This window comes from Pinus tabuliformis, chromosome 4_2 (genome assembly GCF_031772625.1).
Source record: "Pinus tabuliformis cultivar Carrire ecotype Pingquan chromosome 4_2, CPIR1, whole genome shotgun sequence".
NCBI lineage: Eukaryota > Viridiplantae > Streptophyta > Pinopsida > Pinales > Pinaceae > Pinus > Pinus tabuliformis.
Window position 1 is genome coordinate 532963087 of NC_142304.1, and position 144179 is coordinate 533107265.

Sequence of the window (144179 nt, forward strand, 5' to 3'; positions counted from 1 at the left end):
TTCAGTTATTTGGTTATTTAGTTAATAATTAGTCATTAGTCATTCACTTAATTAGAATCATTATTTTATATTGTGAAGACAAATTTTTCTTATCAATATCAATTTAAAATGTTAGATAAAATTGTTTTATATTACAAAATATTTTTTTCATAATAAATATATTTATCTTATTTAATAAGTATATAGATAAATTTATGAGATAAGTATTATAAAGTTTTACAAGAATACTATAAAGCAATGTTAGGTATTCTAGAAAATTTCAATTTTTTTATGTTCACTTAGGCTCTTTTTCTTGAAGGATGATCTTATACATGGAGACAAGTATCTTTTCGATATCATGTACGTAAATAGATCTAACACCAAATTGTTATGTTCTCCTAATTGAATACTTGACTTTATTTATTTATTATTATTGTTTTTTAATTCGAGAATAATTTTATAAAGACATTTAGTAAGGTTTGTCTCAACATAAACACTAGCTTTATGTGCACAATCTAACCACTGCTCTCTCAATCTCACCATAGCTCTCTCAAGACGTGATTTTATGTAGGTATCCAAAGTATTCCCACTGATAAATATAAAATTGATAAATACTAGAAATGTAATGGCCAAATGGGGAGGAAAAATCAAATTGACATTCTAATAATTGACATAGAGTTAGAATTAAATTATGTAAACCAAGGGTTTATTAAAAGTTTTACTCCTACCAAAAAACATGGACCCTCCTCAAACACTTTCTCATGATTATCATGATTATAGAACTAACCAATACAAAAACCTTTGGAATAATGGAGGACCTCCCAATTGTTTGTCCAAGTTGAGTGGGTCCATTGGTACAAAGCCAATAAAGTAGGTGAATACCCATTAAATATGCAAAAACCACATCGACTTTAAACATTGAATGTATATGGGGGGATATTTCATGCTCAGATCTCCACTTTTCTCCTCTTCATCTTTGTCCACTATATGTGCACCAACAAAAGAGGGGATTAATGAGTTAAAGTGGACTATTTTTTTCCTAACCACATCTTTAGAAGACATAGGTTTGGAGGTTGGAGGACCCCTAAAAATAGGCATTCCTCCACACAACCATAGCACCAAAAAGAGAGTTGAATATTTACCATGTAATAGATATAGAATGGATTTTGATCCTCAAGTTGTTTTCCTTCATAGAGAAAACATTGAGCCACATGAATTCCTTGTGGTAGCTCCAATTTGGGCTTGATATCCACCACAAAATCAACCCATAGATAAATGATTTTCCTAGAAAGTTTTTATCATTGGCTAAAATATTATTGTGGCATTAGAAACTAGTGCCTTGTTAGTATCCTTGAGAGCAAGCTAAATTGGCATATATTTTTCATATAGGCATTGCATCAAACACTTTGAATATAAATGTTTCATGAATCCCTTTGCATGGATCTTGAATACCAAATTGTATTACCACCACCAACACCAAAAAAGTGTTGAGAAACCATGGCCTCCTTCTATCCATGAGCACCTTCACAAACCTTGGTAGAAGAAACCCTCCACTGAACAAGAAGAGTACCTAGTACCAACCTCCTTGCAACTAAAAATTCATAAATGGTAACAACCTATGGAAAATAGATTATGTCTCAACCTTTGACAAGACTTGTCCCGCTGTCACCTTTATGAGATAAATAATGATTGATACTATCCCCTTTTGTTGGAAAAACTTGACCCTGTGCAAACCAATATGTAAGATCTCATTCATTTTAAAAACATTAGACACAACCTTAATTCATCGTAATAACCACCCCGCTATCACCACTAAGGCTCTCATCCTTTGAAAAAAGAATGGACTCATTATCAATCAATGGAAATACTCATCCTAGTATCACAAACCCTCCAACAAGTTCCTTTTAATGGTTTTGTTTACCTATTTTAAACAGTTCTCATTCTAAAATGGTTATATGAGGCAATAAAATTTGCATCTAGTGGAATACATCCAAGGTATTAATTTTGAAAGGCTATTCCCCCACAATGGGTGCCCATTGTTGACAGATGTCAGCATGCATTCATGGCTGGAAGTGATCAGCATCCATATGGACACAATGATATCCCTCTAACATGCTTGGAAGAACGTTGAAATGACACCCACAATGTTGAAATCTCGGCCATCGTACATTATCGTTCATTCGCCATGTGGGATCATAATGGTTGTTCATGATAGTTAGCAGTGGTTTCGTGTGATGGAGGATGAGGGTGGTGTCATGGCATGCTGACGCCCTCCCTCAAGTTTATTTCTATCCAACTCCACCTCAATTGGAAGAAAGTGATATGAGCAAATGTTGGGTGTAAGTTTAATGTAGAAAAAATATTCCTTTGATGTTGCTCCTTTCATCACACTCGATCATTGGCCTGTTCCTGAGTATTTTATGGTTGTCTTGGAGGTGGAACTTTGGTATTGAAATTGGGTGGACTCTCATCCCTCCCAAACCTCCAGTATTTGCAGGATGATTTTTGCACCTGCAATGGCCTCCTAGGCTCACAATATTTTTCCGACCCTCCAAAAACCTTATATGTTTCCTTATCCTACGTGAGATGTAGTTCCAGAGAGCCATGGCTCGATTTGGTTCATCAATTTCCCTACTTTTAAGTCTATGGAGAAATTTGATAAGAGACGGTGAAATGGGAGCAGAGTGATAGAGCACCATGGGAGAAATTGGGATGAGCTCAATAACTCGGAAATATCATGTAAATTCGTGGCTTTTGAATTCCACTCTCGGGCTCATAAACACACATGGTATGCACCACGACACGATCGATTTCAATTTACCATGTCTAGTTTTCTCATGGTACCATGATGGTGTTGGTTGGAACCACACAAAACACCCTCTCTGCACATAATTTGGAAAAACTACTTGTTGAACATTGGAAAGGGTGTGTAATTACCACTTATTTCTTTATCTTTTCCTTTAATTCATAACTTCTTTACATTCTAAAGATGGTCATATGTTAAAGGATTATGATAAAATTAAGGGGATTTGTGATTGATGTAAAATGATTAATTAGTGTCTGTTTCTATGCAGAAAGTGAAGAAAATGGAAAATCACTATGCCGGAGGAAAAGACAAAGCAAAACCAACTGTCGTCCCTTTGATAGGAAACCACATCCAGATGAGGAAATCAAGATCAGAGCACATGGACCAGGAAAAGGAGGAAGAAACGCGGTATCAGCACAACAGGACGAAATAATAACTGAAGATTAAAGATATGGAGAATCCCTTAGGATCCTTTGATCTTGAGGGATCGCTACCTGAAGACTTATCTGTATTTCTGATATTTCCACCTGGCCACTATAAAAAGGGACAGCGCTGCTAGCCTAAGGAGCGAATATATGGGTGTTGATTTGCAGAAATTACTGTTGTAATCTAAACATTGATCATTGACTCTCTTTAAAGAGCGATAGATGTAACTTTTCCTTTACGATTAGTATATAACTTCGTTGCTGTTTCATCATCTGATCTTGGAGTAACCGTAGCAGTGCGTCCCTGGTGGCCAAGGGCCCGGTCCTAGTGGATCACTTGCTTTCTGTATCATTATTTTCTGATTACAGTTGTGTGTGGTTTGGTTTCCTTTGCATTCCACGCATAACTAATGCAATTTTACAAATTAAATGAAATGATAGTTTGACATAAAATGGTTACAAAGGGATAAAAAATGATCCAAGTATGCCCCAAAGTCTGCAAACCCACGTCAATTCATGCCAAAGGATCCATGCATGTTGTTGAAATCTCCAAGTTTTGGTTAAAAGCCTTCCACCGATCAAAACCATTGCAAGAGGAAAGCCCTTGGAGGGGCGGAAATACACTATCGGGAGGCAAAAACACTCCAAAGCCATGAAAAAACCAAAATTGCAAGCTTAACAGTCCAAATGCACGACAACCGTTCGATCTGTCCGATCAACAGTCCAGATCGCATCGGCGGGTCGCAATCGGCGCAGGCAGGCAGTGGCAGCGACGCAAGACACCACCGATCAGTGATCGACGATGATCGAATCGGCGGGTCGCAGAGGAGGACTTACGAATAACCATAAGACCCCGCCCATCAGCGATCTTCGACGATCGGATCGGCGGGTCGCAATCGGCGGATATCGCAATTCGGCGTATCGCAATCGGCGCTGTCAAAGGGGTGATGGCAATGGCGATCAGCGATTAAGCGAGGATCGTCAATTGCGCTGGCAGATCAACGGCTCACGTCGCATCGGCATATCGCTATCGGCAAAACCAAAGGGGCAGGGCCTTCACTTAAGGTATCATCATACAACATCCATTCAAAATATAATGAATTAGTTCAATCATATGCATTCCTTCTCTGGTATATCGAATGCATAATGACAACTTGAGAATTATTTTTGAGCTGATGCTGATGTTATATATTTACAAGATCTAATATCTTGATTGGAAAAGTTAACCCTGGAAAGTTTCTATTGTGTTTAGTACTCTACAAGTGTCAAAAAATAAATAGATTGTGATAGTTTTTATTTTTTATTTTTTGGTTAAATAATACGTTTTAAAGATTCTTTCCTTCCACATTAGGGACTCTTATCTTATATTAAGTTCAAAATAGACATGTTAGACTTGAGGTGGTTCATTACGGTCGGTATCAAAAGAAGTTCATCAAAGCTTCAGACCAACCATTCAGCATGTTTAGAATTCATGAGATTATGACAAACTGACATTTCTCAGGCAGGCTTCAAATTCCTTTCGACACCACTGTTGGAGAGGTAAATCCCCTCTTCGGATAGAGGCGATCCCACTAGCCCAAAATGGGTCTAGCAACAATCAAATCACGCTACTATGCAAGTTCCTAGTTGCATACTGAAAGTGGATTACGAGAACCAACCTGGAGTCCAACGCTAATGTCGAAGAAGAGTTGATACTCCCGTTCCCTTGCTCCGGCAGGTCACAATCCTTGCGATCCCCGCGTATGGACACCTGCACATGCAAAGAACGAAGCGAATACAAGCATAAAATCCACTAAAATACAACTATATTTCAGTCAGAAAGGAAATAAATCAAACATTATCATGATGAACAATGAGATTGGAACCATAATAGTAGTCGTTTACTAACGAATAATCAACAGAGAAAGATACAACCAAGGTTCTGACGTTGAACCTCTCCTCTGGCTGGGCGAGCAACTATGTATGTCTTGCAATAGACCTTCTCTCTCTCAGACTTCCGGCAGCATAACCTCCCTATGCTTCAAGACTCTTACTATCACTCAAGACAAGCATAATCACAACTAGCATTACTCAAAAACTAGCTTGTCTAATGCATGAGGACAGACTTTTATAGATGGAGAAGGGAGGAAGATACAATGCATCAGGACACCCATTGTGGATTGGCATTATCTCCGAAAAGCCGCTGTGGATAGATGTCAAGGATAGATGATGACTCTCGACCTCTATCATATAAACTTTATCCTCAAAAGAATTCGTGATCTGAAGGGAAAAAACATCTGGGCGCGCGTTTGTCAAAAATCATTACCAAACTTGGTTGGCGCGGGTGTTGTTCTGAGACAGAGCGCCAATGGTCGCACCCTCTTAATCGAAAGGCATGCACATATCTTCCGTATATGCCCAATTTCCGTATATGCGCACATCTTCCGTATATGCCCAGTTTCCGTATATGCACACATCTTCCGTATATGCCCAGTTTCCGTATATGCACACATCTTCCGTATATGCCCAGTTTCCGTATATGCGCACATCTTCCGTATATGCACACATCTTCCGTATATGCCCAGTTTCCGTATATGCGCACATCTTCCGTATATGCCCAGTTTCCGTATATGCGCACATCTTCCGTATATGCCCAGTTTCTGTATATGCGTACATCTTCCGTATATGCCCAGTTTCCGTATATGCGCACATCTTCCGTATATGCCCAGTTTCCGTATATGCGCACATCTTCTGTATATGCCCAGTTTCCGTATATGCGCACATCTTCTGTATATGCCCAGTTTCCGTATATGCGCACATCTTTCGTATATGCCCAGTTTCCGTATATGCGCACATCTTCCGTATATGCCCAGTTTCCGTATATGCACACATCTTCCGTATATGCGCACATCTTCCGTATATGCCCACATCTTCCGTATATGCGCACATCTTCCGTATATGCCCAGTTTCCGTATATGCGCACATCTTCCGTATATGCGCACATCTTCCGTATATGCACACATCTTCCGTATATGCGCACATCTTCCGTATATGCCCAGTTTCCGTATATGCGCACATCTTCCGTATATGCCCAGTTTCCGTATATGCGCACATCTTCCGTATATGCGCACATCTTCCGTATATGCCCAGTTTCCGTATATGCGCACATCTTCCGTATATGCCCAGTTTCCGTATATGCGCACATCTTCCGTATATGCCCAGTTTCCGTATATGCGCACATCTTCCGTATATGCACACATCTTCCGTATATGCCCAGTTTCCGTATATGCGCACATCTTCCGTATATGCCCAGTTTCCATATATGCGCACATCTTCCGTATATGCCCAGTTTCCGTATATGCCCAGTTTCCGTATATGTGCACATCTTCCGTATATGCCTAGTTTCCGTATATGCGCACATCTTCCGTATATGCGCACATCTTCCGTATATGCCCAGTTTCCGTATATGCGCACATCTTCCGTATATGCCCTAACTATCCCTGTTTTTAAAAGCGGGGATACAAATAACCACTCTAATTATCGTAAAATTATGATCAGCCCCCTCTTAGCCAAGTTATATGGAATTATTTTGGAAAAGAAGTTGAGCATATGGCTTGAAAGTGAAGGTAAGCGAGCTAAAGGCCAAGCAGGTTTTATAAGGCATCACTCAACAACAGACCACCCCTTTACGCTTAGGATCACTGTGGAGGAATGTTGTAATGATAAATCCAATCTCTTTTGTTTCTTTGTGGACTTTAGAAAGGCTTTCGATATGGTTCCTAGAAACAACCTTTGGAATAGATTAGAAGAACTAAAGGTTCCTTTCAAATTGATAGCTGAAGCTATGAGGTTATACGAGAATGTAATTGCCAAGCTAAAAAGCAATGAGGGGTGGTCAAAAGATATAAAATGTAATATCAAATTTAAACAAGTTTGCCCCCTCTCCCTTACCCTATTTAGAGGAAGCAGGATGTGCTGGCACGATCTTAGCTGGGATAGTCATCATCCTTCTTCTCTATGCTGACGATATTGTTCTTCTCGCAAGGTGCCCATCTGATCTTGATAAGCAACTTAGGGTTCTTAAGGATTTCTGCTCTACTAGGGGTATGACTGTTAACACTGACAAAACAAAAGTTATGATTATCAAATCCAGGAAGTACACTTACGCTAATTTTATGTATGACAATAATAACTTGGAGGAAGTGTATTCTTACAAGTACCTAGGAATTGATATTCATCACAAGCTCAACTGGAACTACAGTATTGAGAAAAATATCAATGGGGGGCGGAAAGCTTATTTTGGTCTTGAAAATAATTGTAAAAATGCAAACCTCGTAATGTGGGATAAAAAGAAGTTCCTCTTTGAAACTTTAGTCACTCCTGTTATCTTATATGGATGTGAGGTCTGGGGTTGCAGCATCTCTAGAGAATCCACGAGAAAGATTGAGCAAATCCAGAAGTGTTTTATAACGTATAACCTAAAAATTAAAAGCAATACACCCTATCCTATTCTCCTTATAGAAGTAGGTCTTTCCCTTATCAAGAGCCTAGCTATGACTAGGCTTCTATTGTACAAGCACAAACTCAATAACATAGGAGATCATAGACTTCCTAAGCTAGCTTTAAATTCTAGCCAAAACCACCTAAGGCTCAAGCGGGGGTGGTATAAAGACACGAGGGCCTGGCTAAACCATTGGGAGATCAACGAGAATGATGCATTGCAAAACATTTTTTTTTTTCTCAGTAAAATTAAACTATTTCTATTGAGTAAAATATAGTACAATCCAGAGTGACAAGAAACCGGATGACCGGAAATGATGAAACTATCAACCTCGGTCCCGGAGAAGGGGTGAACCATTCACGGAGCTACAACAATTAACTTGAGAGAAAAAACTAACAATTACCCCACAGGGGCAGAATTCTCAACACGATGTTTTTTCCCTTTCTTTTTATTGACTTTTATCCAACCATCTTGGGGAGTATGAGCTAAAACAACTTGAAGACTAGAGTTCTCCAACAGGGGGATCTCCTTATCTGATTCAGAAGAGGAGGTCTCATGGACGCATTTCTGGGCAGCTGCTGTGACAGTGTTGTGCGCAGGAGTATCAGTGAACGGATCCATCATTTGAGGCACCTGGTCTGGTTATGCATCGCTCTCCTCATCTTCCGAGCTTGAGGAATCAGAACTCACTGCTGGCGGCGGAGGACAAGGGGTCCAACGTTTGGGTTTGGTCTTTGCAAAGTTGCCCTTTTTCGATTTTGCAGGCAGCGATGGGCAAGAATTCTGCAGGTGCCCTGTTAGGTGACAGTGGCGGCAGCGGAAGGCAGTGTTTTCGTAATCCAGATTCTGGGTCCAAACAAAGTCATTGATATTGAGAATGATTTGGTCTGGAAGTCCTTTGCTTAAATCCAGCTCCACACATATTCTGGCATATGTGTGGAGACCTTTGGTTTCCCGCCAGAAATCTCCACTGATGAAACTGCCCAAGGTGTTGCCTATGGCTCTATATACAATAGTATGCCATAAGTGGGCAGGTAAATTTGGGAGCCTGATCCATACAGGTGTCCTGGTAATGACGGCAGTTGCTGGATCAAAATCTGGGAACCAAGGGGTCAAGAAGAGCCCTACATTTCCCATGAACCAAGGGCCTTCTTCTAAAGCCTTTTTATAATGCTTACTGTTATCAAATAGAACAATGAAGTAACCTTTTGAACAGAAACTGATCTTACAATGATGAGTCCAGTTTGCATGGATCCATGCATAGAGATCCTGAGATCGTGGCCATAGTCCGTTAAATCTGCAAATGATGGCTCTTTCTGCAAATTCTTGAAGTTGGGTTGCAAGATCATCATGGGTGATTTCAACAGAGGGGACTTCGTCTATCTTATCAACCAAAAAGGGCTTAGATTTATGGACCTCCGGGGGTTTGGGGTTCTCAGAGTGTACTGCATCTTTGTATGAGAAAGGAGGAGCAGAGGATGATTGTCCCGCTGCACCTCCTCTCAGACGAAGGGTTACCACCAAAGAGCTGTTCTTGGAAATGCTGTAAGAAGAGAGGGGAAGAAGGTCTTCAAGTTGCTTGCCTTGAAAGAGGAGTCTCTGAAGGCCTGAAGGGATCCCAATCTACCGTTCTAGCTCTAGCTTGAGATCCAGCACCAGATCTGAAGAACTAACACAATGCAGGATGGTTCTGCCTGAAGGCTGAGAAATTTGGATCTGAAAGGAGTCTAAGAAGAGCCTAGACCCAGTGTCAGGGCTTCTTGTGCTTCCGAGAGCAGATCTGCCATGGCAATTTTCCATCTGGGGTGTCTGATCTGCAGGAACTTGGCCAATCTGTCTAATGTGAGCCCGATCTGAAGGAGACTTTTTGTTATCTGTCATCCAGAGTAGGGTTTGGTGCGGACTGTTCTGCTTATTGAGCATCATGGCGAATCTGAGTGTCTGACCACCTTCCATGGTCCAGATACCCGCTCCAGCTCTATAAATCGGCCCTGCAGATGCCTCTTGTACTAGATCTGGTATAAAGGGAGAATAAGTAAAGAATGGAGTTACCCTTACCGCAGATATGTTGCCTTGAGGTCTACTTGCTTCGGCTTCGTCCTTGATCAGTGTTTCCTCCCGCCTCACATCTGCCCCAGGGGTCTGGAAACTCCGATCTGGGCTATGCTTCTGGCCGATCTCCTTAACGTCTGTAGTCCTGTGCATGTAGGAAACTGGGCATATACGGAAACTGGGCATATACGGAAGATGTGCGCATATACGGAAACTGGGCATATACGGAAGATGTGCGCATATACAGAAACTGGGCATATACGGAAGATGTGTGCATATACAGAAGATGTGTGCATATACGGAAACTGGGCATATACGGAAGATGTGCGCATATACGGAAACTGGGCATATACGGAAACTGGGCATATACGGAAGATGTGCGCATATACAGAAACTGGGCATATACGAAAGATGTGCGCATATACGGAAACTGGACATATACGGAAGATGTGTGCATATACGGAAACTGGGCATATACGGAAGATGTGCGCATATACGGAAACTGGGCATATACGGAAGATGTGTGCATATATGGAAGATGTGTGCATATACGGAAACTGGGCATATACGGAAGATGTGCGCATATACGGAAACTGGGCATATACGGAAGATGTGCGCATATACGGAAACTGGGCATATACGGAAGATGTGCACATATATGGAAACTGGGCATATACGGAAACTGGGCATATACGGAAGATGTGCGCATATACGAAAACTGGGCATATATGGAAGATGTGCGCATATACAGAAACTGGGCATATACGGAAGATGTGCGCATATACGGAAACTGGGCATATACGGAAGATGTGTGCATATACGGAAGATGTGCGCATATACGGAAACTGGGCATATACGGAAGATGTGCGCATATACGAAAACTGGGCATATACGGAAGATGTGTGCATATACGGAAACTAGGCATATACGGAAGATGTGCGCATATACGGAAACTGGGCATATACGGAAGATGTGCGCATATACGGAAACTGGGCATATACGGAAGATGTGTGCATATACGGAAGATGTGTGCATATACGGAAACTGGGCATATATGGAAGATGTGCGCATATACGGAAACTGGGCATATATGGAAGATGTGCGCATATATGGAAACTGGGCATATACGGAAGATGTGCGAATATACGGAAACTGGGCATATACGGAAGATGTGCGCATATACGGAAACTGGGCATATACGGAAGATGTGCGCATATACGGAAACTGGGCATATACGGAAGATGTGTCCATATACGGAAACTGGGCATATACGGAAGATGTGGGCATATACAGAAACTGGGCATATACAGAAACTGGGCATATACGGAAGATGTGCGCATATACGGAAACTGGGCATATACGGAAGATGTGTGCATATACGGAAACTGGGCATATACGGAAGATGTGCGCATATACGGACACTGGGCATATACGGAAGATGTGCGCATATACGGAAACTGGGCATATACGGAAGATGTGCGCATATACGGAAACTGGGCATATACGGAAGATGTGTGCATATACGGAATATGTGTGCATATACGGAAACTGGGCATATACGGAAGATGTACGCATATACGGAAACTGGGCATATACGGAAGATGTGCGCATATACGGAAACTGGGCATATACGGAAGATGTGCGCATATACGGAAACTGGGCATATACGGAAGATGGGCGCATATACGGAAACTGGGCATATACGGAAGATGTGTGCATATACGGAAGATGTGCGCATATACGGAAACTGGGCATATACGGAAGATGTGCGCATATACGGAAACTGGGCATATACGGAAGATGTGCGCATATACGGAAACTGGGCATATACGGAAGATATGTGCATGCCTTTCGATTAAGAGGGTGCGACCATTGGCGCTCTGTCTCAGAACAACACCCGCACCAACCAAGTTTGGTAATGATTTTTGACAAACGCGCGCCCAGATGTTTTTTCCCTTCAGATCACGAATTCTTTTGAGGATAAAGTTTATATGATAGAGGTCGAGAGTCATCATCTATCCTTGACATCTATCCACAGCGGCTTTTCGGAGATAATGCCAATCCACAATGGGTGTCCTGATGCATTGTATCTTCCTCCCTTCTCCATCTATAAAAGTCTGTCCTCATGCATTAGACAAGCTAGTTTTTGAGTAATGCTAGTTGTGATTATGCTTGTCTTGAGTGATAGTAAGAGTCTTGAAGCATAGGGAGGTTATGCTGTCGGAAGTCTGAGAGAGAGAAGGTCTATTGCAAGACATACATAGTTGCTCGCCCAGCCAGAGGAGAGGTTCAACGTCAGAACCTTGGTTGTATCTTTCTCTGTTGATTATTCATTAGTAAACGACTACTGTTATGGTTCCAATCTCATTGTTCATCATGATAATGTTTGATTTATTTCCTTTCTGACTGAAATATAGTTGTATTTTAGTGGATTTTATGCTTGTATTCGCTTCGTTCTTTGCATGTGCAGGTGTCCATACGCGGGGATCGCAAGGATTGTGACCTGCCGGAGCAAGGGAACGGGAGTATCAACTCTTCTTCGACATTAGCGTTGGACTCCAGGTTGGTTCTCGTAATCCACTTTCAGTATGCAACTAGGAACTTGCATAGTAGCGTGATTTGATTGTTGCTAGACCCATTTTGGGCTAGTGGGATCGCCTCTATCCGAAGAGGGGATTTACCTCTCCAACAGTGGTGTCGAAAGGAATTTGAAGCCTGCCTGAGAAATGTCATTTTGTCATAATCTCATGAATTCTAAACATGTTGAATGGTTGGTCTGAAGCTTTGATGAACTTCTTTTGATATCGACCGTAATGAACCACCTCAAGTCTAACATGTCTATTTTGAACTTAATATAAGATAAGAGTCCCTAATGTGGAAGGAAAGAATCTTTAAAACGTATTATTTAACCAAAAAATAAAAAATAAAAACTATCACAATCTATTTATTTTCTGACACTTGTAGAGTACTAAACACAATAGAAACTTTCCAAGGTTAACTTTTCCAATCAAGAAATTAGATCTTGTAAATATATAACATCAGCATCAGCTCAAAAATAATTCTCAAGTTGCCATTATGCATTCGATATACCAGAGAAGGAATGCATATGATTGAACTAATTCATTATATTTTGAATGGATGTTGTATGATGATACCTTAAGTGAAGGCCCTGCATGCATATCTTAAGTGAAGGCCCTGCCCCTTTGGTTTTGTCGATAGCGATATGCCGATGCGACATGAGCCGTTGATCTGCCAGCGCAATTGACGATCCTCGCTTAATCGATGATCGCCATTGCCATCGCCCCTTTGACAGCGCCGATTGCGATACGCCGAATTGCGATATCCGCCGATCCGATCGTCGAAGATCGCTGATCGACGGGGTCTTATGGTTATTCGTAAGTCCTCCTATGCGACCCGCCGATTCGATAATCGTCGATCACTGATCGGCGGTGTCTTGCGTCGCTGCCACTGCCTGCCTGCGCCGATTGCGACCCGCCGATGCGATCTGGACTGTTGATCGGCCAGATCGAACGGTTGTCGTGCATTTGGACTGTTAAGCTTGCAATTTTGGTTTTTTCATGGTTTTGGAGTGTTTTTTGCCTCCCGATAGTGTATTTCCGCCCCTCCAAGGGCTTTCCTCTTGCAATGGTTTTGATCGGTGGAAGGCTTTTAACCAAAACTTGGAGATTTCAACAGCATGCATGGATCCTTTGGCATGAATTTACGTGGGTTTGCAGACTTTGGGGCATACTTGGATCATTTTTTATCCCTTTGTAACCATTTTATGTCAAACTATCATTTCATTTAATTTGTAAAATTGCATTAGTTATGCGTGGAATGCAAAGGAAACCAAACCACACACAACTGTAATCAGAAAATAATGATACAGAAAGCAAGTGATCCACTAGGACCGGGCCCTTAGCCACCAGGGACGCACTGCTACGGTTACTCCAAGATCAGATGACGAAACAGCAACGAAGTTATATACTAATCGTAAAGGAAAAGTTACATCTATCGCTCTTTAAAGAGAGTCGATGATCAATGTTTAGATTACAACAGTAATTTCTGCAAATCAACACCCATATATTCGCTCCTTAGGCTAGCAGCGCTGTCCCTTTTTATAGTGGCCAGGTGGAAACATCAGAAATACAGATAAGTCTTCAGGTAGCGATCCCTCAAGATCAAAGGATCCTAAGGGATTCGCCATATCTTTAATCTTCAGTTATTATTTCGTCCTGTTGTGCTGATACCGCGTTTCTTCCTCCTTTTCCTGGTCCATGCGCTCTGATCTTGATTTCCTCATCTGGATGTGGTTTCTTATCAAAGGGACGACAGTTGGTTTTGCTTTGTCTTTTCCTCCAGAATAGTGATTTTCCATTTCTTCACTTTCTGCATAGAAAAAGACACTAATTAATCATTTTACATCAATCACAAATCCCCTTAATTTTATCATAATCCTTTAACATATGACCATCTTTAGAATGTAAAGAAGTTATGAATTAAAGGAAAAGATAAAGAAATAAGTGGTAATTACACACCCTTTCCAATGTTCAACAAGTAGTTTTTCCAAATTATGTGCAGAGAGGGTGTTTTGTGTGGTTCCAACCAACACCATCATGGTACCATGAGAAAACTAGACATGGTAAATTGAAATCGATCGTGTCGTGGTGCATACCATGTGTGTTTATGAGCCCGAGAGTGGAATTCAAAAGCCACAAATTTACATGATATTTCCGAGTTATTGAGCTCATCCCAATTTCTCCCATGGAGCTCTATCACTCTGCTCCCATTTCACCGTCTCTTATCAAATTTCTCCATAGACTTAAAAGTAGGGAAATTGATGAACCAAATCGATCCATGGCTCTCTGGAACTACATGTCACGTAGGATAAGGAAACATATAAGGTTTTTGGAGGGCCTTATAAAACCTGCTTGGCCTTTAGCTCGCTTACCTTCACTTTCAAGCCATATGCTCAACTTCTTTTCCAAAATAATTCCATATAACTTGGCTAAGAGGGGGCTGATCATAATTTTACGATAATTAGAGTGGTTATTTGTATCCCCGCTTTTAAAAACAGGGATAGTTAGGGCATATACGGAAGATGTGCGCATATACGGAAACTGGGCATATACGGAAGATGTGCGCATATACGGAAACTAGGCATATACAGAAGATGTGCACATATACAGAAACTGGGCATATACGGAAACTGGGCATATACGGAAGATGTGCGCATATACGGAAACTGGGCATATACGGAAGATGTGCGCATATACGGAAACTGGGCATATACGGAAGATGTGTGCATATACGGAAGATGTGCGCATATACGGAAACTGGGCATATACGGAAGATGTGCGCATATACGGAAACTGGGCATATACGGAAGATGTGCGCATATACGGAAACTGGGCATATACGGAAGATGTGCGCATATACGGAAGATGTGTGCATATACGGAAACTGGGCATATACGGAAGATGTGCGCATATACGGAAACTGGGCATATACGGAAGATGTGCGCATATACGGAAACTGGGCATATACGGAAGATGTGCGCATATACGGAAGATGTGTGCATATACGGAAGATGTGCGCATATACGGAAGATGTGCGCATATACGGAAACTGGGCATATACGGAAGATGTGCGCATATACGGAAGATGTGGGCATATACGGAAGATGTGCGCATATACGGAAGATGTGTGCATATACGGAAACTGGGCATATACGGAAGATGTGTGCATATACGGAAACTGGGCATATACGAAAGATGTGCGCATATACGGAAACTGGGCATATACGGAAGATGTGCGCATATACGGAAACTGGGCATATACAGAAGATGTGCGCATATACGGAAACTGGGCATATACGGAAGATGTGCGCATATACGGAAACTGGGCATATACGGAAGATGTACGCATATACAGAAACTGGGCATATACGGAAGATGTGCGCATATACGGAAACTGGGCATATACGGAAGATGTGCGCATATACGGAAACTGGGCATATATGGAAGATGTGTGCATATACGGAAGATGTGCGCATATACGGAAACTGGGCATATACGGAAGATGTGTGCATATACGGAAACTGGGCATATACGGAAGATGTGTGCATATACGGAAACTGGGCATATACGGAAGATGTGCGCATATACGGAAACTGGGCATATACGGAAGATATGTGCATGCCTTTCGATTAAGAGGGTGCGACCATTGGCGCTCTGTCTCAGAACAACACCCGCGCCAACCAAGTTTGGTAATGATTTTTGACAAACGCGCGCCCAGATGTTTTTTCCCTTCAGATCACGAATTCTTTTGAGGATAAAGTTTATATGATAGAGGTCGAGAGTCATCATCTATCCTTGACATCTATCCACAGCGGCTTTTCGGAGATAATGCCAATCCACAATGGGTGTCCTGATGCATTGTATCTTCCTCCCTTCTCCATCTATAAAAGTCTGTCCTCATGCATTAGACAAGCTAGTTTTTGAGTAATGCTAGTTGTGATTATGCTTGTCTTGAGTGATAGTAAGAGTCTTGAAGCATAGGGAGGTTATGCTGCCGGAAGTCTGAGAGAGAGAAGGTCTATTGCAAGACATACATAGTTGCTCGCCCAGCCAGAGGAGAGGTTCAACGTCAGAACCTTGGTTGTATCTTTCTCTGTTGATTATTCGTTAGTAAACGACTACTATTATGGTTCCAATCTCATTGTTCATCATGATAATGTTTGATTTATTTCCTTTCTGACTGAAATATAGTTGTATTTTAGTGGATTTTATGCTTGTATTCGCTTCGTTCTTTGCATGTGCAGGTGTCCATACGCGGGGATCGCAAGGATTGTGACCTGCCGGAGCAAGGGAACGGGAGTATCAACTCTTCTTCGACATTAGCGTTGGACTCCAGGTTGGTTCTCGTAATCCACTTTCAGTATGCAACTAGGAACTTGCATAGTAGCGTGATTTGATTGTTGCTAGACCCATTTTGGGCTAGTGGGATCGCCTCTATCCGAAGAGGGGATTTACCTCTCCAACAGTGGTGTCGAAAGGAATTTGAAGCCTGCCTGAGAAATGTCAGTTTGTCATAATCTCATGAATTCTAAACATGCTGAATGGTTGGTCTGAAGCTTTGATGAACTTCTTTTGATACCGACCGTAATGAACCACCTCAAGTCTAACATGTCTATTTTGAACTTAATATAAGATAAGAGTCCCTAATGTGGAAGGAAAGAATCTTTAAAACGTATTATTTAACCAAAAAATAAAAAATAAAAACTATCACAATCTATTTATTTTCTGACACTTGTAGAGTACTAAACACAATAGAAACTTTCCAGGGTTAACTTTTCCAATCAAGATATTAGATCTTGTAAATATATAACATCAGCATCAGCTCAAAAATAATTCTCAAGTTGTCATTATGCATTCGATATACCAGAGAAGGAATGCATATGATTGAACTAATTCATTATATTTTGAATGGATGTTGTATGATGATACCTTAAGTGAAGGCCCTGCCCCTTTGGTTTTGCCGATAGCGATATGCCGATGCGACGTGAGCCGTTGATTTGCCAGCGCAATTGACGATCCTCGCTTAATCGCTGATCGCCATTGCCATCACCCCTTTGACAGCGCCGATTGCGATACGCCGAATTGCGATATCCGCCGATTGCGACCCGCCGATCCGATCGTCGAAGATCGCTGATCGGCGGGGTCTTATGGTTATTCGTAAGTCCTCCTCTGCGACCCGCCGATTCGATCATCGTCGATCACTGATCGGCGGTGTCTTGCGTCGCTGCCACTGCCTGCCTGCGCCGATTGCGACCCGCCGATGCGATCTGGACTGTTGATCGGCCAGATCGAACGGTTGTCGTGCATTTGGACTGTTAAGCTTGCAATTTTGGTTTTTTCATGGTTTTGGAGTGTTTTTGCCTCCCGATAGTGTATTTCCGCCCCTCCAAGGGCTTTCCTCTTGCAATGGTTTTGATCGGTGGAAGGCTTTTAACCAAAACTTGGAGATTTCAACAGCATGCATGGATCCTTTGGCATGAATTGACGTGGGTTTGCAGACTTTGGGGCATACTTGGATCATTTTTTATCCCTTTGTAACCATTTTATGTCAAACTATCATTTCATTTAATTTGTAAAATTGCATTAGTTATGCGTGGAATGCAAAGGAAACCAAACCACACACAACTGTAATCAGAAAATAATGATACAGAAAGCAAGTGATCCACTAGGACCGGGCCCTTGGCCACCAGGGACGCACTGCTACGGTTACTCCAAGATCAGATGACGAAACAGCAACGAAGTTATATATTAATCGTAAAGGAAAAGTTACATCTATCGCTCTTTAAAGAGAGTCAATGATCAATGTTTAGATTACAACAGTAATTTCTGCAAATCAACACCCATATATTCGCTCCTTAGGCTAGCAGCGCTGTCCCTTTTTATAGTGGCCAGGTGGAAATATCAGAAATACAGATAAGTCTTCAGGTAGCGATCCCTCAAGATCAAAGGATCCTAAGGGATTCGCCATATCTTTAATCTTCAGTTATTATTTCGTCCTGTTGTGCTGATACCGCGTTTCTTCCTCCTTTTCCTGGTCCATGCGCTCTGATCTTGATTTCCTCATCTGGATGTGGTTTCCTATCAAAGGGACGACAGTTGGTTTTGCTTTGTCTTTTCCTCCGGAATAGTGATTTTCCATTTTCTTCACTTTCTGCATAGAAAAAGACACTAATTAATCATTTTACATCAATCACAAATCCCCTTAATTTTATCATAATCCTTTAACATATGACCATCTTTAGAATGTAAAGAAGTTATGAATTAAAGGAAAAGATAAAGAAATAAGTGGTAATTACACACCCTTTCCAATGTTCAACAAGTAGTTTTTCCAAATTATGTGCAGAGAGGGTGTTTTGTGTGGTTCCAACCAACACCATCATGGTACCATGAGAAAACTAGACATGGTAAATTGAAATCGATCGTGTCGTGGTGCATACCATGTGTGTTTATGAGCCCGAGAGTGGAATTCAAAAGCCACGAATTTACATGATATTTCCGAGTTATTGAGCTCATCCCAATTTCTCCCATGGAGCTCTATCACTCTGCTCCCATTTCACCGTCTCTTATCAAATTTCTCCATAGACTTAAAAGTAGGGAAATTGATGAACCAAATCGAGCCATGGCTCTCTGGAACTACATCTCACGTAGGATAAGGAAACATATAAGGTTTTTGGAGGGTCGGAAAAATATTGTGAGCCTAGGAGGCCATTGCAGGTGCAAAAATCATCCTGCAAAAACTGGAGGTTTGGGAGGGATGAGAGTCCACCCAATTTCAATACCAAAGTTCCACCTCCAAGACAACCATAAAATACTCAGGAACAGGCCAATGATCGAGTGTGATGAAAGGAGCAACATCAAAGGAATATTTTTTCTACATTAAACTTACACCCAACATTTGCTCATATCACTTGCTTCCAATTGAGGTGGAGTTGGATAGAAATAAACTTGAGGGAGGGCGTCAGCATGCCATGACACCACCCTCATCCTCCATCACACGAAACCACTGCTAACTATCATGAACAACCATTATGATCCCACATGGCGAATGAACGATAATGTACGATGGCCGAGATTTCAACATTGTGGGTGTCATTTCAACGTTCTTCCAAGCATGTTAGAGGGATATCATTGTGTCCATATGGATGCTGATCACTTCCAGCCATGAATGCATGCTGACATCTGTCAACAATGGGCACCCATTGTGGGGGAATAGCCTTTCAAAATTAATACCTTGGATGTATTCCACTAGATGCAAATTTTATTGCCTCATATAACCATTTTAGAATGAGAACTGTTTAAAATAGGTAAACAAAACCATTAAAAGGAACTTGTTGGAGGGTTTGTGATACTAGGATGAGTATTTCCATTGATTGATAATGAGTCCATTCTTTTTTCAAAGGATGAGAGCCTTAGTGGTGATAGCGGGGTGGTTATTACGATGAATTAAGGTTGTGTCTAATGTTTTTAAAATGAATGAGATCTTACATATTGGTTTGCACAGGGTCAAGTTTTTCCAACAAAAGGGGATAGTATCAATCATTATTTATCTCATAAAGGTGACAGCGGGACAAGTCTTGTCAAAGGTTGAGACATAATCTATTTTCCATAGGTTGTTACCATTTATGAATTTTTAGTTGCAAGGAGGTTGGTACTAGGTACTCTTCTTGTTCAGTGGAGGGTTTCTTCTACCAAGGTTTGTGAAGGTGCTCATGGATAGAAGGAGGCCATGGTTTCTCAACACTTTTTTGGTGTTGGTGGTGGTAATACAATTTGGTATTCAAGATCCATGCAAAGGGATTCATGAAACATTTATATTCAAAGTGTTTGATGCAATGCCTATATGAAAAATATATGCCAATTTAGCTTGCTCTCAAGGATACTAACAAGGCACTAGTTTCTAATGCCACAATAATATTTTAGCCAATGATAAAAACTTTCTAGGAAAATCATTTATCTATGGGTTGATTTTGTGGTGGATATCAAGCCCAAATTGGAGCTACCACAAGGAATTCATGTGGCTCAATGTTTTCTCTATGAAGGAAAACAACTTGAGGATCAAAATCCATTCTATATCTATTACATGGTAAATATTCAACTCTCTTTTTGGTGCTATGGTTGTGTGGAGGAATGCCTATTTTTAGGGGTCCTCCAACCTCCAAACCTATGTCTTCTAAAGATGTGGTTAGGAAAAAAATAGTCCACTTTAACTCATTAATCCCCTCTTTGGTTGGTGCACATATAGTGGACAAAGATGAAGAGGAGAAAAGTGGAGATCTGAGCATGAAATATCCCCCCATATACATTTAATGTTTAAAGTCGATGTGGTTTTTGCATATTTAATGGGTATTCACCTACTTTATTGGCTTTGTACCAATGGACCCACTCAACTTGGACAAACAATTGGGAGGTCCTCCATTATTCCAAAGGTTTTTGTATTGGTTAGTTCTATAATCATGATAATCATGAGAAAGTGTTTGAGGAGGGTCCATGTTTTTTGGTAGGAGTAAAACTTTTAATAAACCCTTGGTTTACATAATTTAATTCTAACTCTATGTCAATTATTAGAATGTCAATTTGATTTTTCCTCCCCATTTGGCCATTACATTTCTAGTATTTATCAATTTTATATTTATCAGTGGGAATACTTTGGATACCTACATAAAATCACGTCTTGAGAGAGCTATGGTGAGATTGAGAGAGCGGTGGTTAGATTGTGCACATAAAGCTAGTGTTTATGTTGAGACAAACCTTACTAAATGTCTTTATAAAATTATTCTCGAATTAAAAAACAATAATAATAAATAAATAAAGTCAAGTATTCAATTAGGAGAACATAACAATTTGGTGTTAGATCTATTTACGTACATGATATCGAAAAGATACTTGTCTCCATGTATAAGATCATCCTTCAAGAAAAAGAGCCTAAGTGAACATAAAAAATTTGAAATTTTCTAGAATACCTAACATTGCTTTATAGTATTCTTGTAAAACTTTATAATACTTATCTCATAAATTTATCTATATACTTATTAAATAAGATAAATATATTTATTATGAAAAAAATATTTTGTAATATAAAACAATTTTATCTAACATTTTAAATTGATATTGATAAGAAAAATTTGTCTTCACAATATAAAATAATGATTCTAATTAAGTGAATGACTAATGACTAATTATTAACTAAATAACCAAATAACTGAAAAAGACAACACTCTCTGAACCGACAACAATTTGTTGTAATTATTTCATATCTTGTTTTAATAATATAAATATTAAAATAAGTTTTATAACATTTTTATCTAAACATCTAAAGAAAATAATTTTTCATTTTAATATACAATGATATATGAATACATATTGATATTTCATAGTAACAAAATAAATCAATAATAAAAAAATAATTTTTTTAATTAACATTTTCTTACTCTTCCTTAAGTAATTATATTAGAATAATTTTTAAAATATCAAAATTTCCATATGAAACCGTAATAACACTTTCAAGTGAGTACCTTTTTAATAATTAAAACCTGCCATCAGAGATTATCTTGATTTATTTTTACTTGTTTTTCAATAATTATAAATATTAAAATAAATTTTCCTCGTATCAAAACTTTATTTCTAACGTAACACCTTATGTCGATTGAAAATCAGATGTTATAGAATTATGAAAATCGGATGTTATAGAATTATGTCTCCGAAAATCAGATGTTATAGAATTATGAAAATCGGATGTTATAGAATTATGTCTCCGCTTGACAGTTCTAGTTCTAGCAAACATCCGATCCGATATATATATACATATATTCACCACAACATTCAATCTAAATGAAAGAAATAAATATTAAAAAAATAACATAAATCCAGGTTAACGTGACCACCAAAATGAAGATGTACATCAAAGTTTTTCTGCTTGTTTATGATTTTTCTTCAAATAAGTGTTTTTATAAGAGAGATATTTATACTGGTTGAAGTTATAGCGGCGTTCCCTACAGATACAAATACATGATACACCTCCGCAATAGAAATTTAAAATTCGTATAGTTTTCATTGGGGAGAAATAAAAAATACCCAAAAACCAGCCATCAAGCTTTTGTGAAGCTTGACTGTAAATATCATCCCATATTGATCACTACTTGTCTGCATCGATGACAGGCTACAGGTCTTCAAGTCACTCCTCCAGTACATTACTACAACGGAGGAGGAGCAGCGACTTACCTCTGAAATGCTTACATTCTTGTAAATATTTTCTAAACATAGAAAAATCACAAATCCCATAAAAATAATTCGTCCAGTTAAGGAAAAACTAGCAGTTGGTTGTTTGATGAGTCTCGGTGATGGCTTGCTCAGTGCGCACTCTATTCTTGCGCTTCTCGACCTCGAGGCTGACGGACGTGGGACATCCGCGGATGCTGTTAACCCAAGGCATGATCAGAATCTGTTCTTTGGCATACATCTTTTGCTGCGATACTGGATCCTTGAAGGAGCATTTTTGCTCAACGATATTTGATGGGTGAGATTTTAAAATCTCAATGATGATGTCTTTGTCTTCTTAGGCGTAAAGATCCCCCAATTTGGCGGTGCAGAATTCATCCAAAACCTTGGTTTGGCAGCTTCCAACGTGTATATTTTGCAGTACCATGCCGAGAGCCGAGGAGCAAGAAAGCTCCAACTACACGTCCTGCAGGACAACGCTCAGCAGGCCCCTGATGTGTTCGACGAAGGTGTCTTTGGACTGAAGCTTCAACTTTCTTGAATGAAAATGTACCGCCGAATTCTTGAGATGGCGCGGTTTCAATTTCAAATTTCAACCCAATTTAGAATAATGAATGGCTGGGTTCAAGTTCTTGTTTCGGCGGGTTTTCAAATTCAAATGAGTGTACGTTCTGGTGGTGGCGGTCAAGGCGGACGCAACCTGACGGGAAATCCCACGAGAGAAGCTGCCGGAAACAGTGTAACCTCTGATCGCCGGAGAGGGATGCATGCCATGATGCATGGTCGAGGATGAAAGGCGCCATGACGTCAACCACGCTGTCTGCTGCTGTCAGAGGGGTACCTCCATAGCATTAACTTTGCTATGGAGGTGGAAATAGGAACTGCCTTCTCCTAGTGGGAGAAATAGATGGCGGGGAAAACGCTTTACTTTGGGTTGTAAGCATTATTTTAAATTACATTTAAAATCAACCGGATAATCACCCATGTCGGCTCATGAATGGTTTTTGGTATCTGCGCCAAGTTACATGAGTATAAATATCAGTTAGGAGACACAGTTTCTTGACAACATTGCGGGTTAACTTTAACCTGCTTGAACACGGTCAGAGAGTTTTGTTTCTGTGGATTCCGCTAGGCCCGGAAAAAAGTCTCAGACTCTGATCTACTAGAGCTCGACCAATATGGGTTTATACGATGAAATGTCCGATAATGAGATATATGACAGCGAAAGCGATGAAAGGGAAAGCAACGAAAGCGAAAACGAAGATGAAGAATTGAGATATCATGATGACAATAAAGGACGTATGAAATATACGGTTTTAAGTCTGAACGACATTGGTGAGCGTCTGCACAATGCTACCAAAAGCGTTTCCACTGTGCTGGCTGTCTCGGAAGCCGAGGCCGCTATTCTCTTGCGTCACTTCGGTTGGAATTCTGTTAATGCCAACGATCAATGGTTTGCAGATGAGGGGAAAGTGAGAAATGCTGTGGGCCTATTGTTGTAGTCGGACGATAAACATGAGACCAAAGAAGAAAAAATGGAGGAGTTAACTACCTGTCCGATATGTTTCTATGATTTCAAGATCAGAGACATGAACTGCGACCATTTATTTTGCCAAGATTGTTGGCGAACTTTTATTCACATATCAATAAATCATGATGGTGCAGGATGCCTCAACCTACGATGTCCACATCAAGGTCCACGATGCCGTGCCATTGTCAGTGAAGACATGGTTTTTTCTCTGGGGTTATCTGAGGAAGATACGAACAAATATAGAACCTATCTTGTGAGGTCATATGTTGAACAAAACAGTATGGTTAAATGGTGTCCAGCGCCAGACTGTGGGTACTGTGTGGAGATTTACTCTGCTAATTCTAATGTAACTCATGAGGAGGTTGTCTGCAATTGTTCACATAAATTTTGCTGGAATTGTTTAGAGGAGTCTCATCGTCCAATAGGCTGCGACACAGTCAAAAAATGGATTGATCAAATTAATAATGGTGATTCACTCAATGCTTACTGGATATTTTGTAATTCCAAGCCGTGTCCAAAGTGTGATCGACCAATAGAGAAAAATCAAGGGTGTATGCACATGACATGTACGTCCCCGTGTGAATTTCAATTTTGTTGGTTATGCATTGGTGATTGGTTTAAACATAATTCTTGCAATCAATATAGTCCTGATCAGGTTGCAACAACATCAGGAAGAATTGATGCAGGAAATCAATCCAGGAATTCGGCATCCGTGGACTTGGATGAATTTTTCTCACATTTTGTCGTATCTTTATTGGTTCCAGCCTATTAACGATCTTGGACGTTCGTGGCAACCCAATCCTTTTGATTGATTATCCAGTCAATATTATTGTCTGTTATTAATATTTCATGATTATTTATTGTAATAAAATGTCATCTTTGTTTTTAGTGGAATCTCATAACGGGAAGCAAAGATTTACTTGTGATGTATCTATTCTTTATATGTGCACTTGTTTGATTAAGTGTAACTTGTGTATAGATAAGTGGATTAAAGTATATCTCCATGTTTAAGCAATTTTTTAAGTTACAAGTAACCTCAAAGATTAATTTTTATTTTTTCTATTATATTACTCATGTATATCTTTGTTTGGACATAATAAGGATCTTGGTTTATGGCACCCAAATCCTTGTGATTAGTTCAATATTATTATATGTTTGTAATATTTATTTTAATAAGAAGTGGTGATTTATATTTATATTTTATGTGTGATTTCATTTATGGAGGTTATATTAAATGGTCTTAGGACATGCATGTATAAGTTTAATAAATTACATTATATCTTTTTCAATTTAATGTTTAAAGGGGTTGTATTCTATAGTGGGAAGCAACAAGTTCTTCATAGTCGGGCAAGGTTCAATTCTGGCTTAGTTTTGATGTAGTTATTCAACATGTTTTAGCACCTAGAGAGACCACATAAAAATTGGTTTGTGACGCTTGCATAGATAATTGGATTAAATCTCATTCTAGTGTCTTGTATTTCAATAGAACTTTTCTTGACACATATAGCAACTTATAGCAACTTAGTGTTGTCAGCTCTGTTTTTGTTCCTGGGGGAGACTCTGCTGTTATTTCTTGTTGATGTGCTTGTTCTTCTTCTTTCGGTGCTGCTGATTATGCCTCTGGTTGTGTTGGTCTTGAGTCATGCGGGACAACTTTTGCTACACTTTTGCCTTCTTTTCCAAATGAAGGCGCCAACTCAGGTACTGCAACAATCGCTTCCTCGCGGAAGCGGTTATAATCTTCCAATGTCATCTCCCACATGCGTGTGAGGGTTTCTGCCTTTTTGAGAAATTCAGGCGTTCATATGCAGTTCAGTTGATCAGGGTGGGGGTGCTCCACTATTCTTCTACCTCGTCACATACCTCCCGTAGAGTAATCAAATGCTTATCGACTGGTGGCGTAAAATCAAGAATTTTCTTTTTTGTCTTGTTTGATTCCTCCTCAATTTGTTGTACCCTAGCCTTGAGGGAGTTGATCTCGTCATCGATTTTCTTTACCTGGCCTTTGTCCCTACAGGTCTTGATGTCAGTGATGCATTGGTGGAGTTGTTGGCGGAGTGGATACAGTTGTTAGTTTTCCATGGCCAAGCTACCTGACCAATCGTTGACTTGCTCCCTTAGCACATAACCATCCGCCAGGGCAACAGTTAGCGAAGCTTTTAGCGCAGCGGCTATGTGGAGTTTCTGCTCGATCTCTGCGATGTAGCTTGTGGCTGGATTGGGCAACGCTAGTCTTACTGTATGTAAACTCTTCTTCAGCTCCTTGTTGGTGACCACAAGTTCCATTTATGTTGTCTAAATATGATCGCATCAGCGGGCCAATGTGCAAGCCGAAAATTCCTCAGGTGCTTCAATAACTAAATAAGCCACATTTGGCTATAGTGCTTATAGCTTTCATGTCACATGCTCGACCTGTGATTACAGTTTTTGATTGGTATGTCAGAGTTGATCTCGCTCTGTCGTGATAGTCACAAGCTAGTGCTTCTAGTGCTCGTGCTCGGTGACCAAGTCATTATGGATCTGTTCAGCCCTATGAGTTGCATGTTGGATAAATTCGAACAACTCTGAAAATGACCAGTGCTAAAGGTTCTCGGGTTGCATTGTTGATGTGTCTGAGATGTTGCTTTGCAAGGGTTGGTCCCTCGCAATAGATTTTTCTGAGTGGCCTTGGGGGGAAGTTGCAGGCTGCGCGGTTTCAAGAAACCAAGGAGCGGGAGGCATAATGATTAGCTCTGGAACAACGACCAAATTTATTGGAAATGAGGCTTCAAACATTTCAATCGGGGACACCTTTTCTTGTTGAGGGGTTTTCTTCTCGTGCATGTGGTAGACCCTATTCAGTAGGAGATCCGCATGGTCAATTCTTATGGTGAAAGAAGATGGTGAGCAATGTAAAGATAGAGATCGAGAAATTTAATGTTTAAAGTTTTGAGTTGTGGAAACTCAAGATGGAGGATCTACTAGTGAATAAAGATGAGTGATCATGGTACATCCGGGTACTAAACCAACAACAATGTCAGTTGAAGACTTGGCGAAGTTGGATCGAAAATCAAAGAGCACAATACAATTGTGTGTCTTAGATTCAGTATTGTTGAATTTATCAGGGGAAGCTTCAGCAAAGGCTTTGTGGGACAAGTTAGGGACATTGTACCAATCTAAGTCTCTAGTGAATAAACTATTCCTACAAAATATGTTGTATAACCTGAGGATGAAAGATGGAGACTCGTTGACAAAGCATATGAATGCCTTTAATATTGTGGTAGGCCAGTTACTATCTGTTCATATTAAAATTTCAGATGAAGATAGGTGCATCCATTTGTTGTGTTCTCTACCAGATTCGTGGGCAGTTTGGTTGTCGCAATATGTATCAATGCAACTGCGTTGCGATTTGATGAAATAGTCTCATCCTTGTTGTCAGAGGAGATGAGATGGAAAAATATGGAGGGCCAGAATGGTGATGCCTTGTATGTACGAGGACGGTCACAAAACATAAAAAAAAATAAGCCGTCGAGTTATCATAACAAAACTCCCTTTCGCTCCGATGCGATGCGATATCGCTATCGGCGATTAGAGATGTACCATGCATGCTTTTCAAAGTTCTCAGTTAATACTCCCGGTGCGATGCGATATCACTATCGGCAATCGAGGATTCCAAAAGGAACCAATATAACGATTTAAGTTTTCCCCGATGGCCGATTGCGATAAAGCTAAAAGCGCGAATTTCAAAAAATTGATAAAGCAGGGATATTACGATTAATTCGTATTAAAGGCCTTATCTTCCCAATAGCGATTCACTTGCGCTTAACTGCCAAAACATCCAAGGCACGCTTAAACGAATCATTCGGCCAATAAACGATATGATGGGCATTTAAAGGTTTGACAGGTTTTTACAGCCATTTAATGAAATAGTAAGTCTAAAAAATCTTTTCACAGATTGTATCCGCGGCCACTTTAAGTTAATCCTTCATCATACAATGATTAATATATCTCGCTCATATTTGGTTTGCGCTACCAATTCTCTGTATTACGTTCATTCTCACTCCTGTGCAGAGCTCTTCCGAAGCAGTAGATTCAAGCAGAATGGGGAAGAAGTCTAAGAAAACTACAATAGCCTCTACTTCGCCAGCCACAGGACAACTCATCGCTGATCCAGCAACTAAAAGAAAAGGATTGATATCCGACACTACATGTCTAGGACTCGGAAAAACTACTTGGCAAAGTACCTATAATTTGATTGAAGCCGAAGAACCCGAGGTGACAGCAGTACAAGCCATAGTAGATACAACTCGAAAATCTGATGCTACTCTAAAGGATTTAGCCGACTCTTTCCTTACACGATTTTGCAAATTTCACTATAGAAATGGTTCCTTTGATGGAGGCGGCATGTAATAGTGAAATAATGGATTGGGCAACTGTACCGTCAGACAAGCTAGCAACCGTAGTTCTTGATTTTAGAAGCAAAACCCGCATCACTGAAAGGTTTATTCCCCCATTCTACTATAGTGCTTATATCTTGGACACCCTGTGTTTTAATTCTGAATTTCCTGTGCTTGGATGGAGGTGGACTCCACAAGACCCCATGCCCATTCATATATACCATCAGAAGTTGTGGAAAACTTACTATAAGCACCATTTATATCAAGTCTGCAATGGCTTTTTGTTACCCATTCATTACTCTATTTTTGATAAACCTGCTCCTAAGATTTCCTACCAAGCAGGGGTTGATTTGACATCCATAGGAAGATGGTTCAGAGAGGAAAAATTTACTTATATAAGAATTTTCGGCAGCCAAGTCAAACCTCATGTCCTCCCTTTGTACATACCTGATAAACTGTTGGCTAGGGAGATAGCCTATCAGATTATGTGCGAAGGAGTTACACAAACTCTAAAGAAAAATAAGAAGCAGGTTTGGCCCTCTTTTCCTCTAAGATGCGGTGTCTACGCTCTGCATGACTTTAAACATGCAGAGAAAGAAGCTGAAAAAATGAAGGCATTAAGTCTAACAACTCTTCCTAATAGTCGATTTGATCCAAACAAAGTCGCCTATAATGCACTTGAACAGGCAAAATTGACAAAGTTTGATCATAAAGAAGATAAGTTCGATGACCTGTTCTCCTCAGCCGAGTCAATGTCCCAAGTTAAATCGCCAGCCGGAATGGAATATAAAGATGACGGGTTAGTTGAATTCAACAGACTTAGAGAACAGAGGTTGCAAACTCTGTCTCTAGATCTGTTAGCAACAACCCCAACGACAGAATCAAGCGAGCCTGAGCAGCGACTCACTAAGGAACCTCCTGTTACATCAAAAGAATAGGAGGAAGTGCATATGAAAAAACAAGAGGAAACCCAGACAAAAGAGCAGGAACAGAGCAACATAGAGGTGAATGTAGATGCCCAGATTGACTTGAAATTGCTCCAGGAATGGCAGCAATTCGACTCAATCATCAGCAATCTTGAGTGCTCGAAGGAAGCTGAAACATCAAAAGCGGCTGACACACAGGAGACAACTTCAAAACAGGTTCCAAGTGGAACCAGCGGCCTACCCAGTTCTAAAGAAGTAGAGATAATCCCTAAAGACCCCTCCAATCAGATTATTTTGCAAGTAGAAGAAATTCCTCCCTTAGATGTCTTTTACAGCCCAAGACACAAGGCTGTGGTAAAACGACAGTGGAAAAGGAGAAGGATTGATCAACTTTCCCTATTCCCTGAACAAACAGTGACGGGCAATGTGGTTTGGAAAGAGGAATTTGATCCCTCTGATGACCTAACAAAACTATCCCAATATGCTGGAGGCTATTCAACAGCTACAATAGACAAGGCATCAGAGGTGAGTAATTTATTAAAAGGAAAAGACCAGGAGATATTTTCACTACAAGCACAACTATCAGAGGCACAGCAGAAGGCGGAGCAAGAAGAATGGCAATGGTTTACACAACAACAAATAAATAATCAATTGACTAAACAATTACAGGAAGAGAAATAGAGGATTGATTACAGTGCAGTTCAAAAGCAGAAAGAGCTGTCTGAGGCATTATCACAACTAAAAGCAGCAAACGAACAAATGCTGAAGTCGAAAGATGAGAAAATTGCTCAACTATCAGCCCAGCTAGAGAAAACAAAGAATCTTCCATAGCTAGCTGAATTCAGAGCAGAGGCATTACAGATAAACAAGGCATTGATAACACAGATAAAGCTTTTATGTCAACAAATCGCCCAGGCGGAACCTTTATGCGATTTGACGACATCAATAAGTGAAAAATCGGAAAAAGCTAGAACAGACTTGGATCAAGCCTATGAAACACTAACTAATTTTCTTGAGTGGCAAGACACCAATCAGGGACAGGTGGCTAATTTACCAAAAATTCTAGAATTACATAAGGAGATATTATTTACGGAATGGCAGTCCCAGTTAATGAAAGCAGAGAGAGAAATTTCAAGATGCAAATTAACCACAAGTAATATGGTTGAATTGGTTAATAATACCGTCTACTTGTCTAACATGATTTCTCAATGTACTCCAGGTAAATTGACAGCGGCTAAAACATTGGAGCAGTCATGTTATCCGGAACTAGAGAAAAATGGGAGATTAATCGCAGGAATTAACAGTTTGACATGGGACACCTATTGGTTCTTCTTAGTCAAACCATACAACCATAGAGCCACCCTCAAATGCCTCATAGATGCAATCGGGTATATCATTCCCGATATACAGGATGCCACCTATGCTGCCCAACTCAATTCTCGTCTCAACAGACCACCAGAAGTGGAGCCAATGCTTGCGATATGCCAGCTCAGGTTTAAAGGCAAACAGCCTAAGTGATGATTCATGTCGCCGACTGCCAGATTGCCGTGAAGGAGATATTCAGAATCAAATGATACCAATTAAGTAGGATTTTAGTTTCATAGGTAGTTAGCTTAATTAAGTATTTATAGACCCTTTCATGTATTTAGAAAGGGTCGTAAGTTTTGTATATGACTTAAAACCTGAAGTTGCACTACTGTACTTCAGGCATATTCTTTTATAAAACTGGGCCAATCATTCTGATTTTGACAAAGAAGCTTTTATGCGAATGTGCACTACTGTCTTTGTTTGAAAGTATTTCTGAGTCGGAAGGAGAATTTCAAATAGCGATTGATATTGGGAGCGATTAGCAACTCATATGGTACTATTATCTGTGTCTGAGTTCATTCTTTTTATATGAATTGTCATTTGATCGCTTTTGCTATTATCGGATATATGCATGTGTTTTAAACATCATTCTTTATTCCTTCCACTATTGGATGTTTACAGTATGCTTTTCTTTTGATCATATATGTATCGATAATATAAATGATAAGTGTAGCAATATTGTGTTAATCACTTTGTTTAACTATTTAAACAAAGTAATCATTGAATGAATAAATGTCTATGTTTATTAGATAGAGTCATCTATATGCCTGTCAATAGACAAAGATCATCAAGCGCTACATTTCAAAGAATAATAGTTCCCGAGATTAGTAGTAGTTCTTTTATTTTTGCTGATAGATTAAGTTATTCACCTATCATTAGATTAGATAATCAATCGTTCATCCACCCCTTTTATTCATTATTGGGAAACTGGTCCCATTATACCCAATCGGAGCCACCATTCCAAACGGAGAAGGAGCTATATTAAGGTCCGAACTAGGTGGTTATTCCCAATGTTGATACAACGATTTTCGGGGCATCAACATTTTTGGCACTAGAAGGAGGGCCTCAACTGTGAATGGCAAGCAAACCCAAATCTACAGACCATTCTAAGAGTAATTCTCCCTCCACATCACCTCGTACTTCCCAATTGCATGCTGGTTCTCCAGTATCCAAACAAGAAGAAGAGGAATCAACTACCACTGCTCAAACTCATAATACTCCAGAACAATTAAGTCTTAAATCTCCTAAAGTTCAGTCTCTCATCCATAAACTTCAGAGCTTCTCGATATCACCACAGAAATCTGAGGTATCTCAAAGCAGTGCGACTTCGCAATTCAATTTACCTCACCCTCTCACCAGACTTTAGAGTGGAAAGCTCGGTATTGAACCTACTGAGTTCCCTTTACCCAAAAGGAAAAAGGCGAAGAAAAACACTGAAGGATCTGACAGTGAAGAACTTTCATCCACATCCTCCATCTCATCTTCCCCAGTGCGAATTCAACCATCCACTCCCTCATCACACATTGTTGTTCATCAGGGATTAGCAACTTCAACATCCCAACCTGTGCAGTCCTCAATATCAACTCCTTCCCAGACATCTGGAATTTCAACAGTAGTATCATCCACTACTGCGGTTACAATGGCAGATCCATGGACCAGGCCTGGTGCAGTCAATATGCCTGCACCATTGCATGCATTACCTGATGCTCCTGAGAAATGGTTACCCAAGTTTAATCCAGATGATGGAACACAAGCTGAGGAACATATTAATAACTTCATGTTAGCGGTTAATTTGAAGGGAGTAACAGAGCAAGATGTTGTTGTTAGGCTTTTCCCTTATACTTTGCAAGGATCAGCAGGATCCTGGTATTTTTCCTTGCCTTTTGGTTCCATTACCAGTTGGACGACTTGACAAGAACAGTTTCTTACTAAGTATGCTGATGATAGGTCTTTAGCTACATTAATAAATGATCTCTCCAATCTTAGGATAGAGCCTAGGGAACCGATTAAAGAATTTAATGCGTGATTCAATAAACTCTTGAATAAAATCCCAACGGCCTCCAAACCAAGTGAGCAAATCAGAAGTGAGTGGTATATAACTACCCTACCTGCCAATATAGCTATTTTTGTAGACAGGGCTGGAAAACCAACTTTAGTTGAAAACATGAAAGAAGCACTTGCTGTGGAGAAACGTATTAATGCTCTAGAGAAGAAAGCTGCTCTTGAAGATAGAAAAACCAAAAAAGTTTCTTTTAAAGATGATTCAAAGAAGAAAACCCCTAAAGATCCATATGACATGGAGGGTCTACAAAAGGTCCTCAAGACTATGTCAAATGAAATGGTTGAAATCAAAAAAACAAGTAGCTGAAACCTCAACCAAAAGGCCCTTTAAGAATTACAAGAAAACTAAGTCAAAACCACCAAATGTTATATCTAATGCAGATTCAGATCTTGAAGAAGGAGAAGAAGAAACAATCTCAGCAACTGATGAAGAAGAGGAAGTTGTTGAATGTCATGGAATGTGGGATTTTATATTGCCTAACTCCGATACATAAAATGAAGAAGAAGCGTTTCCTGCCACTACTAGGAGTAAAAGTACCTCCGAACTTGTTCAGACAACTTCAAAGATAAGGAGTGCAGGTGCTACTACAACAAAGGAAAAGGTGCCCCCAAAGAAGCCACCTGCAACAGTTCCGCAAAACCAACCTTCAACCTCAAATATACCGTCAACATCTAAGACATTGGTAGTATCCGATTCAATGGATTACAATATTATTGATGACATGAAAAAGACTAAGGCAAACATTACCATGTTTGAACTTAGTAAATTGAAACATCAGCAAAAATTGCTTCTTAAAGAATTGAATGATGTTCCTACTTCACCCCTTCCCAGTGCTAAAGTAGCAAATGATGCAGGTCAACCACCTTCTGGTATGGTCGAAGCTACTGATGCAGTTCTGATTGGAGATAGATTAAATTCTCATACTCCACCTTTCCTTCTAACCTATGAGATCTACAATAGAAACCTGCACAACTATTTGATTGACTCAGTGGCATCCTCTAATATAATGTCAGCTTCAGTTTGTTCCAAACTGAACATTGAACCCCAAAAGTCCGTTATTCATATTGTGCAATTAGACAGGACTAAAGTCTAGGTTTTAGGAGAAATCAACTCACTAACTATCAGGCTATCAGCTGATCCTAGAGTAGTTCAAAGAATTGATATCTCAATCGCCTATATACCTGAATTCTATGGTTTGATCTTGAGTAGGGATTGGTCTGAAAAACTCCATGGGTATATTTCTACCGATTGGTCCCATAAGTGGCTTCCCTACAAGGGAAAGCCAAATCAAATAAAAATCGATCGGGAGAAACACATGACCCATACAGTTACAGAATTTGAACAAGAAAACCAACCAATAGAATTTAATAACAACATTTTCGGGAATTATTCATCTGAGTCATTCTTTGGCAACTTCACTGCCCAACCATCTCCTTTCTCAGTAAACAATTCTACATCTCAGATCGAAAATTATTCACAAACAGATAGGTCAAGATGTTTTAATGATACTGAGAAAACTGTAAATAAAATTGTTAATACTTCTTTATTTTGGTCACTATATTTCTACGGGTCTAAGTCTAGTGAAGGCTCAGGAGCAGGATGTATTTTGGTTAGCCCTCAGGGAGAAAAAACAATGTTGTCCTGTAGGCTGGAGTTTGAATGCACGAATAATACAGCTGAGTATGAAGCCTTAGTCCAAGGACTATATAAAGCGATTGACCTCAAGGTTCAATATTTGAAAGTGTTTGGAGATTCCGAAATTATTATTAAACAGGTAAGGAATACAATTCATTGTCTTTCTAGCCATCTCAAACATTATCAGTCGCTGGTACAGGAACTCACCTCCCACTTTTCGGCATTCAATATTTCTTCCATCCCCAGGTCTCAAAATTCAGCAGCCGACTTGCTAGCCAATGTTGCTTCCAAGCTATTACCTTCCGAAGATTATATCCCAGATAGATTTTCAGTAGAATTACTTTTTAGGCCATCGATTCCTGACAATGTCACTATTTGGAAAGTATTCAATCACGATGAAGACATTTTACAATTTTTAACTTCCGAAAAGTCCTATGATGATCAAATCATTGAGGAAAACGAGCATGACCTTCAAATGAGATGAAAACAAGAGGAAAATTCAATCCCAAAGCCTGTGGTGAAGCTTGAGGATCTTTATGATATTAAAGACAGGTTTAAACCTGTGACCAATACAAAGCTCCAAAGTTCCACCTTAAGGTTTGAATTGATAAACCTTGGCACTGAGCAAAATCCTCAAAAACATTAATTTAGGTTTAGGACTTTCCGTGGAAGAAAAGGAAGCATGCATTAGATTGTTACGGAAAAATAAACATGTTTTTGCTTGGAAATATGACGATTTAAAGACATACGATACATCCATCATCTAGCATACCATTCCAATGCTTCCCGAACAGAAACCAATTCAACAGAAGTTGAGAAAAATACATCTGAACTTAGAGAGTCAAATAAAATCGAAACTCAATAAACTTTTGAAAGCTAAGATTATTTTTCCCGTTCGGCACTCAAATTGGGTCTCCAATATGGTGCCTGTCAGAAAGAAAAATGGCGACATCAGGATTTGTATAGATTTCAGAAATCTGAATAAGGAAATCCTAAAAGATAATTTCCCATTACCTACTATGTAGCAGATACTCCAATCAGTGGCAGGCTCTGAGTTGATGTCCTTTTTAGACGGTTTTTCAGGATATAACCAAGTTTTGGTCCATCCTGATGACCGACTCAAAACCACATTCAGAACAAAATGGGGAACTTATGCTTATCAGAAAATGCCTTTCGGACTTATTAATGCAAGAGCCACGTTCCAAAGAGCGATGGATATAGCTTTCAAAGGATTGATTAGCAAAACAGTAGTTGTCTACTTAGACGATATTACTGTATTTTCTAAAAAGAAATCAAATCATTTGCATGATTTAAATCAAATCTTTCAATGCTGCAAAAGGTACGGTATTTCAGTTAATCCTAAAAAATCCTTCTTCGCTCTTGACCAAGGAAAGCTCTTAGGCTTTATTGTTTCTAAAGATGGCATTTATATTGATCTGGATAGGACTAAAGAAATCTCTGAAATCCCTTTCCCTCATAATAAAAAATCCATGCAGTCATTTCTAGGCCAAATCAATTTTGTCAAAAGATTCGTTCCAGACTTTTCTCAAATCATTTTGCCACTTCAAACTATGATTAAGAAAAATTCAGTCTTTAGATGGGGATCAGCAGAAAAGGAAGCATTTGATTTAATCAAACAATCAATAATCAATGCCCCCGCTTTAAATACTCCTAATTTTTCTAAACATTTCACATTGTATACTATCGCATCCGATTTGTCTTACGCTACAGTACTCACACAGATTAACAATCACAACTTAGAAGCACCCATTTCATTCTATAGTTCAAATCTTCAGGGTACTGAATTGAATTACTCCAAAGTAGAGAAACAAGTCTTTGCTGTATATAAAGCCGTCAAACATTACAGACCCTTCCTTTTAAAAGCCCATACAAAAGTTATAGTTCCTTTCCCTGCGGTAAGGCAACTATTAATCCAAAGGGAATTAGGTGAAAAAAGGGCAATTTGGATTACAACACTTCAAGAATATGACTTGGAAATTAAACCAGCAAAGATTGTTAGAGGCCAAGGTTTTTGCAGGTTATTGGCAGGAGCATCCAACATTCAAGAATCAGGTGATACAGATCAAACCGAAGCGATCAACCAGATAAGTATTACTGATTCTGAATCACAATATGCTGACTTAATCTTTTATTTGAAAAATGGATATGCACCTCCTAACCCGTCTTACAAAAACAAAAGGCCATTAGATTAAAATCAAAAAATTTCACAATTATTGATAATGTGCTTTTTAGGCAAAATTATGATTCAATCTTATTAAGATGCCTAGAAAATCCTGAAGCACAAAAGGTTTTGCAAGAATTACATGATGGACCAGCAGGAGGACATTTTGGAGCTAACACAACAGCCCACAAAATCATTCATGCTGGATATTATTGGCCCACTCTGTTTAGAGATGCTCATGAATATGTAAGGAAATGCCAAAATTGTCAAACTTCTAGTGGAAGACAAAGAAAGCCAGCTTTCCCTTTGCAACCAGTCAACATTGAACAACCATTTGAGCAATGGGGATTGGACATCATTGGAGAAATTACTCCACATTCTTCCAAATAACATAAGTATATCCTTACCGCCACTGATTATTTTACTAAGTGGGTTGAAGCAATTCCTTTAAAGACAACAAATTCTGAGGTAATTATAGAATTCATAGATCAATTCCTCATTACCAGGTTTGGTGTCCCAAATGCTCTTGTTTTTTATAATGCATCTTACTTCTCAGGCAATGTTATGTTTGATTTCGCTATTAAAAGAGGATTTAAATTGAAATATTCTGCTAATTACTATCCCCAGGGTAATGGTTTAGCAGAATCCACAAATAAAAATCTGATTAAAATTATTAAGTAGACTATCGAACAGAATCATAAAAAATGGCACAAATCCTTAATATTTGCACTATGGGCTGATAGGATAACGCAGAAGGCTTCCATAGGTTCTTCTCCGTTCAATCTCGTGTATGGAAAAGAAGCAGTGCTACCAACAAATCTTGTCCTTCCTTCTCTAGCCCTAGTTCAGTTTATTGAGGAAAGCCCTTCTTCTTCTATTCAACTTAGACATGACCAAATTCTAAAATTAGAAGAGGAAAGAGAAAAAGCCAAGGTTATTCATGCAAAACATCAGCAAATTATCAAGTCATCCTTTGATTCAGCCTCATCCGATTCAAAACAATTTCAAGTCGGTGATTTAGTTCTGAAATTGGACAAAGCCCATGAAGATAAGGGAAAACACACCAAGTTCCAGAAAATGTGGCTTGGGCCATTTCAGATCTGTGAGAAGATAGGCCATTTGACCTTCATATTACAAGATTTAATAGGTTTGAGAGATTCTCTCCCTGTTAATGGCCTTATCTTAAAAAAATTCTTCAATTGAGGAGGTAACCCCTTCTCCTTTTTCTAGTTTAGTGGAATTTTGTAGTTTGTAGGACCATTAGAAAATAAAGTTGTAAGGTATCTTCCATTGACCTTTGCTGTATTTAAAAGTTGTTCAAAAGAAGTAGTGTTGATATTTGCTTTTAAAATAATAGAAGTCTTAAACAAAAGAGATAATTTCTAGGAAACTAGGTATAATTGCATTCTGAAACCACACTTCAATTTTTGTGAACGCTTCTCAAATTTTAAAAGTATTGTAAATCATTTTTTTGTTTTCAAATTGGTCACAAAAAGGTTATCAATATCAAAACAGGAACTAATCCAACTTCAGCATCTTTAACTCTTACCCTGTCATCCATTTACTCTTAAGGAGAAAATTGTCCATCCCACTCACCAAAGCTTATGATTACTCAGAGTGTAATTCTAAAAAATTTGATATAAAAGATAATAGGTCTTATTACAAGCTTGCTTACCATGATCATAGGGAAATAGTTTAACTGACATTACCAATACTGCATACCAAAACAGGGTAATGGCTTAGGATTATAAGACAAGGGGTCTCATCACGAGCCAACTTGTTCAGTTAAATTACTACCAGTGAATGGCATTGTCACTCAGCTGGTCACCAAACTAGGACAATGGCTTTTTATCTTACAAAATAACAGAAAAGTTAAAAGAAATGCAAAATATGAAAGCATGTTTTGAATTCATTCTGTTAATCATACTCTGAAATGGATGGGACAATGGACAATAACATGGTTAAAAGCTATCCCTGTCGAAACTATGAACGTTTGTTGGCAGCAGAGGCTCTACCTATGACAAAGGAGTCAATTCTAAAAGCTGATTTGGAAAGGTTTTCTGTTCTATCATTATCAACCAATAGAGACCAATTTAAAACTTAGAATGTATTTAATTTTAAACAAGAGAGGAAATTAGCAAAGATAGTTTCATTTTATTTGGAATGCATATATACCTAGTTATATTAGAATTTTCCCCTTTGATGAGATTCCTATTTTGAAAAAGTTTAAGTATTTCCGTACTTTTCAGAGATAACTGTTTCTTCCAGCGAATTGCCAATTGTTGTGCTCTACAACAACCCCCCATTTCATATCAAATTTATTCTCAAAACTAAAATATGAAATGGGCCCCTTTTTATTTTAATTGGTATCAACTTAGTATTATTAAAAAAGATCCGAAAACAAAATGAAAACATTACAAAACCTTTTTGATAAACCAATTAATTGGTCTTATAATATATAAATAAGTAATCTTTTATCATTATGATAAAGCGATCGCAAGATCGCATGTCGCAATGACAAAGGAGGCATAACTTAAAGACCCATTGGTTTTCTCCGATGCGACAACACGCAAAAAGCTATCGGATATCGGCAATAACGAGTTATCATAACAAAACTCCCTTTTGCTCCCGATAGGAGATGTACCATGCATGCTTTTCAAAGTTCTCAGTTAATACTTCCAATGCGATGCGATATCGCTATAGGCAATCGGGGATTCCAAAAGGAACCAATATAACGATTTAAGTTTTCCCCGACGGCCGATTGCGATAAAGCTAAAAGCGCGAATTTCAAAAAATTGATAAAGCAGGGATATTATGATTAATTCGTATTAAAGGCCTTATCTTCCCAATAGCGATTCACTTGCGCTTAACCGCCAAAACATCCAAGGCACACTTAAACGAATCATTCGGCCAATAAATGATATGATGGGCATTTAAAGGATTGACTGGTTTTAACGGCCATTTAATGAAATAGTAAGTCTAAAAAATCTTTTCACAGATTGTATCCACGGCCACATTAAGTTAATCCTTCATCATACATTGATTAATATATCTCGCTCATATTTGGTTTGCGCTACCAATTCTTTGTATTACGTTCATTTTCACTCCTGTGCAGAGCTCTTCCAAAGCAGTAGATTCAAGCAAAATGGGGAAGAAGTCTAAGAAAACTACAATAGCCTCCGCTTCGCCAGCCACAGGACAACTCATCGTTGATCCAGGAACTAAAGGAAAAGGATTGATATCCGACACTACATGTCTAGGACTCGGTAAAACTACTTGGCAAAGTACATATAATTTGATTGAAGCCGAAGAACCCGAGGTGACAGCAGTACAAGCCATAGAAGATATGACTCGAAAATCTGATGCTACTCTAAAGGAATTAGCCGACAATTGCAGGAAGAGAAATAGAGGATTGATTACAGTGCAGTTCAAAAGCAGAAAGAGCTGTCTGAGGCATTATCACAACTAAAAGCAGCGAATGAACAAATGCTGAAGTCGAAAGATGAGCAAATTGCTCAACTATCAGCCCAACTAGAGAAAACAAAGAATCTTCCATAGCTAGCTGAATTCAGAGCAGAGGCATTACAGATAAACAAGGCATTGATAACACAGATAAAGATTTTATGTCAACAAATCGCCCAGGCGGAACCTTTATGCGATTTGACGACATCAATAAGTGAAAAATCGGAAAAAGCTAGAACAGACTTGGATCAAGCCGATGAAACACTAACTAATTTTCTTGAGTGGCAAGACACCGATCAGGGATAGGCGGCTAATTTACCAAAAATTCTAGAATCACATAAGGAGATATTATTTACAGAATGGCAGTCCCAGTTAATGAAAGCAGAGAGAGCAATTTCAAGATGCAAATTAACCACAAGTAATTTGGTTGAATTGATTAATAATACTCTCTACTTGTCTAACATGATTTCTCAATGTACTCCAGGTAAATTGACAGCGGCTAAAACATTGGAGCAGTCATGTTATCCGGAACTAGAGAAAAATGGGAGATTAATCGCAGGAATTAACAGTTTGACATGGGACACCTATTGGTTCTTCTTAGTCAAACCATACAGCCAGAGAGCCGCCCTCAAATGCCTCACAAATACAATCGGGTATATCATTCCCGATATACAGGATGCCACCTATGCTGCCCAACTCAATTCTCGTCTCAACAAACCACCAGAAGTGGAGCCAATGCTTGCGATATGCTAGCTCAGTTTTAAAAGCAAACAGCCTAAGTGATGATTCATACCGCCGACTGCCAGATTGCCGTGAAGGAGATATTTAGAATCAAATGATACCAATTAAGTAGGATTTTAGTTTCATAGGTAGTTAGCTTAATTAAGTATTTATAGACCCTTTCATGTATTTAGAAAGGGTCGTAAGTTTTGTATATGACTTAAAACCTGAAGTTGCACTATTGTACTTTAGGCATATTCTTTTATAAAATTGGGCCAATCATTCTGATTTTGACAAAGAAGCTTTTATGCGAATGTGCACTACTGTCTTTGTTTGAAAGTATTTCTGAGTCAGAAGAAGAATTTCAAATAGCGATTGATATTGGGAGTGATTAGCAGCTCATATGGTACTATTATCTGTGTCTGAGTTCATTCTTTTTATATGAATTGTCATTTGATCGCTTTTGCTATTATTGGATATATGCATGTGTTTTAAACATCATTCTTTATTCCTTCCACTATTGGATGTTTACAGTATGCTTTTCTTTTGATCATATATGTATCGATAATATAAATGATAAGTGTAGCAATATTGTGTTAATCACTTTGTTTAACTATTTAAACAAAGTAATCATTGAATGAATAAATGTCTATGTTTATTAGATAGAGTCATCTATATGCCTGTCAATAGACAAAGATCATGAAGCGCTACATTTCAAAGAATAATAGTTCCCGGGATTAGTAGTAGTTCTTTTATTTTTGCTTATAGATTAAGTTATTCACTTATCGTTAGATTAGATAATCAATCATTCATCCACCCCTTTTATTCATTATTGGGAAACTGGTCCCATTATACCTAGTCGGAGCCACCATTCCAAACGGAGGAGTTGTATTAAGGTCCAGACCGAGTGGTTATCCCCAATGTTGATACAACGATTTTCGAGGCATCAACAGGTTGTTGTACTATACACAGACCCTTATTTCCATAGCGGCCTTTTTGTTCTGGATGAATATTGCCCTGATCCATTCTGCTTTGTCTGCTGGAAAGATGATTCCTGCATTCACCATTTCATCTATCTCCTTCTTGAATTTTTTTTACTCTTGGGTTTAGCCTATACAGTCTATGGTTCAGCCTATATAGTTGTAAGGGTACTATAATTCAAGCTCATTCATAGTTCAATAAATATATCACCATCTTCTATAGGGTAGTCATTCATGGTTACAGTGTAATGAACAATCTTAACTGGTATTATTTGTCCCTTCTATAAGGTAGTAGGACCTATAGTAATCAATATAATTCGTAGTATTAATCGCGACACGGGAATTAAAAATCAAACTTAAAATACAAGTATTTATGTACAAATATAATACAACTGCATTGTGTTTAACAACAGGGATCATAATAATGCTTTAGAATTTGGCCATTGATAGGACCTTCTTCAGTTATGCCACCCTCTACAGATTTGAGGAAATATGTGTTATTGCCCTGCACAGTGCTGATAACAAATGGACCTTTCCATAAAAAATCAAATTTTGCATGTTTGCCCTTGTCTTCTCTTCATGAGTCCCACCTTAGAACTTTGTTGCCAACACAGAAATCCTCAGCCTTAGCTCTCTTATCAAACATCCTTTTGAGCTTCTCTTGCAAAATTTGAGCTCTGTCATAGACCTGCTCTCTTGTTTGCTGAAGATGAATGGTCTGGTTGATTCTTCGTTGAACATCATTTGGTTCAGCTTGGATCTCTTGTAACAACTTGATGATAGGAATGCCCAAGGAAGATGGAAATCTGGCCTCCATGCCATACACCAGCTCATAAGGGCTCATCCCAATGGATTTCTTTGTTGAAAGTCTGTCTACCCATAGGGCATTTGTGAGCTTTCTATGCCAGTTCTTCTTGTTTTCTTCTAGCACTTTCTTTATGATGTTGATGAGGCTTTTGTTGGATGATTCGGCCAAGCCATTACCTTGAGGGTAATAGGCTATGGAGTGGCCCAAGGTAATGTGAAATTTATGGCAAAAATTGATCATCTTTTTGGATTTGAAGGCAGCGGCGTTGTCAGTAATGATCTTCTCAGGGCAGCCAAATCTAGAAAGGATGTTGGTCTCAAGGAATTGGATAATGATGGAGTCATTGGCCTGTCTACATGGGATGGCTTCAATCCATTTAGTGAAATAATCGGTGGCTGTTAGAATCCACTTATGCTGGCCTGAGGAAGAGGGGTGGATTTCTCCAATGAAGTCAAGACCCCATTGTTGAAAAGGCTTCTCGGTTGAGATGGGCTTAAGAGGCAAAGGTAACAGCTTTCTTTTGCCTTCAAAGATTTGGCATTTATGACATGAGATAGCAAACTTCTTTACATCTGCAAACAAAGAGGGCCAATAGAAACCAACCCTTAAAATTTTATCAGCAGTGGACTTCCAATATAGATGTCCTCCACAGTCCCCTGCATGGAATTCTTTCATGACATTTTTAGTTTCATTCATGGTTAGACAATTGAGCAATATGCCTTCATGATTTTTCCAAAATAATGCACCATCTAAGATACAAAACTTGGAAGCTTTCATCTTTAAAAATCTTTTCTTGGTTCTGGACAATCCTAGGGGAGCAAACAGGTTTAACAAAACAAAGCAGATATCATCATACCATGGGGATTGCAAAAAGGTTTCACTGATCTGTGGAGTCGCCAGCTCCTGTTCATTGTCTAGTTGGTTAATGTCTAAGGCTTGAAAGTTTGTTTCGGACATCAGTTTGGCTAAACCTTGTCCCTTTATGAGCTTGGTTGGTTTTATTTCTATGTCATACTCAAGGATGTTAGCAATCCACTTGCCTCTTTTACCTTCTAACCCCTCTTGGGTTAATATGTCTTTTACGATAGCATTTGGGACATAGGCAATCACATGTGAATATAAAATGTAAACTCAGAAATCTTTGATTGCTTTAACAAAGGCATAGGCCCGCTTCTCCATGATTTGGTATTTCAAAGGGGCATCTCTTAAGGCTCAGCTGAAAAATGCAATTGGTTTTTCGGCTCCTTGATTATCCTTTTGCAAAAGGACAGTAGCTATGGTGTGTTCAGATGCAAATGAAAAAATGATGAAATCCTTATCAAATTGAGGACTTGTGAGGACTAGGGCTTGGGTTAAGGCAGTTTTGATACTCTCAAAGGCTTGCTTGGTTTCAAGATACCATTTTACCTTGGAATCCTTTTTTAACATGTTGCTTAATAGTCTTATCAGCTCGGCTAGATTTGGGATAAATCTCCTTAGGAAATTGATCTTTCCAAGGAATGCTTGCAACTCTTTTATGTTTCTTGGAAATGGGATTTGAAGGATGGCTTGAATTCTTTCAGGATCAATTCTAATCCCATCTTTTGAGATGATATGGCCTAGTAATTTACCTTCTTCAAGGCCAAAGAGAGACTTCTTGGGGTTCAAGGAAATGTTGTATTTCCTACATGTCATGAATATTTGCGTTAGGTGTTTGAGGTGCTCTTGATTAGATTTGGAGAAAGGGGTAAGGTCATCAAGATAGACAACCAAGAAATCATGGATTTCCTTCACAAATGCAATGTCCATGGCCCTTTGAAAGGTAGCACCAGCGTTTTTAAGTCCGAAAGGCATCTTCACATATTTAAATGTTCCCCACTGTGTGGTAAAGGCTATCTTCTCTTGGTCATCCAGGTGAACCAGTATTTGATTAAAACCTGAAAAGCCATCTAGCAAAGAGATTCTAGATGACCCCACTACTCTTTGTAGGATGTGGTCCATTTTTGGCAATGGGTAGTGGTCTTTTAGGGAGACTTGGTTTAAATTTCTTAGATCTACACATAGCCTAATCTCACCTGTCTTCTTTCTTGTGGGAACAAGATTGGATACCCATTCAGAAAATCTGATGGGTGCTATGATACCTACTTCAAACATTCTTTTCACTTCCTTTTCAATAAAAGGGAGAAGCACAGGATTGATTCTCCTTAGTTTCTGTTTGAAGGGCTTTTGATTTGGTTTTAAGGGAATGGTGTGTTGGATCACTGAGGTGTCATAGGACTTCAAGTCCTCATAACTCCAAGCAAATACATCTTGGAATTCTTTAAACAAATCAACATATTTGGGCTTTTGATCGGGTGGCAAAGATTGAGATAGTTTGATCATTTTGGGCTTCTCTGTTGTCCCAATGTTGTGTTCTTCTATAGCAGCGTTTAAGGGTTGCATTTTTGGCTTTTTGGGAACATCATTTGCATCAAACATATCTTCTAATGGAGTGAGGCCAGCAGGGAGAAAGTTATCTTTTAGATCAATGATCTCGACCTCTGTTTTGGCTATTTCCTCCAGATACATCTGTTTTAGCTCTTCTATGTTTGCATTGTCAAAAACAGTTGGGTTTAGCATTTGTTTGGCTATTACAGCTGTTACAGCCTGCTGATTTTCATTTGTTTGTTGTTGTTCATCCGTCATAGCATCCATGTCAATGTTAATATTTGAAAACTCATGCTCAAGAGTGAGGAAATTGTTAATCTGGGCATCATTTTCGAACACTTGCCAATCTTTAACATTATTTGGGACAACAGGCCTATGTTTTATCTCAGTAGTGAAATGGTGATTTTTCTCAAAGCGAAGCTTGCATGTACTAGCAAAAGTGGCTAGGCTGTGTGCATGAATGTTATGATTTCTTGAAATCTTGGCAAGCTTGGATTCAGTGAATGCATTGAGTATATTAGTGGCAGCAGTCCTATAGGCCCTCATCCTATTGTCATTAGTAACAAAGTTGCCTTTCATTTGCTGTATGACTAAATCAGAGTCACCTAGGATGGATACTTTTGCAGCTCCTAGAGCTTTGAGCAGTCTAAGGCCTAAAAGGAGAGCCTCATACTCTGCCATGTTGTTGGTACATTTGAAGTTTAGTCTGTAGGCATGGCCTTCTGCATGATTGTTGTGTGTATTGTGAATCCATACACCTACCCCCGCTCCTAACTTGTTAACAGAGCCATCAAACTCTAAATACCATGTGATTTCTTGCTTGTGGTTAGTATTAAGAGTTTCAGTCATTCTTGCAGTGGGCAGATTTGAATTTTCTATTTGGGGAGGTTCTTCTTGTATGCTGGTTTCCTTGATTGTTTTGACAGTTTCATCAGTATGGGCAACCGATTCTTTATTGATGTGTGTATCCAGTTCTAAAGCTGATGGCTTGTCACCAGTGGGATGACTTGTTTCATCATTAAATAAAATAAAAGAATCCATATCAGAATGGATTGAATAGATAGGGAAGTTTTGGGGCTTCTCCTCACTACTTACCACATACTTCATCAATGTTTCTCTATATAGTCTCTTTGGTTGCCCAAAGATAGATATAGTGGCATACGAGAGGTCTAGTTGGAGAGATCCTTGGAGTTTTGCTCCCCAAGATCTTGACAATAGCATGCCATACTTTGGTGGAATGTCAGCAACCACCACATCCATGAGGATTGTCTTGTTTGGGTATTGGACTAAGGAGACACATAAGTCATTGATTAAGCCTAAACACTTGACCTGACTTGAGTCAAAGGAAAATAAGTCTTTGTAGGGTCTTGTAACATCAAGGTTTAGCTTCTCCATTACAGCTTTGGGCATAAGGTTGTGTGAGGCACCTGAATCAAACATAGCATTATGCAATACTTTATCATGAATGTGAAAACTGACATAGAATGGTAACACAACTCCATGTCCTGATTTACCATTGACTTCTGGACCGAAAAGGAGCTCAGGTTGATCATCTAATACATTCACATCATCCCTATTTTCTGGCATTTGCAGCCATCTTTTGGTTTGCTGCCTATAGATATCATGTTTGGCAAGTTCAGATAAAGGGATGGATATCTTCAGTTTACCTATTTCTGCCTCTAAATCAAAAGGTTTTTCTGACTGTGATTTAGTATTGTGACTGGCAGATTTTCCCTTTTCAATTGCACTTTCAGCGGTTTTCTCTTGTTCTTCATTGATTTATTGAACTATTTCTGATTTGGAAAGGTTTTTAGGAGAGCTGTTCAAATCTTCTTTTGAGGAAGAAGGTGGCAGAGGGTGATCATTAGAGGGCTGCATGTCTGTGACATCCTCTATGGTGACATCCTTTGGATTTGGGACTGTTTTATCAGCAGTTTCTATGAGGGCAGCCTTTTCTTTGATCTTCTTAGGCTATTTGATATCACTTGGTTTAACCTTTTCAGGAACATCTATGGTTCTTGTCCTCAGCTTATACTGTTTGTGGACCTCATAAACAGCTAAATCATAACCTTGCTTAAAATCAAAAGACTCGCCTGACTTAGTCCGAATTTGATTTATCTCATGGTCATCTTGGTCTTCTTGGGTTAGGAAAATTTGTTGCTCACCCTTTAGATCCATCAAATTCATGTGAGTGTCTTCTGTCTACTCACTAGATGTGGATGCTTCTGTGTAGTTCTCTTGGAAAGGAGGCCGTATATCCCGGTCTGGGCTAGACCTACCAGCATTTGTGTTCTGAGTTTTCCTGAAATTTGGGTTCCTTATGGTATTAGGCTGTTGTCCTTCCCATGTAGATTTCCTTTCAATGCTTTCCACTCTATCTCCCAGCCTGTGCATGCCACTGATAATAGCATCCAGCTTTTGGTCTAAGGCTGAGGGTTCTTCCTTAAAGGTGGTTCTTCTCTCATTTCTAGCTCTGTTTCTTTTGGCAATCAGATTTGCCTCTACGCTGACAGCAACATCTTTCATGTCTGCTAGGCTTTGAGGGGCTCTTTCCCTTAACTGATAAGCCATGTCAGTATCAAAACCATCAGGGAATTTATACAAAGCAAGATCAGGTGGAGGTCTTAAGTTCTGTGGTATTGCATTATAAACATTATTAAATCTCACACAATAGTCTAAGACAGACTCTTGAGGGCCTCTTTTGATGGTGTCATATTCAGATAATATGTGCAAGGGATCTTTCTTTTTCTCCTATTTGTTAAGAAATGTTTGGTAAAGGGCCTCTGGGTTAGCTATGGAATTTGCAGCAAGGCTTCTAAACCAAGGCCTTACATCTCCTGTTAAGCTTTGGACAAAAATCTTCATTCTCATGCTATCATCATCTATCTCGTAGTTCTCAAAATAGTCTTGCATTTTCTTGGTATGTTGAAGGGCTGTGCAAGAACCAGTACCATCAAAGTATGTGATTTTAGTTTGGCAATCCTGAGGCATAGCTCCTGGATTAGCAGGCAATTGTAACGGAGCATTCTATTCGCCATATTCACAGGGATAAGTGGAACAGCAGGGATAAATGGAACGACTGGAACAACGGTAGTAATAGTGGCAATGGGAGTATGTGCAGTGAATGGAGGTGTGGAAGGAGTGCTTTGAGAGGTGGATGATGAACTAGGGGAAGTAGGGGTTGAACGAAATAAAACTTTGACAGGGGTTTGGACACAACTTGGCTGGGCTGTTTCACGACTAGAATTGGCAAAATCTTCTCTTCGCTCTAGCTTCCTGAGGTTCCTTGGGATTAAATTGGGATTTTCAAAAGTAGCTGGGGGATTTGGGTCTGGATTTGACCTTATATAATGTGAGTTCCTTTTGGGAGCCAGATTCTGAACCTGTTTTGGTATTTTCTGTGAATGCTTTTAGAATTAACAAGGAACTGATCAAATTTTGGAATAGCTATCTACAGCTTAAAACTAGCATGAAGATTGACTGAAGCGGCTTTTATTTACTCCTGTAAATACAAAGCAAGAAAAGTTTCAAAGGCTCCCTGGCTGACATTCAGGGTTCATCTGTAGTTTTAAGGAATATATAGCAATTAGAAAATTCATTGGTCCCCAGTTGAGTCGCCATTATGTTATCACCCAGGTTGTCCCTTGGCTCCTTAAGGGATATGGCCGAGGTAACCACTAACCAATCTTTGGACTGTAGGTCCTAGCCTACCTGCAATCAGAGAGGGCTCTCTCTTTATGATTTAGCTTTGTTGATGATGATTTTAGGCTAGTTATTGATTTCAAGGGTTTTTGTTTGAGTTTTGGTGGGAAGGATGATGCTTCTAAGTAGAGAGGTAGGTATAGTATGAGAGTTTCAAACTATTGGGCATGGAGTCAAGGAGTAGGACTGCTGGTGCATTTTATTGGTCACAAGAGGAAGATGGAGCAAGATAGCTACATATGAAACAACTTTCAAGCTAAATGGATATGGATTGAAGGCTAACGAATGAGAGGCAATTAAGAATCTCTCTTTCAACTTAACAGAGGGAAGGTGAATGAACTCTATCTAGGGGCAGAAAAGAATCCCTAGATAACTATCAAACATGGGTGAATTAGGGGGAATATGAGCCAAAGGGAATTCATATTCATTACCAATTCAGAGGAAAACATAAAGAAACAGCAAAAATTGAGCATAGAGTGCAGTTAAACCAAGTCTAATCTATTCAGTTTTCCTGCTATTTTAGATGGTGACATATGTATGATATGAGCATATATCAATGAAAAATAGAGGTAGGAAACACTTATTGAGTCATGTTGCAGCACAAGAATTCCATAATTTACTCTTCAACACATTAACAACACAATAGACAGTCCATCTTCCGAACTTTTAGCAGTCTTTTATTAAAGAAATCATCAAACATACAGAGCGAGTCTCTAGTGGAGCAAAGAGAACTAGAGGGTTGGTGCCCTGAAGGTTGGAGCCTCAAATAAACAAGGTTGGTTCCTTGACAAGATAGGGTTGGAGCCCTTGGGGTTGGTGCCTCAGAATTGGAAGGATTGGTGTCCTTGGAGTTGGTGCTCCTAAACACAAGGTTGGTGCCTTGAGAAGATAGGGTTGCTACCCTAGAGGTTGGAGCCTCACAAAAGACCAAGTTGGTGCTTGGAAACATATTGGAGCCTTATATATATTGTACCAGATTTATTATAAAGATTATATTAATAAAAGCATTTATTCCTACTGTTCATTTTGTGTTCTAAATATAAATGATTTAACTGGTAAAAATAACAAATATATAGGAGTCTAAGGGGTCACAATATAATGAGAGCCAACATAACAATAATGTAAGGGCACAACAATAATAATAGTGGGCTTCTATGGGGCACAATAATAACAATATGGGGACAACATGGGCACAACAATAACAATAAGGGTTACAATGACAATAATAAGAAGGGAATACACTAGTATTATAGGGACCTAACAAAGCCCATATCTTTATTAGGATCTTCATTCTGACAAAGCCTTGTATTTAATGGCGTTTCGATATCTTGAATATATGAAGTAAAAAAGGGAGAGGAGAAAACTTCAAAATGCACATGTCAACTTCAGTTATATTTCAAATCGCTTAAACAAGGAACAACCTCTCTTGTTCTCAATAAGTTGCGATGCCTCTTCCACCCGTACTAAAAATATTCATTAAATGCTTCAACCATACCTTTAAGGAAATAAAATAAAGGTTGAAGAAGAAAAAGTCTTCCTCCACAATGAGGTGATGCAAACAACTTCATCGTGGTATTAAATAAGTCTGTTGGCAATGAAGCGATGCTTGCATCTCCTTGAGGTGACTCTATTAAGTTACTGAATAGGCTCGCTCACAGTTGAATAGGCCCTCTCAGTTTAGTCAAGTTTTCATCAAAATATACTCACCTCATTCAGTAGATGCTTTTGGGGACCAAAATCTTCCCAAAATGGGGGTGTATGATCTGGATTGGATGAGTATCTTCTTTTTCATCCATCTTGATGCTTTCAAAGTAGAAAAAGTGGAGGAATCAATGTACAAGACTATTTTTTCCAGCAGCGCTAGTTTGGAAAATTTCAAGTCAAAAACATCAAGAGTCATTTTGAGGCCTTAAATGAACATATTTTGCATTCTCGGCCTTACTATGGAATATGTAAATGTATATGTAATAGGATCATCCTAATAATGAAGGGATTGCATGTATAATGTGTGGATTGGTGTATATAGTGATGATGTATTCATTATGGAAGGTATGGATGTTATTTCGATGCATGAATCTATTTGAGGTATTTTGAAGTTTTTCTGTTATTATTATCGATATTTGGATTTTCATTAATGCTCACATTGTTGTACATCGTCTGAATTATTGAATTTTATGTATTTGGCAACCAAATCCTTTAGATTGATTATACAGTCAATGTTATTGTCTCTTATTAATATTTGATGATTATTTATTTTAATAAAATGTGACGATTTATATTTATATTTAATGTGTGATTTTACCTAGGGTTAATCTTTGTTTTCAGTGGAACTTCATATATGGAAGCAAAGAGTTTAACTTGGAGTTTAAATTGTAATGCAAGGTTCAATTTTCATGAAGTCTTACTTTTGATGTATCTATCCAACATGTGGACTTGTCTTGTGACCTGTGTATAGATAAGTGGATTAAAGCACATCTCCATGTCTAAGTAGTTCTTTTCCCTGGAAGATTAATTTTTATTATCTCTATCATATTACTCATGTATATCTTTGTTTGAACATAATAAGGATCTTGGTTCATGGCAACCAAATCCTTGTGATTGATCACTAGTTCAATATTATTGTATGTTTGTAATATTTATTTCAATAAAAAAGTGATGATTTATATTTATATTTTATGTGTGATTTCATTTATCGAGGTTATATTAAATGGTCTTATGACATTCATTTATAAGTTTAATAAATTACATTATATCTTTGTCAATTTAATCTTTAAAGGGGTTGGATTCTATAGTGGGAAGCGACAAGTTCTTCATAGTTAGGCAAGGTTCAATTCTGGCTTAGCTTTGATGTAGTTATTCAACATGTTTTAGCACCTAGAGAGACTAGATAAAATTTGGTTTGTAATGCTTGCATAGATAATTGGGTTAAATCGCATTCCCGTGTCCTTTTAAAGAAACTCTTCCAGTGTAGAATGGCTAGTGACTTGGTGTTTTTTTAATCCACTCCTTCTATAAAGGTCAACCATATAATTTAATTACCGTTTTCCTTGGAAATGGTATATATGGGCACCTAGAAATTTCACAATTTCAAGCCTTCACTAGGCATATATTGGCACCTAAAGATTTTAGTGCAATTGTGTTTTTTTTAAATGACCACTGCATAATACATAGAGTAGTATCATACTCACCTCTACTCGAAGATAGTTGGGTTGTTTTTTCCTACTTACATCTAAGCATAAAAACTCACCTGAATAAACTAAAGGAGTTTGTTTTGTATTCACAAAGTAATCGAACACTGTCATCTCCACTATTTGGGGACACTCATTTTGACAATTTCCTTCAGCTCTAACTTTCATCGGAAAACTTTAGATAGGAAGGCCTTAAATTATCTAGCCAAAAGAGAAATTAATAGCATTGATGAAAATAACAAATATAACATGTTAATCCATAAACAATAAAAAAATAGCTAAAGTAGAGAACAAGGAATTATACAACTATTCTTTGCAAATTTTATCACTTAAACTAGAGATCTAAAACTACATATTTCTGTGTATTTTTTTAATTCTTATTCCTTTCATATATTGTTTTTCCAGCTAGAGAATAGAATTTCACAAGCCTTTAAAAATACCATATTACAGTAACCTAAGATTTTACATATTTTTTGTTGCATTCACCTTAGTCTCAAAAAAATATGTAAAAATAAATAAAATTGAGGAGAAAACTTGTCTCACTTGATGCCAAGTAATCCATCTTATAACTTTCCTTGATGAAAGTTGTGGTTTACCACCCAGAGTTCAACCCAGAACCTTAGCACTAACCATTGTTTCCAAATCAAAAGACAAACATCATCATGGTGGACTGTGACTACCTATCATACCTAAAAACAAAGGAGTTCACAACCTATATTAAGTCCAATTACCTAAAGGCAATAGAAAACCTTAGTAAGGACATTCAATTTCACATAACTTGATTCTAGTTTATGATTAAAAACATGCTTGATAAATTTTCATAGAATCGCACACTCTAAAGCCCCGAATTACTATGGTTTGTTTCATGTTGCTCGTTAATTTAAAACAGACTTCATTTTGTTAAGGCCTGTACCACCTGAATTCCATGAGTTTCATAGTGATGAGCCTCAATCCAAGACTTAATCTGCATGAGAAAACTAACCAACCTTTTTCAGGGTGGAGTGAGATATTATTAGGTAGGGAGGAGCTCTTATGGGATATCCTTTTGGGAATCATGCAATGATGTCTCCAAAGTGAATGCCACCACTGGAGAAGCACTCATTTTATTCACATTGATGGTAGCTTTACACACCCATCCATATATGAGATTGATAGCTCCATTCTAGGTAGAATTATAGGCTCTTGGCATTGCCTCGAGGTGTAAAGAAAGAAAGAGACACAGAGAATCATATAATTTGGATGTAGAGAAAAGAGAGAAGCGCAATTGGATTTTAGAGAAAGAAGTGAAGGAAATGACACTAATTGTGTGCATTTGTGTTGCTTTTATTATCATTTTATCAGTGGAAATATGATGGGATTTCAACTTCAAAGGATAACTACCTTATAGAATGTGGATCAAAATGCAACATCACAGTGGGGATAAATATCTTTAATGCATATACCCCCTCTTGAAAAGAAAAAAATTAAAACAAAATCTCATACAAATATCAAAACAATGAATCATGTGCAGATATATATAGTCTAACATCCAGTCCTCTCACATTCTTTACAATTCTAGAGCCTCAAATATGTTGGAATGAGTTGTACAAATCTACCTTTATAGATATCCTTAGCAGAGTTTCTTCAGAAACCATTGTTCCAAATAATTACTTAGCTAAGTGACTAGGGGCTTGAAGTTAACTTGGGCTCCTTGTCGTACTCACTTCCTCCTCTCCTTTGCCTGGATATGATCTACGTCTTGCCTCTATCTACTGAATCTAATCTTTTGAAATTTCTTTCCTCTTTAAGGCTTAAATTTTCCTCAAAACATGCCTTACCGAAAAAGGAAACTAGTTTGCATGCAGTGGGTTTTGCATGCATTTTGATTTTGGTACAAGAGTTAACAGGACTTTGCATGAGTTTTGGATTGCAAACCATGAAATGGAGGAGAAACCATGAAGAGAATTTTGCATACGACCATTGTAAGAAACAAATCTTTTATGAAAAACTGGTTTTTCACCACTAAAATGAAAATTAAAGGATAACTACCTTATAGACTGTGGATCAAAATGCAACATCACATTGGTGGAAATATATTCAACGCATATACCCCTCCTGAAAAGAACAAATTTAAAACAATATTGCATACGAATATCAAAACAATGAACCACATGGAGACATATAAAGGCAAATGTCTAAAACAATGAACCACATGGAGATATATAAAGGCTAACATCTAAAACAATGAACCACATGGAGATATATAAAGGCTAATGTCTTGTCCTTTCACATTCATTACAATTCCACAGCTTCAAATATGGTGGAATCAGTTGTACAATCTACATGAATAATATTTACATAGATTTCCTTAACACAGTTTTTTTAGAAATGGTTGTTCCAAATAATTAGGTAATTCATGAATGAATAAAGAATACCAAATAAGCCTTTTATGAAATAATTCTCTATTTGGGAAACTAAATATATAGAGGGCATCTTTTTACAATGATGTTTTTCGAACACAATTTGGCACCATAACCTAAATTTAAATTTACTCCCCTAAGCAAGACACTATTGTTTCTGGAATTTGTTCCCATTATCATGGCTGAATAATACAATCAAGAATAAATATTGCTTCCATATCCATAGAGTCATGTTACCATGGAAGCACTAGAATATAGCAAAAATATCAACCAACAATGAAGAACCCTCTTGAAGATTATTAATTAACTAGCAAAACAAAGGGATGGTTCATGCCAATAATTTGAAAAATAAATGGACAATGTATCTTGATATAGAAAAAATGAATAATAGACTACCTCAGTAGAGAGAACTTGTACGACGTGCGACATGTCATGATTTCAACCTTCGTCTCCGAAAATGATACCCAACAAACTATAGCCTGTCCTCTTTCTGCCACATCTTACAAAATTGGAATTTGATGGTCAAAGAGAAAGTTATGACGATTTTCCCAAGCTGACATGTTTGAGATCGAATTTAGGAGCCTCCAAACACCCTAACTTCCTTAGTTCATATCTTTGAAACTATAGCAAGACAAGATCTGAAATTCAGTCACGAGGTTTATCACGATTTTGGCTCAAATGGGTTTTAATTTCAGCTTCTGGAGCATTTTAGAAACAAAATTTTTAGTGAAAAATCCACGATGACCTGTTTCAAGCAGCGAAACCCTAGAATCCAAAGCTCTCATACCAATTGTTATGCAACTACCTCACAAAAATAGAAGAAAGAGATAGATCAACGACTTCAAAAGTAGTCTCTTCGAGGGGGAAACATCCTTTACATTACATAAAATGAACATGTTAATCTAGGTTGTCATTGACGTCAATATAGCACTGTTTGTGATTGCAAATTCCTTGATACATGATTGCCCATTGATGCCCATCGATCATAATGCTCATAGTGATGAAAGCTTGATATATGATGATATGATGAGATGGAGGACCCAAGTGGATTGAACAGCAGGAGGTCAATTGAACAGCAATTGAACAACAAATGACGCGAGGTCAATTGAACATCAATTCAATAGCATGAGGTCAATTGAACAACAAATGACACAGGAGGTCAATTAAATAGCAATTGAATAGCAATTGAACAACAATTAAACAACAATTTAATAGTAAATGATGGAGTAGATCCAGTACAACAACAGGAGAAAGAAGCCAGAGAATAAGAGGAAGAGTTCATTAGAAGCCATCAAGGAAGCAGGTTATCGCATATGCCCAAGGGTAAGTGTTATCAGAAGAACAAAGAGCAACAACGATATCAAAGGAGAAAAGAAGAAAACATCAGAGGAGCCCTATCATAAGTATCGCATGTAATATATGCCCAAGAAGAACTAATATGAAGAAAAAAAGGGAGGAGCATAAACAGAGTTATCGGAGGTCACAGGAAGATAAGCCATAAGAGCAACAACTATCGGAAGAGCAGAAGAGTGAAAAGGGGTCACAGCAGCAACAGCTATCGGAAGAGTGGAGGTTAGGATTGTACAGATGTTTTGATCGTGGCTAAAGGCCCGCGCTAAATCCTAGTTTTCGATCTCATTTTCAAACACTTACGTCACAATCAACGGTGAGGGTTAGACTTGTTTTTAAACCATGTGCTAGTTGAAGACCCGCAGGCCATAGATTTGATATCCTCATATATCCAATGGATATTGGGTCATAAAGTGATCGGACATTAATCTCAAAATGGACCCGAACTTTTATAGATCAAGGATTTATAATCCTTATCGGCTCTGTAAGGGCAGTTAAGCGTCGTGAAAGTTCCCAGACCGATATCGTTGTGAACCATTAGATCGAGCGTGCCTTGATCAAACAATGGAATATCGGCGATTGGGTTTGTTGATCGGGTGGATCAACAACCGTCGGATTAATGATGAGATGAATGGTGGAGAATTAATATGATAAGACTTGGGACTGAGTGGACCCGAGAAGTTTATGGACACAAGATTATTTTATTTGGGGTCCGGGCTTGTGCATTCACGTGGGACTAGCGTTTGTTTGTGGGATTAAAGGAATAATTACATTTTTTCATGAAGTTACAATCGCGATTAAAGTTGATGACATGGCATTTGGGGCCTCCATATGGCTAATGTATCACGAGCATCTATCATAGAGAAGAGATAACAGTTCACAACTCGTGAAATTGAAGGAATGGAGGAAACTGGAAGGTCAAGCAAACAAAAGAAGAGGTCGAAAGGTCAAGAAGCCAAAGGTCTGGCAGATGATGAAGATACAAAAGAAGCTGAGGATCGAGTGAGAGAGATGTAAGCAAAAGGACAGAAGTAAGCCGTAGGTCCAACAGGACAGAAGGAAGCCGAAGGTCCAACAGGACAGAAGGAAGCCGAAGGTCCAGTAGGACAGAAGGAAGCCGAAGGTCCAGCAAGACAGAAGGAAGTCGAAGGTCCCGCAGGACAGCAGGAAGCCAAAGGTCCAATAGGACAGGAGGAAGCTGAAGGACGAGGCAATTCTGTTGATTGGGTTAATCTTTGAAAGGCTCGGACCTGTGATTAATAAATCAAGTACATAAAGCAACCTGAAGAACAATTCTATGAAGGGGAAAAATAAAGCTTCATATGACATCATTTGAAGGGAGCAGTAGATAGCACCGACATTGAATCCTTTGTGAGTCTAGTTCTTGGAAGTAAGAGATCGCGATAGCAAGAATAGTGAGAAGCAGTCACACTTGAAACAGCTACCACAACATTAAAGAACAAAGACTTGAAAATAGAGAATTGCTTTTGTGCATACATTGAGGCTTAGCACAAATATCTTGTTGCAAAGCTTCAACAAATCTTGGAAACATTATAGGAGATCATGATGCCGATTTGAAATCGTCATGAGGTAACTTTGCAGACTTTGTTAGGGCAACATAACAATAATAATGTAAGGGCACAACAATAACAATAGTGGGCTTTTATGGGGCACAATAATAACAATATGGGGACAACATGGGCACAAGAATAACAATAAGGGTTACAATGACAATAATAATAAGGGAATACACTAGTATTATAGGGACCTAAGAAAGCCCATATCTTTATTAAGATCTTCATTCTGAGAAAGCCTTGCATTTAATAGTGTTTTGATATATTGAATATACGAAGTAAAAAAGGGAGAGGAGAAAACTTCAAAATGTTAACTTCAGTTATATTTCAAATCGCTTAAACAAGGAGCAACCTCTCTTGTTCTCAATAAGTCACAATGCCTCTTCCACCCGTACTACAAATATTCAATAAATGCTTCAAGCATACCTTTGAGGAAATAAAATAAAGGTTGAAGAAGAGAAAGGCTTCCTCCGCAACGAGGTGATGCAAACAACTTCATCGTGGTATTAAACAGGTCTGCTAGAAACGAAGCGATGCTTGCATCTCCTTGAGGTGGCTCTGTTGGGTTACTAAATAGGCTCGCTCACAGCGGAGTAACACGAGGGAATGTCTTTAACCCATATTATCAAAAGCTTGGTATACTTGTCATCTTTCTCCCCTAACAAAACACTTGAGGTGTGACTAGACTTATGTTGATGTGTTTCAAGCTAAGAAAAAAATAGAAGAGGTTATTCCTTTAATGGAGATAAGTGATGTTTAGGTTAACTTATTACTAGATGTTCGCATATTAAATATATTGGTAATTATGTTTTAATATGCTCATTTAATTTTTCAAACAATCAGCTAGAAGAAAATAATTTTGATGTCCATGAATGTACGAAACTGAGTCACCCCCACCCTCTCAGTTTAGTCAAGTTTTCATCAAAATATATTCACCTCCTTCAGTAGATGCTTTTAGGGACTAAAATCCTCCCAAAATGGGGGTGTATGATCTGGATTGGATGAGTATCTTCTTTTTCATCCATCTTGATGCTTTCAAAGTAGAAAAAGTGGAGGAATCAATGCACAAGACTATTTTTTCCAGCAGTGCTAGTTTGGAAAATTCAAGTCAAAAACATCAAGAGTCATTTTGATGCCTTAAATGAACATATTTTGCATTCTTAGCCTTATTATGGAATATGTAAATGTATATGTAATAGGATCATCCTAATAATGAAGGGATTGCATGTGTAATGTGTGGATTGGTGTATATAGTGATGATGTATTCATTATGGATGGTATGGATGTTATTTCGATGTATGAATCTATTTGAGGTATTTTGAGGCATTTTTGTTATTATTATCTATATTTGTATTGTCATTAATGCCCACATTGTTGTACATGGTGTGAACTATTGAATTCTATGTATTTGGGTTATAACATTTGGTATGAGAGCGTATAATCCTAGGGTTTTTATACTTTGAATGAATCAACTTTACATTTTCATTACATTTTTTTCTAGGATACTTCAAGTAGTGAAATTTTAGGCATATTTAAGAGAAATATCAAGAAAAATTTGGTTAAAATTTAATATTTTAATTCACTGTAATTTTAGAGATATATTTAGTGGATGTTAGGGTTTGCGATTCGTTAATAATGACAACTGAATGTTCCTCGGAGAAATATATGGTGGGGAAACCGCTTTACTTCGGGTCGTAAGCATTATTTTAAATTACATTTAAAATCAAGCCGATAATCACCAATGTCGGCTCTTGAATGGTTTTTGGTATCTGCGCCAAGTGACATGAGTATAAATATCAGCGAAGCAAAATTTGATTTAGTACAAAAAGGTAGCAGACAGAGTTTCTTCACAACATTGTGGTTTAACTTTAACTTGCTTAAACACGTTCGGAGCATTTTGTTTCTGTGGATTCCGCGTTTTGTTTTTGTGGATTCCGCAAGGCCCGGAAAAAAGGTCCAACGCAAAACACTGCGTATTGTTGTTGAAAACGTAATTTCAACTCCACAACAGATGAGCCATGCAGCAGCATTAAGACAATAACCGTGTGCATGTATTCCTACCAAAACAACTCCAGAAAATGACCAAGGGTCGGGGCACAAGACATCACCGATGAGCGATCGCCGATATCGCATCGGCATGTCGCATCAGCGCTCTTAAAGGGGGCAGGGCCTTTCGCACATATATATATTTGCGATCCGATGAGCCGGACCCGACGGGTATTAAACATTTTATTTCATATTGTTTCAGTTCCGGCAGCAGCCTCTTTCCCGTGTTTTTAATGTTTTCTAGGCATAAGTCAAAATATATCGCATCGGCGGATATCGCATCAGCATTTCGCTATCGGGATAGCCAAAGGGACGGAGCCTATACATATGACATGCATCCGACCCGATGGGACGAACCCGGTAGCATTATAAAAAATTTCTGATAAATTTTCAGCGTTTTTGCGTGTATTTTCAAATATAAAGTAACAGAGGATTGGCCGGTTAAGATCTGCATTGCGACCCGAAAGGCGGACTCGATAGAAAAGATATATATACGTGGACCTTTGATATTAAAAAAAAATGGCAGAGCAGGCAAGATTTCTCAGTGGCGGAAAACTGGTTAAAGCAAGCATGGAAAAGTACAGCGCAGCAGGCAGCTGCCTTCAATTCAAAGTATGGGACGAGAAGAAGTAGGTTGCAATCCAACTCTTGCACATTGAATTCTCAGCTACCGCAGTTAAAGTGCTGCTCAGCCAAGGACGAGAAGGACAGCCTCGAGCAGTTCACAGCATGGGACTCCATTTTTGTTCATTAAATCATTCAGATTTTAAAAGTAATTTAAATTTTTTTGCGTTGTTGCCTGTTGAGAGAGAGGGTAGAAACGCAATAGCCCATGTGAATAAAATGTTGTTGTTGAACATGAAATGTAATACGCAGCAGCGTAGTATACACAATCTAATGGGAAAGGAATGAATAGAGTTGCACTATGTATATTTTTTTGTGGTGAATCCCTCTAAGTGAAAGAGGATGAATTTTGTATCAGGAATTCCATTTTAATGAATACAAATCCTTTTATGGGTGTGTAATACTCTGTTCTTAGAAATTTCTTTTAAAGCTTCCCTGTGCTAAGATCTTGTGGCAGAAATAGAGCATTGTCTCTGTGTTCAGTTTGTTTGTTTTTGGAATTTTACCAGAAAAATTTCCAACAACGGTGTGGAGGTTGACTCTGCTAATTCTAATGTAGCTCATGAGTAGGTTGTCTGCAATTGTTCACATAAATTTTGCCGAAATTGTTTAGAGGAGTCTCATCGTCCAATAAGCTGCGACACAGTCAAAAAATGGATTGATCAAATTAATAATGGTGATTCACTCAATGCGTACTGGATATTTTGTAATTCCAATCCGTGTCCAAAGTGTGATCGACCAATGGATAAAAATCAAGGGTGTATGCACATGACATGTACGTCCCCGTGCGAATTTCAATTATGTTGGTTATGCCTTGGTGATTGGTTTAAACATGATTCTTGCAATCAATATAGTCCTGATCAGGTTGCAACAACATCAAGAAGAATTGATGCAGGGAATCAATCCAGGAATTCGGCCTCAGTCGATTCTAGGAAAAGGTTTGCAGCTAAAACATCTTCTTCATCAGATAGGTTGGTATTTTATATGGAAAGATGGAAGGCAAATGAAAAGTCAGAGGAAAAGGCATTATCTGATCTGCAGGCTGTGCAAGAGGTAGAGATTAAAAGATTGAATGAGTGTAAACAGACGAGAATGAGTCGATCTGGTTTAACAGAGTTCAAATGTGTGGTAAATTCATGGTTGCAGATAGCAGAATGCAGGCACATGCTTAAATGGACATATGCATATGGCTATTATTTAACCCCGGCATCCAGCGATCATGATCAGGAAGATGATATTGTTTCCAAAAAACAAATTCTTTTCGAATTCCTGCAAGGTGAAGCTGAAAGTAGTTTAGAACGACTTCATCATTGCGTTGAACAAGAGTTGCAAGACCATATAGAAAGCACCCTTAAAGCTGACGCTGATACTTCGACAGGGAAAAAGGCGTTGCGCGGTTTTGATCACTTATGTATCAGGCGTGAAAAGCTCACAAAATCGACGGGCCAATATTTTGAAAACCTAATTCAGCTTTTGAAAACAATCTCTCCGAAGTTAGTCGGATTAATGCACCAGCAGGGTGCGCATGAAGAAGCAATTATTACTAGAACCAGCTGTCACTTATTATTAAGCAGTGCAAGTGGGCCGCCGGACTTGGATGACTTTTTCTCATATTTTGTCGTATCTTTGTTGGTTCCAGCAGATTAAGAATCTTGGACGTTTGTGGCAACCCAATCCTTTTGATTGATTATCCAGTCAATATTATTGATTATTCATGATTATTTATTTTAATAAAATGTGAACTTTGTTTTTAGTGGAATCTCACCCAAATCCTTGTCATTGATTACTAGTTCAATATTAGTATATGTTTGTAATATATATTAATAAGAAGTGGTGATTTATATTTATATTTTATGTGTGATTTCATTTATGGAGGTTATATTAAATGGTGTTATGACATGCACGAATAAGTTTAATAAATTACATTATATCTTTTTCAATTTAATGTTTAAAGGGGTTGGATTCTATAGTGGGAAGTAATAAGTTCTTCATAGTTAGGCAAGGTTCAATTCTAGCTTAGCTTTGATGTAGTTATTCAACATGTTTTAGCACCTAGAGAGATTAGATAAAAATTGGTTTGTAATGCTTGCATAGATAATTGGATTAAATCTCATTCCAGTGTCCTTTTAAAACAACTCTTTTAATGTAGAATGCCTAGTGATTTGGTGTTTTGTTAATCCGCTCCTTCTATAAAGGTCAACCACATAATTTAATTACCTTTTTCCATGGAAATGGTATATATGGGCACCTAGAAATTTCACATGTTCAAACCTTGACTAGGCATATATTGGCACCTAAAGATTTTATTGCAATTGTGTTTTTTTTTAAACAACCATTGCATAATACATAGAATAGTATCATGCTCACCTCTGCTCAAAGATAGTTGGGTTTTTTTTTCCTACTTACATCTAAGCACGAAACATAACTTGAATAAGCTAAAGGAGTTTGTTTTGTCTTCACAAAGTAATTGAACACTAGCACCTCCACTACTTGGGGAGGCCCACTTTCACATTTTCCTTCAGCTCTAACTTTCATTGGAAAACTTCACAAAGGAAGGCCCAATGTATACAAAGTAAAAAAATGCAGTTACAACTATACTTACAGAAATGGCTAAAACACCTCTTGTTGAGATTTCCATTTACTAGTATCCAAATCCTATGTAGATGGCTATGTTACTCTCAACTCAATGCAAATAGACAATTCACCCCATATGTTAATTTGAGCCTTAACACATGGCCAACAACATTGATTTGGAGTCTCCCAAAAAGACTTGTTCATAAATTTGGGGCTACAAAATCTTTTTCATGCTAAGCCTTACATACATTCCTATATTGTATATTGTTTTTAAACATATTTATATTTATGGTATGAATACATTGTTTCCAGTTCATGGGAAAATTAATTGCAATAGACTACTTTCATTTGCAAAGTCATCATTTCAGGACCTGATGTAATTATCATTTGATGATGTTGTAGACTGTTAGAAGGGCAATGTTTGCATTGTAGCTAGTGGTTATAAGCATTGGTTATAATGGGAAAATATCACAATAATGGTCTTGTATTTCAATAGCATTTTTCTTGACAGATATAGCAACTTATAATTTCATGGAAATCTCCAAACTATCCTCTAGAACAGGAGTGAAATTCCATATTTATATATTACAATGAAAAGGTCTTATCCATACTCGATCAGGGTGAGGACATTAGTGCATTGGTTAAGGTGGACGTCTAGGTATATATTTCAGCAAGACTACCTTGAACTCTCGTCAGAATCAAGTGCACATGGAATCATGTGATAATTAGAAGAGGAAATTTAAAACCAATTTTCTAAATTTCTAAATGGCATGTGATGTTCTATGGCCACCATAATTCTATAGCAACTTCTATACATCTTATTAATAACATTTTTTGTATATGTTTGGGAAAACTTGTTGTGGCCCTATTTAGGTGTGTTGGCAAAAAAATGACAACATGGAAGAGACCCTAGGTTGTTCAGGCTCAAGGGGCCAACAAGGCTCTGCTATAGTCTAGGACAGTGCTGGCATTTTCACCTTACCCGTAGGGCAAGGAATCTCAATCGAGGTGTCACGCTACTGAATTTAGATGGGTTTGGGTGGGGTATCAAGTAAATACAAATATTGTACAACAATAGCTCATCACACTCAATTCTCAGTACTATCTAAGACTGTCATTCTACTCGTACCATCGTAGGAAACTACCTAGTTATTCATCATTCATTTAAAAATTAAATAACCCATAAGGAACACGACAATATAATAAGCAACCAAAATTCCTTCTTTCATTAACTGCAATATAAGAGAGTACATGACAGAGTATAAAAGGCTTGAACCCTATTCATCAAATACACAAAGAGTACATTTTCATAGAATGCAACTCACGAGAATGGAAATAAGTAGATTAGAGGATAGTCCTACCCTTTCTCACCCACTTCATTGCCAACCTCTTCCTTGTGCTATACTTTTCCTTTTATCCTTTGCTCTACATTCCCACTACCAGTTCTGCTTGGCTGACTCCACGCTGAGATGGCTTCTATTTCCCTTGCTCGGTTTCTTTTGTATTCTTCCACCACCTTGCCGCAATTTCCTTTTCACTCCCAGTTCGTGTCCCTTTCTTTTGGTTATCATCTCTGCAACCTGAACCATTATCCCCGCCACCTATTCTTGACCTTTCTTCCCTCCAAACTCCAAAATTCAAAACGAAGGCCCCAAGAGGCCCTGACCATCTATCTCAAGTGCTGTCGGATCTGTTTTTGTTCCTAACGGAGACTCTACTGTAATTTCTTGTTGTTGTTGTGGTTCTTCTTCTTTCGATGCTGCTTATTCTGCCTTTGGTTGTGTTGGTCTTGAGTCATGCAAGGCTACTTCCGCTATACTTTTGCCTTCTTTTCCAAATGAAGGCCCCAACTCAGGTACTGCGACATTCATTTCCTCACGGAAGCGATTATAATCTTCCAATGTCATCTCCTAGACGCATGTGAGGGTTTCTGCCTTTTGGGGAAATTCAGGCATTGATATGCCATTCGGTTGATCGGGGTGGGTGTTTTACAGGGTTCTCCATTGTTCTTCGACCTTGTCACATACCTCCCATAGAGTAATCACATGCTTACCAACCGATGGCCTAATATCAAAAATTTTCTTTCTTGTCTGATCTGGTTCCTCCTCAATTTGTTGTACCTTAGCCTCGAGGTAGTTGATCTCATCATCGATTTTCTTTACCTGGCCTTTGTCCCTGTAGGTCTTGTTATCAGTGATGCGTTGTTGGAGTTGTTGGCGGACTGGATACAGTGGCTAGTTTTTTGTGGCCAAGCTCCCTGACCAATCATTGACTTGCTTCCTTAGCACATAACCATCCACCAGGGCATCAGTTATAGAAGCTATTAGCGCAACGACCATGTGGAGTTTCTACTCGATCTCTGCGATGTAGCTTGTAGTTGGATTGGTCAGCGCTACTCTTACCGTATCTAAACTCTTCTTCAGCTCCTTGTTGGTGGCCACAAGTTCCGCGCATGTTCTCTGAATACAATCGCATTAGCCGATCAATGTGTAGGCCGAAAATTCCTCGGGCGCTTCAATAACTAAATCAACCATAGTTGGCTAGAGTGCTTGTAGCTTTAACTTCGCCTGTGTGACCTGTGATTACAGTTTTTGGTTGGTATGTCAAAGTTGATCTTGCTCTGTTGTGATAGTCACAAGTTGGTGCTTCTGGTGCTCGTGCTCGGTGACCAGGTCATTATGGCTCTGTTCAGCCCTTTGAGTTGCATGTTGGAAAAATTCGAACAACTATGAAAATGACCAGTGCTAAAGGTTCTCGGGTTGCAAGGGTTGTCCGCTAGCAATAGATTTTTCTGAGTGGCCTTGGGGGGAAGTGATCCAGGTGGATGTTGGTGGCGTTGCCCCAGATTTCCCAAAAAACGTCGTTTAGGGCCTCAAAACGGCTCCGAAAGTTCAGGACCCGATGTTGCCTCCCAAAGTGGTAGTTTTCGGATAGATCTTTCTAACGAGCTATTGTACGCGTCAAACGGAGATCATATGCCAAGGTTATGACCCCGGGAAATTGATGTACCAATTTACCCAAACGGGGCCCACAACTTGGCGTTTCATCTTCTAGGGTTAGGTTTTGGGATGTGAAGGGTTTTCCATTGTTTCTCAACAATAAATAGGCCTTAGAGCCTCATTGTAACATAGTTCAAAACAGTTCAGAGGCATGTAGCCACCACATCTCTTCTCAGAGATAAGCTACCATCGCCCTAGCTGGTTTATTTCTATTTCTGTTTGTAAGCATATTTCAATATTTTACAGTAATGAAATGAAGTATTATTTCCGTTGCATATATGTGTTTATGGTTATCTCTATAATTTGTTGCGTTCCTGTTTAAATCCGGATCAGTGGTATCAGAGCGGTCTGCTTTTTCTCTATTTTTCTTTGCATGTCCCCAATGAGGTCGGGATATAAGGAGTTAGGGCTTGATCTGGTCGAACCTTTGCAAGACCAACCTCGCAAATCCCGACGGCCTCCCATGGCGGATGAGAAGAAAGACGAGGGGGCAGGAGATCCTATCAAAATCTTGCTCGAAGAGGCGCTCGAGCGGAAAAGGAACACGATGATGGATAGCTTTGCGCAGATCCTTTAGTGGCTACCCAGAGGCGACGCATCGGCTTCCAACAGCGACTCTGGAAATGCCACACCGTTTAAGGTACAAGTTAATTTTGAAATCCCCAACTTCGAGTGTCAAATAGACGCAGATGCCGTAGATAAATGGTTAAATCTACTAGATGGGTATTTTTCTGTTCACGAATTTTCAAGTCGGGAAAAGATTGTTTTCGCTCTTCTCAAAGCAGCCCCCCACGTCAAGGACTGGTGGGAAACCTACTGTGAGCAGAAGGATGAAAGTACAGGCTCACTATTTTCAGCTGCACCCACTTGGAATGACTTCCGGGATGCCATCAAGGAGCAGTACTACCCTGTTGGAAGCTATGAGGACAAATACATCAAACGGAACACACTGTGGCAGGGACGAGACCAAGATGTGCCGGAGTTCACAAACATTTTTCATACCCTTCGCACATAGTTGGGTATCAAAGATTCTGAGCTGCATCTAGTCCTCAAATACCGCGACTGCCTACACAGATACATCCAGGAAGAGATGGGGTTCTTGAACATCTCCTCACTCGGCACAGCATACCGATACGCTGTCAAAATCGAGCAAAAGTTAGAACAGAAGAAGCGAGACTTTGGATCTGCAAATCCGGAGCCCAAAGGACAAAGCCAAGGTGGGGTGACCCAAGACAACCCGTTGAAGCCACAAGAAAATAACAACACCATGAAGCTGAAGAGGGACACAGGAAAGTGGTGTGAGTTCCACAAGAGTCCCACTCATAACACAAGTGAGTGTCGGACCAAACAGTCGCTGGTGGCCGAGTTGAAGGCTTCCGAATCAGATACATGTTCCGACCCTGAGCCAGAACTCGACAAGGGGAATGGCAAAGGGAAGCAGATCATTGATGCGGATCCCAGCGCCACTGTTGCCACCGCCAAGATCCAGAAAGATGAGCTCGAAAATCCAGAGGAAGGGCAGCGTCTTTTCCACTCACAGATGTGGGTGAAGGGTTCGCCGCTACAATTCATTGTCGACAGTGGCAGCCAAAAGAACCTCATTTCAGCAGAGGTCGTGAAGCGGTTGGGCCTACCAACTACATCGCATCCGCAACCGTACAGTATTGGGTGGCTTCACGAAGGACGAGATCTGAAAGTTCGCCAGCAGTGCCGCCTTCCCTACAGCATCAAACCCTTCACAGACGAGGTATTGTGTGATGTTACACCTCTGGATGTTTGTGATGTACTATTAGGCCAACCATACTTGTGGAGGCGACATGCTGTGTATGAGTCAAGGCCTCGTGCTGTCATTATTTCTTTGAATAATTCATTATACAGGATACCAGAGGTAGCCCCACCTACTGCCACATCCTTGATCACTACCAAGAAAGGCAGCAAGCTCATATCACAGACTAGGAAATTCATCTGTTTGGTTCACTCCCAAAGTAAGGGGAAGATCGTTGCTACATCCATGACCCCTGCAAAGGGTTCCTCCACGCAACAACAGCAACAAAGGGATACGGTCATGACAAAACATAGGAACGACTTCTCCTCACCCACAGGGGTACCACACAAGTTTCAAGTGGGCAACAAAGTCTGGTTGCATTGACAGAAAGAATGCCTTACCAGAACCCATCAGAAGCTTAGACCACTCCAACATGGTCCTTACAGCAGTACCAAGGCTATGGGGAACAATGCTTTGGAGCACGTCATTCCTCCATTCCTTCGCCTGCACCAAATGTTCAATGTGGACCATCATCAATCATGCTTCCCACCATTACTGGACACATCAGAGATTACAGGACAAGTTCAGCAGATGGAGGAACTCAACGCAATGGGGACCATTGCTTCCTAAGGGGGGAGGAATGATCCAGGTGGATGTTGGTGGCCACCCACCTATCCTATTTGGACCCCCACAATTGTCTCTTTCAGTCTTTTCAGTTTCCTAAATTGTAGCACAGTTTACTATTTTTAGCAGTTTTTCGAGTCCTGAACTTCCGGAGCCGTTTTGAGGCCCTAAACGACGTTTTTTGGGAAATCTAGGGCAACATCGGTCCATGGACCCATGTTGCCTCCCAAAGTGTTAGTTCTCGGATAGATCTTTCTAACGAGGTATTGTACGCGTCAAATGGAGATCATATGCCAAAGTTACGACCCCGGGAAATTGATGTACCAATTTACCCAAACGGGGCCCACAACTTGGCGTTTCATCTTCTAGGGTTAGGTTTTGGGATGTGAAGGGTTTTCCATTGTTTCTCCACAATAAATAGGCCTTAGAGCCTCATTGTAACATAGTTCAAAACAGTTCAGAGGCATGTAGCCACCACATCTCTTCTCAGAGATAAGCTACCATCGCCCTAGATGGTTTATTTATATTTCTGTTTGTAATCATATTTCAATATTTTACAGTAATGAAATGAAGTATTATTTCCGCTGCATATTTGAGTTTATGGTTATCTCTGTAATTTTTTGCGTTCCTGTTTAAATCCAGATCAGGAAGTTGCAGGCTGTGTGGTTTCAAGAGACTGAGGAGCGGGAGGGATAATGATTGGCTCTGGAACAACGAGCAAATTTATTGGAAATGAGGCTTCAAACAGTTCGATCGGGGACACCTTTTCCTATTGAGGGGTTTTCTTCTCATGCATGTGGTAGACCCTATTCAGTGCGAGATCCGCGAGATTGATTCTTGTGGTGAAAGAAGATGGTGAGCAGTGTAAAGATAGAGACCAAGAAATTTAATGGTTAAAGTTTTGAGTTGTGGAAACTCAAGATGGAGGATCTGCGAGTGGATAAAGATCAGTGATTGCGGTAGATCCAAGTACTAAACCAACAACAATGTCAATTGAAGACTTGGCAAAGTTGCATTGGAAAGCAAAGAGCACAATACAATTGTGTGTCTCGAATTCGGGTTGCATTGTTGATGTGTCTGAGATGTTGCTTCGCAAGGGTTGGTTGCTAGCAATAGATTTTTCTGAGTGGCCTTGGGGGGAAGTTGCAGGCTGCGTGGTTTCAAGAAACCGAGGAGTAGGAGGGATAATGAATATCTCTGGAACAACGACCAACTTTATTGGAAATGAGGCTTCAAACAGTTCAATCGAGGACACCTTTTCTTGTTGAGGGGTTTTCTTCTCGTGCATGTGGTAGACCCTATTCAGTAGGAGATCTGCACGATCAATTCTTATGGTGAAAGAAGATGGTGAGCATTGTAAAGATAGAGACCGAGAAATTTAATGGTTAAAGTTTTGATGTGTTGAAACTCAAGATGGAGGATCTACTAGTGGATAAAGATCAGTGATCGCGGTACATCCGGGTACTAAACCAACAACAATGTCAGTTGAAGACTTGGCGAAGTTGGATCAGAAAGCAAAGAGCACAATACAATTGTGTGTCTTGGATTCAGTATTGTTGAATTTATCAGGGGAAGCTTCAGCGAAGGCTTTGTGGGACAAGTTAGGGACATTGTACCAATCTAAGTCTCTGGTGAATAAATTGTTCCTACAAAAAATGTTGTATAACCTGAGGATGAAAGATGGAGACTCATTGACAAAACATATGAATGCCTTTAATATTGTGGTAGGTCAGTTACTATCTGTTGATATCAAAATTTCATATGAAGATAGGTGCATTCGTTTGTTGTGTTCTCTACCAAATTCGTGCGCAGTTTGGTTGTCGCAATATGTATCAATGCAACTGCATTGCAATTTGATGAAATAGTCTCATCCTTGTTGTCAGAGGAGATGAGATGGAAAAATATGGAGGGCCAGAATGGTGATGCCTTGTATGTACGAGGACGGTCCCAAAACATAAACAAAAATAAGTCGTCGAGTGGGAGATTTAAATCTAGAAGGAGATCTAAATCTCCAGGAAAACATGTAAAGGTGTGCTGGAAATGCGGAAAGGAAGGGCACTTCAAAAGGGACTGTAAATCTAAAGTACCTGGGAAAGGAAAGGGATCTGATGACGCTCCTTCTGCAGATGTGAAAAAACCACGTCAGATGAAGGTGGGGATGTGTGCTCGGATTCTTCTTCAAGTACACATGTAGATCATGAGTCATGCTTCATTGACTCAGGTGCATCCTTTCACTTCAATCCCCGTAGAGAGTGGTTATGCAAGTATGAGAAATATGATGGTGATGATGTCTTCTTAGGGGATGACAGGAAGGCAAGAATTGTTGGTCGCAGAAAAGTCAAGTTGAAGTTGCAAGGTAGAAGGATTAGAACACTTCCGGGTGCTCTGCATATTCGTGCATTGGTCAGAAATCTAATTTATGTAAGAAAGATGGATGTTGTAGGTCTAAAAAGAGTGTTCGGGAAATATACCTACAAGATGCTTCGGGGAGCACTGGTATTGATGCAGGGAGTTCGGACTAGAACTCTATACAAGATTCAAGGTAGCATTGTTACCAATGGGTGCAATAGTTCTGTGGTTCCTGGAACTGGAGCAGAAAATCTAGTGGTCTCTGGAGAAAATACCATGCTATGGCATCAAAGGCTTGCAAATATTGGAGAGAAGGGCCTTCAAATAATTCGTGGTAAAGGGTAGAACATATGTCTAACAGCTCTCTGGATTTTGATTTCTGTGAAAATTGTGTTTATGGGAAGTAGAATCGGTCCACAAAAACATGGTATTTGCAGGGTCCACACAAACATTGTCTTTGCAAATGATGTGTCCCAACAATGTTCCAAACAGAACTGCAAAGATACACTTCATGTTTAGGGAGATTTGTAGTTGTCTGCACCGATCGAACATTACTCTAAGTAAGCTACAATGCTTCTTCAACAGATTATAAACTATCCAATCGTCCATGTATACCTCCAAGAACCGATGAATGTAGTCTCTGAAAATGGTGATAATAATTCGGGAGAACACAAAAGGCGCATTCTTTAGGCTAAAAGGCATGATGTGGTATGCATACGAGCCCCATTCTATGGTGAACATTGTTTTCTACTTGTCATCCTTTGTTATTCGAACTTGATGGTACCCTGAGACCCCATCTGTGAAGGATTAGGTTTCATTCCCCACAACATTATACAAGACGTCATCATTGAAAGGCGTGGGGAATGCGTCATGGACATAAGCATTGCTAAGGTTTTTGTACTATACACAGACCCTTATTTCCATAGCTGCCTTTTTGTTCTGGATGAATATTGCCCTGATCCATTTTGCTTCATCTGCTGGAAAGATGATTCCTGCATTCACCATTTCATCTATCTCCTTCTTGAATTTTTTTTTACCTCTTGGGTTTAGCCTATACAGTCTATGGTTCAGCCTATATAGTTGTAAGGGTACTATAATTCAAGCTCATTCATAGTTCAATAAATATATCACCATCTTCTATAGGGTAGTCATTCATGGTTATAGTGTAATGAACAATCTTAACTGGTATTATTTGTCCCTTATATAAGGTAGTAGGACCTATAGTAATCAATACAATGCGTAGTATTAATCGCGACAAGGGAATTAAAAATCAAACCTAAACCTTGAAGGAAAATGTTATAATATATTTCTCCTCGAGTGTGTTAAATCTTGAGAATGTTTTTTGGTAGCAATGAACAATTTTAAAATATTATTTGGCCTCTTCCTTAGGCCGAGATGCGCAAAAATTAGGACTAAAAAGCATATTTGTGAGGAAATTGCTTTCATAATGAAGAATTGCTAGCATCCTCTACAATTACTTGCTTAACATTAATTTTTTAGTCTAATAGAAACACTTGGTATTGACATTTTTTTGGTATTGTTAATGAGTGTTGCCACAATTCCCTAAACCATTTGCTACAAAATTTCCTAATTGCTCTGCCTTCCACCTCGATGATCATTTATGCTTTCGTTATGTGCTTTCCCTTTGGTTTTCAGATTTGGTTAACTTTGCTTCTGCTCCTTTCTCAAATCTTATTCTTTATTTGATGGTCAGGTTATCTATGAAATTGAGGAGATGGCAAGTAAAAGCAGTGTGAGAACGAGAATCTATAAAATTGAGGAGATGGAAAGTGGAAGCAGCACGAGCATGGGAATCAAAACATGCAAAACTTCTAGGAGCATCTAATATTCTAATGCCATTTAATCGTGTTGATATGCTTTGACTTGGGAAATCTTACATGTCATAAAAAATAGGAATTCCCTTGCAGAGTCTACTAATTGGTAATCGGTGATATTTTAACAATGAATGATACATGTGATGTAAGATAGATATGATTTCATGACTATCTGTGACTACCCATTTTTTGTGACTATTTGTTACTATTTGTTCATACCATCATGTTGAATGATCTTGGTTAGCTAATTTTTGAGGAGGAGAAAATAGGTTTTCCTAGACTAAAGCTAGAAGGGTTGGAGGCTACTTCCTAAATGGGATAGAAGTACAAATTGATAGTTGCAAAGGTAGGAATAATGTCGTATCCCTTTTGAAATTTTATGAGTAGAGAAAGTGTGTAGTGCCACAACACCACTCCCTTCCACAAATACCTCAAAAAATCAACAAGGCAAGGCAAGCCTGTATCCCCCAACATAAGTTACAAATAAAAGAAGTTGCTATGGATCTCATCAATCTCTATTTGTTGAAAAAGAGAAGATAATGACTGTATGGAAACATGTCACTTTATGTTGATATTTCAACTAGAAAGTTATTACTTTTGATTGTTTCTTATCTATTAATTTTATACTTTTCATTTAAAATTAATATCTTGACTTTATGCTTTGGGATAAATACATTTGCTATCCTAACCATGGCTACCATAGCTATTTTTTATGTTGGGTGAGAGGGTAGCCATAACATTTTTGTTCATGGCATGGTGTCACCTATATTTTTCTAAATAATGATATTATGGGTGTGATAAAATGCAAAACACTATTATTTATATACTATGCTTAATATCTTTGTTCTACAATTTCTATTTGAAGTGTAAATTATTATAGGAAATATAAATAAATGTACAAAAATTAATATTTTATTTAAATATAAAACAAACCATTTTCTAAATTTAAGAATCAAGGTTTAATATCTTTGTTGTACACTTTATATTTGAAATGTAAATTATTGTACACAATAAATATAAATATACAAAATTTATTTTTTTATTAAAATATAAAACAAACCATCTTTTAAATTTAAGAATCGATAACTTCATGGTAAAAAAGTTATCGAGGAAATAAAGAAACGCTTGAAAAAATCGTAAATAAAGATAAACCTAAGAAATTAATTCCACTTAAAGCAAAAGAAACTACATATTAATTCCACATAAAGCAAAAAAAATCGCTAATTTTTTATTTTATTTTTATGGAAATGAAAATAATGAGAATGGTATATGATAGGGGTTTCTGTAAATCACATCATCAATAATTTATGGAAAAATGATAGGGGTTGACAAATGATTGATGATGTCATTTACACATAAACCTCTATGGTATGCTTATTCTGGATCATAGAAGCCTCAATTCAACAATAAGAATGGTCTTGTGTGAAACTCATATACCATCACTAATAAACGGAATGCTTCTTCTAAGAGAAAGTAATAATGACAACAGAATAGCATTATTTTAAATTACATTTAAAAGCAGGCTGATAATGACCAAAGTCGGCTCTTCAATATTTTTTGGTATATACGCTAAGGGACATCACTATAAATATCAGCTAAGCAAGGATTGATTTTGTACAAAAAAGCGAAGCGGACAGAGCGTTTTGTTTCTATCGATTCCACGAGGCTGCGAAAATAAAAATTCTTAGACTCTGATCTACTTGATCTCCACCAATATGGCGTTGTACGATGATAACAAGATATATGACATCAAAAGCGATGAAAGGGAAAATGAAGCGATTGATGAATATGAAGAATTGAGATATGAAAGCATGGTGGGAATAGTACGCAGTCGCCATGATGACAATAAAGGATGTATGAAATATACGGTTTTAAGTCTAAACGACATTGGTGAGCGTCTGCACAATGCTACCAAAAGTGTTTCCACTATGCTGGCTGTCTCGGAAGCCGAGGCAGCTATTCTCTTGTGTCACTCCGATTGGAATTCTGTTAATGCCAACGATCAATGGTTTGCAAATGAGGAGAAAGTGAGAAATGTTGTGGGCCTATTGTTGCAGTCGGACGATAAACATGAGACCAAAGAAGAAAAAATGGAGGAGTTAACTACTTGTCCGATATGTTTCTATGATTTCAAGATCAGAGACATGAAGTCACTCAAGTACTGCGACCATTTATTTTGCCAAGATTGTTGGCAAACTTTTATTCACACATCAATAAATCATGATGGCGCAGGATGCCTCAACCTACGATGTCCACATCAAGGTCCACGATGCCGTGCCATTGTGAGTGAAGACATGGTTTTTTCTCTGGGGTTATTTGAGGAAGATACAAACAAATATAGAACCTATCTTTTGAGGTCACATGTTGAACAAAATAGTATGGTTAAATGGTGTCCAACACCAGACTATGCATACGGTGTGGAGGTTGACTCTGCTAATTCTAATGTAACTCATGAGGAGGTTGTATGCAATTGTTCACATAAATTTTGCTGGAATTGTTTAGAGGAGTCTCATCGTCCAATAGGCTGGGACACAGTCAAAAAATGGATTGATCAAATTAATAATGGTGATTCACTCAATGCGTACTGGATATTTTGTAATTCCAAACCATGTCCAAAGTGTGATCGACCAATAGAGAAAAATCAAGAGTGTATGCACATGACATGTACATCCCTGTGTGAATTTCAATTTTGATCTGCAGGCTGTGAGAGAGGTAGAGATTAAAATATTGAATGAGTGTAAACAGACGAGAATGAGTCGATTTGGTTTAAAAAAGTTCAAATGTGTGGTAGATGCATGGTTGCAAATAGCAGAATGCAGGCTTAGCTTTGATGTAGTTATTCAACATGTTTTAGCACCTAGAGAGACCACATAAAAATTGGTTTGTGATGCTTGCATAGATAATTGGATTAAATCTCTTTCCAGTGTCTTATATTTCAATAGAATTTTTGTTGACACGTATAGCAACTTATAGTTTCTTGAAAATCTCCAACTTATAGTTTCATAGAATGCAACTCACGAGAATGGAAATAAGCAAATAAGAGGATAGTCCTACGCTTTCTCACCCTCTTCATTCCTGACCTCTTCCTTGTGCTATATTTTTCCCTTTGTCCTTTGCTCTACATTCCCACTGCCAATTCTGCTTGGTTGACTCCACGCTCAGATGGCTTCTATTTCCCTTGCTCGGTTTCTTTTGTATTCTTCCACCTGTTAACACCCAGGTTGTTCCCTATGACTCCCAAGGGAATACGGCCGGGGTAACCACTAACCAATCTTTTAATCACTGTTTCTAGCCAAACAGAGATCAGAGAGGGCTCTCTCTTTATGATTTATATCTACAGTGATGGTGTTTTAGGCTAGGTATTGAGTACAGGTTATGTTTGTGTTTCGGTTGATGTAATTCCCTTAGACTTTAGTGATGTAGTTTTCAGATATGTTGAATATCATTGGGCAATGGAGTCTGTGGCTTGGTGTGTTTGAAACTGTAAGATGAAGGATGGAACGTACAGGGCCTTTTGAGTGCTTCATTAAAACATAATTTTTGGGTAATGACAGGAGACAAGAGAAAACAGAGGTCACAGGGGCAATAGTTGAATCCCTGAAAATGACTGTTACAATAAAAATACAGTTTCGAATTGCAGCAACTAAGAATTACAATTCTTTCACTGTATATGAGGAAAACATATATAATAGCTCAGTTTGAGTCCAGGGTAAACATGGTTAAATCCTGATACTATCCTTTCACCTTGCTATCAAGTGTAAAACATTAGAACAACAAAGAGAACAAAAGACTCAAAACACATGACAAAGAGATTTGTGAATACTTATAGTTTTATGCAACACCCATGGAATCCTGTAACATGCATCCTTCACCACAAGACATCAAATACACCAAACTTCTGGAAGTTCCATTCCTCCTTTGTATTAATTCTCTGAAAATATTACAGCAGATGGAAGTTATCCAAGAGAAAATTCCAGCAACCCCTTCAGCATCTGTGAAGGGTGTATATATACTAGCGGTGGTCTACAGAAATATCTGAGTTCTGCGTTATCTCAGTCTTTACATTCTCACCAACTCTTTAAGATATTATGTCAAAAATTTATTACACATTTAATACACAGTACAGGCATTTTAATGCTCTGTCAGAAGATATTTAGCTTTATAAGAATAGCTAAGTCGGTCTGAATATTTGGAGTTAATGCATAGAAAACCCGACTGTAGGCTGGTACACTATGTCTCGGACCTGTCAGCTGTGACTTTGACTGCTGCTGGTGGTGAGTGACTGGTCTGGCTGAGTTGGCTCAGCCTCTGCTTTTTCTGTAAATTTAATTCCCAAAATTGCCACTGCGCGTGTCTGCCTTTTTCCTTCTGCGCTATTGGTTCTGGCCTGTCAAAATTGTCTGGGTCAAATGCCTCCAGACATCCTGTGTGGGCAGTTGATGTGCCAAAATTGCGCCTAGAGTCTCATCTGCTTCTGTGAATTTGAAGAAATTGGGTGGTGTATCAAACAGATGCTCTATCTCATTCATGAGAAAAAACAGGTTTTCCACCCTGTCATACACCATTTGCCCTGTGGCTGGCCCTGTGTCTGCTGAAGTGCTGGGAGATTTTGCAATCTCTGCTACTGCATGGGCATCAATTCTCTTGTTATAGTTGTCCAGGGTGAGCAGTCTTCCCACGCTGCTCAAAATGTTGGGGAGGCCTCTGTTCTGCAGTGTTACGAATTTCTCCAGGAATTTGTTAATTTCTGTCTGCATGTCCTGTGTTCTCCTCTCCAGGGTCCCAACCAAGTTTCTCAATGTAACAACTCTCTTGGCTATGGCAATTGTTTCTGTCCTGTTGTTGATTCCCATGGTAGCCAATTGAGTGCTGGTCTTGTAATTCAGGATATTGATCATCCTGGTAGCTGCTTCTGGCATGTGTCCAAGGCTTGCCCTGGCTCTCTGTATCTCCTTGTTTGCTTTGGTGATGAGCACCATTTGCTCATCCATAGTCTCAATATATTGCCACTGGTTGGCAATGGATCTTCCAATGTTGCTCCATAATACTGCTTTCATCTGAGCAGTTACCTTTTCCAATGCAAGCTCTTTTTCCAGCTCAGCAATCCTTATCTTAAGGGTTTTCACCTCTCTCTCCTTGGCTGCCTCATTTTGTTTGCTTTTATCAAATTTCTCATTAACATTAGCCAAGTTCTGTTTGAGCCCATCCAGCTCTTTCATTTGAGCTTCCATAGCTCGGATCTCTGCTTGTAGCTTCTGCATGTCTAAGCTAGCAGCTTGCTCTGATGTTGTTGTGGGGGCTGTGGATGGTGCTGTAGCTCCTGTTTGCTGAGGAGGCGGAGTGATGATCGGAGGTGCTTCCTCAAGATTTATTATTAATGGAGGAGGCTGGGAGGATTGACCTTCCCCTTTCTGTTTCATGGCTTCTTGTAGTGCTGCCTTTGCAGCTTCAGTTTGTCCTAGCTGGTCTTGAGTCCTAACCAGCTCTTTGTATAAGGATACCAGCAGGTCTGTGGTATCTTTTTCTTGCCGTTGCTGGGCAACTTCATCTGTTTGTGGATGGATGGTGGCTGGGAGTTTGATTTTCTTTCTTAGGGCTGCCATGTCTGCATCCCTTATTTTCAGCAGTTCTTGGATGCCTTTGACATCCTTGGGATCATGTCCAATATCTATGATTACCTCCTCCAAGGATTTGATCCTGTTGTCCTTGGCCTGTGAGGATGCTCGTTCCAATTCTAGCTAGGATGATGTATTGTCTAGGCTGCTCTTTAACTTGTAATTTTCCAGTGTCTCATCTGCCAGGGAGGCATACACCATTTCACCCGTTTGTTTGTGTAACTCTATCTTATCCATGGGGTGAATGTCCTTAGCCAGAACTTCCATATTTGTTCTCAAATAGTCTGAGGTGGACTGAGGATGTAGAGTTGTGGGCATGAAATGGCTCATTATCATTTTGCCCTCACTCACATCAAAAGCAGACATTAGTCTCTGCTGGTTGCTGGGAGCTAGTTTTAACAAGTGATCATAGAGTTGCACTTTTATGGGATCACTCCTTCTCTTGATTTCTATGAACTGCTGCTTTATACTTGAGTGCCCCTCTCTATGCTGGCCAGAAGAGCTGACCTCTCCTCCCATTGTCATATCTGGTCCTCTTTGAGATGAGCTGGCCGAGAGTTCTCCACTGGGTGGGCCCATGCCCATGGCCTGCCTTATTGCTATGTCCTCCTCTTGGGAGTCATTCAATCTTTGTCTCTTCTCTCCTCTGATAAAGGATGAAGTCTGGGGAGTCTCTCTCTCTCTCTTTCTGGTTAAGTCCTCCTTCTGAGGTGTTTGGAGGACTGAGCTGTCCACATTGATGTCTGTTCTTGGAGACAACTCTGTTTGGGGCTGCTGTTCTGTAGAACCGGGCAAATCTGTCTCTTTATCTTGCTGTAATGGCTGCTGCCCACTAGTTTGTGGTTTATCTTGTTGCTGCCCCAACTCCTGTTTTTCCATTTCTTCTTGCTGCTGTAGCAAGGTGTCAACCTGTTCTTCTGTTAATATAGGTGGTTGTTCCACCTGTTTGCCTTTGTCCTTGCTTGCTGCTTGGGTTGTCTGCTCGGCAGTTCGCTGTTGTGTTGCTGGTGTTGTGGTGGCTGCCCCAATTTGCCTCCTGTAGGAAATAGGCACCTGTCCACAAGTTTCCAAGTCAGCTTGTTTTTGGACATTTCTAGCCTCTTGCTCAAGTATTTCTTCATTAGTCATTTGCTCTACTAATGTGCCCTCTTCCCAATCTGGTGCATTTGCATATTTTTCAATTTCAGGCAATCTTGCATGAGCATAGTTGCCTAACTTATACCTGATCCTCCTGAGGGAAATAGAGTGGTTAGGGTCATATGGAATCCACTCAAAACTAGTTTTCAACTGGAGTCCTTCCAGGATCCTGTCTGCCTCTTTCCAGCCTTCCTCCTTCCTGTTGTATAAGAAGGGACCTAGCTGATTTCTCACTTTCAACTGTGATTTCTTGTTTCTACTCTGAAAGTGTAGGTAATCTGAGTTCCCAAATTGCCTGAAATATTCTAAGGCAAACAGTCTCATGGGAACGTACCTTGGCAGCCTAAATGGATTTAATTCACATCCATACACCCTAATGACTGTGTGATTCTGGTAGAAGTACCAGTTGCCGATGTTGTAAAGCTTGTTCAAATGAAGAATTCTCTTCATGTCATCGGTCAGTCTAGGAGGAGGGGCACCTTGCAGCACTGTTAGGGCTGGATGAACAAATAAATCAATAAACTCACAGTATGTATAAGGTGATACTGAGGTACAATGGAACACAGGGGTCCAAAAAACAACTGATCTTGGGGTTCCTTGGGCGTTGAGTGGCCTCAAAGGGACAGAGAAGGTAGCTGGCTGGTTGAACAAGAACAGATGGTATATGTAGGAGGTGTATCTGAACAGCCTCTCCCTCTTCAAATTCATGAACTGGTCATGAATCTTCTCAGCTATATAAGTTGCATAATCATAGTGGATAGCTGGAGGCTTACCCGGGGCAAATATGGACAGCATGGCCAATATGCTGTCATCTACATCTTCCAGTCCTCTGAATCCCAGGACATATCCAATCAAGTCCACCATCATCCTGCCCAACTCATTCAGGTATTGGTACCCAATGGGAGGGGTTCTGACTGCTTCAGAGCTAGGTGTGACAAATAGCTGGTTAATCTTCACAATCTGGTCATTAGACAGGTTATTTCCTCTCTTTATCAAATCTTGCATGGAAAGAGGGGTCAATTTCTTGGCTGTATGGAAATGCAGCATCTGATTTATACTCTCTGGAGTGATCTGAAACAGGACTAGGCCTGTGGGGCTAATGACTGCCCTTTGGCTGGGGTCATAGCACTCTTGGCAACTGTAGATAAGCTCTGGCATGGGATTAACTTGGGGAAGGTTATATATGGGCAAATTTGATTCCCAAATTCCCAGGATATCTGCTCCACTCATGTGCTGGGCTCTCAGTTCATTTAACATCTGGATATTATACTTAGTTCCCATAGGAAACCAGTCCAACATCTGGTAATCCATGTCTCCCAGGGGCTTCCATGCTAATTCTTGGTGGGGGGCATTGATAGGCTTAATATTGAGAGCAATGGGAGTCTCCATAGCTTGTGAAGGGATAAACTATTGCAATTTGACAAGTGAGTTGGCAAAGACAGACTGCAGATTGCCCTCTGTGGTAAAAACTTGATTTTCTGAACTGTCAGAGGGGAATTTACCAGCTAGAAATTGAAATACTGCTGGTAATTGGTTACAGAGACTCTTTTGGGGCCCAATTTAGCTCCTGGTAGTAATTCAGAGGTAGTCAGCGGGGCATTAGCCGAGAAAACGCAGGACGAGGGGTTTTCAGATGAATTGCAGTTTGTTACAACTCTGCAGGGAATTTTTTGGACTTCACAGAGACAATGGTGGAGGTATAACCCGGTTCTAGCGGTGAAAAAGTCTGTTTTACGGTCCTATTATGCCTGTGAGCAGTTTAGAGCAGAATGCAGGTCGTATGGAGGGCAGGGCAGGGTAAATACCTGTAACTCAACGTGCAGAAGTCGTGATAAGGTGTACTGCAGTTGCTGGAGTGGTCGCCTTTGTTGAATTTACAGGTTGGCGGAAATCCGGGCAGAAACGGTTAAACAGAGAGTTCAGCAGACAAAACGATGAAATGGTGAAAAAACGCGTGAAATTTGGTTAATATAAGATTTTTACCCATTTGGCGCTTTTTTTTTTACGATGACGTCAGCATGACGTCATTGGTGGGTCACGGTGATGTGACGTCAGCTGACGTCATCGGGGAGGACGTGGCGGAAGACGACAGGTCAACGGGGGTGAGGTGGCAGTCCAGTCAGCGGTGAGCTGGACGCGTGGTGGAGGCGGGTACGAGACGTGGCAGACAGGTCAACGGGGACGGGCGGAGGTGAAACCGTGACGGTCATGGTTAAGGCTCTAACCGTCACGGTTTCTCGGGGCGGTTAGAGTACGGCGCCCAGGGTGTCAGAGGGAGCTCCGAGATGGTCCATCGGGCGACGCGTGGCGGAGGAGTGACGAGGCGCAACGTCATGTTCTCGGGAGTTAACGTGCGGACGTGGATAGCGCTCCGATATTGTTGTGGGCCGTCGGATCTGGAAGGCTTGATCCGACGGCTGGCGGAGGTGTAAGGTGCACGGCGGATAGGGCGGCGGAAATATTAACTGTTTGTGGGTTTTTTGACATGGTTTTCAAATGTTTCAACTTCTGACCACCAGCGCTTGCATTTGGGGGCGTGCTGAAGGCGGAATTTTGCCTTTTATAAGGTTTGCGGAGGGTTTGCGGGCTAGAGGGGTTTAGAGAGGGGTTTTTACCCATGCAAAGGTATTTTTTGAGGGGAAATGATCTGCAGCAAAGGGAGAGTATCGGAGATAGGTTCACCATGGTGGCCAGATGCCACTATGATCCCTCTTTGCAGATTTCTCGGCTATTATGCCTAGGGGAGGGAATATATAACATTTAGGGCTTTATACACCTTAGTGTTATTACTATTAGGGCAAGGGGTAGAATAAGGGAGTTAAATAGTAGATTTAGGAGTTAGTAAAGTGAAGGAGGGGAATTTTTGAGAAAGGGGATGTTAATGATGGAGTAGAGGGGAAAAAGTGAAGTTAGTGATGCTCTCTGCTGTGAATCCATGAAATTCACCACCTTTTTTGCTGATATGTCCATTGCCTTGGCAAAATATCTTTGACAACTATGTAATGGTGAACCTGTCCTTTCTGCAACCACAACTGCCTACCCAACTATTTCACCTAACATTTTTTAGTTTCTTCTTGGAGGGGCACTTAGACTTGCAACCCTCAATTGCCCTTTCTTTTCTTTGGCTTTTTCATTTTTTACTCTATCTGCTTCTACCCTTATCTCTTCCAAGGTCCCAGATTAGGCTTTTGGGAACCTTTGTTTCTCTACCTGAACTACTTATCTGCCAAGATTAAGCTATTTGGACAGACTTCTTTCTCTATTCTATAACTCAAAATTGAAACATGGCATGATCCAGTTTGAACTGTTGAATCATCCACAAAATTTGTAATAAGGTCCTCAATATTTGAAGTATTTCATAGACCTCTGATTTCCTGGAAATATGGGATCTTTGTAGTAACAAAGCAGAGCATATTTGGATTTTCAATAATCAATCATGAAATATGAAACCTATTACTATAGGTATCCAACAGTGGCTCCACATGGGGATGGTTTTTCTTTTGAAAGACCAAGAACAGCAGGTCAGATTGCCTTGTTGCTCGATTGTCCATCTTAATCTTTGAGCTCTGATACATGTAACCTGTCAAAATTGTGTGCTTTTTGATGGGGAACCTCTGGTTCTATGTGCCTATTGCTGCTAGGTGCAGCACTTGGAAAACCTCTTCTTACAAACTAAAAATAGAAAACATATATAGGCCTGAATATATACAATGAACCTTTGGATCCTTATCATAGTGGACCATCATAATAGTGCTTCAGCATCCTGCCATTGACAGGACCTTCATCCAGTTCAGTTACAGTCAAACTTTTAAGGAAATAAGTGTTATTACCTTGTACTGCTTGGACAGCAAATGGTCCCTTCCACAAGGAATCAAATTTCCCATGTTTCCCTTTCTCTTCTCTTCTTGCATCCCACTTTAGAACTTTGTCTCCCATATTGAAATCTTCTGCTTTGGTTCTTCTGTCAAAGGCCTTTTTAAGTTTTTCCTGTAGTATTTGCACTCTGCTGAAAACTTGTTCTCTGGTCTGCTGCAAACAGATTATCTGGTTGATCCTTCTTTGCATATCATTTGGCTCTGCTTGACTTTCTTGTAGAAGTTTCATAACTGGCACCCCTAGTGATGAGGGAAATCTGGCCTCTAATCCATAAACTAACTCATATGGGCTGGTCCCAATTGATCTTTTGGTGGTTAATCTGTCTGCCCATAAAGCATTTACTAGCTTCTTGTGCCAGTTCTTTTTGTTCTCTTCTAGCACTTTCTTTATGATGTTTATCAAACTTTTGTTTGATGATTCAGCAAGACCATTTCCCTGAGGATAGTAAGCTGTAGAATGGCCCAAAGTAATGTGAAATTTATGACAGAAATTTATCATTTTCTTGGATTTGAAGGCAGCAGCATTGTCTGTTATTATCTTTTCTGGGCAGCCAAATCTAGCCAGTATATTGTTTTCTAAAAATTGAATGATCACTGAGTCATTTGCTTGTCTGCATGGGGCAGCTTCAATCCACTTGGTGAAGTAGTCTGTTGCAGTCAAAATCCATCTGTGTTGTCCTGAAGATGAGGGATGAATCTCTCCAATGAAATCCAAGCCCCATTGTTGAAAAGGTCTTTCTGTTGAAATGGGCCTCAAAGGAAGTGGCAGCAACTGTCTTCTGCCTTCAAACAGCTGGCACTTGTGGCATGATGTTGTGAATTTCTTCACATCTGAGAACATGGTGGGCCAGTAATAACCGGCCCTTAATATTTTGTCCACAGTGGACTTCCAGTACAAATGTCCACCACAGTCTCCAGCATGGAATTCTTGCATAATTTTATCATTTTCATTCTCAAGAAGACAGTGCAGCAAAATACCTTCATGGTTTTTCCAGAGTAGATTCTCATCTAACACACAAAATTTGGATGTTTTCATTTTTAGGAACCTAGACTTAGTTCTGGACAGTCCTGGGGGAGCACACAGGTTTTGTAACACATAACAGATATCAGAGTACCATGGAGATTGTTCAAAGGCTACATTGATCTTTGGAGTCGCCAGCTCTGTTTCACTGTCCAGTTGGTTGATATCTAAGGCTTGGAAATTTGATTCTGTCATTAACTTAGCCAAACCTTGCCCTTTTATCAACTTTGTAGGCTTTATTTCAATGTCAAATTCAAGTATGTTTGCAATCCATTTTCCTCTCCTTCCCTCTAAGTTTTCTTGTGTGAGAATGTCTTTGACAATAGGACTTGGTACATAAGCTACAACATGGGAGTAAAGGATGTAAATCCTAAAGTCTTTGATGGCTTTGATCAAGGCATAGGCTTGTTTCTCCATTATTTGGTACTTTAGGGGGGCATCCCTAAGAGCTCTGCTGAAAAAAGCAATGGGCTTTTCATTCCCTTGGTCATCTTTCTGCAATAAAACAGCAGCAATAGTGTGTTGGGAGGCAAAGGAGAAAATGACGAAGTCTCTGTCAAACTGAGGGTTAGTTAACACTGGGGTTTGAGTCAAGGCCAATTTTATACTTTCAAAGGCTTGCTTTGCTTCCACAGTCCACTTGACCTTTGAGTCTTTCTTTAGCATATTGTTTAGTAGTCTGATCAATTCTGCTAAATTTGGGATAAACCTTCTCAAAAAGTTGATTTTTCCCAAGAATCCTTGAAGCTCTTTGACATTCCTTGGGTGAGGCATTTGTAGGATAGCTTGTATCCTATCTGGATCAATTCTTATGCCATCTTTCGAAATGATGTGTCCTAGAAGTTTCCCTTCTTCCAAACCAAATAAAGACTTCTTGGGGTTTAAGGAGATGCCATATTTTCTGCATGTTATGAAAATCTGTCTTAAATGTTTCAAATGTTCTTGGTCAGATTTTGAGAAGGGTGTGAGATCATCTAAGTAAATGACCAAGAAATCATGAATTTCTTTTGCAAAAGCAATGTCCATTGCTCTCTGAAATGTTGCCCCTGCATTTTTCAATCCAAAGGGCATTTTCACATACTTGAAAGTTCCCCATGGGGTAGTAAATGCAGTTTTGTCTTGATCATCAGGGTGCACTAAAATTTGATTGAAGCCTGAGAACCCGTCAAGCAGTGATATCCTTGAGGCTCCTACTACTCTTTGGAGGATGTGGTCCATTTTTGGTAAAGGGTAGTTATCTTTGAGTGAAACTTGATTCAGATTCCTTAAGTCTACACAAAGTCTGATCTCACCAGTTTTCTTTCTTGTAGGGACCAAATTTGAAATCCACTCAGAAAACCTGATTGGTGCTATGATCCCAGCTTTGAACATTTTTTGTAATTCCTTTTCAATGGAAGGAAGAAGCACAGGATTGATTCTTCTCAATTTTTGTTTGAATGGTTTTTGATTAGGCTTGAGGGGAATGGTGTGCTGTATAACAGAGGTATCATAAGACTTCAAGTCTTCATAACCCCAGGCAAAGACATCTTGGAATTCTTTAAAGAGATCAACATATTTGGGCTTTTGATCGGGGGGCAAAGAGGCGGACAGCTTGACTATCTTAGGCTTTTCCATAGTGCCAATATTACATTCTTCAACTCTTGCATCTAATGGCTGCATCTTTGGCTTCCTAGGGATGTCATTTGAGTCAAAAATATCCTCTAATGGGGTAAGGCCCACTGGGAGGAAGTTGTCTTTGAGTTGTATGATTTCAGTTTCAATGTTACTCATCTCTTCACAGTCCATTTGTTTAATTTGTTGAATGTTTTCATTGTTGAAAATGGTTGGGCTGAGCAGTTGTTTTGCTGTCCTAAGTGACATTGGGTGAGCAGATTGTTGAAACTGTAATTGTGATTGACTTGCTCCATCAACAATTTGAGATTGACTTGCTGTCTCAAGGTCAATATTTAATCCTGTAAACTCTTGTTGCAAAGTTAAAAAGTTGTTTATTTGCCTATCATTCTCAAATACTTGCCATTCTTTGACATTGTTTGGAATAGAAGGCCTATATTTGACTTCTGCTGTGAAACAATTGTTGGGTTGTAGTGGGAATTTGAAGGTGCTGGCAAATGTTGCCAAGCTGTGAGCATGGAGATTGTGGCCCCTTGGAATCTTTGTGAGAACAAACTCGGAGAAAGTTTCTAGTATTTCAATTACAGCAGACCTGTAGGACCTTAATCTTTTGTCATTGGTGACAAAATCCCCTTTTACTTGTTGAATTACTAGATCAGAGTCCCCCATGATTGAGAGGCTATGTGCTTGTAATGATTTTGCAATCTTGAGACCTAGTAGCAGAGCTTCATATTCTGCCATGTTGTTAGTGCATTTAAAGTTCAGTCTATATGCCCTGCCTTGTGCACAGGCTTTCTCTTTGTTATGTATCCATACTCCAGCTCCTGCCCCTAACTTGTTAACTGAGCCATCAAACTCTAGGACCCACAGACTATCTTGCTGGTCAGGGGATCTTAAATTCTTCTCATGGGATGGCAGTGTGAGCATGAGTTGGGGTTTCTTCTCCCATTTGTTTTCCAGGATAGCTTCATCATTTGTTTGACAATTTTTGACAACTAAAGGAGGGTGAATGGGTATTGTTGGGCTGATTAAATTTTGGCAGGTGCCACTTGTTTGATGGATGTTTTGTTCTTGTATGGGTGTTTCGGTCTTAATGTTATTGCTTAAGGAATTTGTGCTGTCATTGAAAAGGATGAAGGAGTCTATGTCCGAATGGACAGCATATATTGGAAAATTTTGAGGCTTTTCTTCACTGCTGACCATGTATTTCATGAGTGTTTCCCTATAAAGTCTCTTGGGTTGTCCAAAGACAGAGATGGTTGCATATGACATGTCTAATTGCAGGGAGCCTTGGAGCTTGGCTCCCCATGATCTTGATAAGAGCATTCCATATTTGGGTGGGATATCAGCAACAACAACATCCATTAAAATGGTTTTGTTGGGAAATTGAACCAGGGACACACATAAATCCTTAATCAGGCCCAAGCATTTTACTTGACTAGAATCAAAAGAAAACAGGTCTTTGTATGGTCTTGTTATATCCAAATTTAATCTTTCCATGACTGCTTTTGGCATGAGGTTGTGAGATGCACCTGAGTCAAACATTGCATTGTGCAGTATTTTATCATGAACGTGTAAGCTGACATAAAAAGGTAAAACCCCTGTGACTACTGTTTTTCCATCTACCTCTGGACCAAACAGTAATTCTGGAGTGTCATCTAGCACATTTACATCATCTTTGTTGTTGGTGAGCTGAAGGGATTTCTTGATCTGTTGCTTATATATGTCATGCTTGGCTAGCTCTAAAAGGGGAATTGCTATCTTTAACTTGCCAATCTCTGTTCCTAGGTCAAAGGGTTTATCCACCTGAATTTTAGGGTCACGGACAGCAGTCCTTTCCTTGTTCAATGAATCTTCTTGTTGGATTTCATCTTGATTTTGGAACCTGCCCCCCATGCCCATGTCTTGAGGGGTGATGTTCGGATTTGGGTGAGAGGATGATGTTGCTGTGGGCTCTTGTGGTGTGGACAGAAATTCAGTGACCTCCTCAACCACTACTTCCTTTGCAGGCAATTTTGTTTTGTCATTAGGTTCAGTGACTGAGGCTTCTTTAGATTGCTGTTTCTCCTTTACCTTTTCAGGCTGATTTGCATTTACAGTCCGACTTCTTAGTTTGTACTGCTTATGGACTTCATAGACAGCAGTATCATATCCTTGCTTAAAGTCAAAGGATTCTCCTGATTGTGTTTGGAATGTTTTGTTTTCATCCTCATCATGGTCTTCTTGTGTTAGGAAAACATGGCTTTTACCATCCAGACCTATTAAATTGATCTCAGGATCTTCATTGAGCTGATTAGCCGAGGAAGTTTCTGCATAATTTTCTTGAAAAGGTGGTCTGATATCTTGGTCAGCACCTGTTTTTCCTATATTGGGGTTCTGTGTTCTCCTAAAATTTGGGTTTCTAGGAGTATTGTTTTGTGGTGCTTCCCATGATGACTTTCTTTCTACTGATTCCACTCTCTCACCTAGTCTTTTCATGCTGTTTAGTATTGCATCCAACTTCTGATCGAAGCCCGAGGGCTCTTCTTTGAAACCAACCTTCTTTTCCAGCTTTGCCCTGTTTCTTTTGGCAATTAGGTTGGCCTCTACAGTGACTGCAACTCTTTGGGCTTCTGCAAGGGTTGGAGGGTCTCTTTCTCTCAACTGATAGGCCATATCAGAGTCAAAACCATCAGGGAAGTTATAAAGGGCCAAATCAGGAGGGGGCCTTAAGTTCTGGGGAATAGCATTGTATATGTTGTTAAACCTAGCACAATATTCCAACACCGTTTCTTGGGGACCTCTTTTAATAGTGTTATATTCACCAAGTATATGGTGTGGATCTCTCTTTTTCTCCCATCTGTTGGTAAATTCCTGGTATAGAACTTCAGAGGTTGCAATGGAATTTGCATTCAAGGATCTAAACCAAGTTCTGACATCCCCAGTTAGGCTTTGGACAAAAATTCTCATTCTAACACTGTCATCATCTATTTCATAGGTCTCAAAGTGGTCTTGCATCTTTTTAGCATGCTGGATGGCTGTCAAAGGGCCATGGGAGTCAAAAAATGAGAGTCTGGTTTGATAATCTTGGGGTAGGGCTGGAGCATTGGCTGGAATCTGCAATGGTGCATATCTGTTAGCCATGTTTATAGGGTTAATAGGGTTGATAGGAACAAATGGGACAACTGGGATTACAGGTGTACTGGGGTTAATAGGATGGGTAACAAGTGGAGAACTGGTTGAGTGAGTATGTGCAGATGGTGAAGATGGAAAGGTAGGACTTTGAGGGGTTGAAGATGAACTAGGGGAATTGGGTGTGGAACGAAAAAGGACTTTGCAAGGAGTGGGAATGAGGATGGGTTGGTCTGACCTTATATCTGAATCAGCAGGTTTATCCTGCTTGTGCTGTTTCCTTATGTTCTTTGGGATGATATTTGGGTTATCAACAATGATGGGTTGATCAGGGTCAGGGTGTGCCCTAGTATGCCTTGGGTTTCTTTTAGGAGCCAGCTTCTAAGTGTTCTTTCAGAACTTTATACAGAAGTTTTGTATTTACAAGGGCAAAATAAGAACTCTGGAATGACTATATATGTTTCAAGGCTAGGATAAGTTTCCCTAGTTAGCTCTTCCCTAAGATTGCCCCTGTATTAGAGAAACAGTCCTAAGATGTCTTGGCTAGCTTCAGGCTTGATGAAAGCTTTGGAAGATAGATAGTGATTGAATAGTCTTATTCCCCAGCGGAGTCGCCAATTATGTTAACACCCAGGTTGTTCCCTATGACTCCCAAGGGAATACGGCCGGGGTAACCACTAACCAATCTTTTAATCACTGTTTCTAGCCAAACAGAGATCAGAGAGGGCTCTCTCTTTATGATTTATATCTACAGTGATGGTGTTTTAGGCTAGGTATTGAGTACAGGTTATGTTTGTGTTTCGGTTGATGTAATTCCCTTAGACTTTAGTGATGTAGTTTTCAGATATGTTGAATATCATTGGGCAATGGAGTCTGTGGCTTGGTGTGTTTGAAACTGTAAGATGAAGGATGGAACGTACAGGGCCTTTTGAGTGCTTCATTAAAACATAATTTTTGGGTAATGACAGGAGACAAGAGAAAACAGAGGTCACAGGGGCAATAGTTGAATCCCTGAAAATGACTGTTACAATAAAAATACAGTTTCGAATTGCAGCAACTAAGAATTACAATTCTTTCACTGTATATGAGGGAAACATATATAATAGCTCAGTTTGAGTCCAGGGTAAACATGGTTAAATCCTGATACTATCCTTTCACCTTGCTATCAAGTGTAAAACATTAGAACAACAAAGAGAACAAAAGACTCAAAACACATGACAAAGAGATTTGTGAATACTTATAGTTTTATGCAACACCCATGGAATCCTGTAACATGCATCCTTCACCACAAGACATCAAATACACCAAACTTCTGGAAGTTCCATTCCTCCTTTGTATTAATTCTCTGAAAATATTACAGCAGATGGAAGTTATCCAAGAGAAAATTCCAGCAACCCCTTCAGCATCTGTGAAGGGTGTATATATACTAGCGGTGGTCTACAGAAATATCTGAGTTCTGCGTTATCTCAGTCTTTACATTCTCACCAACTCTTTAAGATATTATGTCAAAAATTTATTACACATTTAATACACAGTACAGGCATTTTAATGCTCTGTCAGAAGATATTTAGCTTTATAAGAATAGCTAAGTCGGTCTGAATATTTGGAGTTAATGCATAGAAAACCCGACTGTAGGCTGGTACACTATGTCTCGGACCTGTCAGCTGTGACTTTGACTGCTGCTGGTGGTGAGTGACTGGTCTGGCTGAGTTGGCTCAGCCTCTGCTTTTTCTGTAAATTTAATTCCCAAAATTGCCACTGCGCGTGTCTGCCTTTTTCCTTCTGCGCTATTGGTTCTGGCCTGTCAAAATTGTCTGGGTCAAATGCCTCCAGACATCCTGTGTGGGCAGTTGATGTGCCAAAATTGCGCCTAGAGTCTCATCTGCTTCTGTGAATTTGAAGAAATTGGGTGGTGTATCAAACAGATGCTCTATCTCATTCATGAGAAAAAACAGGTTTTCCACCCTGTCATACACCATTTGCCCTGTGGCTGGCCCTGTGTCTGCTGAAGTGCTGGGAGATTTTGCAATCTCTGCTACTGCATGGGCATCAATTCTCTTGTTATAGTTGTCCAGGGTGAGCAGTCTTCCCACGCTGCTCAAAATGTTGGGGAGGCCTCTGTTCTGCAGTGTTACAAATTTCTCCAGGAATTTGTTAATTTCTGTCTGCATGTCCTGTGTTCTCCTCTCCAGGGTCCCAACCAAGTTTCTCAATGTAACAACTCTCTTGGCTATGGCAATTGTTTCTGTCCTGTTGTTGATTCCCATGGTAGCCAATTGAGTGCTGGTCTTGTAATTCAGGATATTGATCATCCTGGTAGCTGCTTCTGGCATGTGTCCAAGGCTTGCCCTGGCTCTCTGTATCTCCTTGTTTGCTTTGGTGATGAGCACCATTTGCTCATCCATAGTCTCAATATATTGCCACTGGTTGGCAATGGATCTTCCAATGTTGCTCCATAATACTGCTTTCATCTGAGCAGTTACCTTTTCCAATGCAAGCTCTTTTTCCAGCTCAGCAATCCTTATCTTAAGGGTTTTCACCTCTCTCTCCTTGGCTGCCTCATTTTATTTGCTTTTATCAAATTTCTCATTAACATTAGCCAAGTTCTGTTTGAGCCCATCCAGCTCTTTCATTTGAGCTTCCATAGCTCGGATCTCTGCTTGTAGCTTCTGCATGTCTAAGCTAGCAGCTTGCTCTGATGTTGTTGTGGGGGCTGTGGATGGTGCTGTAGCTCCTGTTTGCTGAGGAGGCGGAGTGATGATCGGAGGTGCTTCCTCAAGATTTATTATTAATGGAGGAGGCTGGGAGGATTGACCTTCCCCTTTCTGTTTCATGGCTTCTTGTAGTGCTGCCTTTGCAGCTTCAGTTTGTCCTAGCTGGTCTTGAGTCCTAACCAGCTCTTTGTATAAGGATACCAGCAGGTCTGTGGTATCTTTTTCTTGCCGTTGCTGGGCAACTTCATCTGTTTGTGGATGGATGGTGGCTGGGAGTTTGATTTTCTTTCTTAGGGCTGCCATGTCTGCATCCCTTATTTTCAGCAGTTCTTGGATGCCTTTGACATCCTTGGGATCATGTCCAATATCTATGATTACCTCCTCCAAGGATTTGATCCTGTTGTCCTTGGCCTGTGAGGATGCTCGTTCCAATTCTAGCTGGGATGATGTATTGTCTAGGCTGCTCTTTAACTTGTAATTTTCCAGTGTCTCATCTGCCAGGGAGGCATACACCATTTCACCCGTTTGTTTGTGTAACTCTATCTTATCCATGGGGTGAATGTCCTTAGCCAGAACTTCCATATTTGTTCTCAAATAGTCTGAGGTGGATTGAGGATGTAGAGTTGTGGGCATGAAATGGCTCATTATCATTTTGCCCTCACTCACATCAAAAGCAGACATTAGTCTCTGCTGGTTGCTGGGAGCTAGTTTTAACAAGTGATCATAGAGTTGCACTTTTATGGGATCACTCCTTCTCTTGATTTCTATGAACTGCTGCTTTATACTTGAGTGCCCCTCTCTATGCTGGCCAGAAGAGCTGACCTCTCCTCCCATTGTCATATCTGGTCCTCTTTGAGATGAGCTGGCCGAGAGTTCTCCACTGGGTGGGCCCATGCCCATGGCCTGCCTTATTGCTATGTCCTCCTCTTGGGAGTCATTCAATCTTTGTCTCTTCTCTCCTCTGATAAAGGATGAAGTCTGGGGAGTCTCTCTCTCTCTCTTTCTGGTTAAGTCCAACTTCTGAGGTGTTTGGAGGACTGAGCTGTCCACATTGATGTCTGTTCTTGGAGACAACTCTGTTTGGGGCTGCTGTTCTGTAGAACCGGGCAAATCTGTCTCTTTATCTTGCTGTAATGGCTGCTGCCCACTAGTTTGTGGTTTATCTTGTTGCTGCCCCAACTCCTGTTTTTCCATTTCTTCTTGCTGCTGTAGCAAGGTGTCAACCTGTTCTTCTGTTAATATAGGTGGTTGTTCCACCTGTTTGCCTTTGTCCTTGCTTGCTGCTTGGGTTGTCTGCTCGGCAGTTCGCTGTTGTGTTGCTGGTGTTGTGGTGGCTGCCCCAATTTGCCTCCTGTAGGAAATAGGCACCTGTCCACAAGTTTCCAAGTCAGCTTGTTTTTGGACATTTCTAGCCTCTTGCTCAAGTATTTCTTCATTAGTCATTTGCTCTACTAATGTGCCCTCTTCCCAATCTGGTGCATTTGCATATTTTTCAATTTCAGGCAATCTTGCATGAGCATAGTTGCCTAACTTATACCTGATCCTCCTGAGGGAAATAGAGTGGTTAGGGTCATATGGAATCCACTCAAAACTAGTTTTCAACTGGAGTCCTTCCAGGATCCTGTCTGCCTCTTTCCAGCCTTCCTCCTTCCTGTTGTATAAGAAGGGACCTAGCTGATTTCTCACTTTCAACTGTGATTTCTTGTTTCTACTCTGAAAGTGTAGGTAATCTGAGTTCCCAAATTGCCTGAAATATTCTAAGGCAAACAGTCTCATGGGAACGTACCTTGGCAGCCTAAATGGATTTAATTCACATCCATACACCCTAATGACTGTGTGATTCTGGTAGAAGTACCAGTTGCCGATGTTGTAAAGCTTGTTCAAATGAAGAATTCTCTTCATGTCATCGGTCAGTCTAGGAGGAGGGGCACCTTGCAGCACTGTTAGGGCTGGATGAACAAATAAATCAATAAACTCACAGTATGTATAAGGTGATACTGAGGTACAATGGAACACAGGGGTCCAAAAAACAACTGATCTTGGGGTTCCTTGGGCGTTGAGTGGCCTCAAAGGGACAGAGAAGGTAGCTGGCTGGTTGAACAAGAACAGATGGTATATGTAGGAGGTGTATCTGAACAGCCTCTCCCTCTTCAAATTCATGAACTGGTCATGAATCTTCTCCGCTATATAAGTTGCATAATCATAGTGGATAGCTGGAGGCTTACCCGGGGCAAATATGGACAGCATGGCCAATATGCTGTCATCTACATCTTCCAGTCCTCTGAATCCCAGGACATATCCAATCAAGTCCACCATCATCCTGCCCAACTCATTCAGGTATTGGTACCCAATGGGAGGGGTTCTGACTGCTTCAGAGCTAGGTGTGACAAATAGCTGGTTAATCTTCACAATCTGGTCATTAGACAGGTTATTTCCTCTCTTTATCAAATCTTGCATGGAAAGAGGGGTCAATTTCTTGGCTGTATGGAAATGCAGCATCTGATTTATACTCTCTGGAGTGATCTGAAACAGGACTAGGCCTGTGGGGCTAATGACTGCCCTTTGGCTGGGGTCATAGCACTCTTGGCAACTGTAGATAAGCTCTGGCATGGGATTAACTTGGGGAAGGTTATATATGGGCAAATTTGATTCCCAAATTCCCAGGATATCTGCTCCACTCATGTGCTGGGCTCTCAGTTCATTTAACATCTGGATATTATACTTAGTTCCCATAGGAAACCAGTCCAACATCTGGTAATCCATGTCTCCCAGGGGCTTCCATGCTAATTCTTGGTGGGGGGCATTGATAGGCTTAATATTGAGAGCAATGGGAGTCTCCATAGCTTGTGAAGGGATAAACTATTGCAATTTGACAAGTGAGTTGGCAAAGACAGACTGCAGATTGCCCTCTGTGGTAAAAACTTGATTTTCTGAACTGTCAGAGGGGAATTTACCAGCTAGAAATTGAAATACTGCTGGTAATTGGTTACAGAGACTCTTTTGGGGCCCAATTTAGCTCCTGGTAGTAATTCAGAGGTAGTCAGCGGGGCATTAGCCGAGAAAACGCAGGACGAGGGGTTTTCAGATGAATTGCAGTTTGTTACAACTCTGCAGGGAATTTTTGGACTTCACAGAGACAATGGTGGAGGTATAACCCGGTTCTAGCGGTGAAAAAGTCTGTTTTACGGTCCTATTATGCCTGTGAGCAGTTTAGAGCAGAATGCAGGTCGTATGGAGGGCAGGGCAGGGTAAATACCTGTAACTCAACGTGCAGAAGTCGTGATAAGGTGTACTGCAGTTGCTGGAGTGGTCGCCTTTGTTGAATTTACAGGTTGGCGGAAATCCGGGCAGAAACGGTTAAACAGAGAGTTCAGCAGACAAAACGATGAAATGGTGAAAAAACGCGTGAAATTTGGTTAATATAAGATTTTTACCCATTTGGCGCTTTTTTTTTTACGATGACGTCAGCATGACGTCATTGGTGGGTCACAGTGATGTGACGTCAGCTGACGTCATCGGGGAGGACGTGGCGGAAGACGACAGGTCAACGGGGGTGAGGTGGCAGTCCAGTCAGCGGTGAGCTGGACGCGTGGTGGAGGCGGGTACGAGACGTGGCAGACAGGTCAACGGGGACGGGCGGAGGTGAAACCGTGACGGTCATGGTTAAGGCTCTAACCGTCACGGTTTCTCGGGGCGGTTAGAGTACGGCGCCCAGGGTGTTAGAGGGAGCTCCGAGATGGTCCATCGGGCGACGCGTGGCGGAGGAGTGACGAGGCGCAACGTCATGTTCTCGGGAGTTAACGTGCGGACGTGGATAGCGCTCCGATATTGTTGTGGGCCGTCGGATCTGGAAGGCTTGATCCGACGGCTGGCGGAGGTGTAAGGTGCACGGCGGATAGGGCGGCGGAAATATTAACTGTTTGTGGGCTTTTTGACATGGTTTTCAAATGTTTCAACTTCTGACCACCCGCGCTTGCATTTGGGGGCGTGCTGAAGGCGGAATTTTGCCTTTTATAAGGTTTGCGGAGGGTTTGCGGGCTAGAGGGGTTTAGAGAGGGGTTTTTACCCATGCAAAGGTATTTTTTGAGGGGAAATGATCTGCAGCAAAGGGAGAGTATCGGAGATAGGTTCACCATGGTGGCCAGATGCCACTATGATCCCTCTTTGCAGATTTCTCGGCTATTATGCCTAGGGGAGGGAATATATAACATTTAGGGCTTTATACACCTTAGTGTTATTACTATTAGGGCAAGGGGTAGAATAAGGGAGTTAAATAGTAGATTTAGGAGTTAGTAAAGTGAAGGAGGGGAATTTTTGAGAAAGGGGATGTTAATGATGGAGTAGAGGGGAAAAAGTGAAGTTAGTGATGCTCTCTGTTGTGAATCCATGAAATTCACCACCTTTTTTGCTGATATGTCCATTGCCTTGGCAAAATATCTTTGACAACTATGTAATGGTGAACCTGTCCTTTCTGCAACCACAACTGCCTACCCAACTATTTCACCTAACATTTTTTAGTTTCTTCTTGGAGGGGCACTTAGACTTGCAACCCTCAATTGCCCTTTCTTTTCTTTGGCTTTTTCATTTTTTACTCTATCTGCTTCTACCCTTATCTCTTCCAAGGTCCCAGATTAGGCTTTTGGGAACCTTTGTTTCTCTACCTGAACTACTTATCTGCCAAGATTAAGCTATTTGGACAGACTTCTTTCTCTATTCTATAACTCAAAATTGAAACATGGCATGATCCAGTTTGAACTGTTGAATCATCCACAAAATTTGTAATAAGGTCCTCAATATTTGAAGTATTTCATAGACCTCTGATTTCCTGGAAATATGGGATCTTTGTAGTAACAAAGCAGAGCATATTTGGATTTTCAATAATCAATCATGAAATATGAAACCTATTACTATAGGTATCCAACACCACCACCTTGCCGCAATTTCCCATTCACTCCCGGTTCCTGTCCCTTTCCTTTGGTTATCAGCTCCGCAACCTGAACCATTATCCCCACCACCTATTCCTGACATTTCTTCCCTGTAAACTCCAAAATTCAAAACGAAGGCCCCAAGAGGCCCCGACCATCTATCTCAAGTGTTGTTAGCTCTGTTTTTGTTCCTGGCAGAGACTCTACTGTTATTTCTTGTTGATGTGCTGGTTCTTCTTCTTTCGGTTCTGCTGATTCTGCCTCTGGTTGTGTTGGTCTTGAGTCATGTGGGACAAATTTTGCTACACTTTTGCCTTCTTTTCCAAATGAAGGTGCCAACTCGGGTACTGCGATAATCGATTCCTCACGGAAGCGGTTATAATCTTCCAATGTCATCTCCCAGATGCGTGTGAGAGTTTCTGCCTTTTGGAGAAATTCAGGCATTGATATGCAGTTCAGTTGATCAGGGTCGGTGTTCTGTAGGGTGCTCCACTATTCTTCGACCTCGTCACATACCTCCCACAGAGTAATCAAATGCTTATCGACTGGTGGCCTAATATCAAGAATTTTCTTTTTTGTCTTGTATGATTCCTCCTCAATTTGTTGTACCCTAGCCTCGAGGGAGTTGATCTCGTCATCTATTTTCTTTACCTGGCCTTTCTCCTTATAGGTCTTGTTGTCAGTGATGCATTGGTGGAGTTGTTCAATGCATATACCCCTCCTGAAAAGAACAACTTTAAAACAAAATTGCATACAAATATCAAAACAATGAACCACATGCAGATATATAAACGCTAACGTCTAAAACAATGAACCACATGGAGATATATAAAGGCTAACGTCTAAAACAATGAACCACATGGAGATATATAAAGGCTAACGTCTAAAACAATGAACCACATGGAGATATATAAATGCTAACGTCTAGTCCTTTCACATTCATTAGAATTCCATAGCTTTAAATATGGTGGAATCAGTTGTACAAATGTACATGAATAATATTTGCTATTTCCTTAACACAAATTCTTTAGAAAAGGTTGTTCCAAATAATTAGGTAATTCATGAATGAATAAAGAATACTGAATAAGAATTTTATGAAATAATTCTTTATTTGGGAAACTAAATATATAGAGGGCACCTTTTTACAAGGATGTTTTTCAAACACAATTTGGCACCATAACCTAAATTCAAATTTAATCCCCTAAGTAAGACACTATTATTTCTGGAATTTGTTCCCAATATCATGGCCGAATAATACAGTCAAGAATAAATATTGCTTCCATATCCGTAGAGTCATGTTACCATGGAAGCACTGGAATATGGCAAAAATATCAACAAACAATGGAGAACCCTCTTGAAAATTATTAATTAACTGGAAAAACAAAGGGATGATTCATGCCAATAACTTGAAAAATTAATGGACAATGTATCTTGATATAGAAAAAATGAATAATATACTACCTCAATAGAGCGAACTTGTACGACGTGCCACATGTCACGATTTCTACCTTCATCTCCGAAAATGATACCCAACAAACTATAGTCTGTCCTCTTTCTGTCACTTCTTACAAAATGGGAATCTGATGGTCAAAGAGAAAGTTATGATGATTTTCCCACGCTGACATGTTTGAGTTCGAATTTAGGAGCCTCTAAACAGACTAACTTCCTCAATTCATATCTTTGAAACTATAGCGAGACAAGATCTTAAATTCGGTCACGAGGTTTGTCACGATTTTGGTTCAAATGGGTTTTAATTTCAGCTTCTGAAGCTTTTTAGAAACAAAATGTATAGCAAAAATTCCACGATGACCTGTTTGAAGTAGCGAAACCCTACAATCCAAAGCTCTCATACCAATTGTTATGCAACAAGCTCACAAAAATAGAAGAAAGAGATAGACCAACGACTTGAAAAGTAGTCTCTTCGAGGGGGAAACATCCTTTACATGACATAAAATGAACATGTTAATCTAGGTTGTCATTGATGTCAATATAGCAATGTTTGTGATTACAAATTCTTTGATACATGATTGCCCATTGATGCCCATTGGTCATAATTCTCATAGTGATGAAAGTTTGATATACGATGATATGATGAGATGGAGGACCCAAGTGGATTGAACAGCAAGAGGTCAATTGAACAGCAATTGAAAAACAAATGACGGGAGGTCAATTGAACAGCAATTCAACAGCAGGAGGTCAATTGAACAACAAATGACGCAAGAGGTCAATTGAACAATTGAACAGAAAATGACGTAGTAGATCCAGTAAAGCAATAGGAGCAAGAAGCCAAAGAATAAGAGGAAGAGTTCATTAGAAGCCATCAAGGAAGCAGGTTATCACATATGCCCAAGGGTAAGTGTTATCAGAAGAATGAAGAGAAACAACGATATTAGAGGAGAAAAGAAGAAACCATCGAAGGAGCCATATCAGAAGTATCACATGTAATATATGCCCAAGAAGAACCGATATGAAGAAAACAGTGGAGGAGCATAAACAGAGTTATCGGAGGTCACAGGGAGATAAACCATAGGAGCAACAGCTATCGGAAGAGCGGAAGAGTGAAGAGGGGTCACAGGAGCAATAGTTAGATCGAAAGAGCGGAAGTTAGGAGTGTACGGATGTTTGATCGTGGCTGAAGGCCCACGCTAAATCCTAGTCGTCTATCTCATTTTCAAACACTTACGTCACAGTCAACGGTAGGGGTTAGGCCTGTTTTTTAAACCATGTACTAGTTGAAGACCCGCAGGCCGTAGATTTGATGACCTCATATACCCAATGGATAATGGGTCATAAAGTGATCGGACATTAATCTCAAAACAAACTCAAACTTTTATAGATCAAGGATTTATAATCCTTATCGGCTCCGTAAGGGCAGTTAAGTGTCGTGAATGTTCCCTGACTGATATTGTTGTGAACCATTGGATCCAGCCTGCCTTGATCAAACGATGTAGTATCGGCTATTGGGTTTGTTGATTGGGTGTATCAACAATCGTCGGATTAATGATGAGATCAACAGTGGAGAATTAATCCAATAAGACTTGGGACTTAGTGGACCCGAGAAGTTTATGGACACAAGTTTATTTTATTTGAGGTTCGGTCATGTGCATTCACATGGGACCATTGTCTGTTTGCAGGATTAAAGGAATAACTTCGTTTTTTCATGAATTTGCAATCACAATTAAAGGTGATGACGTGGCGTGTGGGACCTCCATATGGGTAACGTATCTCAGGCATCTATCATAGAAAAGAGGCAATAGTTCACAACTCGTGAACTTGAAGGAACGGAGGAATCCGGAAGGTCAAGCGAATGAAAGAAGAAGCCGATTAAGGTCTGGCACATGATGAAGATACAAAAGAAGCCAAAGATGGAGTGAGAGAGATGTAAGCAGAAGGACAAAAGTAATCTATAGGTCTAGTAAGACAAAAGGAAGCCAAAGGTCCAGCAGGCCAGAAGGAAGCCGAAGGTCCAGCAAGACAGAAGGAAGCCGAAGGTCCAGCAGGACAGGAAGAAGCCGAAGGTCCAGCAGGACAGGAGGAAGCCAAAGGACGAGGAAATTCTGTTGATTGGGTTAATCTTTGAAAGGCTCGGACCTGTGATTAATAAATCAAGTACATAAAGCAACCTGAAGAACAATTCTGTGAAGGGTAAAAATAAAGCTTCATCTGACATCGTTTGAAGGGAGCAGTAGCCAGCACCGACATTAAAGAATTTGTGAGTCTGGTTCTAGGAAGTGAGAGATCGTGAAAGCAAAAATAGTGAGAAGCAGTCACGCTTGAAACAGTTACCACAACAGTAAAGAATAGAGGCTTGAAAATAGAGAATTCCTTTTGTGCATACGTTGAGGCTTAGCTCAAATATCTTGTTGGAAAGCTTCAACAAATCTTGGAAACATTATTGGAGAACATCATGCCTATTTGAAATGATCATGACGTAACTTTGCAGACTCTGTTAGGGCAATATGAAGAGTTGTGAAGACTCCTTCATATGAAGACAGGTTGTCATTGATGTAGCAGTGAAGGTGTAGATAGACAGAATTCAGTGAAGAAGATGTTGGGAGCAGAGAATTACTATCAAACATATCTAGACAAAATATAGCAATGTGTTGCAGCCCAGAGGGTTGGTTCCCTAAAGGTTGGAGCCTCAAACAAACAAGGTTGGTGCCTTGACAAGATAAGGTTGGAGCCCTTGGGGTCGGTGCCTCAGAATTGGAAGGATTGGTGTCCTTGGAGTTGGTGCTCCTAAACACAAGGTTGGTGCCTTGAGAAGATATATTTGGTGGATGTTAGGGTTTGTGATTCATTAATAATGACAACAGAATGTTTCTGCTAAAAAAAAATAGTAATAATGACAACAGAATGCTTCTCCTGGTGGGAGAAATAGATGGCGGGGAAACCGCTTTACTTTGGGTTGTAAGCATTATTTTAAATTACATTTAAAATCAACCAGCTAATCACTAATGTCGACTCATGAATGTTTTTTGGTATCTGCGCCAAGTGACATGAGTATAAATATCAGCTAAGCAAAGATTGATTTAGTACAAAAAGGTAAGGAGACAGAGTTTCTTGACAACATTGCAGTTTAACTTTACCTTGCTTAAACACGTTCAGAGCGTTTTGTTTGAGAGCAATAGCCAGCACCGACATTGAAGCACTAGAGGGTTGGTGCCCTGAAGGTTGGAGCCTCAAATAAACAAGGTTGGTTCCTTGACAAGATAGGGTTGGAGCCCTTGGGGTTGGTGCCTCAGAATTGGAAGGATTGGTGTCCTTGGAGTTGGTGCTCCTAAACACAAGGTTGGTGCCTTGAGAAGATAGGGTTGCTACCCTAGAGGTTGGAGCCTCACAAAAGACCAAGTTGGTGCTTGGAAACATATTGGAGCCTTATATATATTGTACCATATTTATTTTAAAGATTATATTAATAAAAGCATTTATTCCTATTGTTCATTTTGTGTTCTAAATATAAATGATTTAACTGGTAAAAATAACAAATATATAGGAGTCTAAGGGGTCACAATATAATGAGAACCAACATAACAATAATGTAAGGGCACAACAATAATAATAGTGGGCTTCTATGGGGCATAATAATAACAATATGGGAACAACATGGGCACAACAATAACAATAAGGGTTACAATGACAATAATAAGAAGGGAATACACTAGTATTATAGGGACCTAACAAAGCCCATATCTTTATTAGGATCTTCATTCTGACAAAGCCTTGTATTTAATGGCGTTTCGATATCTTGAATATACGAATTAAAAAAGGGAGAGGAGAAAACTTCAAAATGCACATGTTAACTTCAGTTATATTTCAAATCACTTAAACAAGGAACAACCTCTCTTGTTCTCAATAAGTTGCGATGCCTCTTCCACCCGTACTAAAAATATTCATTAAATGCTTCAACCATACCTTTAAGGAAATAAAATAAAGGTTGAAGAAGAAAAAGGCTTCCTCCACAATGAGGTGATGCAAACAACTTCATCGTGGTATTAAATAAGTCTGTTGGCAATGAAGCGATGCTTGCATCTCCTTGAGGTGACTCTATTGGGTCACTAAATAGGCTCGCTCACAGTTGAATAGGCCCTCTCAGTTTAGTCAAGTTTTCATCAAAATATACTCACCTCATTCAGTAGATGCTTTTGGGGACCAAAATCCTCCCAAAATTGGGGTGTATGATCTGGATTGGATGAGCATCTTCTTTTTCATCCATCTTGATGCTTTCAAAGTAGAAAAAGTGGAGGAATCAATGTATAAGACTATTTTTTCCAGCAGTGCTAGTTTGGAAAATTTCAAGTCAAAAACATCAAGAGTCATTTTGAGGCCTTAAATGAACATATTTTGCATTCTCGGCCTTACTATGGAATATGTAAATGTATATGTAATAGGATCATCCTAATAATGAAGTGATTGCATGTGTAATGTGTGGATTGGTGTATATAGTGATGATGCATTCATTATGGAAGGTATGGATGTTATTTCGATGCATGAATCTATTTGAGGTATTTTGAGGCTTTTCTGTTATTATTATCTATATTTGGATTGTCATTAATGCTCACGTTGTTGTACATCGTCTGAATTATTGAATTTTATGTATTTGGCAACCAAATCCTTTAGATTGATTATCCAGTCAATATTATTGTCTCTTATTAATATTTGATGATTATTTATTTTAATAAAATGTGACGATTTATATTTATATTTAATGTGTGATTTTACCTAGGGTTAATATTTGTTTTCAATGGAACTTCATATATGGAAGCAAAGAGTTTAACTTGGAGTTTAAATTGTAATGCAAGGTTCAATTTTCATGAAGTCTTACTTTTGATGTATCTATCCAACATGTGGACTTGTCTTGTGACCTGTGTATAGATAAGTGGATTAAAGCACATCTCCATGTCTAAGTAGTTCTTTACCATGGAAGATTAATTTTTATTATCTCTATCATATTACTCATGTATATCTTTGTTTGAACATAATAAGGATCTTGGTTCATGGCAACCAAATCCTTGTGATTGATCACTAGTTCAATATTATTGTATGTTTGTAATATTTATTTCAATAAAAAAGTGATGATTTATATTTATATTTTATGTGTGATTTCATTTATCGAGGTTATATTAAATGGTCTTATGACATTCATTTATAAGTTTAATAAATTACATTATATCTTTGTCAATTTAATCTTTAAAGGGGTTGGATTCTATAGTGGGAAGCAACAAGTTCTTCATAGTTAGGCAAGGTTCAATTCTGGCTTAGCTTTGATGCAGTTATTCAGCATGTTTTAGCACCTAGAGAGACTAGATAAAAATTGGTTTGTAATGCTTGCATAGATAATTGGGTTAAATCGCATTCTCGTGTCCTTTTAAAGCAACTCTTCCAGTGTATAATGGCTAGTGACTTGGTGTCTTTTTAATCCACTCCTTCTATAAAGGTCAACCATATAATTTAATTACCATTTTCCTTGGAAATGGTATATATGGGCACCTAGAAATTTCACAATTTCAAGCCTTCACTAGGCATATATTGGCACCTAAAGATTTTAGTGCAATTGTGTTTTTTTTAAACGACCACTGCATAATACATAGAGTAGTATCATACTCACCTCTACTGGAAGATAGTTGGGTTTTTTTATCCTACTTACATTTAAGCATAAAACCTCACCTGAATAAACTAAAGGAGTTTGTTTTGTATTCACAAAGTAATCGAACACTGTCATCTCCACTATTTGGGGACACTCATTTTCACAATTTCCTTCAGCTCTAACTTTCATCGGAAAACTTTAGATAGGAAGGCCCTAAATTATCTAGCCAAAAGAGAAATTAATAGCATTGATGAAAATAACAAATATAACATGTTAATCCATAAACAATAAAAAAAAAGGAGCTAGAATAGAGCACAAGGAATTATACAACTATTCCTTGCAGATTTTATCACTTAAACCAGAGATCTAAAACTGCATATTTCTGTGTATTTTGAAGCAAAGAGTTTAACTTGGAGTTTAAATTGTAATGCAAGGTTCAATTTTCATGAAGTGTTACTTTTGATGAATCTATCCAACATGTGGACTTGTCTTGTGGCCTGTGTATAGATAAGTGGATTAAAGCACATCTCCATGTCTAAGTAGTTCTTTTCCCTGGAACATTAATTTTTATTATCTCTATCATATTATTCATGTATATCTTTGTTCGAACATAATAAGGATCTTGGTTCAGGGCACCCAAATCCTTCTGATTGATTACTAGTTCAATATTATTGTATGTTGTAATATCTATTTTAATAAAAAATTTATGATTTATATTTATATTTTATGTGTGATTTCATTTATCGAGGTTATATTAAATGTTCTTATCACATTCATGTATAAGTTTAATAAATTACATTATATCTTTGTCAATTTAATGTTGAAGGGGTTGGATTCTATAGTGGGAAGCAACAAGTCTTTCATAGTTAGGCAAGGTTCAATTCTGGCTTAGCTTTGATGTAGTTATTCAACATGTTTTAGCACCTAGAGAGACTAGATAAAAATTGGTTTGTAATGCTTGCATAGATAATTGGATTAAATCTCATTCCTGTGTCCTTTTAAAGAAACTATTCCAGTGTAGAATGGCTAGTGACTTGGTGTTTTTTTAATCCACTCCTTCCATAAAGGTCACCCATATAATTTAATTACCTTTTTCCGTGGAAATGGTATATATGGGCACCTAGAAATTTCACAATTTCAAGACTTCACTAGGCATATATTGGCACCTAAAGATTTTAGTTTAATTGTGTTTTTTTTAAACAACCATTGCATAATACATAGAATAGTATCATACTCACCTCTACTGGAAGATAATTGGGTTTTTTTTTCCTACTTACATCTAAGCACAAAACATCACCTGAATAAACTAAAGGAGTTTGTTTTCTATTAACAAAGTAATCAAACATTGTCATCTCCGCTATTTGGGGAGGCTCATTTTCACATTTTCCTTCAGCTCTAACCTTCATTGGAAAACATCAGATAGGAAGGCCCTAAATTATCTAGCCAAAAGAGAAACTAATAGCATTGAGGAAAATAATAAATATAACATGTTAATCCATAAACAATAAAAAAAAAGGAGCTAGAATAGAGCACAAGGAATTATACAACTATTCCTTGCAGATTTTATCACTTAAACCAGAGATCTAAAACTGCATATTTCTGTGTATTTTTTAATTCTTATTCCTTTCACATATTGTTTTTCTTGTCAGAGAATAGAATTTCACGAGCCTTTAAAAATACCATATGACAGTAATCTAAGATTTTACATATTTTTTGTTGTGTTTGCCTTAGTCTCAAAAAAAATATGTAAAAATAAATAAAATTGAGGAGAAAACTCGTCTCACTTGGTGCCAAGTAATCCCTCTTGTAACTTGCCTTGATGAAAGTTGTGGTTTAACACCCAGAGTTCATCCCAGAACCTTAGCACTAAGCATTGTTTCCAAATCAAAAGACAAACATCATCGTGGTGGACTATGACTACCTATCATACCCAAAAACAAAGGAGTGCACAACCTATATTAAGTCAAATTGCCTAAAGGCAATAGAAAACCTTAGTAAGGACATTCAAGTTCACATAACTTGATTCTAGTTTATGATTAAAACCATACTTGATAATTTTTCATAGAATCACACACTCTAAAGCCCCCAATGACTATGGTTTGTTTCACATTGCCCGTTAAATTAAAATTGATTTCATTTTGTTAAGGCCCGTACCACCTAAATTCCATGAGTGTCATAGTGATGAGCCTCAATCCAAGACTTAATCTGCATGAGAAAACTAACCAACCTTTTTCAGGGTGGAGTGAAATGTTATTAGGTAGGGAGGAGCTCTTATGGGATATCTTTTTGGGAATCATGCAAGGATGTCTCCAAAGTGAATGCCACCACTTGAGAAGCACTCATTTTATTCACATTGATGGTAGCTTTACACACCCATCCATATATGAGATAGATAACTCCATTCTAGTTTGAATTATAGGCTCCTGGCATTGCCTCGAGGTGTGAAGAAAGAAAGAGACACAAAGAATCATATAATTTGGATGTAGAGAAAAGAGAGAAGCACAATTTGATTTTAGAGAAAAGTGAAGGAAATGACATTCATTGTGTGCATTTGTGTTGCTTTTATTGTCATTTTTTTAGTGGAAATATGATGGGATTTCAACTTCAAAGGATAACTACCTTATAGAATGTGGATCAAAATGCAACATCACAGTGGGTAGAAATATCTTTAAAGCATATACCCCCTCCTGAAAAGAACAAATTTAAAACAAAATCTCATACAAATATCAAAACAATGAGTCGTGTGGAGATATATATAGTCTAACATCTAGTCCTTTCACATTCTTTACTATTCTAGAGCTTCAAATATGTTGGAATGAGTTGTACAAATCTACCTTAATAGATATCCTTAGCAGAGTTTCTTCATAAACCATTGTTCCAAATAATTACTTAGCTAAGTGACTAGGGGCCTGAAGTTAGCTTGGGCTCCTTGTCGTACTCACTTCCTCCTCTCCTTTGCCTGGATGTGATCTACGTCTTGCCTCTATCTACTGAAATTTCTTTCCTCTCTAAGGCTTAAATTTTCCTCAAAACATGCCTTACCGAAAAAGGAAACTAGTTTGCATGCACTGGTTTTTGCATACTATTTGATTTTGGTACAAGAGTTAATAGGACTTTGCATGAGTTTTGGATTGAAAATCGTAAAATGGTGGAGAAACCATGAAGAAAATTTTGCATAGGACCATTGTAAGAAACAAATCTTTTATGAAAAACCAGTTTTTCACCAATAAAATGAGAATTAAAGGATAACTACCTTATAGACTGTGGATCAAAATGCAACATCACATTGGTGGAAATATCTTCAACGCATATACCCCTCCTGAAAAGAACAACTTAATTCATGAATGAATAAAGAATACCAAATAAGCATTTTATGAAATAATTCTCTATTTGGGAAACTAAATATATAGAGGTCACCTTTTTACAAGGATGTTTTTCGAACACAATTTGGCACCATAACCTAAATTTAAATTTACTCCCCTAAGTAAGACACTATTATTTCTGGAATTTGTTCCCATTATCATGGCCGAATAATACAATCAAGAATAAATATTGCTTCCATATCCATAGAGTCATGTTACCATGGAAGCACTGGAATATGGCAAAAATATCAACCAACAATGCAGAAGCCTCTTGAAAATTATTAATTAACTGGAAAAACGAAGGGATGGTTCATGCCAATTATTTGAAAAATGAATGGACATTGTATCTTGATATAGAAAAAATGAATAATAGACTACCTCAATAGAGCGAACTTGTACGACGTGCCACATGTCATGATTTCTATCTTCATCTTCGAAAATGATACCCCACAAACTACAGTTTGTCCTCTTTCTGTCACTTCTTACAAAATTGGAACCTGATGGTCAAAGAGAAAGTTATGATGATTTTCCCATTTTGACATGTTTGAGATCGAATTTAGGAGCCTCTAAACAGACTAACTTCCTCAGTTCATATCTTTGAAACTATAGCGAGACAAGATCTGAAATTCTGTCATGAGGTTTGTCACGATTTTGGCTCAAATGGGTTTTAATTTCAGCTTCTGAACCTTTTTGTAAACAAAATGTATAGCAAAATTCCACGATGACCTGTTTGAAGCAACGAAACCCTAGAATCCAAAGCTCTCACACCAATTGTTATGCAACAAGCTCACAAAAATAGAAGAAAGAGATAGATCAACGACTTGAAAAGTACTCTCTTCGAGGGGGAAACATCCTTTACATTACATAAAATGAACATGTTAATCTAGGTTGTCATTGATGTTAATATAGCAGTGTTTGTGATTACAAATTTTTTGATACATGATTGCCCATTGATGCCCATTGGTCATAATTCTCATAGTGATGAAAGTTTGATATATGATAATATGATGAGATGGAGGACCCGAGTGGATTGAACAGCAGGAGGTCAATTGAACAGCAATTGAACAACAAATGACGCGAGGTAAATTGAACATAAATTCAACAGCAGGAGGTCAATTGAACAACAATTGAACAGCAAATGACGTAGTAGATCCAGTAAAGCAATAGGAGCAAGAAGCCAAAGAATAAGAGGAAGAGTTCATCAGAAGCCATCAAGGAAGCAGGTTATCACATATGCCCAAGGGTAAGTGTTATCAGAAGAACGAAGAGCAACAAAGATATCAGAGGAGAAAAGAAGAAAACATTAGAGGAGCCATATCGTAAGTATCACATGTAATATATGCCCAAGAAGAACCGATATGAAGAAAACAGTGGAGGAGCATAAACAGAGTTATCGGAGGTCACAGGGAGATAAGCCATAGGAGCAACAACTATCGGAAGAGTGGAAGAGTGAAGAGGAGTCACAGGAGCAACAGTTATCGAAAGAGCGGAGGTTAGGAGTGTACGAATGTTTGATCGTGGCTGAAGGCCCACGCTAAATCCTAGTCGTCGATCTCATTTTCAAACACTTACGTCATAGTCAACGGTGGGGGTTAGGCCTAATTTTTAAACCATGTACTAGTTGAAGACCTGCAGGCCGTAGATTTGATGACCTCATATACCCAATGGATATTGGGTCATAAAGTGATCGGACATTAATCTCAAAACAAACTCAAACTTTTTATAGATCAAGGATTTATAATCCTTATCGGCTCCGTAAGGGAAGTGAAGCGTCGTGAATGTTCCCCGATCGATATCATTGTGAACCATTGGATCCAGCGTGCGTTGATCAAACAATGTAGTATCGGCTATTGGGTTTGTTGATTGGGTGGATCAACAGCCGTCGGATTAATGATGAGATCAACGATGGAGAATTAATCCAATAAGACTTAGGACTGAGTGGACCCGAGAAGTTTATGGACACAAGTTTATTTTATTTGAGGTTCGATCATGTGCATTCACATGGGACCATTGTTCGTTTGCAGGATTAAAGGAATAATTCCATTTTTTTCATGAATTTGCGATCACAATTAAAGGTGATGACGTGGTGTGTGGGACCTCCATATGGGTAACGTATCTTGGGCATCTATCATAGAAAAGAGGCAACAGTTCACAACTCGTGAACTTGAAGGAACGGAGGAATCCAGAAGGTCAAGCGAACGAAAGAAAAAGTCGAAAGGTCAAGAAGCCAAAGGTCTGGCACACGATGAAGATACAAAATAAGCCGAAGATCGAGTGAGAGAGATGTAAGCAGAAGGATAGAAGTAAACTGTAGGTCTAGCAGGACAAAAGGAAGTCGAAGGTCCAGCAGGCCAGAAGGAAGTTGAAGGTCCAGCAAGACAGAAGGAAGCCGAAGGTCCAGTAGGACAGGACGAAGCCGAAGGTCCAGCAGGACAGGAGAAAGCCAAAGGACGAGGAAATTTTGTTGATTGGGTTAATCTTTGAAAGGCTCAGACCTGTGATTATTAAATCAAGTACATAACGCAACCTGAAGAACAATTCTGTGAAGGGTAAAAATAAAGCTTCATCTGACATCGTTTGAAGGGAACAGTAGCCAGCACCGAAATTAAAGCATTTGTGAGTCTGGTTCTAGGAAGTGAGAGATCACAATAGCAAGAATAGTGAGAAGCAGTCACGCTTGAAACAGTTACCACAACAGTAAAGAACAGAGGCTTGAAAATAGAGAATTCCTTTTGTGCATACATTGAGGCTTAGCACAAATATCTTGTTGGAAAGCTTCAACAAATCTTGGAAACATTATTGGAGAACATCATGCCTATTTGAAATGATCATGACGTAACTTTGCAGACTCTATTAGGGCAATATGAAGAGTTGTGAAGACTCCTTCATATGAAGACAAGTTGCCATTGATGTAGCAGTGAAGGTGTAGATAGATAGAATTCAATGAAGAAGATGTTGGGAGCAGAGAATTACTATCAAACATATCTAAACAAAATATATCAATGTGTTGGAGCCCAGAGGGTTCGTGCCCTAAAGGTTGGAGCCTCAAACAAACAAGGTTGGTGCCTTGACAAGATAAGGTTGGAGCCCTTGGGGTCGGTGCCTCAGAATTGGAAGGATTGGTGTCCTTGGAGTTGGTGCTCCTAAACACAAGGTTCGAGCCTTGAGAAGATATGTTTGGTACCCTATAGGTTGGAGCCTCACAAATGACCAAGTTTTTGCTTGGAAACATAGTGGAGCCTTATATATATTGTACTATATTTATTGTAAAGATTATATTAATGAAAGCATTTATTCCTATTGTTCATTTTGTGTTCTAAATATAAATGATTTAACTGGTAAAAATAACAAATGGAAAAGAATACTGATTCACCCCCCACCCAAGTATTTCTAACATAAAAATTCTTGTATGATACAAATGACAAGACCTCCTTTCTATATATAGGAGTCTAAGGGGTCACAATATAATGAGAGCCAACATAACAATAATAATGTAAGGGCACAACAATAATAATAGTGGGCTTCTATGGGGCACAATAATAACAATATGGGGACAACATGGGCACAACAATAACAAAAAGGGTTACAACGACAATAATAATAAGGGAATAAAGTAGTATTATAGGGACCTAACAAAGCCCATATCTTTATTAGGATCTTCATTCTGACAAAGCCTTGTATTTAATTTTGTTTCGATATCTTGAATATACGAAGTAAAAAAGGGAGAGGAGAAAACTTCAAAATGCACATGTTAACTTCAGTTATATTTCAAATCGCTTAAACAAGGAACAACCTCTGTTGTTCTCAATAAGTAATGATGTCTCTTCCACCCATACTACAAATATTCAATAAATGCTTCAAGCATACCTTTAAGGAAATAAAATAAGCATTAAAAAAGAGAGGCTTCCTCCACAATGAGGTGATGCAAACAACTTCATCGTGGTATTAAATAGGTCTTCTGGCAACGAAGCGATGCTTGCATCTCCTTGAGGTGACTCTATTGGGTTACTCAATAGGCTCTCTCACAGCGAAGTAACACGAGGGAATGTGTTTAACCCATATTATCAAAAGCTTGGTATACTTGTCATCTTTCTCCCCTAACAAAACACTTGAGGTGTGACTAGACTTATGTTGATATGTTTCAAGCTAAGAAAAAAATAGAAGAGGTTATTCCTTTAATCGAGATAAGTGATGTTTAGGTTAACTTATTACTTGATGTTTGCATATTAAATATATTGGTAATTATGTTTTAATATGCTCATTTAATTTTTCAGACAATCAGCTACAAGAAAATAATTTTGATGTCCATGATTGTACGAAACTGAGTCACCCCCACCCTCTCAGTTTAGTCAAGTTTTCATCAAAATATACTCACCTCATTCAGTAGATGCTTTTGGGGACCAAAATCCTCCCAAAATGGGGGTGTATGATCTGGATTGGATGAGTATCTTCTTTTTCATCCATCTTGATGCTTTCAATGTAGAAAAAGTGGAGGAGTCAATCCACAAGACTATTTTTTCCAGCAGTCCTAGTTTGGAAAATTTCAAGTCAAAAACATCAAGAGTCATTTTGAGACCTTAAATGAACATATTTTTCATTCTTGGCCTTACTATGGAATATTTAAATGTATATGTAATAGGATCATCCTAATAATGAAGGGATTGCATGTGTAATGTGTGGATTGGTGTATATAGCGATGATGTATTCATTATGGATGGTATGGATGTTATTTCAATGTATGAATCTATTTGAGGTATTTTGAGGCATTTCTGCTATTATTATCTATATTTGGGTTGTCATTAATGCTCACATTGTTGTACATTGTGTGAACTATTGAATTTTATGTATTTGGCTTATAACATTTGGTATGAGAGCATATAATCCTAGGGTTTTTATACTTTGAATGAATCACTTTTACATTTTCATTACATTTTTTTCTGTGATACTTCAAATGGCGAAATTTTTGGCATATTTAGAAGAAATATAAAAAAACATTGGTTAAAATTTAATATTTTAATTCACTATACTTTCATAGATATATTTGGTGGATGTTAGGGTTTGTGATTCATTAATAATGACAACGGAATGTTTCTCCTAAAAAAAAGAGTAATAATGACAACAGAATGCTTCTCCTGGTGGGAGAAATAGATGGTGGGGAAACCGGTTTACTTTGGGTTGTAAGCATTATTTTAAATTACATTTAAAATCAACCAGATAATCACCAATGTCAGCACATGAATGGTTTTTGGTATCTGCGCCAAGTGACATGAGTATAAATATCAGCGAAGCAAAGATTGATTTACTACAAAAAGGTAAGGAGACAGAGTTTCTTGACAACATTGCAGTTTAACTTTAACTTGCTTAAACACATTGAGAGTGTTTTGTTTCTGAGAAATAGCTAGCACCGACATTGAAGCACCAGAGGGTTGGAGCCCTGAAGGTTGGAGCCTCAAACAAACAAGGTTGGTTCCTTGACAAGATAGGGTTGGAGCCCTTGGGGTTGGTGCCTCCGAATTGGAAGGATAGGTGTCCTTGGAGTTGGTGCTCCTAAACACAAGGTTGGTGCCTTGAGAAGATAGGGTTGCTACCCTAGAGGTTGGAGCCTCACAAAAGACCAAGTTGGTGCTTGGAAATATATTGGAGCCTTATATATATTGTACCAGATTTATTTTAAAGATTATATTAATAAAAGCATTTATTCCTATTGTTCATTTTGTGTTCTAAATATAAATGATTTTAAAACTGGTAAAAATAAAAAATATAGGAGTCTAAGGGGTCACAATATAATGAGAGCCAACATAACAATAATGTAAGGGCACAACAATAATAATAGTGGGATTCTATGGGGCACAATAATAACAATATGGGGACAACATGGGCACAACAATAACAATAAGGGTCACAATGACAATAATAAGAAGGGAATACACTAGTATTATAGGGACCTAACAAAACCCATATCTTTATTAGGATCTTCATTCTGACAAATCCTTGTATTTAATGGCGTTTCGATATCTTGAATATACGAAGTAAAAAAGGGAGAGGAGAAAACTTCAAAATGCACATGTTAACTTCAGTTATATTTCAAATCGCTTAAACAAGGAACAACCCCTCTTTTTCTCAATAAGTCGCGATGCCTCTTCCACCTGTACTACAAATATTCATTAAATGCTTCAACCATACCTTTAAGGAAATAAAATAAAGGTTGAAGAAGAAAAAGGCTTCCTCCACAATGAGGTGATGCAAACAACTTCATCGTGGTATTAAATAAGTCTGTTGGCAATGAAGTGATGCTTGCATCTCCTTGAGGTGACTCTGTTGGGTTACTGAATAGGCTCGCTCACAACTGAATAGGCCCTCTCAGTTTAGTCAAGTTTTCATCAAAATATACTCACCTCATCCATTAGATGCTTTTGGGGACCAAAATCCTCCAAAAATGGGGTGTATGATCTGGATTGGATGAGTATCTTTTTTTTCATCCATCTTGATGCTTTCAAAGTAGAAAAAGTGGAGGAATCAATGTACAAGACTATTTTTTCTAGCAGTGCCAGTTTGGAAAATTTCAAGTCAAAAACATCAAGAGTCATTTTGAGGCCTTAAATGAACATATTTTGCATTCTCGGCCTTACTATGGAATATGTAAATGTATATGTAATATGATCATCCTAATAATGAAGGGATTGCATGTGTAATGTGTGGATTGGTGTATATAGTGATGATGTATTCATTATGGATGGTATGGATGTTATTTCGATGCATGAATCTATTTGTGGTATTTTGAGGCTTTTCTGTTATTATTATCTATATTTGGATTGTCATTAATGCTCACATTGTTGTAGATGGTGTGAACTATTGAATTTTATGTATTTGGCAACCAAATCCTTTAGATTGATTATCCAGTCAATATTATTGTCTCTTATTAATATTTGATGATTGTTTATTTTAATAAAATGTGACGATTTCTATTTATGTTTAATGTGTGATTTTACCTAGGGTTAATCTTTGTTTTCAGTGGAACTTCATAGATGGAAGCAAAGAGTTTAACTTGGAGTTTAAATTGTAATGCAAGGTTCAATTTTCATGAAGTCTTACTTTTGATGTATCTATCCAACATGTGGACTTGTATTGTGACCTGTGTATAGATAAGTGGATTAAAGCACATCTCCATGTCTAAGTAGTTCTTTTCCCTGGAAGATTAATTTTTATTATCTCTATCATATTACTCATGTATATCTTTGTTTGAACATAATAAGGATCTTGGTTCATGGCAACCAAATCCTTGTGATTGATTACTAGTTCAATATTATTGTATGTTTGTAATATTTATTTCAATAAAAAAGTGATGATTTATATTTATATTTTGTGTGATTTCATTTATCGAGGTTATATTAAATGGTCATACGACATTCATTAATAAGTTTAATAAATTACATTATATCTTTGTCAATTTAATCTTTAAAGGGGTTGGATTCTATAGTGGGAAGCAACAAGTTCTTCATAGTTAGGCAAGGTTGAATTCTGGCTTAGCTTTGATGTAGTTATTCAACATGTTTTAGCACCTAGAGAGACTAGATAAGAATTGGTTTGTAATGCTTGCATAGATAATTGGGTTAAATCGCATTCCCGTGTCCTTTTAAAGAAACTCTTCCAGTGTATAATGGCCAGTGACTTGGTGTTTTTTTAATCCACTCCTTCTATAAAGGTCAAACATATAATTTAATTACCATTTTCCATGGAAATGGTATATATGGGCACCTAGAAATTTCACAATTTCAAGCCTTCACTAGGCATATATTGGCACCTAAAGATTTTAGTGCAATTGTGTTTTTTTTTTAAACGACCATTGCATAATACATAGAATAGTATCATACTCACCTCTACTGGAAGATAGTTGGGTTTTTTTTCCTACTTACATCTAAGCACAAAACCTCACCTGAATAAACTAAAGGAGTTTGTTTTGTATTCACAAAGTAATCAAACACTGTCATCTCCACTATTTGGGGACACTCATTTTCACAATTTCCTTCAGCTCTAACTTTCATAGGAAAACTTTAGATAGGAAGGCCCTAAATTATCTAGCCAAAAGAGAAATTAATAGCATTGATGAAAATAACAAATATAACATGTTAATCCATAAACAGTAAAAAAATAGCTAGAATAGACAACAAGGAATTATACAACTATTCTTTGCAAATTTTATTACTTAAACTAGAGATCTAAAACTACATATTTCTGTGTATTAATTCTTATTCCTTTCATATATTGTTTTTCCTGCCAGAGAATAGAATTTCACAAGCCTTTAAAAATACCATATTACAGTAATCTAATATTTTACATATTTTTTGTTGCATTCACCTTAGTCTCAAAAAAATATGTAAAAATAAATAAAATTGAGGAGAAAACTTGTCTCACTTGATGCCAAGTAATCCATCTTGTAACTTTCCTTGATGAAAGTTGTGGTTTACCACCCAGAGTTCAACCTAGAACCTTAGCACTAACCATTGTTTCCAAATCAAAAGACAAACATCATCATGGTGGACTATGACTACCTATCATACCTAAAAACAAAGGAGTGCACAACCTCTATTAAGTCCAATTACCTAAAGGAAATAGAAAACCATAGTAAGGACATTCAATTTCACATAACTTGATTCTAGTTTATGATTAAAAACATGCTTGATAAATTTTCATAGAATCACACGCTCTAAAGCCCTGAATGACTATGGTTTGTTTCATGTTGCTTAGATTAAAAAAGATTTCATTTTGTTAAGGCTTGTACCACCTGAATTCCATGAGTTTCATAGTGATGAGCCTCAATCCAAGACTTAATCTGCATGAGAAAACTAACCAACCTTTTTTAGGGTGGAGTGAGATATTATTAGGTAGGGAGGAGCTCTTATGGGATATCCTTTTGGGAATCATGCAAGGATGTCTCCAAAGCGAATGCCACCACTTGAGAAGCACTCATTTTATTCACATTGATGGTAGCTTCACACACCCATCCATATATGAGATTGATAACTCCATTCTAGGTAGAATTATAGGCTCTTGGCATTGCCTCGAGGTGTAAAGAAAGAAAGAGACACAGAGAGTCATATAATTTGGATGTAGAGAAAAGAGAGAAGCACAATTGGATTTTAGAGAAAGAAGTGAAGGAAATGACACTAATTGTGTGCATTTGTGTTGCTTTTATTGTCATTTTTTCAGTGGAAATATGATGGGATTTCAACTTCAAAGGTTAACTACCTTATAGAATGTGGATCAAAATGCAACATCACAGTGGGGATAAATATCTTTAATGCATATACCCCCTCCTAAAAAGAAAAAATTTAAAAGAAAATCTCATACAAATATCAAAACAATGAATCATGTGCAGATATATATAGTCTAACATCCAGTCCTCTCACATTCTTTACAATTCCATAGCTTCAAATATGTTGGAATGAGTTGTACAAATCTACCTTAATAGATATCATTAACAGAGTTTCTTCAGAAACCATTGTTCCAAATAATTACTTAGCTAAGTGACTAGGGGCTTGAAGTTAACTTGGGCTCCTTGTCATACTCACTTCCTCCTCTCCTTTGCCTGGATATGATCTATGTCTTGCCTCTATCTACTGAATCTAATCTTTTGAAATTTCTTTCCTCTTTAAGGCTTAAATTTTCCTCAAAACATGCCTTACCGAAAAAGGAAACTAGTTTGCATGCAGTGGGTTTTGCATGCAGTTTGATTTTGGTACAAGAGTTAACAAGACTTTGCATGAGTTTTGGATTGCAAACCATGAAATGGAGGACAAACCATGAAGAGAATTTTGCATACGACCATTGTAAGAAACAAATCTTTTATGAAAAACCAGTTTTTCACCAATAAAATGAAAATTAAAGGATAACTACCCTATAGACTGTGGATCAAAATGCAACATCACATTGGTGGAAATATATTCAACGCATATACCCCTCCTGAAAGGAACAAATTTAAAACAATATTGCATACAAATATCAAAACAATGAACCACATGGAGATATATAAAGGTGAATGTCTAAAACAATGAACCACATGGAGATATATAAAGGCTAACGTCTAAAACAATGAACCACATGGAGATATATAAAGGCTAATGTCTTGTCCTTTCACATTCATTACAATTCCACAGATTCAAATATGGTGGAATCAGTTGTACAATCTACATGAATAATATTTACATAGATTTCCTTAACACAGTTTCTTTAGAAATGATTGTTCCAAATAATTAGGTAATTCATGAATGAATAAAGAATACCAAATAAGCCTTTTATGAAATAATTCTCTATTTGGGAAATTAAATATATAGAGGGCATCTTTTTACAATGATGTTTTTCGAACACAATTTGGCATCATAACCTAAATTTAAATTTACTCCCCTAAGCAAGACACTATTCTTTCTGGAATTTGTTCCCATTATCATGGCCAAATAATACAATCAAGAATAAATATTGCTTCCATATCCATAGAGTCGTGTTACCATGGAAGCACTAGAATATAGCAAAAATATCAACCAACAATGGAGAACCCTCTTGAAAATTATTAATTAACTAGCAAAACAAAGGGATGGTTCATGCCAATAATTTGAAAAATGAATGGACAGTGTATCTTGATATAGAAAAAATGAATAATAGACTACCTCAGTAGAGAGAACTTGTACGACGTGCCACATGTCATGATTTCTACCTTCGTCTCCGAAAATGATACCCAACAAACTATAGCCTGTCCTCTTTCTGCCACATCTTACAAAATTGGAATTTGATGGTCAAAGAGAAAGTTATGACGATTTTCCCAAGCTGACATGTTTGAGATCGAATTTAGGAGCCTCCAAACACCCTAACTTCCTTAGTTCATATCTTTGAAACTATATCGAGACAAGATCTGAAATTCAGTCACGAGGTTTATCACGATTTTTGCTCAAATGGGTTTTAATTTCAGCTTCTGGAGCATTTTAGAAACAAAATTTTTAGCGAAAACTCTACGATGACCTGTTTGAAGCAGCGAAACCCTAGAATCCAAAGCTCTCATACCAATTGTTATGCAACTAGCTCACAAAAATAGAAGAAAGAGATAGATCAATGACTTCAAAAGTAGTCTCTTCGAGGGGGAAACATCCTTTACATTACATAAAATGAACATGTTAATCTAGGTTGTCATTGATGTCAATATAGCACTGTTTGTGATTGCAAATTCTTTGACACATGATTGCCCATTAATGCCCATCGATCATAATGCTCATAGTGATGAAAGCTTGATATATGATGATATGATGAGATGGAGGATCCAAGTGGATTGAACAGCAGGAGGTCAATTGAACAACAAATGACGCGAGGTCAATTGAACAGCAATTCAATAGCATGAGGTCAATTGAACAACAAATGACGCAAGAGGTCAATTAAATAGCAATTGAATAGCAATTAAACAACAATTGAACAGTAAATGATGCAGTAGATCCAGTAAAGCAACAGGAGCAAGAAGCCAAAGAATAAGAGGAAGATTTCATTAGAAGCCATCAGGGAAGCAGGTTATCGCATATGCCCAAGGGTAAGTGTTATCAGAAGAACAAAGAGCAACAACGATATCAAAGGAGAAAAGAAGAAAACATCGGAGGAGCCCTATCAGAAGTATCGCATGTAATATATGCCCAAGAAGAACCGATATGAAGAAAAAAAGGGAGGAGCATAAACAGAGTTATCGGAGGTCACAGGAAGATAAGCCATAGGAGCAACAGCTATTGAAAGAGCGGAAGAGTGAAAAGGGGTCACAGCAGCAACAACTATCGAAAGAGTGGAGGTTAGGAGTGTACAGATGTTTTGATCGTGGCTAAAGGCCCACGCTAAATCCTAGTTGTCGATCTCATTTTCAAACACTTACGTCACAATCAACGGCGAGGGTTAGGCCTGTTTTTAAACCATGTGCTAGTTGAAGACCAGCAGGCCGTAGATTTGATATCCTCATATATCCAATGGATATCGGGTCATAAAGTGATCGGAAGTTAATCTCAAAACGGACCCGAACATTTATAGATCAAGGATTTATAATCCTTATCAGCTCTGTAAGGGCAGTTAAGCGTCGTGAAATTTCCCAGACCGATATCGTTGTGAACCATTAGATCCAGCGCGCCTTGATCAAACAATGGAATATCAGCGATTGGGTTTGTTGATCGGGTGGATCAACAACCATCGGATTAATGATGAGATCAACGGTGGAGAATTAATATGATAAGACTTGGGACTGAGTGGACCCGAGAAGTTTATGGACACAGGTTTACTTTATTTGGGGTCCGGGCTTGTGCATTCACATGGGACTAGCGTTCGCTTGTGGGATTAAAGGAATAATTACATTTTTTCATGAAGTTGCAATTGCGATTAAAGGTGATGACATGGCATGTGGGGCCTCTATATGGCTAATGTATCACGAGCATCTATCATAGAGAAGAGATAACAGTTCACAACTCGTGAACTTGAAGGAACGAAGGAATCTAGAAGGTCAAGCGAACAAAAGAAGAGGTAGAAAGGTCAAGAAGCCAAAGGTCTGGAAGATGATGAAGATACAAAAGAAGTTGAGGATCGAGTGAGAGAGATGTAAGCAGAAGGACAGAAGTAAGCCATAGGTCCAACAGGACAGAAGGAAGCCGAAGGTCCAACAGGACAGAAGGAAGCCGAAGGTCCAGTAGGACAGAAGGAAGCCGAAGGTCTAGCAAGACAGAAGGAAGCTGAAGGTCCCGTAGGACAGCAGGAAGCCAAAGGTCCAACAGGACAGGAGGAAGCTGAAGGATGAGGCAATTCTATTGATTGGGTTAATCTTTGAAAGGCTCGGACCTGTGATTAATAAATCAAGTACATAAAGCAACCTGAAGAACAATTTTGTGAAGGGGAAAAATAAAGCTTCATATGACATCATTTGAAGGGAGCAGTAGATAGCACTGACATTGAATCCTCTGTGAGTCTAGTTCTTGGAAGTAAGAGATCACGATAGCAAGAATAGTGAGAAGCATTCACGCTTGAAACAGTTACCACAACATTAAAGAACAGAGACTTGAAAATAGAGAATTGCTTTTGTGCATACATTGAGGCTTAGCACAAATATCTTGTTGGAAAGCTTCAACAAATCTTGCAAACATTATAGGAGATCATGGTGCCGATTTGAAATCGTCATGAGGTAAATTTGAAGACTCTATTAAGGCAACATAACAATAATAATGTAAGGGCACAACAATAACAATAGTGGGCTTCTATGGGGCACAATAATAAAAATATGGGGACAACATTGGGCAAGGTTCAATTCTGGCTTAGCTTTGATGCAGTTATTCAACATGTTTTAGCACCTAGAGAGACTAGATAAAAATTGGTTTGCGATGCTTGCATAGATAATTGGATTAAATCTCATTCCAGTGTCTTGTATTTCAATAGAATTTTTCTTGACACATATAGCAACTTATAGTTTCTTGGAAATCTCCAACTTATAGTTTCATAGAATGCAACTCACGAGAATGGAAATAAGCAAATAAGAGGATAGTCCTACCCTTTCTCACCCTCTTCATTGCCGACCTCTTCCTTGTGCTATATTTTTCCCTTTGTCCTTTGCTCTACATTCCCACTGCCAATTCCGCTTGGTTGACTCCACGCTCAGATGGCTTCTATTTCCCTTGCTCGGTTTCTTTTGTATTCTTCCACCACCTTGCCACAATTGCCCATTCACTCCTGGTTCCTGTCCCTTTCCTTTGGTTATCAGCTCCGCAACCTGAACCATTATCCCCGCCACCTATTCCTGACATTTCTTCCCTCTAAACTCCAAAATTCAAAACGAAGGCCCCAAGAGGCCCCGACCATCTATCTCAAGTGTTGTCAGCTCTGTTTTTGTTCCTGGCGGAGACTCTGCTGTTATTTCTTGTTGATGTGCTGGTTCTTCTTCTTTTGGTGCTGCTGATTCTGCCTCTGGTTGTGTTGGTCTTGAGTCATGTCGGACAAATTTTGCTACACTTTTGCCTTCTTTTCCAAATGAAGGTGCCAACTCAGGTACTACGACAATCGATTCCTCGCAGAAGCGGTTATAATCTTCCAATGTCATCTCCCAGATGCGTGTGAGAGTTTCTACCTTTTGGAGAAATTCAGGCATTGATATGCAGTTCAGTTGATCGGGGTCGGTGTTCTCCAGGGTGCTCCACTATTCTTCGACCTCGTCACATACCTCCTGCAAGTAATCAAATGCTTATCGACTGGTGGCTTAATATCAGGAATTTTCTTTTTTGTCTTGTCCAATTCCTCCTCAATTTGTTGTACCCTAGCCTCAAGGGAGTTGATCTCGTCATCGATTTTATTTACCTGGCCTTTGTCCCTACAGGTCTTGTTGTCAGTGATGCGTTGGTGGAGTTGTTGGTGGAGTTGTTCAACGCATATACCCCTCCTGAAAAGAACAACTTTAAAACAAAATTGCATACAAATATCAAAACAATGAACCACATGGAGATATATAAACGCTAACGTCTAAAACAATGAACCACATGGAGATATATAAAGGCTAACGTCTAAAAAATGAACCACGTGGAGATATATAAAGGCTAATTTCTAAAAAAATGAACCACATGGAGATATATAAAGGCTAGCGTCTAGTCCTTTCACATTCATTACGATTCCATAGCTTCAAATATGGTGGAATCAGTTGTACAAATGTACATGAATAATATTTACATAGATTTCCTTAACACAGTTTCTTTAGAAAAGGTTGTTCCAAATAATTAGGTAATTCATGAATGAATAAAGAATACCAAATAAGCATTTTATGAAATAATTCTTTATTTGGGAAACTAAATATATAGAGGGCACCTTTTTACAAGGATGTTTTTCGAACACAATTTGGCACCATAACCTAAGTTTAAATTTACTACCCTAAGTAAGACACTATTATTTCTGGAATTTATTCCCAATATCATGGCCGAATAATACAATCAAGAATAAATATTGCTTCCATATCCGTAGAGTCATGTTACCATGGAAGCACTGGAATATGGCAAAAATATCAACCAACAATGGAGAACCCTCTTGAAAATTATTAATTAACTGGCAAAACAAAGGGATGGTTCATGCCAATAATTTGAAAAATGAATGGACAATGTATCTTGATATAGAAAAAATGAATAATATACTATCCCAATAGAGCGAACTTGTACGACGTGCCACATGTCACGATTTCTACCTTCGTCTCCGAAAATGATACCCAACAAACTACAGTCTGTTCTCTTTCTGTCACCTCTTACAAAATTGGAATCTGATGGTCAAAGAGAAAGTTATGATGATTTTCCCACACTGACATGTTAGAGATCGAATTTAGGAGCCTCTAAACAGACTAACTTCCTAAGTTCATATCTTTGAAACTATAGCGAGACAAGATCTGAAATTCGGTCACGAGGTTTGTCACGATTTTGGTTCAAATGGGTTTTAATTTCAGCTTTTGAAGCTTTTTAGAAACAAAATGTATAGCAAAAATTCCACGATGACTTGTTTGAAGTAGAGAAAACCTAGAATCCAAAGCTCTCATACCAATTGTTATGCAACAAGCTCACAAAAATAGCAGAAAGAGATAGACCAATGACTTGAAAAGTAGTCTCTTCAAGGGGGAAACATCCTTTACATTACATAAAATGAACATGTTAATCTAGGTTGTCATTGATGTCAATATAGTAGTGTTTGTGATTACAAATTCTTTGATACATCATTGCCCATTGATGCCCATCGGTCATAATTCTCATAGTGATGAAAGTTTGATATACGATGATATGATGAGATGGAGGACCCAAGTGGATTGAATAGCAAGAGGTCAATTGAACAACAAATGACGCAGGAGGTCAATTGAACAACAATTGAATAGCAAATGACGTAGTAGATCCAGTAAAGCAATAGGAGCAAGAAGCCAAAGAATAAGAGGAAGAGTTCATCAGAAGCCATCAAGGAAGTAGGTTATCACATATGCCCAAGGGTAAGTGTTATCAGAAGAACGAAGAGCAACAACGATATCAGAGGAGAAAAGAAGAAAACATCGGAGGAGCCATATCGGAAGTATCACATGTAATATATACCCAAGAAGAACCGATATGAAGAAAACAGTGGAGGAGCATAAACAGAGTTATCGGAGGTCACAGGGAGATAAACCATAGGAGCAACAGCTATCGGAAGAGCGGAAGAGTGAAGAGGAGTCACAAGAGCAACAACTATCGAAAGAGCGGAGGTTAGGAGTGTACGGATGTTTGATCGTGGCTGAAGGCCCACGCTAAATCCTAGTCATCGATCTCATTTTCAAACACTTACATCACAGTCAACGGTGGGGGTTAGGCCTGTTTTTCTAACCATGTACAAGTTGAAGACCCGCAGGCCGTAGATTTGATGACCTCATATACCCAATGGATATCAGGTCATAAAGTGATCGAACGTTAATCTCAAAATGGACTCGCACTTTTATCGATCAAGGATTTATAATCCTTATCAGCTCCGTAAGGGCAGTTAAGCGTCGTGAATGTTCCCCGACCGATATCATTGTGAACCATTGGATCCAGCGTGCCTTGATCAAACGATGTAGTATCGGCTATTGGGTTTGTTGATTGGGTGGATCAACAAACGTCGATTAATAATGAGATCAACGGTGGAGAATTAATCCAATAAGACTTGGGACTGAGTGGACCCAAGAAGTTTATGGAAATAAGTTTATTTTATTTGAGGTTCGGTCATGTGCATTCACATGGGACCATTGTTCGTTTGCAGGATTAAAGGAATAACTTCATTTTTTCATGAATTTGCGATCACAATTAAAGGTGATGACGTGGCATGTGGGACCTCCATATGGGTAACGTATCTCAGGCATCTATCATAGAAAAGAGGCAACAGTTCACAACTCGTGAAATTGAAGGAACAGAGGAATCCGGAAGGTCAAGCGAACAAAAGAAGAAGTCGAAAGGTCAAGAAGCCAAAGGTCTGGCACATGATGAAGATACAAAAGAAGTCGAAGATCGAGTGAGAGAGATGTAAGCAGAAGGACATAAGTAATCTATAGGTCTAGCAGGACAAAAGGAAGTCGAAGGTCCAGCAGGCCAGAAGGAAGCCGAAGGTCCAGCAAGACAGAAGGAAGCCGAAGGTCCAGCAGGACATGAGGAAGCCGAAGGTCCAGCAGGACAGGAGGAAGCCAAAGGACGAGGAAATTTTGTTGATTGGGTTAATCTTTGAAAGGCTTAGACGTGTGATTAATAAATCAAGTACATAACGCAACCTGAAGAACAATTCTGTGAAGGGTAAAAATAAAGCTTCATCTGACATCATTTGAAGGGAGTAGTAGCTAGCATCGACATTAAAGCATTTGTGAGTCTGGTTCTAGGAAGTGAGAGATCGCGATAGCAAGAATAGTGAGAAGCAGTCATGCTTGAAATAGTTACCACAACAGTAAAGAACAAAGGCTTGAAAATACAGAATTCCTTTTGTGCATACGTTGAGGCTTAGCACAAATATCTTGTTGGAAAGCTTCAACAAATCTTGGAAACATTATTGGAGAACATCATGCCTATTTGAAATCATCATGACGTAACTTTGCAGACTCTGTTAGGGCAATATGAAGAGTTGTGAAGACTCCTTCACATGAAGACAGGTTGTCATTGATGTAGCAGTGAAGGTGTAGATAGACAAAATTCAGTGAAGAAGATGTTGGGAGCAGAGAATTACTATCAAACATATCTAGACAAAATATAGCAATGTGTTGGAGCCCAGAGGGTTGGTGCCTAAAGGTTGCAGCCTCAAACAAGCAAGGTTGGTGCCTTGACAAGATAAGGTTGGAGCCCTTGGGGTCGGTGCCTCAGAATTGGAAGGATTGGTGTCCTTGGAGTTGGTGCTCCTAAACACAAGGTTGGTGGCTTGAGAAGATATATTTGGTGGATGTTAGGCTTTGTTATTCATTAATAATGATGACGGAATGTTTCTCCTAAAAAAAAGAGTAATAATGACAACAGAATGCTTCTCCTGGTGGGAGAAATAGATGGCGGGGAAACCTCTTTACTTTGGGTTGTAAGCATTATTTTAAATTACATTTGAAATCAACTAGATAATCACTAATGTCGGCTCATGAATGGTTTTTGGTATCTGCGCCAAGTGACATGAGTATAAATATCAGCTAAGCAAAGATTGATTTAGTACAGAAAGGAAAGGAGACAGAGTTTCTTGACAACATTTCAGTTTAACTTTAACTTGCTTAAACACGTTCAGAGCGTTTTGTTTCAGAGCAATAGCCAGCACCGACATTGAAGCACCAGAGGGTTGGTGCCCTGAAGGTTGGAGCCTCAAACAAACAAGGTTGTTTCCTTGACAAGATAGGGTTGGAGCCCTTGGGGTTGGTGCCTCAGAATTGGAAGGATTGGTGTCCTTTGAGTTGGTGCTCCTAAACACAAGGTTTGTGCCTTGAGAATATAGGGTTGCTACCCTAGAGGTTGAAGCCTCACAAAAGACCAAGTTGGTGCTTCGAAACATATTGGAGCCTTATATATATTGTACCAGATTTATTATAAAGATTATATTAATAAAAGCATGTATTCCTATTGTTCATTTTGTGTTCTAAATATAAATTATTTAACTAGTAAAAATAACAAATATATAGGAGTCTAAGGGGTCACAATATAATGAGAGCCAACATAACAATAATGTAAGGGAACAAAAATAATAATAGTGGGCTTCTATGGGGCACAATAATAACAATATGGGGACAACATGGGCACAACAATAACAATAAGGGTTACAATGACAATAATAAGAAGGGAATACACTAGTATTATAGGGACCTAACAAAGCCCATATCTTTATTAGAATCTTCATTCTGACAAAGCCTTGTATTTAATGGTGTTTCGATATCTTGAATATACGAAGTAAAAAAGGGAGAGGAGAAAACTTCAAAATGCACATGTTAACTTCAGTTATATTTCAAATCGCTTAAACAAGGAACAACCTCTCTTGTTCTCAATAAGTCGCAATGCCTCTTCCACCCATACTACAAATATTCATTAAATGATTCAACCATAACTTTAAGGAAATAAAATAAAGGCTGAAGAAGAAAAAGGCTTCCTCCACAATGAGGTGATGCAAACAACTTCATCGTGGTATTAAATAAGTCTGTTGGCAATGAAGTGATGCTTGCATCTCCTTGAGGTGACTCTATTGGGTTACTGAATAGGCTCGCTCATAGCTGAATAGGCCCTCTCAGTTTAGTCAAGTTTTCATCAAAATATACTCACCTCATTCAGTATATGCTTTTGGGGACCAGAATCCTCCCAAAATGGGGGTGTATGATCTGGATTGGATGAGCATCTTCCTTTTCATCCATCTTGATGCTTTCAAAGTAGAAAAAGTGGAGGAATCAATGTACAAGACTATTTTTTCCAGCAGTGCTAGTTTGGAAAATTTCAAGTCAAAAACATCAAGAGTCATTTTGAGGCCTTAAATGAACATATTTTGCATTCTCGGCCTTACTATGGAATATGTAAATGTATATGTAATAGGATCATCCTAATAATGAATGGATTGCATGTGTAATGTGTGGATTGGTGTATAGAGTGATGATGTATTCATTATGGATGGTATGGATGTTATTTCGATGCATGAATCTATTTGAGGTATTTTAAGGCTTTTTTGTTATTATTATCTATATTTGGATTGTCATTAATGCTCACATTGTTGTACATGGTCTGAACTATTGAATTTTATGTATTTGGCAACCAAATCCTTTAGATTGATTATCCAATCAATATTATTGTCTCTTATTAATATTTGATGATTATTTATTTTAATAAAATGTGACGATTTATATTTATATTTAATGTGTGATTTTACCTAGAGGGTTAATCTTTGTTTTCAGTGGAACTCCATAGATGGAAGCAAAGAGTTTAACTTGGAGTTTAAAGTGTAATGCAAGGTTCAATTTTCATGAAGTCTTGCTTTTGATGTATCTATCCAACATGTGTACTTGTCTTGTGACCTGTGTATAGATAACTAGATTAAAGCACATCTCCATGTCTAAGTATTTATTTTCCTTGGAAGATTAATTTTTATTATCTCTATCATATTACTCATGTATATCTCTGTTTGAACATAATAAGGATCTTGGTTCATGGCAACCAAATCCTTGTGATTGATCACGAGTTCAATATTATTGTATGTTTGTAATATTTATTTCAATAAAAAAGTGATGATTTATATTTCTATTTTATGTGTGATTTCATTTATCCAGGTTATATTAAATGGTATTATGACATTCATTTATAATTTTAATAAATTACATTATATTTTTGTCAATTTAATCTTTAAAGGGGTTGGATTCAATAGTGGGAAGCAACAAGTTCTTCATAGTTAGGCAAGGTTCAATTCTCGCTTAGCTTTGATGTAGTTATTCAACATGTTTTAGCACCTAGAGAGACTAGATAAAAATTGGTTTGTAATGCTTGCATAGATAATTGGGTTAAATCGCATTCCCATGTCCTTTTAAAGCAACTCTTCCAGTGTAGAATAGCTAGTGACTTGGTGTTTTTTTAATCCACTCCTATAAAGGTCAACCATATAATTTAATTACCGTTTTCCATGGAAATGGTATATATGGGCACCTAGAAATTTCACAATTTCAAGCCTTCACTAGGCATATATTGGCACCTAAAGATTTTAGTGCAATTGTGTTTTTTTTTTAAATGACCACTGCATAATACATAGAATGGTATCATACTCACCTCTACTGGAAGATAGTTGGGTTGTTTTTTCCTACTTACATCTAAGCACAAAACCTCACCTGAATAAACTAAAGGATTTTTTTTGTATTCACAAAGTAATCGAACACTATCATCTCCACTATTTGGGGACACTCGTTTTCACAATTTCCTTCAGCTCTAACTTTCATCGGAAAACTTTAGATAGGAAGGCCCTAAGTTTTTTTTTTTCCCATAGAAAAAATAGTAATTTCCATTAATTTTGAAAATTACATTTTGTAGATGCCGAAGCATTGCAATGGTTGACACAAGTGTCAAATACAAAGAAAAAAGGTAAACTGCTGAATATAATAAACCCTGCCTAGAGCACTGGGGTGCCTAGCGGGGGGAAGATCAAGTTTTCCTCCCCTTTTTCTTCTCTACTTTGCGCCACTCACCCTGAACCGGATGCATGGGAACAAGTTGTAATGGGTTTTCCTCACCGGGTCGAGGGTTTTCCTTGTCTGAGTCCGAGGTGTCCGATTTATGCTGCCTTTTGGTTCCGCTGAGTTCCCTTATGTCTGAGATCTTTTCCGGTTGCGATTCCATGGGCGTTTGTGGAGTTTGTTCCTGCAATTCTGCTTGGCTGTTCTCGTTTGGGCTGGGCAATTCCTCCTCACTTTCTTCCTCTTCCTCGGGATCTGGTGGGGGGAATGTCCATCGTTTTTTTTCCTGGATTTCCTCCTTCTTTGGCTGTCTTTTTTGAATTCTGGGCAGGCATTTTGTAGGTGCCCTGTCTGCCTGCATATTCTGCATCGAAATGTTGTGTTTTCATAATCTATTGTTTGCATCCAGCAGCGATCTTTGTGCTTCAGTACTATGCGGTCCGGTAATCCTTTGCTTAGATCAACCTCCACACAGATTCGTGCGAAAGTGTAGATTCCATCTTCCACTCGCTGGGTGTCCATTTTAATATATCTGCCGATGGAGTTTCCAATGCAGGCGATTGTCTTTTGGTCCCAAAAATGTGCTGGAAGGTTGTGTAGTCGAACCCACACTGGCACCCTGGAGACAATGAAGGTGTTTGCGTCAAAATCTGGGGTCCAAGGTGTAATGAAGAGTCCTGAAGCTCCCCAGAACCACGGTCCCTGCTGTATAACTGCGTCCCTGACCTCTACAGAAGGAAGTTTGACTATGAAAAAGCCTTTGGAGCAGAGCATGATGTCACAATTAAGCGACCATTTTGTGAAGATCCAGTGAAAAAGGTCCATGGGTTTTGGCCAGAATCCGTTGAAGCGACAGATGAGGGCTTGTCTTTCATATATGTTGCGCACCTCCTCTGCTTCTGCTGTATCTATTGTTAGTTCAGGTGTATAGTCTAGTTGCTCCACGATATATGGGTTGGGTTCTGTTCCGACCTGCTGTGGGGTTTTAGAGGAAGATTTTCCCCCTTGTAGAATATGCTTGTAGGATGTTCCTTCACTTTTGTGCTGCTGGTGTGGATCTGGTCTATCTTTTGCTTTAGATCCACTGCCCTCTTCTGATTGTTTTCGTGGGCCATTGGCTGTTGCGCCTCCCCGTAGCCGCAAGTTTACAATAATATTAGTTCCATGCTTGATGTTGTAAGATCCGATTGTCCTATGATCTTGTAATGATCTGCCCTCAGAGAGTAGATATTGATATCTTTTCGGGAGGTCGGTGTGGTTGGCAATGTTTTTCTTCAGATTTGAGACATTTTCTGAAGCTTGTACCCAGATTAGGGTTGATTTCCCAGAGGGGGGTTTTATACTGATCTGAAAGCGTGGATCTGGAGAGGTTGCCGCCACTGAGGCTATGGGAGCTGTTCTCCTCTATTTTGTGTTTTGGTTATCCTCATGCCATATAGCCCCTTCTGTGATCTGGGGCTTCAGATCGGTGAAGAGTGCCTGTTCAGGTCCCATCACCATTGCCGAGGCAGGGTTCCTGGGAGCATAGTGTAACGGGTGGCTAAAGATTTGCGCATCCCCGTTCGGCCAGAGTTCCAGGATACATAGGGCTTTGCAATTCCTTTGCTTGTTGACCAGTTCAGATAGATCCAGTCCAGATCTGGAAATTTTGTCTCTGTTTCCAGCAGGCGGAAGCAGATCCGCTTCATGCACTCTGCCTCTGTTGTTTTCAGCACTGGATCCGATGAAGAAACCCATCCTATCCAAGCCTTTTGCGTTTTCCTCTCCAGGGATGACAGCTGTATCCCTTGGATGGGCTGTGAGGCCAGCCTGTACCTGGCCGGGAAAGTAAAACCCTGCAGAAAATATTGCATGTTCCTCTAATGATCTATGGATTATAAATGTACCTGAGTCCTCGAGGGTTTCCAGGAGCTGAGCGTTCTCAGGAATTGTGGAAGCCGTTGACTCCTTGGCAGATAAGGGGGTGGGATGGCCGAGATCGAGGCGTGTTTTGTCTGCATGTCGTCCTATGTAGCCTGTTGCGTCTTCTATGTGCATCCCCCAGTTTCCCTTCTCGGCTTTTGCAGGTGCACAGATCCATCCTCCGAGTCCCATGGTGATGGCGCCCACGGCCACTTCAGCAAGGCCGACGATGTGAGAAATGGAGGAAGACACATTGGCTCCGGAGTGCCCTGCTGCCAGTGCGAACGGTATAGTGAGGTCATCTGATATTCCCATTAAGACATCCCTCACCATCTCTCTTGCCATGAGATGCTTCTCGGCGTACAGCTTCAGGAGCCTCTGCCTGATGCCGTCCTCACTTGTTTTTGCCATAACCAGGCGTTTAGTGTTGATGGCCTCCTGTAACTTGGAGCGCCATGCCTCTGTAGAGTTACATGCAAACACGTTTCCCTCCGCCATCTTCCTCTCAAACTCCAGATCTTTTAAAAACCTTTTGAAATTCAATCTATATGCATGGCCTTCTGAATAATTATTTTCTAAATTGTATCCGAAGGCCCTAAGTTATCTAGCCAAAACAGAAATTAATAGCATTGATGAAAATAACAAATATAACATGTTAATCCATAAACAATAAAAAAAATAGCTAGAATAGAGAAACAAGGAATTATACAACTATTCTTTGCAAATTTTATCACTTAAACTAGAGATCTAAAACTACATATTTCTGTGTATTTTTTAATTCTTATTCCTTTCATATATTGTTTTTCCTACCAGAGAATAGAATTTCACAAGCCTTTAAAAATACCATATTACAGTAATCTAAGATTTTACATATTTTTTGTTGCATTCACCTTAGTCTCAAAAAAATATGCAAAAAATAAATAAAATTGAGGAGAAAACTTGTCTCACTTGATGCCAAGTAATCCATCTTGTAACTTCCCTTGATGAAAGTTGTGGTTTACCACCCAGAGTTCAACCCAGAACCTTAGCACTAACCACTGTTTCCAAATCAAAAGACAAACATCGTCATGGTGGACTATCACTACCTATCATACCTAAAAACAAAGGAGTGCACAACCTATATTAAGTCCAATTACCTAAAGGCAATAGAAAACCTTAGTAAGGACATTCAATTTCACATAACTCGATTCTAGTTTATGATTAAAAACATGCTTGATAAATTTTCATAGAATCACACACTCTAAAGCCCCGAATGACTATGGTTTGTTTCACGTTGCTCGTTAAATTAAAACAGATTTCATTTTGTTAAGGCCTGTACCACTTGAATTCCATGAGTTTCATAGTGATGAGCCTCAATCCAAGACTTAATCTGCATGACAAAACTAACCAACCTTTTTCAGGGTGGAGTGAGATATTATTAGGTAGGGAGGAGCTCTTATGGGATATCCTTTTGGAAATCATGCAATGATGTCTCCAAAGTGAATGCCACCACTTGATAAGCACTCATTTTATTCACATTGATGGTAGCTTTACACACCCATCCATATATGACATTGATAACTCCATTCTAGGTAGAATTATAGGCTCTTGGCATTGCCTCGAGTTGTAAAGAAAGAAAGAGACACAGAGAATCATATAATTTGGATGTAGAGAAAAGAGAGAAGCGTAATTGGATTTTGGAGAAAGAAGTGAACGAAATGACACTAATTGTGTGCATTTGAGTTGCTTTTATTGTCATTTTTTCAGTGGAAATATGATGGGATTTCAACTTCAAAGGATAACTACCTTATAGAATGTGGATCAAAATGCAACATCACAGTGGGGATAAATATCTTTAATGCATATAACCCCTCCTGAAAAGAAAAAATTTAAAACAAAATCTCATACAAATATCAAAACAATGAATCATGTGCAGATATATATAGTCTAACATCCAGTCCTCTCACATTCTTTACAATTCCAGAGCTTCAAATATGTTGGAATGAGTTGTACAAATCTACCTTAATAGATATCCTTAACAGAGTTTCTTCAGAAACCGTTGTTCCAAATAATTACTTAGCTAAGTGACTAGGGGCTTGAAGTTAACTTGGGCTCCTTGTCGTACTCACTTCCTCCTCTCCTTTGCCTCGATATGATCTACGTCTTTCCTCTATCTACTAAATCTAATCTTCTGAAATTGCTTTCCTCTTTAAGGCTTAAATTTTCTTCAAAACATGCCTTACCGAAAAAGGAAACTAGTTTACATCCAGTGGGTTTTGCATGTAGTTTGATTTTGGTACAAGAGTTAACAGGACTTTGCATGAGTTTTGGATTGCAAACCATGAAATGGAGGAGAAACCATGAAGAGAATTTTGCATACGACCATTGTAAGAAACAAATATTTTATGAAAAACCAGTTTTTCACCAATAAAATGAAAATTAAAGGATAACTACCTTATAGACTGTGGATCAAAATGTAACATCACATTGGTGGAAATATATTCAATGCATATACCCCTCCTCAAAAGAACAAATTTAAAACAATATTGCATACAAATATCAAAACAGTGAACCACATGGAGATATATAAAGGCGAACGTCTAAAACAATGAACCACATGGAGATATATAAAGGCTAATGTCTAAAACAATGAACCACATGGAGATATATAAAGGGTAATGTCTTGTCCTTTCACATTCATTACAATTCCACAGCTTCAAATATGGTGGAATCAGTTGTACAATCTACATGAATAATATTTACATAGATTTCCTTAACACAGTTTCTTTAGAAATGATTGTTCCAAATAATTAAGTAATTCATGAATGAATAAACAATACCAAATAAGCCTTTTATGAAATAATTATCTATTTGGGAAACTAAATATATATAGGGCATCTTTTTACAATGATGTTTTTCAAACACAATTTGGCACCATAACCTAAATTTAAATTTACTCCCCTAAGCAAGACACTATTGTTTCTAGAATTTGTTCCCATTATCATGGCCGAATAATACAATCAAGAATAAATATTGCTTCCATATCCATAGAGTCATGTTACCATGGAAGCACTAGAATATAGCAAAAATATCAACCAACAATGGAGAACCCTCTTGAAAATTATCAATTAACTAGCAAAACAAAGGGATGGTTCATGCCAATAATTTGAAAAATGAATGGACAATGTATCTTGATATAGAAAAAATGAATAGTAGATTACCTCAGTAGAGATAACTTGTACGACGTGCCACATGTCATGATTTCTACCTTCGTCTCCGAAAATGATACCCAACAAACTATAGCCTGTCCTCTTTCTGCCACATCTTACAAAATTGGAATTTGATGGTCAAAGAGAAAGTTATGACGATTTTCCCAAGCTGACATGTTTGAGATTGAATTTAGGAGCCTCCAAACACCCTAACTTCCTTAGTTCATATCTTTGAAACTATAGCGAGACAAGATCTGAAATTCAGTCACGAGGTTTATCATGATTTTGGTTCAAATGGGTTTTAATTTTAGCTTCTGGAGCATTTTAGAAACAAAATTTTTAGCGAAAACTCCACGATGACCTATTTGAAGCAGCGAAACCCTAGAATCCAAAGCTCTCATACCAATTGTTATGCAACTAGCTCACAAAAATAGAAGAAAGAGATAGAACAACGACTTCAAAAGTAGTCTCTTCTAGGGGGAAACATCCTTTACATTACATAAAATGAACATGTTAATCTAGGTTGTCGTTGATGTCAATATAGCACTATTTGTGATTGCAAATTCTTTGATACATGATTTTCCATTGATGCCCATCGATCATAATGCTCATAGTGATGAAAGCTTGATATATGATGATATGATGAGATAGAGGACCCAAGTGTATTGAACAGCAGGAGGTCAATTGAACAGCAATTGAACAACAAATGACGCGAGGTCAATTGAACAACAATTCAATAGCATGAGGTCAATTGAACAACAAATGACGCAGGAGGTCAATTAAATAGCAATTGAATAGCAATTGAATAGCAAGTAAACAACAATTGAACAGTAAATGATGCAGTAGATCTAGTAAAGCAACAGGAGCAAGAAGCCAAAGAATAAGAGGAAGAGTTCATTAGAAGCCATCAAGGAAGTTGGTTATCGCATATGCCCAAGGGTAAGTGTTATCAGAAGAACAAAGAGAAACAATGATATCAAAGGAGAAAAGAAGAAAACATCGGAGGAGCCCTATCAGAAGTATCACATGTAATATATGCCCAAGAAGAACCGACATGAAAAAAAAAAGGGAGGAGCATAAACAGAGTTATCGGAGGTCACAGGAAGATAAGCCATAGGAGCAATAGCTATCGGAAGAGCGGAAGAGTGAAAAGGGGTCACAGCAGCAACAGTTATTGGAAGAGTGAAGGTTAGGAGTGTACAGATGTTTTGATCGTGGCTAAAGGCCCGTGCTAAATCCTAGTTGTCGATCTCATTTTCAAACACTTACGTCACAATCAACGGCGACGGTTAGGCCTGTTTTTAAACCATGTGCTAGTTGAAGACCCGCAGGCCATAGATTTGATATCCTCATATATCCAATGGATATCGGGTCATAAAGTGATTGGACGTTAATCTCAAAACGGACCCGAACTTTTATAGATCAAGGATTTATAATCCTTATCGGCTCTGTAAGGGCAGTTAAGCATCATGAAAGTTCTCAAACCGATATCGTTGTGAACCATTAGATCCAGCGCGCCTTGATCAAACGATGGAATATCGGCGATTGGGTTTGTTGATCGGGTGGATAAACAACTGTCGGATTAATGATGAGATCAACGGTGGAGAATTAATACGATAAGACTTGGGATTGAGTGGACCCGAGAAGTTTATGGACATAGGTTTATTTTATTTGGGGTCCGGGCTTGTGCATTCATGTGGGACTAGCGTTCGTTTGTGGGATTAAAGGAATAATTACATTTTTTCATGAAGTTGCAATCGTGATTAAAGGTGATGACATGGCATGTGGGGCCTCCGTATGGCTAATGTATCACGGGCATCTATCATAGAGAAGAGATAACAGTTCACAACTCGTGAACTTGAAGGAACGGAGGAATCTGGAAGGTAAAGCGAACAAAAGAAGAGGTTGAAAGGTCAAAAGGCCAAACGTCTGGCAGATGATGAAGATACAAAAGAAACTAAGGATCGAGTGAGAGAGATGTAAGCAAAAGGACAAAAGTAAGCCGTAGGTCCAACAGGACAGAAGGAAGCCGAAGGTCCAACAGGGTAGAAGGAAGCCGAAGGTTCAGTAGGACAGAAGGAAGCCGAAGGTCCAGCAAGATAGAAGGAAGTCGAAGGTCCCGCAGGACAACAGGAAGCCGAAGGTCCAACAGGACAGGAGGAAGCCGAAGGACGAGGCAATTCTGTTGATTGGGTTAATCTTTGAAAGGCTCGGACCTGTGATTAATAAATCAAGTACATAAAGCAACCTGAAGAAAAATTCTGTGAAGGGGAAAAATAAAGCTTCATATGACATCATTTGAAGGGAGCAGTAGATAGCATCGACATGGAATCCTTTGTGAGTCTAGTTCTTGGAAGTAAGAGATCGTGATAGCAAGAATAGTGAGAAGCAGTCACGCTTGAAACAGTTACCACAACATTAAAGAACAAAGACTTGAAAATAGAGAATTTCTTTTGTTCATACATTCAGAGGCTTAGCACAAATATCTTGTTGGAAAGCTTCAACAAATCTTGGAAACATTATAGGAGATCATGATGCCGATTTGAAATCCTCATGAGGTAGCTTTGCAGACTCTGTTAGGGCAACATAACAATAATAATGTAAGGGCACAATAATAACAATAGTGGGCTTCTATGGGGCACAACAATAACAATATGGGGACAACATGGGCACAAGAATAACAATAAGGGTTACAATGGCAATAATAATAAGGGAATACACTAGTATTATAGGGACCTAAGAAAGCCCATATCTTTATTAGGATCTTCATTCCGAGAAAGCCTTGTATTTAATGGTGTTTTGATATATTGAATATATGAAGTAAAAAAGGGAAAGGAGAAAGCTTCAAAATGTTAACTTCAGTTATATTTCAAATCGCTTAAACAAGGAGCAACCTCTCTTGTTCTCAATAAGTCACAATGCCTCTTCCACCCGTACTACAAATATTCAATAAATGCTTCAAGCATACCTTTGAGGAAATAAAATAAAGGTTGAAGAAGAGAAAGGCTTCCTCCACAATGAGGTGATGCAAACAACTTCATCATGGTATTAAAAAGGTCTGCTGGAAACGAAGCGATGCTTGCATCTCCTTGAGGTGGCTCTGTTGGGTTACTGAATAGGCTCGCTCACAGCGGAGTAACACGAGGGAATGTGTTTAACCCATATTATCAAAAGCTTGGTATACTTGTCATCTTTCTCCCCTAACAAAACACTTGAGGTGTGACTAGACTTATGTTGATGTGTTTCAAGCTAAGAAAAAAATAGAAGAGGTTATTCCTTTAATGGAGATAAGTGATGTTTAGGTTAACTTATTACTAGATGTTCGCATATTAAATCTATTGGTAATTATGTTTTAATATGCTCATTTAATTTTTCAGACAATCAGCTACAAGACAATAATTTTGATGTCCATGAATGTACAAAACTGAGTCACCCCCATCCTCTCAGTTTAGTCAAGTTTTCATCAAAATATACTCACCTCCTTCAGTAGATGCTTTTAGGGACTAAAATCCTCCCAAAACGGGGGTGTATGATCTGGATTGGATGAGTATCTTCTTTTTCATCCATCTTGATGCTTTCAAAGTAGAAAAAGTGGAGGAATCAATGCACAAGACTATTTTTTCCAACAGTGCTAGTTTGGAAAATTCAAGTCAAAAACATCAAGAGTCATTTTGATGCCTTAAATGAACATATTTTGCATTCTCAGCCTTATTATGGAATATGTAAATGTATATGTAATAGGATCATCCTAATAATGAAGGGATTGCATGTGTAATGTGTGGATTGATGTATATAGTGATGATGTATTCCTTATGGATGGTATGGATGTTATTTCGATGTATGAATCTATTTGAGGTATTTTGAGGCATTTATGCTATTATTATCTATATTTGTGTTGTCATTAATGCCCACATTGTTGTACATGGTGTGAACTATTGAATTCTATGTATTTGGGTTATAACATTTGGTATGAGAATGTATAATCCTAGGGTTTTTATACTTTGAATGAATCACTTTTACATTTTCATTACATTTTTTTCTGGGATACTTCAAGTAGTGAAATTTTAGGCATATTTAAGAGAAATATCATGAAGAATTTGGTTAAAATTTAATATTTTAATTCACTGTAATTTCAGAGATATATTTAGTGGATGTTAGGATTTGTGATTCATTAATAATGACAATTGAATGTTCCTCGGAGAAATATATGGCGGGGAAACGACTTTACTTTGGGTTGTAAGTATTATTTTAAATTACATTTAAAATCAAGCCGATAATCACCAATGTCAGCTCTTGAATGGTTTTTGGTATCTGCGCCAAGTGACATGAGTGTAAATATTAGTGAAGCAAAAATTGATTTAGTACAAAAAGGTAGCAGACAGAGTTTCTTCACAACATTGTGGTTTAACTTTAACTTGCTTAAACATGTTCAGAGCATTTTGGTTCCTGTGGATTCCGCGTTTTGTTTCTGTGGATTCCGCAAGACCCGGAAAAAAAGTCCAGCGCCAGACACTGCGTACTGTTGTTGAAAACGTAATTTCAACTGCACAACAGATGAGCCGTGCAGCAGCATTAAGACAATAACCATGCGCATGTATTCCTACCAAAACAGCTCCAGAAAATCACCAAGGATCGGGGCACAAGACATCGTCGATGAGCGATCACCGATATCGCATCGGCGAGTCGGAATGGAGGACTTACAAAGAGGTCTGGGCTTTTATATCTTGCGATGAGCGATCGCCGATATCGCATCGGCATGTCGCATCGGTGCTCTCAAAGGGGGCAAGGCCTTTCGCACATATATATATATATATATATATATATATATATATATTTGTGATTTGATGAGACGGACCCGACGGGTATTCAAAATTTTATTTCATATTGTTTCAGTTCCGCCAGCGGCCTTTTTCCCGTGTTTTTAATGTTTTCTAGGCATAAGTCAAAATATATCGCATCGGCGGATATCGCATCAGCATTTCGCTATCGGGATAGCCAAAGGGACAGGGCCTATACATATGACATGCATCCGACCCGATGGGATGGACCCGATAGCATTATAAAAAATTTCTGATAAATTTTCAACGTTTTTGCGTGTATTTTCAAATATAAAGAAACAGAGAAATGGCCGGTTAAGATCTGCATTGCGACCCGAAAGTCGGACTCGATAGAAAAGATATATATGTGTGGACCTTTGATATTCAAAAAAAATGGCAAAGTGGGTAGGATTTCTCAGTGGAGCGGAACTCGTTAAAGCAAACATGGAGAAGTACAGCGCAACAGGCAGCTGCCTTCAATTCACAGTATGGCACGCAAAGAAGTAGGTTGTGATCCAACTCTTGCACATTGAATTCTCAGCTACCGCAGTTAAAGTGCTGCTCAGCCAAGGACAAGAAGGACAGCCTCGAGCAGCTCACAGCATGAAACTCCATTTTTGTTCATTAAATCATTCAGATTTTAAAAGTAATTTATTTTTTTTGCGTTGTTCCCTGTTGAGAGAGAGAGGGTAGAAGCGCAGCAGCGCATGTGAATGAAATGTTGTTTTTGAACATGAAATGTAATACGTAGCAGCGTAGTATACACAATGTAATGGGAAAGGAATGAATAGACTTGCACTGTGTATATTTTTTTTGGTGAATGTAATGGGAAAGGAATGAATAGAGTTGCACTGTGTATATTTTTTTTGGTGAATTCCTCTGAGTGAAAGAGGATGAATTTTGTATCAGGAATTTTATTTTAATGAATACAAGTCCTTTTATGGGTGTGTAATACTCTGTTCTTAGAAATTTCTTTTAAAGCTTATCATGTGGCAGAAACAGAGCATTGTCTCTGTGTTCAGTTTGTTTGTTTTTGGAATTTTACCAGAAAAATTTCCAACAACTGTGTGGAGGTTGATTCTGCTAATTCTAATGTAGCTCATGAGGAGGTTGTCTGTAATTGTTCATATAAATTTTGCATGAATTATTTAGAGGAGTCTCATCGTCCAATACGCTGCGACACAGTCAAAAAAATGGATTGATCAAATTAATAATGGTGATTCACTCAATGCGTACTGGATATTTTGTAATTCCAAGCCGTGTCCAAAGTGTGATCGACCAATAGAGAAAAATCAAGGGTGTATGCACATGACATGTACGTCCCCGTGTGAATTTCAATTCTGTTGGTTATGCCTTGGTGATTGGTTTAAACATGATTCTTGCAATCAATATAGTCCTGATCAGGTTGCAACAACATCAGGAAGTATTGATGCAGGGAATCAATCCAGGAATTTGGCCTCAGTCGATTCTAGGAAAAGGTTTGCAGCTAAAACATCTTCTTCATCAGATAGGTTGGTATTTTATATGGAAAGATGGAAGGCAAATGAAAAGTCAGAGGAAAAGGCGTTATCTGATCTGCAGGCTGTGCGAGAGGTAGAGATTAAAAGATTGAATGAGTGTAAACAGACGTGAATGAGTCGATCTAGTTTAACAGAGTTCAAATGTGTGGTAGATGCATGGTTGCAGATAGCAGAATGCAGGCACATGCTTAAATGGACATTTGCATATGGCTATTATTTAACGTCGGCATCCAGCGATCATGATCAGGAAGCTGATATTGTTCGCATAAAACAAATTCTTTTTCGAATTCCTGCAAGGTGACGCTGAAAGTAGTTTAGAACGACTTCATCATTGCCTTGAACAAGAGTTGCAAGACCATATAGAAAGCGCCCTTAAAGCTGACGCTGATACTTCGACGGGGAAAAAGGCGTTGCGCGGTTTTGACGCTTGAAAAGCTCACAAAATCGACGGGCCAATATTTTGAAAACCTAATTCAGGCTTTTGAAAACAATCTCTCCGAAGTTAGTCGGATTAATGCACCAGCAGGGTAGCAGTGCAAGTGGGCCGCCGGACTCGGATGATTTTTTCTCATATTTGTCGTATCTTTGTTGGTTCCAGCAGATTAAGGATCTTGGACGTTTGTGGCAACCCAATCCTTTTGATTGATTATCCAGTCAATATTATTGATTATTCATGATTATTTATTTTAATAAAATGTGATTTTTGTTTTAAGTGGAATCTCATAACGGGAAGCAAAGATTTGCTTTTGACGTATGTATTGTTTATATGTGGACTTGTTTTGGTGTTACTTGTGTATAGATAAGTGGAAAGTTCAATTTTCATGAAGATTTACTTTTGATGTATCTATTGTTTATAGGTGGACTTGTTTTTGTTGAGTGTGACTTGTGTATAGATAAGTGGATTAAAGCATATCTTTATGTTTAAGCAGATTTTTTTGATGCAAGTAACTTCGAATATTAATTTTTATTTTCAGTATCATATTACTTATGTATATTTTTGTTTGGACATAATAAGGATCTTAGTTTATGGCACCTAAATCTTTGTGATTGATTACTAGTTCAATATTATTATATGTTTGTAATATTTATTTTAATAAGAAGTGGTGATTTATATTTATATTTTATGTGTGATTTCATTTATGGAGGTTATATTAAATGGTCTTATAACATGCACGTATAAGTTTAATAAACTACATTATATCTTTTTCAATTTAATGTTTAAAGGGGTTGGATTCTATAGTGGGAAGCAACAAGTTCTTCATAGTTAGGCAAGGTTCAATTCTAGATTAGCTTTGATGTAGTTATTCAACATGTTTTAGCACCTAGAGAGACTAGATAAAAATTGGTTTGTAATGCTTGCATAGATAATTGGATTAAATCTCATTCCAGTGTCCTTTTAAAACAACTCTTCTAGTGTAGAATGCCTAGTGATTTGGTGTTTTGTTAATCCGCTCCTTCTATAAAGGTCAACCACATAATTTAATTACCTTTTTCCATGGAAATGGTATATATGGGCACCTAGAAATTTCACATGTTCAAACCTTGACTAGGGATATATTGGCACCTAAATATTTTATTGCAATTGTGTTTTTTTTAAACAACCATTGCATAATACATAGAATAGTATCATGCTCACCTCTGCTCAAAGATAGTTGGGTTTTTTTTCCTACTTACATCTAAGCACGAAACATAACTTGAATAAGCTAAAGGAGTTTTGTCTTCACAAAGTAATTGAACACTAGCACCTCCACTACTTGGGGAGGCCCACTTTCACAATTTCCTTCAGCTCTAACTTTCATTGGAAAACTTCACAAAGGAAGGCCCAATGTATACAAAGTAAAAAAATGCAGTTACAACTATACTTACAGAAATGGCTAAAACACCTCTTGTTGAGATTTCCATTTACTAGTATCCAAATCCTATGTAGATGACTATGTTACTCTCAACTCAATGCAAATAGACAATTCACCCCATATGTTAATTTGAGCCTTAACACATGGCCAACAACATTGATTTGGAGTCTCCCAAAAAGACTTGTTCATAAATTTGGGGCTACAAAATCTTTTTCATGCTAAGCCTTACATACATTCCTATATTGTATATTGTTTTTAAACATATTTATATTTATGGTATGAATACATTGTTTCGAGTTCATGGGAAAATTAATTGCAATAGACTGCTTTCATTTGCAAAGTCATCATTTCAGGACCTGATGTAATTATCATTTGATGATGTTGTAGACTGTTAGAATGGCAATGTTTACATTGTAGCTAGTGGTTATAAGCATTGGTTATAATGGGAAAATCTCACAATAATGGTCTTGTATTTCAATAGCATTTTTCTTGACAGATATAGCAGCTTATAGTTTCATGGAAATCTCCAAACTATCCTCTAGAACAGGAGTGGAAGTCCATATTTATATATTATAATGAAAAGGTCTTATCCATACTCGATCAGGGGTGAGGACAATAGTGCATTGGTTAAGGTGGACGTCTAGGTAGATATTTCAGCAAGACTACCTTGAACTCTCGTCAGAATCAAGTGCACATGGAATCATGTGATAATTAGAAGAGGAAATTTAAAACCAATTTTATAAATTTCTAAATGGCATGTGATGTTCTATGGCCACCATAATTCTATAGCAACTTCTATGCATCTTATTAATAACAGTTTTTGTATATGTTTGGGAAAACTTGTTGTGGCCCTATTTAGGTGTGTTGGCAAAAAAATGACAACATGGAAGAGACCCTAGGTTGTTCAGGCTCAAGGGGCCAACAAGGCTCCGCTATAGTCTAGGACAATGTTGGCATTTTCACCTTACCCGTAGGGCAAGGAATCTCAATCGAGGTGTCACGCTACCAAATTTAGATGGGTTTGGGTGGGTATCAAGTAAATACAAATATTGTACAACAATAGCTCATCACACTCAATTCTCAGTACTATCTAAGACTGTCATTCTACTCGTACCATCGTAGGAAACTACCTAGTTATTCATCATTCATTTAAAAATTAAATAACCCATAAGGAACACAACAATATAATAAGCAACCAAAATTCCTTCTTTCATTAACTACAATATAAGAGAGTACATGACAGAGTATCAAAGGCTTGAACCCTATTCATCAAATACATAAAGAGTACATTTTCATAGAATGCAACTCACGAGAATGGAAATAAGTAGATTAGAGGATAGTCCTACCATTTCTCACCCACTTCATTGCCAACCTCTTCCTTGTGCTATACTTTTCCTTTTATCCTTTGCTCTACATTCCCACTGCCAGTTCCGCTTGGCTGACTCCACGCTCAGATGGCTTCTATTTCCCTTGCTCGGTTTCTTTTGTATTCTTCCACCACCTTGCCGCAATTTCGTTTTTACTTCCGATTCGTGTCCCTTTCCTTTGGTTATAATCTCCGCAACCTAAACCATTATCCCCGCCACCTATTCTTGACCTTTCTTCCCTCCAAACTCCAAAATTCAAAACGAAGGCCCTAAAAGGCCCTGAACATCTATCTCAAGTGTTGTCGGCTCTGTTTTTGTTCCTAGCAAAGACTCTACTGTCATTTCTTGTTGTTGTGCTGGTTCTTCTTCTTTCGATGCTGCTTATTCTGCCTCTAGTTGTGTTGGTCTTGAGTCATGCAAGACTACTTCCACTACACTTTTGCCTTCTTTTCCAAATGAAGGCCCCAACTTAGGTACTGCGACAATCGTTTCCTCACGGAATTGATTATAATCTTCCAATGTCATCTCCTAGACGCATGTGAGGGTTTCTGCCTTTTGGAGAAATTCAGGCATTGATATGCCATTCGGTTGATCGAGGTGGGTGTTCTGCAAGGTGCTCCATTTTTCTGTTGGCATTTTGGCACAGATGTGACGCTATGGTACAAGTGTTGTCCTTGATGGCAAGTCACTTTGGTGACAGATCTCAGTTAAAGTGCTCAGAATGAAGGAAATCTTGTATATGCAGGTACACCTTGCCAAAGTCGCGTATACACGCGATTTATACGTTCCTAAGTCGCGTATGCATATACACGCACTTTTATGCACATAAAAGCGCGTACATGATGGGAACCTTATTTTTGGTCCATGGTTGTTAGTCCTTGGAGTTTGAACTTTTGGTTGTGGACCATGGTATCTCGGCAGAAGAGTTGAACCCAGGTTTTTGGCCTTTGGTATTGGATTACTATGGTTTTGGCCCGCGGTATTGTGCAAGGCCTATAACTATAAAAGAGGAAGGAGATCATGTGAAAAGGCATCCTCTGAATTATTGAATATCTGATATTGTGATAGATCTGGAATACGGGTGATTTGGGCTATGGTGCAGATCTAGATCTGAATGAAGGTGGAACCTAAACGCAAGAAGGATAAGGACTATTGATGGATCTAAATCTCAAGGCTTGAACATTGGTATCTCTGTATGATTTTGATCTGTTATATGTGGCGCACTCTTGATCTATAAATCTGGGCTAACTAATGTCTGAATGCTTAAAGAATAAATTATGCTTTATAGATCTGTACACAGGTTCAGCAAATTGAAGCTGCGTATATACGTGTTTTCTGTGAATGAAAGATGCGTATACGCAGGTTGGGTGTGGTACAGAAGCGTATACTCACAGGTTGATGAACAGTGAAGTAGCGTCTATGTCTTGGTTGATGTTCTAGCTGCTTCTGTTTTATTGCTGCAGTGTTCTGGGTTCAGAATTGGTGTTTGATTACAGTTACTGTGTTCTGGGTTCAGTGATCAGAGAAGTGCTTGGTTGTTTTCAGCTTATGATTGGTGAAAAGGAGTTTGGTTTCTTGATGTATGATTGAAAATTAATGAAACGAGGTCCCTGAAAGAAAAGAGAAGGCTGCAGCCTTCTGCAGGTAGGAGCATGCGTACTATTATCTCAAGCTAGTACAAGAACTAAGGGGGTTGGAGCTCCCTTCCAGGAAAGCTGGAAAACGAGAGAGAGTTGTAGCTCTCTGCAGGTTGCAGCCTGCGTACTGGTAAAGTCTGCTCCAGTACAAGACATTGTAAAGAAAAGTTTCTAATTAAAAAGAAGATAGAGACGAATTGCAGCAGGGGGTTTTCACCCACATTGGGTTTCCTCCTTATATCTTGTGTTCTTG

At 38.8% G+C, this 144179-nt stretch overlaps 1 protein-coding gene and 1 pseudogene across 1 annotated transcript; both read left to right on the forward strand.

Moving 5' to 3' along the window:
• Positions 1–23714: 23714 nt before the first annotated feature.
• Positions 23715–61522, forward strand: LOC149170389 (putative E3 ubiquitin-protein ligase ARI8 pseudogene; annotated as a pseudogene).
• A 12214-nt stretch (positions 61523–73736) lies between these two features.
• Positions 73737–74895, forward strand: LOC149170390 (putative E3 ubiquitin-protein ligase ARI8). Its single transcript, XM_089425555.1, has 2 exons — positions 73737–74483; positions 74722–74895. Exons 1-2 carry the CDS (start codon positions 73737–73739, stop codon positions 74893–74895), a joined length of 921 nt encoding a protein of 306 aa, XP_089281681.1.
• Positions 74896–144179: the final 69284 nt, after the last annotated feature.

Coding starts and splice junctions, on each gene's coding strand:
- LOC149170390 (XM_089425555.1), top strand. CDS start 73,737: ATGGCGTTGTACGATGATAACAAGATATATGACATCAAAAGCGATGAA. Junction 74,484..74,721: donor ATGTAACTCATGAGGAGGTT/GTATGCAATTGT, acceptor TTTGATCTGCAG/GCTGTGAGAGAGGTAGAGAT.